General features: G+C 37.4%; 1 protein-coding gene and 2 long non-coding RNA genes across 6 annotated transcripts in view; 1 reads left to right on the top strand and 2 right to left on the bottom strand.

The window, feature by feature from the left end:
* The window catches only part of PDE7B (phosphodiesterase 7B), a 169,496-nt gene extending 164,816 nt beyond the window's left edge, over window positions 1-4,680 (bottom strand). The window contains exons 1-2 of one of the 2 annotated variants that reach the window (XM_015621417.2): window positions 4,623-4,680; window positions 4,290-4,404 (exon numbers count right to left, since the gene is read on the bottom strand). In XM_015621417.2, the coding sequence (XP_015476903.1) occupies window positions 4,290-4,310 (21 nt within the window). In that variant the 5' untranslated portion in view covers window positions 4,311-4,404; window positions 4,623-4,680. Of the gene's footprint in view, window positions 1-4,289; window positions 4,517-4,622 lie in introns of those variants that run through there. The other variant, XM_015621416.2, reaches the window with a different exon arrangement.
* Window positions 4,681-10,313: 5,633 nt separating this feature from the next.
* On the top strand, window positions 10,314-28,994 carry LOC107201341. 3 transcript variants are annotated; one of them, XR_004496378.1, is made up of 4 exons: window positions 10,314-10,412; window positions 24,240-24,430; window positions 26,153-26,242; window positions 28,740-28,994. It is a non-coding gene; the product is annotated as an uncharacterized LOC107201341 (long non-coding RNA). The 3 variants fall into 3 exon arrangements; XR_004496377.1 differs by having other exon boundaries at window positions 26,153-28,994; XR_004496379.1 differs by lacking the exon at window positions 10,314-10,412 and adding an exon at window positions 21,836-21,889 and having other exon boundaries at window positions 26,153-28,994.
* Window positions 28,995-38,500: 9,506 nt separating this feature from the next.
* LOC107201737 lies at window positions 38,501-141,313 on the bottom strand. The gene is made up of 3 exons (XR_001520381.2): window positions 140,474-141,313; window positions 60,630-60,728; window positions 38,501-40,063 (listed from the first exon to the last, which is right to left on the bottom strand). It is a non-coding gene; the product is annotated as an uncharacterized LOC107201737 (long non-coding RNA).
* Between the last annotated feature and the right edge of the window lie 2,866 nt (window positions 141,314-144,179).

Genomic DNA, 144,179 nt, shown 5'->3' with positions numbered 1-144,179 from the left:
CAGCAGAAGAATATCATATGCCACCACAAGACTATGTGACTTAAATAAGTAGCTAAACTGAGCTCTTATCCATCCTCACTCGCAGCTCCTACTGGGAGAAAGAAAAGAATAAAAGAACACAACTCAGTAGGACGCTTTCATTAGTTTAGTTTCTCTCATTTGACACAGTTTACCTACTTAAATGATAGCCATAGATTTTCCACTTTTCAAAGAACACAACTAGTGACAAATGTATATCAAAATTACTGCATCAGTGGACTGATGATGCCACACCATTCAGTGTGTGCAACAGTAATGCTTAATTCACTTGACTCCTGTTTTTTGAGGATTGTCTCTGTCACAAACTTTTCACTTACAGTTTTGACATGGAAGTCTGGCATCTGAAAATACACTCTGCTCTATCTGATCTGGCTGTGATTTGTTAATTTTCTACTTTAAAACTGGAGGTTTTAAAACAGGTAGCTATCACTAGCCCAGACTTGAGAATTGTGAACTCTTGCAATATATCTTCTGAATCCCACAGTCTATTACAGGATAACAGAAACAGCAGGGTTCAGAGCTTCAAATATTGTTTTCTAATGCAGTATTTTTTGGAATGGCACTGTAGTAAGAATAATAGTAAAAATTAAATTTAATAGTTCTTCAGTTTATAGGATGATACAGAAGAATTTCTTTGCAAAAAAAAACCTTGTAGAAGTTGACTTTGCATTTTCAAATTCTATGAATGAGTTAAATTGTCTTAAATTAAAAAAAATGCATTCTATCTCTCCAATTTTATACAAAGCTAATACTTCAGATTTGAAAAACTGCTACTATTGTCAGAAGGCACGTTATTTGTTTTCCACTCATTTACTGTGAAACACAAAAGACTGCCAGCAATCCTCATCTGATTGCATATGTGGAACCTGGCTCTGTGACCCATCTTCTCAGCATTACTCATCTTTAGGTGCCAAAATTGATGCACCTTGTGGTGGCCAGAGAGAGAAAAAGCATCAGAAATTCTGAACTTCTTTTGTACACTTAGGCTGCATCTGTGTCCCAGTGTCATCAAGCTATAAACTCTGAATAACATCATTTCTACACCCTCAAGCTAGCGACTGAAAAGTGCAAATTTCACACAAATTTCAAAGAGGCAAAGCCAATATTTCACTGGAAGTGTAAGAACTGATGTCCCTGCAAGAGTAAGCCAGCTTGCTGGCTGAGGAACAAGAAAGATGCATTTCATAGTTCCGACATCTTCTACCCAATATGGATGTGAGAGGAGGAACACTGAACCATCATTTCATTACAAAAGACTTAATTTTGTTCTGGCAGCTAGCAGGACCGCAGCTGTCCCTTTCACTTTCACCCTGTGACAAGCACAAGGAATGTTGTAATAATTTCAAGCATGAAAATGGAGTAACAATGTGATGATGAACAACACTGAGTAGCTAAGAATTCCTATTTAGATGGCATAGCTTCCTGGCTGCACCAAACTACTTGCTATTCTGTTAGACCAGAAACCAGAACCAATCTCATCAAGAGCTTTTGGCCATGTATCTACCTTGATTTGATGAGAGATTAAATCTCAAATATTTCTTATTATCATTAGAGATGTGTCAGGTTTTACACTACTGACAGCAATGGCTTGGTTAGTAGCTGGGATTTTTGCTTCATACAGCTCCTACAAAGAAAGCTACCAGTACAAGAGCAGTTTATTGCCTGAGACTGAATAATTACAGGAAAACCATATATGTGTCATAGAATAACCATTTTCAGACCATTTTTCATTAAAATATGCTTTAGCTGTGGGTAGAAGAACTGTGTGATGAGTGAAAAGGAATCACATATGACCAAATGTCTCAAATACACATCATACTTGCAATGAAGACACTGGAAAAACAGTCTGCTACCATGACTTACCTAGAGGTCTGGTAAGGGCAAGCAGAGAGCTCAGTTTCAGAAGGGAAAAGTACATAAACAGGGAGAAAAGGGAGCTGCTGTTATAATGATATGTTTCTATACTATTTTACACAAACATTTCACAATTTTAAAAGGTAATCTGCAGTATACTGAATTGGTCTCAGCAGAGTGGGCCTGGCTCTGATGGAATCACTGGAACTTCATTGGTGACAACTCCTGTCCACCCTATGGGAACAAACTCAGAAGAAGCAGCCATTCATAGCCCATGAAACTTGTGCAATACACAATTTTTTTGAGACCATGCGAGTGCAAATCAGTCAGTAAGTGTTTCATTCATTGCAGAGAGGCCAACTTTAAATGGCATTTTTTCTAGATTTTGAATTGAGATTGTTCAGAGGAAACATTGCAGATAAACTTTTCTTACTAAACCAGGAAAAATTATTTCCCCAGCTGAAGTCCACTTACCATATTTTCTATTGGTAACACCACAAGCAGTTGCTAAAGAACACAGATGCACCAACGTGTAGATACAGAGCTTAAAAACAAAGCTTCTTTAGAAACTCTTTATCAAAATAAGTCAGTAATATAATTCTCAGAAATTATTATAAGCAAACAGCTTACAGATTGTCTTTTTGAAACTTGAATATATTCATATAATTACAGGGTTTTTCCTTACAGAACAGGTTATAGTCTCTTTATGCTGAGACACATTCTTAGTTAATTTACAGTCAATCATCTAACCAGCCTATATTAGCCTTTCTGAACTTGAGCCTAGAGAAGTAGTACTTTAGTTTTTGAAAACAGCTGGCAGTTCACATGGTAAGAATTTGGGGAGGGCTGAGGAGGAGAAAATGACATGGAGATTACAGAACAACAGTTCATCCAACTAAGCTTGACTTTGAGTTGTTGGATGGTATGAGAAAATACCTTCCAGCATCTTCAAAGAGATGGGGCACTAAAGAGCTTATCTGTGACAAACCTCTTTGTTTCTGCAGTCATCAGTGAAGATACAGCAAAGGAAATGGAGGAGCTGCAGTTATGCATTTGCAATACACAAAGTCCTTGTTTTCCCACTAGGCACTGCAGAATAGCAATTGTCCATTCACAGCACATAGCACATCCTCTGCATTTCAGAGCTAATATTTTTGCAGTCCTTAAGCTAGCATGCTTCAGCCTAGTGAAGTTAATTTTTTTAACCCTATGGGGTGCACTGCAGGAGATAGTTGCACTCATGTTCTGTTCCTTGTTAGAGGAATTGTTTTTTAAGTATAATTTTTAAAGTTAAACTGAAATATTTTCAAATGCAGAGGATTTATATCTACAGCAACATTTCAAACAGAGCTATAAAAAGTCTCTTTCCACAAACTGGAAAAATATGAAGACTGCTGGTCATTGAACATAGCTGTATATTAACCCAATTAACAACAGAAATCTCCTGTGTTGGCTGGATTTATTTTTAAGACTGCTTGCACACACACACACACACACAAGCTCTGACAAGTGGCTCTTCCTCTTATAATTTAGAATCACGCTCCTGAAAACAATGTTAATTTGATGGTAGTTGCTTTCATTTACTGCAGCACACATTGCCCACTGTGATGCTGCAATACTCACTCAAGGCAGATCACTGGCTCAAATCTGAACTGAAGCTATATGCTATGAAACAGATGCCAGGTTACATCACTTCAACTCCTGAGCAAATTTCCACTTTTCTCTGTTTGGGTAGCAAAAGCTGTATGAAAACTGGTGTTGATATAAGACAACCAGCTCTCTCCCCTCCCAGTGGGGATCTGTTTCTTAGTCAAAGCTCAGGCTGCTTCTTAATTTTGAACTTCTGAACCCAAACCAAGTAAAGTACTCTAAGCATGTATTAAAAACAACCCAACCCCAAAACCAGTACATGTACTCCTAAAAAATGAGGCCGATATTCTTTTCTGCTTGACCTGTTTATTTCCAACTCTTCCTCCCTCTGCTCTAACTCTCAGGAAAAACTCACAGCCCTCTCAGGATAGGAACAAGTTTCTGCTTTTTTCTCCCTTCATCTAAGCCAGACAAGTCCCAGGTCTCCTCTCCTGCCACAGAGCAATAGGAAAACATATAGAAAAATCAATCACACGTTCCCCAGTGGGGTCAGAAAGGACTACCACAAGAGATTCTTTTTGCAATCTTCTGTAACCATCAAACGGTTAAATCAACATGAGTTAAAATTTTCATCTGGTTTGACTGAAGAGAAAAAGGGAGGAAATTCAAAAAACGGTTGCTGTAGTAACAATCACAAGTAAAAATCTTTTCCACTAAATAATAGTATTATCTCCCTCTCCCCCTCACAATTTTAAAACAAATTCAAAAAACAATCACGCTGCCTCTTTTAGATTTGCTGTACCTACCTCAACCATTAAACAAGACATTTAACCATAGTGGCAGTTCTGTGACCTTTGAATTCCGTGAAATCTCTAAGCGGTGCAGCTTGTTCATGAAGACTTGTACTGCAGAATCCAGTAACTGCATCCAGGGTTGGGAACAGAAATAAGCAACGGCAGCAAACAAATACAATAATAACAACAACAATAATGATTAAAAATAAATCAATAAAAATTAAAAGGTTGGTTTTGCTGTTTGGTTGGTTTTTTGTTTTTTTTTTTAAAGAGGGGGAAAAAAAAAAAAAAAAGCAAAAGGAAAGGAAACCTCCCCAAGTCCCCCAGCCCAGGGGAGAGGAGCACCTTCAGCGGCGGAGGGGCTGTGAGGAGCGCGCCGGAGCGCGGCGGGCGGGCAGCGGCGGAGCTGCGGCACTGGCTGCCCGGGCGGGCGCTGGCGCAGGCCGGCAGCGCGGGGAGGTGCCGCCGCTGCCACGGGCGCCAATCCCGGCCCCGCCGCCAGCGCCGCCGAGAAGCCTTTTCTGTTTATGTTTCCTCATTTCGGCAGTGACGTCAAAGGGTTTAGTTTTTCCTCTGCATGTGCTATTAATTTTAAGCGACTACTATGGGAGGAATGTGGCAGTGATTTAGCCTAGGCGAAAGGAACCGGAGTCGTGATTTATCTGTCCTGGATTCAGCTCTGAAAGATTTTGTATCCAGAGGTACCAGAAAGATCCAAAATATCCTCGCAACGTGGAGAAAAGCTATAAATATGCTTAGATACATTCAAGTATTCTTAAGCATACAAGAGATGTTTTCCAGGGAGGGCTGGGTTACCTCTATGGGCTGTGGTGCAAAATCAGACCCGATTCTGCCCTCGCCCTACAGTAAATCAGGAACTGCTTGTCTAAGTTCAGCAGTGTCACACCAGTGTAAACCAGCCTAAGGAGATAAGACTGAGACTACCGTACACATCCTTTTATCAGTCAGCAGGAGCCACACTGCAGAGCTGCTTTCCTCACCCCATCCGAGGCACGGACGCCCTTGAGGGCTGAGCTGGGCGAACAGCTGCTCCTTCCAGCAGCCAGCTGTGCTCGCCTCCGAGCTCGCCTGTGAACCATCACACTGCCTTTTATTTCCTACCAAAGTCCACATCAAAAGGCAAAAGGAAGGTAATCTAGATGTGTATAAGAGACAGCCATCACACTGCCTTTTATTTCCTACCAAAGTCCACATCAAAAGGCAAAAGGAAGGTAGAGCCTGGCTTTCAGTATAGTCGCACCGTTGACAGCGGAGAAGTCACGCTGCTGAAGCTTCGAGAAACAAATAGCCTTCATCAAGGTCAATTAGCATGGGCAAAAAAAAGGCTAAATCAGCACAAGATAATTGATAGGAGGCCACTGGACAACAGTAAGTGTTCCGTTACCTGCATCATTCTAATTTTATCGATTTGTTCTTCTAGGGAATCTTTTCAAAGGTCTCGGTCTATGAGGCACGATTAATTTCTAAAGTCTAAACCGTCTCACAATTTTAAAATACAGAGAAGTGCTTTTAAAAGCGGGAAGACAGAAAGCTCCTGAGAAAGAAATTTCTCAGTGCTCCACAGAACATGTACAAATACAATAGAAGTCATAGGAACTTCCCCATGACCACCAATTGATCCTACCAAAATATAGAGAGGCAAAATATTTAATGATTTTTGCTTACTGAAAAGGAAAATGCTTACTGTCTGTGCTATCACTGTAACGCAATCATCTTCACAAACAAATGCTGAGGGTTACAGGGATGTAAATGTTAGAATAGCATATTAAAAAGTATTAAATAAGTTAAAGATTTACAAAATCAATTAGAGCACGTTGAGTTCACTGACTGTACTTAGAGAACTGTATGAAGCAGTTTGAAACGCACAAATAGAAATAAAATCCATAGCGCAAAATAGAAAATCATCATGTTCATCTTCATTCAGCATTGGTGAACAGGCAGCTGAGTCTGTAGTAAGTTCAAGCAGGAAAATGAAGCAACAATGTGATTGTGAACAACACTGAGTAGCTAAGAATTCCTACAGGGTATCTTCCTGGCTGCAGCAACATTTTGGGAATTGCACTTCAGGAACCAGTTTTGGGAATGTCAGCTGAAAATCAAATGGATTTCAGTGGGAGTGATCTGGAGTCTGTGAAGAAAGACTGAGGTCGATGCTGTTTAGTCCAAAGAAAGGAGAGTTGGTAAGTATTCTTAATATGTGAAGGGTATGTTTCTCTGAAAGAAAACAGTGCTAGACAGAGTTTATTCTTTGGCCTGGAGAGATTACCTGGCCTTTAAAATTCTTCACCCTTTATGGCAACATAGCTTCATCTGAGCTGATGATAAGTCTCAGACTGTGTTTGGAAAGCAATCAGGGCAGTGTTCAAAATCTGTGAAGATCTGTTCTAGAAACATGACGTAGTAGATAATCAAGGTCTAATGTTTCAAGATGCATTCTAGCTCTGTTTTATTAGAATAGATATATCCAATTTGCAAAGAAGGAGGGATTAATTTTTTTCTCCATATGAATTGTGGTTAGAACAAGTAAACTGCAGCAGAGAAACATTGTTTGACTTGGGAAAAACAATAGGTAGGAGAGTGAAGTACTGAAATAGATGTGCTGTGATAGTTCACAGTGTCTTCTTACTGGCTATTTTTAAAAGTTAATGGTTAGTCAACTATTATTCATGAACAGTTTTGATACAGGTGATCCTACTGTGGAGTACAGATGTAAAAGTAGAAGATTTTCAAATGTCTATTTCAGTCCAATTGTATTCTTGGTTTTGCATTTTAGGATCAATCTCATTAACAACATCACATTGTGTTTCATTAATTAGGGTCCAGGTGTATTCCACTTTTGCACAAAGTCTTAGGTCTTGTCTCTCTCCTAAATAAATCAGCAGTTACTTCAGCCTCCTGCAGCCAAGTGGCCCCATGACAGTGAGTGGTCACTGTGGGTTTTGTGATGTAGAGGTTTCTTTGGTGAAAAGATAGAGAAGCCTGGAAGCACTTCTGATTTCAGTTTCTGTTTGGACAAAGGATCTTCATGCCTGCATGAAGAGATGCAAGTAAGGGTGGGAATGAGAAGGAATATCTTGGTTACCTCAGCATAGCCATGCATTTCCATGGTGGAGTGGGAAGGACTGATAAGAAAAAAATGAGCTCCACCTAGCAAAGAGGAAACTTCAGCATAGATTTGCTAATCTGATTTGATACATGCTATGATATCCTGTTAGGCTGGTGACATGCTTGTCCAGATAAAAGTGACCCACACAGGCCTAAACAAAAAAGCTGAGAAAATGGGAATGTGATTCTTTAAAAAAATGTCATTGAAGGAAGAAAAAAGAAAACAAGACAAGTGATGCTCTAGACTGTAAACTGTATCTAAATAAACATAATGGAATCAGAACAGCTAAAGAAAGATCCAAATTACAACTTAATTGACATAACAGAAACTTGGTAAAGTAATGTCATGTGAGTATGTGACTGGAATACTAATGCCAAAGAGCACAGCTTGTTCAGGAGCAAGAGGAGGAAACAACAGGAAGAAAAAAGGTAAAGGAGATTATGCCTCATGTCTCACTGAGATGTTCAGAATGCAGCAGGAAACATGCATTGAAAGTTTGAGCAATCGTACAAAGAACAAGAATTATAGACATTGTTGGGGAATCTGCTCAGATTGAGGCAGATAAAGTAGATAACTCTTTTTGTTAGGAATTAGCAGGATTGTCCAAAGCATAGAGCTTGGCCAAAATGGGAAATTTTGGTCATACAGGTCTTTAAAAAAGAGCTGAGCTTGACTCAGATACCATGGTTCCTTCTCTCTGGAATAAGCATTAGAGTATATATGGGAATCCCTCAAATTTATGAGCCTGCCTTTTTAAGCAATCCCACTTGATAAAATAATTTATTTTACTTCCTTTTTACAGTCCTGTCTCAGCATTGGAGATACTTTAATATTTGTTTTTAGCTATTCTCTTTTCTTGATGTAGGTGGCACACCAAGACATGCTCTCTCTTACCGTGGAATGGCATTCCTCTTCACAAATCTGCAATCCTTCAATTGTGGTCTTTGGAAAGGATGATGAATATTAGAGAGGCTGCTTAATTGGCCTCACCCAAACCCCTCCTTATTCCCAGATATAATCCCTGAAACTTAAAAAAATTAAATTCATCTCAGTGCTAGTAAAATTCATTTGCACATGATTGAATGGCAGGCACTGTGCACGGAGAGGCAGAAAGAGGGCTCCTTCCTCAGATACCTTCCACTTTCTTCCCATTGCTTTATATCTACCCTGACCATCTTTAGGACAGGCTGCAGAACCAGATGAAATACTGCTCTTCATATTTCTCTCAATGACATCCAAATGGGAACTGGGAATAAGGAGCGGAAAATGAGGCATTTTCACGTTCAAACTGCTACCACAGATGAGTGAGTTCCTGCCTGACTCTTCCTTTCCACTTTCCTCCGCTCCCCCCCAAAATTGCTCTGAATTGCAAAGTTGTTACAGTGATTCCCCAAAGTATTCCTATTTTTCCTTAGGGCATAATCATGTAAATCTGAGGATGCTGAAAACTCTGATGAAAGCTTTCTTTGTCAAGTCTGTTGCAGCTTTCTTAGTCAGGGCACAATAAAGATGGACAAGTAGTGCAGAGTGACAGTGGATATCCATTCATGAAAACAAAGGAAGGAAAAGGTCAAAAGCCACAGTCAAACTATCGTTTCAAGGAAGTTTATGCTTATCCCATCCCATAAACACGGACACACTTCTGTGACATCCTATGTTACACTGTAATTTCTGTTGGGAAACTTCTAAAGGCAAGTTTCTCCAGGCTGAATTATATGAAATTGCTCATAGTGACTAGATGTTCAACGTTCTGTGCCTGTTTATTTACAAACCAGTGCCTTCAGATTAGTCTTGTTATAGCTGCAATGAATGGCTGGAAGCACCCTTGGTGCACAGTTTGTGGAACAGACCTCCCTTACAGCTCTTTTCTTCTCCTGGGATCTGTGTGATGTTTTTAGTGTGTTTACAGAGAGCCTGTGTGAACTGTCGGAAGCTGGCTGATACCAGCTGAGGTTCAGGGCTGTGTGAATGACCTGGGGCCAGACTCAGACAAGAGTGGAGGCTGGTAAGGGCATGATGTTGTTCAGAGTGAGCTGGTTCCCACAGGAGGACACAGATTGCTGACATGACTTTAGGCCTCATTTATTTGACCTAAAAGCTTCTGTGCTGGTACAGGATTTGGACTTCTGGGTTTCCAAGTGCATGTCATAGGAAGGTTGCACTTCTCCCAAGAAAGGTGTCCCCAAAAGGGAATGGTCTACAGCTTTCTCAAACTTACCCATGCAATATTTAGTCTGGCTTTCCAGCCTTGATGCCACCTGCCTCTTGTCAGACACCTTTTCCAATATGAGATAGAAATTCAGCTTTTTCTGGCAAAAATTTCCCTCTAACTCTCACCTATGCCCTATCAGAGTTCCCAATCTTCTTCCTATGACCTGCTGAGTTTAAAAAAAGGAAGAGCCTTTATGTCATTCTGTTCCTTTTAGCTTTTTGCTTTTCCTTCTATACACTTATTCATAGATTCAAGTGTTGGGAAATATCCCAAATAAAATGGGTTTATTTTTTAATCAAAAGAAAATACAAATAATTTCTCATCTGTGGACAAGATACTTCATGTAAACAGCATTTGATGAGCTCAACAAGCATTATATAGGCTGATGAACACATCAGAAAGAGAATTTCAACTGCCCATTACCTTGAGGCAGTGACCCAGAATATTGTGTGGACCTCGATTTTCAGCATCATTTTCAATGATGCTTGAATTAATAAAAAAATAACTGCACACATGAATGTTATTAACTTATTTTGGGTGCTGTTAGAGTGTGTTTTCTGTTTTGCAGCATTTAAAGGACCTCCAAAGTGTGTCAGTCGGATTGCTAAGTGAAGAGGAGGACAGCACAGTGTCCTCAGAGTCAGGTCTCCTGGCCACAGAGCAGTGAAAAGCCCCAGAGTCAGTGAAAACCATGGCAGCAAAGGTGCAGTTCTTACAGCTACCACAGATGCACAGAGGACTCCATCACATGGGACAAAGGAGCTGACACTCCATTCCCAGGCACTGAAAAAGAAGGGTGAGAAAACATTGCTGTCAATGACTCATATTTGTTTTAGTGATCAGACCATATGCAAAAACATTTTGTTTTGTCAGACCCAATATAATAATATTTGACATTTAATTTCAAACCCAGGAAAACTGAGGACAGGTGAAAATAAATATTTTTCCTTACCTGAAACAGAACAAGCTTTTATTTTGGCCAATGCTGAGTACTTTTGTCTCCACTTTATCACTCTTAGGTGGGTGGCAAAACTTCCCCCTAAAAAACAAACATGTTCAGAGAAAATCTGATGTCATAAAGAGCAGCAAGATCAGCAAATCCAAAACCTTATCTTTTTATTACCACTGTTACTGATAATTCTCCAAGTTGATCCAGTTCTAATTTGTGCAAGCAATTTTTTTATCTCCTTTTCAGTCAATGGATTATTTCTATGAGGCACTTCGTGTTTAAAACAGTTGAAAAATAAGAACTAAACCAAAACTAATGTTTTTACATGCCACAGAGGTAGTTGAAACTATAGAAAAACGAATCAGATGCAATTCTGCATCAAAGGGTTACAAGCAGCATCAGAAAGGCTAGGTTATCAACCAGTGAGACTAAAAGTAACGAAGTACTGCAAGAAAAAAAAACCACTTTTTTTGTTCAATTGAATATCTTAAATTCTATGGTCAATAAAGAAGAAAAAATAGGAAAAATAATCCTAAGGTAATTTCCAATTCAAAGCCTGGCCTTAATATTGAAGAATTTATACTACTTCACTATTTTAGACAGATAAATATACAGGTAGATGCTTTCTTTAAAAATACCAAGGAATATAATACAAAATTCCTAGGTTTCAGTTTCAACATATATGAGCTACAAAGTGCTTCATTCTTGCTTTTTACATTTTGTTTTTCTTTTCCTGACACCTATAAAATTTTAGGTGAAGGGGAACTATTTTTTTAAACTTTCAATTAATTTTACTACTTAGACGTTTTACTAAGTTTTTAGAATTTTCAGATCTTTTCCTTATTTCCATTGTATTTTCTGTGAAACAGGCATTACTTGAAATGGAGCTGAGGCCAACATCTTTTAAAAAGGATTATTTAGTCTATCAAAAACAATTTTATCTTTCACAGGAAGCTAATAATGAGTAGCTTCCTTATCCTGTTGAATTGAAACATGGTCATGTGATCCAGCAGGTACAGGCCTTGAGGATAGAAAGCATAATGAGATATACAAATGAAAATAATTCGATTTTTCCCAGCTACTAGTACCTGCACATGTTGCTTTGGCCAGTTTCATTGGTGTCCACCTTTCTTCCCCCTCACCTCCTCATTCCACAGCATACAACACCCCCATGTTTTGAGATTCCCAAAGAGCCTACCAGCACTAAATGGGCTCTCTGAAAACATTCTGTGTGTCCCACAAGCTTGTACTTATTTCATGCTGAGTTTTGTCCTCAACAGACAGAACTGAGCACAAATTACTGTTCTGGTTTATGTCCTTATCAGAAAGGGGGAAAGAAGAGTAAGTGAACAGTGCCCTGGCCAGTGCCTTCCCCAGCACGGTAACTGCACAGACTGAGCAGTAACCACAAGTCCCTGAAGCACTTCATAGTTTTATTTCATTGCATGAAATTGGTCAATGAAAAAACTAGTGATAAAACCAGTATAATCAGAGGGGAGAGAAAACACTCCTAACCCAAGCAAAAGGGACAAGTTCTCTTATAAACAAGAGCCAAATTCTCAGCAGACCTCAATGCTGATCTCTTCCAGACTGCAAGGGTTGAGTCTTAATTTTTTGCATCCTTTTTCATCTTTTATCAAAATATCCTCAGTGCTATGTTGTCTGAAATTCAAGCCAAAATGTAACTTCCACAGAAGAAGAACAACATTGTTGGGGCCAAAACTTTATTTTTTAGCATCTCCTATAAAAACACCCGTAGCTACCACCACATACATGTCGAACAGTCTACAAAGTTAAAGCATATGTAGCAGTGCACAATCAGTGACATTTATGCAGCAATAGAGCCATTGCTTTCAAAGAACAGTGATGATTTGCAGTGGTTTTCCATGCACTTTGAGCCTTTAACTGAATCATAATTAGAAACTTTTTAACAGAAGGAGTTAAAACTAGTAGGAATTCACTCAAATGCTAAAGATGTGAACACTAGATAAGGTAGGTAAGTCAGGAAAATAGTGGAAATATATTGAAGATACATAATGGATAAAATCTTTTAAGTCAATAGGATTTCACCATGGATTACACCTGCTATACTTTATAATTATATACTTAGGAAAACATATTCAGTGTTAACAGTTTAGCGATACTTCAAGATGCTAATCTTCACATTTTCACGTATATTCAGAAGCAGGATGAAAGGGCTAAACAGATAAGTAAGACACAAAGCATGTAAATGCTCAGCTCTTGTTGTGAAGGCAGACTCATTAAGGACAAATACAGGTTGCTTTGATGCTGTGCCAAACATCTGTAATTTTGTAAATTACAGAATACAGTAACATTTTGAGACATCTTGCCTTGGCAACGACATTGACAGATGACAAACCATTGATTTTCTGTCAGCTGCTTTCTTCCTCCTTTTTCAGTTCTCTGATTCCAAACATCTCACAGGCCTTTACCAAGAGGGTTAACCATAGCTTTCCACTGGGTTTCTAGGCAATAGATGAACCTGGGTGATGGAAGTCATCATTCCCTACATTCCTCAGCTTATGTATCACTTGGAGGATGCCCCTCTGCACTGATGTGCTTTCTGGAGCTGCTTCACATACAATTCGGTTTCTCTTGTTGTGAGGACTGTGACTTCCAAGAGAAGCATCTCCTCCAGCAATCTGACTTCACCTACTCCATCCATCAATACAGTGTGTTGATTTAAAACTCAGGGTGTATAAGAACCTAGGTTACTGAAAATGTGTTAACCAAGGATACTTGTTTCAACATGTCCTTTGAAGGCACAGATTATTTTACCTGAATCTTGGATTTTATTTTTGTTTTATGCTATCCTATTCATACACATACTCCAGGCTTGCAAACAAATGTAAATGATGATTTGGAAAGATGGCTCCTTTCCTATGAAATGCTATAAATGTTAGGATCCATGTTTTCCATTATTTTATTTTTTTTTTTATGTAGAAATATTTTCAGTTGGTAATTCTTGTAGGACACTGGAAAAGTAAAGTGCAGTGACATTAAATGTAAGAAATTACAGATACACTTTTTCAAGGACTCATTACTCATTCAGTAAAAACTTTTGAGGACAAAAATGTGGTCCCAGATGGGGAGAATACAATTACGGCAGTAACACAAGGATCTGAGAATTTGAATATTTGTTTATTTGCATCAGAGACCAGTATTTACACAGCAGTAATTACAAAGTTCTTCTGGCATTCAGCCGCTTGACTACATTAAAGATAGGGCATAGCTATCAAGGTCCCCTAGATTTTGGAGTCCAGGTTTCTCCTTTAGAGAAATTTAAGATGACTTTTTAATGGCATCAAACAGGACTTCAATTAATGCTCCCTGTTACTGCATCTGAGACCCTCCTCCTGTACACACACTTGTTTTATGAGCAAGACTCATTCCCTGTGAGCTCTCTAGATTTAGCCTGTAAACCAGGCACTTGCTGTCCCTGCTTTGCACTCTTAAAATATGCAATCCCATTCCCAGATGCTTGCAATGCCAAGGTACATAAAGTGTAGCTGTCTTCTACGGTCCTTCTGTCTGAATGTCACTTTCAGAGTCACAAGGTTGGCCAAACACATGGAAATATGTTTTTACTCTTATTATCCAGCAGTAACTATTAGGAACCATGCTCAAGCCAAACTAGGACATTTAATCCATCTTCCAAGATTCAATAAATATTTAAATAATAGTTAGGTAAAGACTGCCAAAATTAATTTATTTTCTATGCAATTTTCAGGTATGGCTACATATTGCATGCTCCTACAGTTTAGTTCATACCTGAAACTCCAGGTTATTGTGTTGTAAAGAGATAACACTGAATCAAAATACTAGGAATTGCATCTGTAAGGCTCAGAGAAGCCCAGGCACTCACACTCAAGGGCAATTGTCCTCTAAGATATTTTACTGTATTAACTAAGATCATTAAGTACCATGAGACAAGCCAATCTCTGATAATGTCAAACATGACATAAATGGACATTACTAAAGAACAAAACTGAGTAGACAAGAGAGAAAATATTATCAACAACAACGATTGTGAGAAGGAAAACATATTTTTACCTGGTTCTAAATCTTTTCTTCGTGCGTAGCTTTTAATCCTAAAAGCAAAATGTCACACCTGTCACACCCATGAGATACATAAACAAATTAAACATGACCCAGATTAAGGACAAAAGCAAACATGGGCCTGCACTGACACAAGGTGAGCTCAGTGATGTTCAGAGATTAACTCAGCTGCACTCTGAGGATGGAGAGAGACTTGACAGCCAATGCCATGTTAAAGCACTGCAGAGCACTCTCACAAACTGAGATTCCAGTTGTCTCATCAGGACTGTGAAACACACATCACTCTAATCAGTCTGGTTAATCTCTTAACACAAGAAATAATTTTTATTTCTGAAATTCCAGTTCAGACTTCCCTGCCTATACACAAAATCCTCTTTGGACTGCAGCTCTGTATTCTCACAGACACACAAACAACCAAGCATTTCTTACTCTTCCACAAAACATCATTATTTACCATTATAAAGCTCAAATGATCTTTACCATATTCCAAAGAAAGGTCAATATTTTAAATGTTGATGAAAGTACCTATTCCTTTTTTTATTGGTTAGTCACTCTGTGGAAACATTGTTTTGTGAAAATCTCCTTTCTCAAGGAGACTTCTGTAAACTTTGTGACATTCTTTCTGTCAGCTACACCATCCCATCCCTGGAATTTCAAGATCAGAGGACAGCAGGATAATTTCTTGCAAAGTTAGTAAAGGTTTAAAGAGAAGTCATTCAAAATTAAACTTTCTTTAAAAACATCAGAAATCAAAAGAAGGAACAATTCTTTAACACAAGACACTGTTATAATTGTATGAGAATGTCTTTATCTGAATCTTCTGTTTTCACTGCTGTCTGGCTTAGGCACATCTGTAACTGCTGTATAAAGCTGCAGAGAGGCAACAAGCAATTACAGTTATTTTCTGAAGTCATATTAAGGTGTAGAAATGGTACTGGATGAAACACTGACATTAGAGAAGGCAGATGAAGATTGGTTGATATAAAAAATGGGATTTTGGACTCAGGGGCTTGCATTTTACTCACAGCATGAAGCAAAACCAGACAGGTTTTGTTTATTATTTGTTTGGACTGTAAAATTATGAGAAAGATTTTCCACTGAGACTGGGTGTAGAAATCTCCTGAGAAAGCATCTTCTGCCCAAACATGGAAAGCCCAAGAGACTCGCCTGGATGAACTTTGATACAGCACTATAAATAATGAGCATGTGTCTGGGAAACTACGCTGAATTCTGAGGTTTTTTGCATGTCATTCATCTCTACCCCACTAAAGAGTTATAGGAACAAAAGGACTCATCCAAGGTTTGCCACCATCCCTGTATCACAGCTTGTGCTCACGTATTGTACTTGAGCTTTTTAGTTCCCCTGTGTACAATGAAACTCCTGTATAGTTGCTGCTGCAGGAGGTTAAAAGTTTTTGTAGTAAATGGACAAAGGAGAGGAGAAATAAAAGCAAGCAGTAAGCAGAGAAAGCAAGATCTGGCTTGGGTTGGGCTCTGCCTAGGACTTGAATTTGTTCATTGCAAATGTAATTGCATTGTAATGGACTTGAATGTCCATTACATGACTACAGGAAGATCCCACCATGTGGCTTTTCCTCTACTCCTGCTGGATATATCAAATCATAACATGGCTTGGTTCACTCTCTGGATGCCCATGCATTGTAGAGGTCAGGCTCCTAAGGTCTGGACACCTCCCAGACCTTAGGAGCCTGCTGATTGCACTTGGCTGCACCACTTGGCATTTCTGCCTTCAGATCCAGAGCTCCATAGGAAATGATTTGGGGTAGAAAGGAATCATAGGAGCAAAAGCAAAGTATAATGAGAAAAATGTGGGCAGTCAGGTCTCATTAGTCTCTGTATAGACCTGAAAGTAGAGAGATCCTCCCCTGTCTGAAATACAAGTAGCTTCTGAAGCTCTCTGAAGAACCAAAGGAAAGGCTTTCAAATCAGAAATTTGCCAGACACGATGTTTGCTGTTTCCCTCTTCAACAGAAAAAATGTTTTCTGGTTCTCCCTGACTAAAAATCTAGAGGAATTTGTAAGTTTCCAGACAAGTTGAGAAAGGATATGATGTGGTGTGTGCTAGGCCATGTCAATCCAGGCAGGTTCAGGCTGCCCATTATGGCTTTTCCCATATTGTGTGCTGCTGCTGAATGAGCCAGCTTGGACACAAGCATCACAGAAATGCATCCAGGTAGAGAGAATCTGTATGAAACCCTTGAAGTGGAGCTTTACTCCTTACTGTGGTGAGTCATGAAGCCACTTAGAACTTTGAACAGCACCACACAGCTACCTATAGAGACCCTGGCTGCTTTTTTGTCAATGATGGCACAAGCTGCAGTTCATCAGGAGCCATTGTGTTCCAGAGGCAGGATTCAGCTGGGGAATTGGTGGCTCTTTTGAAGTTCTTGCAGTGAATCCACATTCACATTGCATTCCAGGAAGAACAGTTGGAGCCAGCAGTAACTACACTCAGTAGTGCTAGTAATAGCAAATGGCTGTAATTGAGATAAAAATTTTGTCTATAGTGTGCTAAAATATTGAAAAATAGTTTAAAATCAAAAAGTATATCCCACTAGCACCACCAACAATGTGAAACTGTTTTCTGTGTCAAAAAAGTGGGTCACATATTTTGCTTGTGTTTGCTTAGCACCTATCACTGTAAAATCCTGGTCCATGACTCACAAAGTGCCAGAAACATGCAGAAATTTCTTCTTGCTCTTTCCTGCTGCCTTCTCTTATTTCAATGTGATCTGAGAGGACAAGGATTTCTTTGACCATTATTAGTTAGAAAGCCTTTGAAAGTGTGATAGACATCCACATTCAACACTATTAGTTTTTTCCTGTTGACTATTTTACTAACAAAACCTTTTAAGTAAAGCAGAGGTGCTCATGAAGGTGTGCAAGGCACAGAGAAGTTCCTTGCACATCAGGTCAATGGAAGTGTGAACTACCTTGATGGCAAGACACACTTAGTTTTGGCTGATACCCTTAGTTCAGCTGAGACACTCCCATAAGGCCAACTGTAAATCTGTTCAGGACTGGAGAAATCAATTTATTCAATGTGTACAGGCATTACTGGAAAAGGGAGGTAGTATTTAAGATTTTCCTAATATAACATATGTTTTATAAATCTGAAACCCATTAAAGTGGGCACTGCCATGGAAAAATAGAACAGGATGATGATAATTACTAAAAACACTCATTATAGTAATCAAGAGTAGTAAAGGTCATGCAAATGAACAACATTCAGAGAACAGGATATGAGACACTGACTTCTCTGGACGGAGGGCAGGGAAAGAGATGGGAGAAAATGTTAAAGGGGAGTGCAAAGGAAGGAAACATGAGACAGAGTGAAAAGACAGCAAGTCTGTGTCATTTACGTCACAACTGCCTTAAACAAGAGCAGCCAGGAAGATGCTTCCGAATTTTTCCATTTCGGTAACACTGAAATTATTTATGTATGAAAATTGTAGAGAACCACAGTAATTTCGTTTTATAGTAAGGCACAGATGTTTGAATTCAAGCACATAGAACTTGATCATGAGCAAGATGGCAAAAAGGGAACCTGATGGAAACAAAATAAATTGAAGGGGTCTCATTTTTATACTAAAAATTCCTCAGAATGGATATGAACATTTTATCTCTCAGTTCTCCAAGGGTCTTGGCATAGGTCGGCTATTAAATGAAGGTGCTGAGCAGTTAGAGGAGTCTTCCTTCATAGGCAACATCAAAATGTTACTTGATTTTTCCCCTAGGCTCAAAAAGAATTATTTTCCATTTTTTCCAATCAAGGCTGAAGGTTCCCCTCCTCAACAGATCCTGATCAGCAGAGCACAACAGAAACTCAGCACAGTGCTAACCCAGTGTACTGAGATTCTCCTCAGCCCATGTGCTTCTGCATCCAGCTGGAAATTTATAGAGAGACCAGGGGAGGCACCTGCCTAGAAACCTCCAACAGCAGCAGGTACATGTTTTGATAAATCCTGAAAACAGTATTCACTACATTCATATGTAGCAATGATTTGCTGCTGGCATATGTCTTAAAGGAACTTTTGAAGCTTTCTTCATGGAATTCTTTTTCCTTCCCCGAGTTGCAAGAGCAAAATCAGAGGTGTGTGGGCAATGTCATGACTTAATAGGCAATTTCTCAAACAAGAAGTCACAAACATGATTTTTATTTCATTTTCTCAACTCAGCCTCAAGAAAATATAAAGCATTACGTTTTCTAGTTAAAATTTTGTTAGCAGATAGTTCTTTAAGCTGGCTTCTGTACTGTAAGTAAGGCTTAAATAACAATTGTTTTCTTTAGTATTACACTGCAAAGATTTGATTGATTGATCCAGCCTTCCTCTTAGTTAAGTGAAAAGTGAAGGAAATCAGTGTCATCCTTCACAAAGAGCAAAGGCTGACACACCAACTGGTTTTGTTCAAAGTAAAGCTACAGGCTTTGAAATTACAGCAGAAGTTCAGCTAAGACTGTGTGTAGGAGTTATCATGATGTTCTAATAATCCCTCAGTGTAAAAATGCATCCTGAGGAACTACAGGCTGAAAAATAGAGAGAATATGCACATCCACAAAGCCAGCTGTATCTTTACTGCATTCGATGTGAGAACTAAAAATCTCAGATAGAGGTAAATTCCTGTTGTTTTTCCTGTGGTAATGACTATACCTTTAATCTCTGTGCACCCTGAAAATTATTTGTTGGTTATTCTGCATACTAATGCTTAGCTCACTGCTTATCCCATGTTCCTTTATTCTTCTAACTCAACAGAAGATTTGTGAGGAGAACCTTATGAAAAAACCCAACAGTAAAAATTTGTCTCTGAATACACTTCAGCTCTTAATCAGTTGAGAAAAGCTATTTCTGTGCAGTTCATCAGTCATGTATATTTTAAAGATTTAATATTTCTCCTGAATTCTAGTTTACCTATCCATAAATACACATTAAAATAAACTGATGATAAAACATCTACAGAATTTCATGTCCTGATGCTCTGCTTCAATTGATTCTTGAGATATACTATTCCTCTTAAAACACAGGGAGTTAGTAATTTGTTAGTATTGTTTTCCTCCACAGGAAACATCTGATTTGCTGTAATTAGGCAAGGCAGCAATACATGCCATCACTCAGCAAACTGAACAGCCATCGACTTTCGTGATTGTTTGCCAATCTTCAAGCATTAATAGGAAGCCAACATCGCTTCTTTTGACGTAATCTCTGTACAGTAAATAGGGCACTTGTGCAAATTTGATGGGCTTCATTAAAGCTTGTGGAGCAAGAAAAAAAAAGGAAAAGATGGTGCAGTGTAATGGAGTGTAGCCTTGGGACATTCTATTCTGTGATAGGAGAGAGTTGCCAGGGGAAACTGCAAGATGCAGATGCCAAACATGTTTTGTAAGGGAAGAAACACTGATAGTGGAATGGTGTCCTTTCTTGCTCCCTTTTCTGTGTGACTGCAGAGCTCATAGCAAATGCTCATATTGCACCTCCTGTACTGTTATGTGTTGAAAGACTTTCCAGTTTTAAATTGTGCTAAATGAATGCTCAGCAGAAGTTTGTTAGTACCAAGCAAGTACATGGTTTGCCCAACAACACCTTAATTTTGAACTGCAATTCATTCAACTTCACGGGTACTGTGATTCACACTTTACAGACTATAGACCAAGGAAGAAGAGGCATACAGACAACCAACCTTCCCTCCTGCTGGTTTTTTGGTTGGTTTTCTTTTTTTGCCCCCCACTATCTGATTAGATCAGCTGTTTTTATCCAAGACATGCCATCAAATTTGAGACAGATTTGCAAATTAATATATACTCTAAACTTTATGTTTTTTACTGTATGCTACACTAAAGGAAAAATTTTTCAATCTAACTAGAAATTTATTTTTTTTCACTGTGATTTGTAACTGAGCCAGGTACCTTTACTAACAAAAGTACATATCACACATCAGGAATACAGCTTCAAGTAGATCAATCAACAAACCAGATAACCACAAATTTTCTTTCTGTTGCTTCCTTTTGATGTATCTGATTAGATTTAATAACTGCACCTGTGCAAAACCAATTCCTCCCTCGCACAGGTGAGCAAAGCAGAGGGCACAGAGTGGTTTTCTCATAAACATTATACCTCTGACATCCATCATGGCAGTTATTGCTATATCAGAGGGAGAAACCTGCTTTCTGTGAACATCCCAATTAGCCATTTGCAGTGAAGTAGGAAGGCCATAGCTGAGTATTTAAATCACTTTTTTTTTTTCCTAATGTCACAGCAGAAATCTTGCTGCCTTTGCTATAACACCTCTCTGAACACAATACCATACATATCAATCACCAGGAAGGGCAGACTGGCATAGCCTAAGTTCTGGCCAATAGTTAAAATGCATAACTAAGACAAACTGTCAGTGAACTGAAAAAAACTCTGGCAGGGAAAAAATGCCACTCACCTCAAGGCAAAGTGAATAAATCCTTCCATTTATATCTAATGCACCAGTTGCCCCAGCATAAAGAAATCACCCCTGGATCACCTCTAGATTTTTGTATACAAGTGTTTTTAATTTAGAGTTGCATTTGTGAATATCCCCATGCCACCAGAAGGATCCTGCCTTGCAATTAGCAACTCTGAACGTAGCTTGTAGAATACAGCTGCAAACCTTGTGATTTTATCCTGTCTCTAAGGAAAATCCTGAGGAAAAATTTCCTTTCTGTATCTCACAGCCTAAGCCTTCTAGTAAGCCTGTAATTCATCAGGTTATGGCTCACAATGACGAGACGCTCTTATGTAGAAATTAGATTTATCAGATGCTAAACCAAGCTGATCTTTAAAATGAGAACTACTTAATCCATTTTGATTAAATCAGCAAAGCTCCTAGTGAAAACCAACTAGAATATTTGAGAGAGAGCTACACAAGGATGGATTCTTTAGTCAGAAACACCAGTTGCAACTTTGTTGAAAGAAAGCAAGCCATTTCCACTAGGACCTCAGGGATGTTTATAAATAATACCTAAATCTGAGATGCTCTGCAGTGTTTTGACTACTATAGTCCTGTTTTAGATCCCTGGTTTTATATGTGTCTATGCTCTTTTCCCCTACACACATTTTATCTAGCTTTTATATGCTGCCTTTATTCAGAGCCATTCAGAGGTGCTCATATATGAACCGTATCTCTCTTATTGCCTTTGTGATTTACAGAGTGAGAAAGAGGCACAGCACTCCAGTGATTTATCTGAGACAGTGGACAAGGTGAGACATACAGATGTGTGCTCTGCTCAGGAAATCATGTTGATAGCCACACACAGGCACAACGTGAAACATTTAACGAACAATTACTGGAACCAGAAATCCATCTGCCTATGAAATACTGCAAAAAAAACCCACAAAACAAGTAAAACTTAACATCACCAGCCCCCAAAATATCTGAGCACAAGGTTTATCTCAAAATACGAAATAAATGCTGTATAACTTGGAATCTGTGGAGAGACTGGGGAAAAACTACTTCAAGTGAAAAAAAGAAAATTTATCAATTTTCAACAATTTCACCAATAGCACCAGTGGATGAATAGGAATTCATATTTCTTTTAGTGATTGAAGTATCACATATTGTTCAAAGCAATCTAATTTAGTCAAATATTCTGAGACCACATTTAATCTCTTGGACTGGATGAATAGCAGGTTCTAGACCACGTGATGAAACTGAGTAGGCACAAATCTTTGAGGGGCTTTCATAAAACTGTGGTCGAAAATAGATGGTCTTTAAGGTCCCTTCTAACCCAAACAACTCTATTATTGTCTTTTTATGTTGCATTACCCACAGGCTTTCAGCCTTTAACTGAAATGAAAGGCTCATAAGAAGAAAATAAATCAGACTAATTCTAAAACAACTATTACAGGTCTCAAAGTTATGGCTCAAAATCCCTGTCTTCCCTATCTAAACTACATGGGTCACAATTCAGTCTGGACAGAAAATTTGATTTACTGGTAATCTGTAATCATTTTCCAATTTAGTTATGGAACAGATAGTTAACTAGGCACGTATAAGGTTGTCTATCATGTGGATCCTTCAAATAGGTATTAGATGTGTTTTCTCAATGAAATACAGAGAGAAGTGGTCAGAAAGAAGTGATGGACAGGTGCTACTTAAACTTTTGCTTTACTGATGTGCAGCTGTTCTTAGTAAGTCATGAGCACAGGGCTAAAATGAACTCTGGGATTGATGAACCACCTCTACACTCTACATGTAAAGATTCTGGTTTGAGATTGAGGCCTAGCAGTATGGTTGTACTGGCAAGGCAAGGCCAACACAGTCAGCTCTCTGTTGAGGACAGCCACCACAGCATCTGCTGATAGCAGCACTTTCCCCCTTCTTTACCCTTTTAAATACCTATATGACTATAATTTCAGGGAGAAAATATTTATTTCTTCTTTACTGTTAAAAGTCAAATATCTCTATTAAGGTGCTGTTCTGAAAAAAGAGGTGGCTCTCTATCTATGGAGAAGACCAAGAAACTGAGTTTATGCCTGTTTTGAAGTGACATAGCACTGGCTTTCAGTTTTGCAAGGTTAATATTTCCAAGCCCTGCACTGTTTAAAAAGTCTCTATGTGGGGCTTAAAACTGGGAGAACATTAGTGATGCTCCTTTTCCCAAATTTCAATTCCCCCAAGTCCTACAGATATACTGGCTCATTGTCTGGGTTAATACATACTTTCTGTGCCACGGATTACAATTTTGGACAGAAAAAAATTGTTTTTTTTATTTTTCTTACACACAAAAATGATTAAAGTATAACTTATTTGGTAATGCTGATGACCTCGATTATTGGATGGCCCATCCTTATTGTCTGGGAAAGTACCAATGGAAACATTCTAGGGAAGAGGAACTAGCTCAGCTTTATTCTTAAAAACCAAAAACCTAAATAACAAAACAAAGGAACAACCAAGAAAAGGAGGAATTCTTTTCTTCCTGGCAGGTTTTTGATAATGTGAGTTGTTAGAGGCCTCATATTTGTATCCAGCCATGCTGTGACACAAGGTCAGACAAGATGCATCCTGCCTGGTCACTGGTTAGGAGAATATTTCTAAGTAATATTCTGTCTGCAGAATAAATAACAGAGTAAATAACCTCAGGCAGTCAGAAATTCTATTGAAACTCAAGTGCTCTACTGTATAAATTAAGGGTTTTTTTCTGTCAGGCATTATTTTCTGAAGAGATTGAAATATCAAGAGCCATGTAACCGTTCTTTGTACCATCAGAATTAATTTCTAAAATTTTTCCAATATTTTGTAAATGGGCATATGACCTGGAAAAATTTCCTCTTGTTGATAATACATGAAACTGTTAGTAGGTGTAAGAGTGATGTTTAAATACTCTATGCTAATAAATATCTAAGTAGCTTTAGAAACAAACTCTTTGTTGAAGAGACTATGTACCTGTATAATTTTGGGAGCAGCTATAACACAGTCTGTTGAGAGAGGATCAAGTGAAAAACCATTTGAAAACCAGCTTGTGAAAGACATCCACTAGAAAAAAATTACTTTTTGTAAAGCTTCCTAAAGTGAAAAAACTTACAGAATTTTTTACTTTTTTCATTGCAGAGGAGCTTGAGTGACCCCTCATGCTGCATGGCTTTTGTATGGCAGGCACATCAGATCATCGGATACAAACTGAAAACTCATTAAAGGAGATTATGGAGCAAACTGTTGACCTTTATTTTGTCACATCACAAGATGCAGGTGGTGATGTGTAACCTCCTGCTAAGAGCTGCTTAGTGCCTGAAGAGTGGAAGGTAACCAGCAAGGCAACTCTTTAATGAAGTGATTTCAGTGGTGGATTGGGCTGAAGGATTTACAAGCTTGTAAATTTAAGGCTTGGGCAAACTGGTAGATATCAGTTTAAAATGGTGAGCAGCTTGATACTAAAAGGAACATGATCCATGTGCTAATAGGTATTGTGTTTGGTTTTTTTAAACAAAATGGTTTTAACTGGGCAAATAGTATACTATTCCTCAAGTGATGGACAATTCTGTGTCCTAATTTCAAAATGCTAATTTAGATGGATGGCCCTTTGGCCTAATCTAGAACAGCTGTTTCTGATCCAAAAGTTTTTCTTACACTTGCTATTTTCATTTTAAATGAGAAAAAATATATCATCTTCAATTAAACCTGATTTTCTTGCTCGTGTATTTTAGTATTTTGTCACGTATCTGGGAAATCACAATGTTAGTGGGACAGTACTCTTAATTCTGACTTTAACCTAGGTGACTTGTATGTTAATTAACTAAATGAAACATATACAGATTACTTAGCACAGAGAATAAGAAACCTGGGGTCTAGCCAGAATATAAAACTCTATAGAAGTGTGCATACAAGGAATTGTTGGACTGCTTTATTTGGCTTAATGCATGCTTAAATCATATTAATCTGATAATCTGCCACAAACAACTTTTAAAACAAATTTCTGTAGGCTGATTTTTATATTGTGCTTTTGTGTGGCATAAGTTGCAACTTGTGCAGCATGAAGTTATTACTTATTTTGCTTAATTCCTTGTTTTGAATCTTTCTATTCAGATATCAACAATCCAGACATGTGATCTCATAGGAGAAATAATAAGGCTACTTTCTGACTGCATAATAGCATTTCTCCCCTTAAACCTTTTCCCTATACTCCTACTACATTATAATGTTAGACATGGTTATTTCTCCAAGGAAAACCAAATTCTGCCATTACTGCTTCTTTTGATAACTGTGTAAGTTCCAGAAACTTTTGGTCATCAAGAGCTTGATAACCCCTTATCAATCAAAAAGTCTGCTTTATTCTTTTGTACCCTTTTACAGTCAAAATACTTTTTTCCCATTATTTAGTACTATAAACAAATTCTTAATTGCAAAGCATATAATATTGTGGCAATACATATTTTAATTGTTGTTTTGAAAGGTATTCTGTTAGCTTTAATATGACGTTCCATGCCATGTATATCACTTCAGACACAGATTCAGGTTTAAACAAAATTTATTTCCTCTATGTTTATATTTTAAAAAAGATTTTCACTGGAGAATTAATTATTTGTTCCAAGCTGATGTTCTAATCATCCATACTTTAGACAAGAAACTGTCAATAAATGTACAGTACTGCTCTATTTTTAAAGCATTTTTCAACTGCTTTGTATCAGTTTCAAATGTATTCTGACAAATATTTCAGAATAACTCTAGTTATTTTAAAATATCACATCTTCAGCATGAAGTTTTTATCTTTTTATGGGTCAATCTCACCAGATAAAGTTTTCCAATATAAACAGCAAGTGTATCCCAGTACTTTTTTTACCTTTCTGTTCAGTCTGGCAAATACATGATAAATAGAAGTGTTAAGTCTTTCTGATGGAGAAACAAAGTGATTTCTGAATTTCTGAAAATTACCCTTGCTTATTTAAGAGCAGAACCAACAACACTAAAACAAACTTATAACTTGAGTAAATATCTCTGATCACATCTGAGTGTTCCTCCACTGCCAGATGAATGTCTGCCAGATGAAGACTCGATAGAAGAAACTTGACTGGGCATCAGAGCTCTGTGTTGGCTTTGCTTTGCTTCCTGCAGGAAAGGTAAGGGTCTGGTTTGTACCTCTTGGGTTTTCAAATTAAATACTTCCAGTGTGATCCAAGTGTATGCAACATAACTAGTTTTTGAATTCACAGAGAGATTAAAAAGAAACCATAGTTCAACGCGTGAACAGCCCCATTCATTGCAAGACTGTTACCTCATGTAAATAGTATTTTAAAATATCAGCACTCTTAACTATTTTGTTACAGAAAGTATGTAAAAACAGATGGGGAGTACAATAGGAAGATTCATGCAATGTGCTCTGAGAATTGCTCTTTTGAGAGAAGCATTTAACAATACACAGTAAAAGAAGATTTTTTTTAACTTTTACACTTTTAAGTTCTTCTAAAGAAGAGAGACACAACTTTCAAGATGTGTTCTTGTCAAAGAGTGAGTTAAAGCAAGGGTCTGGTTTAACTGAATGGTAAGGGAGATTCAGACCACTGGAATCAACTGCACATATAGAAAAAGGAAATACATGATGTGATACATGAAGTTACTGCCACTGCCAAGCATTAATACCAGAACAATCTTATTGCTTTACAAACACAGACTTACTGCAGAGCCAGGCAGCATGCAAAGCCTAGTTTAGAGCTGACATGATTTACTTTTGGCTTCATCACCATCACTGGCCAAATAACAGAATTTGCTGCATTCTGTGCTCTGTGTAATGCATGAATCTTTTTGGTTATTATGCTATGTAAGTTAATTTCATGGTGGAATAGTGAATCAGCTGTGCTGCTGCCCTTGCACACAGACATCTTAAAACTAACTTTAATTTTGTATTTCCTACTGTCTCTTGGGATTTCTGTTACTTCTGCGAGGCAGTTGCAGAATTTTCCTTCTACTGAAAAAGGATCATTTGCAAATATTTCAAGACCAAATTTTGTTCTTGTCTATCTGGAATTTCTTAGAATTGACTTCTGGAGTATCTTGTGTTTATGCTGTGGCTTGGGAAAAAAAATGTCACTTCAGTAGATTGAACTCACTGACAGTAAAGGACCATTATGAGGAGATTTACTTCAGCCCCCTTTCTTTAACTTATTTAATCATATCTCCTTAAAAACATACAATATATTGACTGGTCTGTAATACTACTGCAGTGAAGTTCAAGAGGTCTAAGAGACAGAGCCATTTTCAGATATTTTCATTAGATGTATTTAGCTGCCATCTTAAGCAGTAACTATAGTGTCTCCTTTCTCTGAAACAGAAAAACACAAGGACTAGCAACATTAGGACTGTAGCAAACAATTTTGCAGCACATTATGTGCATTAACTAAAGTATAGTCATTACTTTTTCACTCGTTATGAAGAGCTACATAGTTTTAGATTATGTTTTGGAAAGATCTGACATACCTCTGACTGGAAGAGTGCCTGTTCTGCTGTTATAGACAAATAATCAAAAGTGGCATCTTCAGGCTGCGTATCTTTGGTGATTTTGACATGAGGTCCTTTTGCTCTTCAAATTCATGCGTTGTCTTTGAATCAGATATTTTTTAACTTGGTGTATTAAGAGCATGGGTTTTCTGACTCCATTTTAATACATATCTATTAGTCAGCTTTAATGCATTTAACATGTTAAACATTCATTTTGTATCATTCTAAATTGTTAGCAGAATGTTCTATTCAAGTCTTGATGTTTGACAAAAACCTATGTGTGCTAATAGCATTAACATTATGAGTAAAACTTAAAAGCTAATTAAAAAACATAATTTGACGTGTTCTGTTGTCCAGATTCTAGTTTTATTAATGCTATACAATTTTATATAAATTAGTATAATTCATATAAGCCTCTTTTAACTGATTTTGTAATCATCATTTTCACTTTTCTCCAGGGTTGATGTTAACCTGCCAGACTTGTTATTGCCTGAATTAGTTTTTTCACTCTGTTAAATGCTGAATTCATTTTTCTTCCCACCCTGCTGAAGTTCAGTAGCATCCCAAGACAAAGTTCTAGGGCCTCTTTGCTGGTGTCTGCAAGGGCCTCTTGCAGCCTGTGACCAGCCTTTTCGATTATTCTCTTCTCTGCTGTGAAACCAACAGAGACAGATGAAAATTGCCATCAACAGCAGTACTGAAAAGGTTGAACATTTCCATTCCATCAGCAGAGAGCTGTGATATGAAAGGTTCAGACTCCCTTCCTCGCTGGTGAAAATAATTCTATCTTCCTTAAAACTTCTTTGTCTTTTTCCCCCTTCTACCATCAATAGCTGCTCCCCTAGCACAGGAATGAGTCATTGCTCCTGTCCCTACCTCTTCATTCTAAAACTGGAAACAGAAGATGCTCTGGCTATTCTAGGAACTGGGAATTGGTCCACACATTCTGAACACTCAGTAAACACTTCAAGGAAAGAAAGACAGAAACTGCTCTTCTTGGAAGTCAGAAGTACTATGAAAGCGATATTTTGTCAGTGTAACATTGAAACATTTATCTCTGATGTAAAACTGGACAAAAAGTGCATGTACTGAATAACTTTGTTATTTATTGTGTCTCTTCAGACTTCTCTCACAGTGTCATTAATGATAACAGTACTTCAAAGATAAAGAAGAGATTAATCTAATGATCCACTCCTATGAACTGTTCATACCCTTGAGCCACATCTACCAAACTGTCCCTTTTTGAATGGGCTCAGATCCTGGAACATCCTATTAACTCTGAGGACTGACTGCCAGAATATGTGTGAATCATCTACTGTGAAGTGATGCTTAAAAAACAAATAATAAAAATAAATTACTTCAAATATAGGAAGAAGATTCTGCAGTTCATTTTCATTACAGCAGTTGTTTATTATGACTCAGGAAGTACAAATTCTTATATAGAAATTTCTGCAATACTTGAATTCATGCTAGTCCCCTCTAACTATTTTTTCTCTTTTTTTTTTTTTTTTTTTTGTTGAATTTATCTTGCTTGACTTTAACGACCTACCTTGTATTGAATTATATTAAATTAATGCAATTCTGTCCTCAGAACAGTGGCCAAAGAACATGGAGCAAGGATTTCATTATAATTGAAAATAATATGGATACATTTCCAAGCTTGTTAAAAAAGCAATATGGCAGAAAACTTCAAGGGTCAGTTTGCAGTAAAAATGAAAAAGTGATGGGCTACACAATTACCAATTATTATATAATTGGTGTATGCACTATGTTTACAACATACAGTGTAACAGTAATGATTAGGAGTGCATGCAGAATCACAGAATGCCTGTAAAACTGGTTTATGAAGTTTAAATACCGGGCTTTGTAAACAAAGTCACATTAATGAAGTATCAAGAGGGGACAGGATTGTATTGCCACAAAATTCTGATTAGTTTTGACACAATACCAGATTAAATGAGCATAAAATGGCAAAATCTGTGCTGGGAGGACTGCAGAAGTGAAGTTAAATGTCAGAAACATATACAATAGTTTTCCCTTTTCCTGATCTGTGTGCTATGAAATCTAGGTTCCCTTTGATATTTGAATCCTTTATGTAAGTTTAAAGGCTGGATCATTTTTAGGGGAGAAAGAATAAACATGTGCCAGTTATTTCAAAAATTACTGGTTAAAGACCTAGTAAGATTGAGGGTTTCACACTGGAGCAGGTCTTGAAACAAAGCAAAATAATTATTATTATTTATAATAATAATATATTTTGGCTAGTCATGCTGGTACTACTTACAATCTCATGCTCACATAATCACTCTTCAGATTCACTGTTTTTCTGCTTTTGTGAAATCAAACATTTTTGATATCATCTCTTATTTCAGTTGTCAGGATAATTTTCATGTATAAGGACCAAATATTACTTGTTCCTCTTTGAGATCTTCCTTGAAGTGGAAGAGAGACTTTAATCGAATTGGCAAGATCAAGACCAACAGTAAATCACAGATGCATTATGCTTTCTGCTTTTCTTACAAGATCAAGTAGTAAATAAGGTTTATTACAAGATGCCCATAATCAGGCTGCAGAGGCTTTCAGGAGATATAAGAAAGGATTGGACAAATTCATGGAAAACAGGTCTATAAACAGTATCAGGAAGAGGCAAAGTTCTGACGTCTCTAATACAACTGGAGTAAAGGTGGAGTAGAAGGTGAGTGTGTGACTGAAAGCCACCAGGTTTGGGTGTTCCCCCTAAGCTGCATCTCCAGCTGCCATTAGAACACTAGGATAGAGGGATCATCAATCTGACACAATAGGGCAATTTTTTTTGTTCAAAAAAGGATGATTGAAATGGATAAGAGTGATTAAAATAAGATTAGTTTAAAAATAAGACAAAAGTAAGTTTGGTAACACAGAAGATAAGGCAAAATAATTCTTACAATGGACACAACCACAATGAATATAACAAGGACAGATAAATAATATAAGGGGAAAGAACAGCTAGAAATACACAGATGCAAAGAATAAAATACAATAAAATTTCGAGAAGGAAAAAGCAACTTGCCACAAATAGGAGATAGAGAAATGTGAAATACAACTGTCAGGAATCATACCAAACAACTAATAATCATAACCAGAAAATAATGTAGAAATGAATGAGGGCAGTATGATTTCAGACTTATGTGCCACTATTAATCATAAGTGAACAAATAATCTAGAATAATCAACAGATGAAGTGAAACTGGTCTTAATCAAAATCTCCAGTTTGACTTCATATGCTAGGTACAGGGGTCAAAGATACAATGAAATGTCTGGATCCAGTGCTCCAATAGATAGATGTGTTGAGGATCTTATTCTGCAATAACTTTAGTAGTACTAAAAATTCTTTTAAAATAAAGACACAGGCAATGTCAAGGGATCTAATACATCTGGGCTACTTACACAGTGCTTCATTTTAAGTCTCTGTATAACTCCTCATAGTTTAAATAATTAAGCTGTATTTAAAGTTAGTAATACTCTATTAATTTCGCTTTAAGTATTGTTCTGAATACTTCAGTAAGCAGAGTGGTGAGGATTTGCAGAAGTGTGATTATTTATGAGCTTGGAAGTTTGTTACAATGAAAGTCCTAATGAGCTAGATACAGATCCAAGTTCTGTTCTCAGTTTTACTGCTGTAAATCCAGAACAATTCTACTGATGTCATTGGGCTCTGGGATGAGACAGAAAGAAAAGCATGTGCTTCAGTACAAAAAGCTAAAAGAAGACTTAGGCTAACACAGGATATGACTGGAGAAAGTCAATTAATGTTTTTGCTCTAAAAACCAAGCAAATACTTTTCCCTCCTTCCAAATTTGCTGTAGTACAAAAACACTAGTCACATTACATACAGCCAGCAAATTTCCAAACAAGAGAACATGTGTAGATGTGTCTAAAGCTCATCTTCACCCTTTGGAAAGAAATCATATAGCTTTTGCATGCAAAGGATGAAAGCAAATGCCAACACCCCTGCAAAATTTCACAGCGCACGTAACAGGATGAGACAGGAAGCTGCAAGTATCTCATGCATCTCATCAGTCCTTTCAGTCTTCCAGACTGCTGTGTGCATCAGGCTAGCCTGCTCTTGGCTGAGAATTTACCCTACTCATACTGTTAGTGAAGTTATCCTGGACTTGTATCGCTGAAATTAAAAGCCTTCTAGATGTTGAGAACACTGCAAAGTCTGCTGACAAGGACTTATGAGCTATAGACAAAGATATAGGATTTAGGGCACATAATAAGGCTGAGTGCAAACTCTTTGGAAACTTGATTCAAAAAAGGCAATGGAAGGACATAGAGCCCATCAACAAGAGGATTTGTTCAGAGATAAAAGGAGAGAATGAAGCTTATATTTAAAGAAAGAAGGTGTGTGCTGATCATGATAAACCTCATTTATTTTACACAGGAGCACTCTCTATATCCAGTTCATAGTATATAATTTTGTATTTATAATAATCATATTGTACATTTAAGAAAAGTGGGCTGGACAAAGCACTAAAAGATATAAGTATTAAGGAATTCTGCAGTGCAAATGGGAATAAACTGGGCTAACTTATAAAACACCATAAATTTATATGATGGGGATTCACAGTTTGGAGCATGAACCATTTATCACATTTAATCAATCATAATCCTTCCAGTTACTTTCTTTGTCCTCTCCTTAGTCTATTAGCAACCTAGTAAGAGGATTAGATCACATAGCCCAAAAGCAGTAGTACTCATTCCAAACTCCCTCATTAAAATGATCTCTTGCTAGATATTTTCCCCAATGAAAAGTATTTATTCCATCACTATTGCTAACAGTTCAGATTGATTAAAAAGAATTACAGAGTTACAGGTTTGACCTGGACAGCGTGATCTTCAAGGTTTCTTCAGGTGCCTGAAATGTGAGATCCACCATTAAAAATCAGTTACCCCAGACTCACAGCTCATGGAGTCAAGCCTGTCCACAGGCAAGATCCTTCACTCTGGATGTCACAGTGGCTCCCAAGGCACTTTTGGCTTACACTGCTAAGGGAGCATCCTCAGGCTGCAGGTGTCATTTCTGCACCACAGACCTGGCAGGAGCCAGACTCACTTCAGTGATGTCTACAGAGCTGGAGAGAAGAGGACTTGCTTTGGTCTAGACTGGTCTGATAGATCTCCCTCAAACTGACATAAGAAGATTCTAATTTCACACACTTGTCAGTCTGTTTCTCTCAAACTGCATTTTAAACAGTGAGAAAGCCTTGCTGCAGTGTTTTTCATCCATTGAGGAGGATTTGCAAATGGAATATTGTCTGTAGTTTCACTTTTTGCTCCTAATGTGATTTAAAATAATTATTTTAACACTTAATTTGGATTAACTAATTACATTAATAAGCAATGACTAATTAATTTGTAACATCAGAGACTTTCCAAACAGTTTCCAAACACTCTTCATTTAAGAATATTTCTTGCCTTTTGTAACTTCCTTGCTTATCTGTTACAATATTACACTAATAATGAGCCAACTTCTTGCTTATTTGACTATAATAAAAGAGATGTGGTGAAACCAAATTGCCTAAGTACTTTTTCAGTTATCTTCTCTTTTCCCAAGTTTCTTACAGAAGTTATGTCTTCCTGACCTATTGTCAAGCCAGCATGTTAGGCACATTGCAATTTCAGGTTGAGAACCTACTGCTGTGTAATAAATTAGATATTAGGTGCAGATCTGACAGTGTCTTGAGAAGCTAAAATGCCAGTTTAAGCATTTGAAGTCATAGATTAGAATCTTGAGTTGGAAGGAACCCATAGGAATCATTTAGTACAGGTCCCTGTTTCATGCAGGACTACCTAAAACTAAACCATATGGCTAAGAACATCATCTGAAAGAAATGAAAAAACACTTTAGGTGTTGAGGAGACAGTTTTTCATCCTCGACCTTACAATGATAATAGGAAAGCCCTAGGATTTTGATTTAGCCTAAATTCTAGTTAAGGCTTAGTGCTTTAGCTATTTATCTTACATTGCTGCAAAAAAAGGGTTCTTGCTTTGGCTTATAATTTTACAACACAAATGGGATACAAATAGAAGAGAGTTTTTTCTGATAATTAGTGTTGAACTGTGTTAATCCCATGTTTGCAATAATGTATAACAAAGCAGCAGAGCATTCCCCACAGGGCTTGGCTGGGGCTTTGAAATACTCTAGGGTCAGGTCTTTCTTTACATTGAAATTTTGTCATTTTAGTAAATAAAAGACAACTAAGCAAGCAAAAAAACCACAAAGCCAGAACTCCAGATTTTAAAAGATCCAGTTCCATTCATTGTTAACAACTGTAATTTTTAGAAAAAATAAAGACTCTTAGCATATTCTTAACTTTCATTACAAGTAAAAACATTACAGCTGAAGTGATTGTGCTTGTTCTGGTTTCGGAAAGGTATTCTCCAGTTCAGTGCTCCCTTGTTCCCCCTTCTCTCCTGAGCGTGGCTGGAGAGGAGAATTGGAGGCATAAAAGACAAAGATCACAGGTTGAGATAAGAACAATTTACTGGAAACAGCAGCAAGATAAGAACAGTAACAGCAACAAAGGAATGACAGAGGGTAGAAGAAGAGAAGAAAGGATCCACATAGGAGAAAGCCAGCCTGGTAATAGAAAATATTGGATGACTCCCTCAGCCATGTTTTCTCAACAAGCAGGAATCCCTTCTTGCTGGAAAAGACTCCTTTTTCCCCACCCCCAGCAATGAAGTGAGGTGTCACAGAATAACCTCTGTGTCCTGGCCATCCCCCTCCTGCTTGCTGCAAAAAATTTACCCTGTCCTGGCTGGAACCAGGATAGTGCTGTAGCATCAAATGTTAAAAATCCAACGAATCCTTATGTCAATAAATCGGCAGAATGGTACAAAAATGCCCTAGGAAATATATTATGAATAACATTAAAAGTCTGGATGAAGAGAAATCAGTGGGAATTTTACTATTCAACATGACAAGGTTCCACTGAAACAGAGTATTTTGTTTCTTTTCAGTATTTATCATTTATTTATACTGTGCTACTACTCAGAGGCTCAGTATTTTATTCATAGAAGAGTTGTGAGTCCCAAAACTAATTCAAGAGTTTACACAAATGAGCATTGGTTGCATTTTGTCTTATTATTCATTATTTATTAAAGGATTTCTTGTAGCAATGTCATGTATCGACTCAGAGGACAAAAACAATAATGTGACTCAGTGAGTGACACCATATTTCATGTAAGTGAGCACAGAAAAAGCTATCTAAAAACTGAAATGTATTTGCATAAATTATCTGGTGAATAATTATGACTAACAAGAACATTAAAACAAAATCTGGACCATCGCAGAAGAAGGCTACACAAAAAGCAGCCAAGAACAAGGCAAATTATCCTGTGCTGAGTTCTGTAGTGCCACAGCTGAGCTGCCACTGGTCTTTGAGCTGCATCATGTCAGGCTGGCTCAAGTACTTCAAATTGCTACAAGTTGCTGCTGTCTTGTCTAAATAAACCACTTACAATAAATTATTCAAACAATTCAAAATCTCAGAACACATTGGTTTAATAATACAAACTCCAGCAGTTTCCAGTTGGCTGTCACTCCTTACTATGCACTTCAAAAATATTTTCAAGTAACATGTTTGATCATAGTAACAACATAGAGACAAAGGTTTTACAAATGTTTGAAAACGTACAAAAAGAACAACTAAATTAATACATGTGAGTTATTTTTCTCTGTGGTACTCTTGTTTGAAACATGCGAAGTAAGACAAGGAATTAATTTGCTGCTTGCAATTTCTCTGGTTTTCCCATTCTGCCTAGGTTTCCCTATGGCTGAATGACAATAGAATAAGCTAGATTTAGAAGGATCTACCACAATTTTGTGCTATGTGATATTCTGCAAGGTGAAGTTGCCATTCAACCCAAATAAATCAAATACTGTGTAATAAATCCAAATACATTTTAAATGCTCAGCCTGATTTCCATATTTTTGGAGAAGAACACTGCCATTTTCTTCTTCTGACTGAAATTAATCTAAAAGAGGAAGCAAAATCTGCAGAAAATGAGGGCTCTAACTGGGTTCTACATAGAGTACCGCCTTGCACACCCCACACTCCAATTTCTGCCACTGTTTTTTTCTGCCACAGCAAATGGAGAAAATAGAAAAATTTATACTAACATCTAGAGCGCTGTGAAGTAGAGATAGAAATTAAATTCTGTAGGTGTTGGTTCCTTAAACCGAACACAAAACTTCTCTTATTTTACTTAAGTTTTCTCTTCATGGAACATAAACTTAACACTTCCTTAGGTCAGGATGAAAATATTAAATACTATGTCTTCTGTTGGGCATCTGCTTCCACTTGAGAGGCCTCCTAGCCAGGAACAAATGCTGACATTTTGGTCTGCTTCGAGATCCACTCAAGACTCTGCTTGCCCAGCTTTTACTCTGAATTTTAACATTATGACTGACCAGTTGATACTACTAAAATGGTGATTTATGTTTGACCTATATTTTCAACTGGTGCTTTTCTCTCTCATTTTTTTAAAATTTTGTTTTGTTTTGTTCAACTACAAAATCATTGTAGCTTCTACCAAACAAGATTTTGAATAAGAAAATTTTCTGTATTCCTGAAAAAAAACAAGGCTTTTTCATTAAATTGCCCTCAATGATGCAGTGTTTGACTTACTCCATTTGGTATTTGTTTGATGGTTTGCTGATCTGCTACAAAACTTGTTATGAAAACTCAGGAAGTACTCTGGATCTACAATGCTTCTGTTCTCTTATAATGAGATTACAAAAGTATTTATCTCACAAAGCTTCATAAAAATCAACACTCCAAAGAATGGAGGTAAATTACAGTAGAGAGAAGATAGACAACTGCTTGGACAAAAAATAGAGGAGAAAAAAGCTGTTTCTGGGATATTGCCAAAGAGCCTCAGTAAATTTTATGGAGAAGTAGGCTGAACCTAATTTTCTTGTTTGTTTTTAAGGCCTCACTGAGGATTTATGTAAGTTGCAGTGCTTGTTGTCAGTAGTTTCAAGTGGCCATGTCCACCCAAATTACAAGAAGATTTCAGTCATGGAAATATCTTTTTGTTGTATTTTCACAGTCTAAAACATAGTCTGTACCTCCATACATATGTTATTGTAAAAATCCAGAAAAGTTCATATGCACTTCAGGATTTTGTAAAAGCAAACTTTTGAAAAGCTTGAAATCAATATAAAATCTTTCCCAGATTTATGTTTGTTTTTTCAAATGCCAGTGAGGGTCTGTATACATTATAGAAATATATTTATATAAAGCAAAACAGGGACACAACCCCCTTAATCCACATGTGTTGAAAATGACACATTTTTCTATGGAAGTTTGTTCAGCTGCTGTCAATAAGGTCATTATTTAACTGTTTTCTAGATGGAGGCAGTTTATCTTATAAAAATGTTTTATTTTGTTTTTTAAAGGACATGGTTCAACCTTGGCTTGGCTTTTGCAGTGGAGTACAGCAAATCCTTTTTCTACAAACAAAATGTTCTAATTTACTGCCCTCGATAAGATCCCCGGGCTTGCTTAAATTGTTCAAAGTGTTAGAGGTGCAGCCTATGCCAAAAACTGTACTAGTATAAATATTGCATATATTTTCAATTTGTGGGTGAATGTAATGCAAAACAATTTTGGTTGTTAGGCACATTGCAGGCAGGCTCTGCAGGCTTCCCACACACATCGCGACCAAAGCACTTCAGTCCTGACAGTTAACACCATATGATGTTCCACTCCTGAATTACCTTATGAGCAGCAACTGCCAACTCTGTCTGTGAGTTTTGGAATATTCAAACCCTGTAGACCTGATGACTGGTTTGATTTTTTTAGTTTGTTTTCCTTAGCATCCTGCTCTTTACACACTATGCATGTCTGCTTGCTGTGAAGGATTCCTTCTGCATACTTAATTTTGCTTCCTGGTAAGCCAATTTTGCTCAAATTACTTTCATTTAAAATCATGGGACACCTTCTTTCAAAGTGAAGCTACTGGGTTTTTTTTCTCCACCTTCTGTTAATATAATAAAGTTGTGTTTACTGAGACAATGGACACAGAAGTTGGTCTTCAATCTCTTCCTAAAATTTCTTAGCACTTAAGAAAATGGTTAACCCTCTGTATAAATTGACTCAATTGACTATTAGAAGATATACACTCAGTACATTGAAAGGAGAATGCCCCAAAAAGTGTCACAAATAAATAAATAAATAAATAAATAAATAGATAAATAAATAAATAATTTCTTCCTCCAGCAGTACTGGAAAGAAAAAGCAGCAGGTTGTGGGGAGGGAAAGAATAGTCTGGTTTTGTGCTTTAACTTGGAGTAATATTGGCTCATTCTTTATTACACACTAGAATTTTTATGGCTTTGTTCCACAGTGGTCAGATGAAGAAACCTTAGAGAATGGAGAAAACAGGCAAAGTAAGGATTGGCTGCTTTGGAAAGACACTGAAGTCCCATGAAGGCTTTATTTTATTCAATGTTGCCCTGTATCATTTATCCTATGAGAGCTCAGCATCATTTGTGGCTTTGGAGCATTTGTCATAGCAACCAAATTGGTACATGCCTAACAAGGCAAAGTGTTGTCCAGTCATACTTCCTTCAGACTCTTGCTGTCAAAAAAGATTTGTAATAAAGACTATAAATAACAAAGCTATAGCTGTAGTCCATGCACAGAGAAAGAAAATTCAAAAAATCACTATTTGAGCATACATGTAGAAATAATTTTGGAAATAGTGTTTACAATATAATCTGTACCTATAGGATTGGAGAAAGTCATTAAATTAATGGTGTCAGAAAGCCTACATACCACCTACACACCAGTAAAATCAAAAACACAGAAAAACGTAGCCAGCTGAAGTAGTGCAGGGAATCCTAAGTTTATTCAATATCTTTAGGTAATTTTTTATTATCCTAAGACAATTTACATTGAATTCAGAGTCAAATCAAGATCCCTAGGCATTCTGGGTGTTTTCAGAAACAAGTCCTGCTGCAGAGTGCCACCAAGAGAATGTTGGTTTTTGGACGGGCATTTAAATAATTTTTAAGTACACGATCCTCTTTAATATATAACAGCAACAGAACTCATTAATTTAAGTCATCTGACACAGATGTAGCTTTTCCTGCTGACTTTGGCCAGTGTTGCTACGAGAGCCTCTCTCCTCTTCAGTCTTATGCCTCTACCAGAGCTGGAATTTGTAGTTACTGTACAGCTTAAGGTTAGTCCACAGGGCCTGTCCACTGCACTTAACCACCAAGTCTGCTGGGTTGTGCTCTTTCCCTCTGGTTTTGGGAAGTATGAAAGAGGTGAACATGGAAATTTGACAGTCTTATTGTTCAGCTTTGCTTGAATACTGTTAATATCTAAAATCAAAAACAGAGCATTTACAGGAAGAAAATAAACTAATAGAATGCTGGTTTTATTCCATCTACAAACACCCTGCTTAAGTTTATTAGATGTCTCTGAGCATTTACTCAGTGTGGGAGATAATATTCACCCAGCCAGAGTTCCCTGGCCCTGGTTCATTCTCAGGTTTTGCCTGTTTGTCCAAACCAGTCCATCAGGTTCATGAGGATACTGAGCCCAACCTTTTCAGCTCAGCAGTTATGTCACTGCCATCAATGCCACTCGAATGTTTGCTAAGGTGTGACTGGTCTTCAGTACATCTTCCTTCCTTGTTTTTAAGTTGAACTAAAAGAATTTGTTTGCGAAACAAGTGTCTCACAAGCCCAGTCTCTTTTGCTGCTTTGCTGAGCCTCCACTCAGAGCAGCTACTTGTTTTGCTGTGTTGCCCTCCATCCTTAATATCCATGCCTTCCATCTTTTCATATCTTGTTTAAATAATGCCCATCCTGTCTTCAGACTGATTATATTTGGCCACTGTTTCAAAGGACTTATACTGTTGCAAGAAATTCCTGCACACAGATGCACTCATATGGACAATTGCCTGTCAGCATCTTTCACCTGTGCTTCCTCTTTGAAGAAAGGAAAGGAGTGAAACAGGGTAAAGATGAAATTTCACAGACCTGTAGCCACTACAGGGCAGTGTTGCCATCCCACTTCATTTCTCTTGCTGCTCAATCACAAAAAAGCATGCCATTCACACATTCACCACAAGTAGGTACAGTAAGAGATGAGTTCAATTATCCAGAGAAAATGATCCTGATGCTCCTTGTTAAAGACACCAAAGGGAAGCAGCAGACATCTGAGCTGAGCAGACAGTGCTGCCTTAAATGGCCATCAGAAAAGGAAGATAAGTCTGGGAGAATATTGATTATGTGGCAATTTAGGAGGCAGCAAGACTGATGTGCTGTTCATGTTGACATTGTTCAACCATCTCTTCTACCCTGTGACAACCATGCTAATCCTCTGTGCCAGCCTGATAGGCTTATTCACTCCAGCCTGGATTCCTGTGTAAAACACCTGCAAAAAAAGAAAAAAAACTGCATGAAACAGTGTTTTGTTACAGCACTGCTGTTTTGGTGGAATCACACCTAGCCATCCTTCCATAGGAAAATAAGGCAATATTCAGAGACAGTTAGTTGCCAAAGGAAACAGAACAAATTCCTGTGTCAATTCCCATGTTAGGCTATCAAGATGAAACAGCATGTCTTGTGTATAGGACAGAAATTAAATAATTTTTAAGTGTAAGAATTTTGTTCACTCACCATTCAGGGAAAACAGGTTTCACATGGGGAAAAACAAAAACAGCTTTTCTGTGTTGATCTGCTTATATGTGGCAAGAGAATCCTACCTGTTCTCGTCATGGAGTGAAAAAGGAATGTAATTCAACTGCAGACAATAAATGACCTGGACAAAAAGAGCTGGGAAAGAGTCATGCACTACAGGAATCCTGTTGAACATACAGGATTACCCCTTTACTCACTATTAAGCATTTTGATTTGGAGGAGAACAGATGGAACACAATATAGCTGCATCAAGATTCAGTATGTAAATTGCTCAAGGCAAAGATCATGTCAGGGTTTTTTTGTATTTACACATATCACAACCACCACTGGAATTTCTGGAGACTAATATAACACAAATATTATTGCTTCTAGTACTACTTGTATGGTAGTAAATGTTATTTATAGGAAACAGAAAACTGATAAAAATCTTCTGTAAAGGAAAATAAGTTAAAAATGGTTGTAAATTACATTGGATATATTGAGATTACAGCACTTGGCAGTTTAAGTTTCCTCTCTCCTATGGATAATTGCCGAATTAAGCATAGAATGGCAGGAAAGGGGACTGACATAAACTGTTGATCCTATTATCATCTATTTTATTGTGGAAAGAGGTTAAATTATGATCAATAGTGATATATTCAGCCCAGGCTAGCATGATGTATCTAGCACAGATGCATAGCTGTCTCTCAACTCCCAGTGCAATCCTGACAGCTACCCCTTTAGTCTTGTGTACAGCCTTGGGAGCCTGAGAGAAAAAGATGCCTCAGGTTTGGGATTGTATGGATCTCCGCTCTTCAGTCTGGCTTCATTGTGGGTCTTGGGTTTTCAGCATCTCCAAGCAGCCCAGAAATGCAGCCCAACATTGACTGCTGCAAATGGCAGTGCAGAGTCACAACCAGTCACAAAACTCTGGATAATGTTTTGCCTCCCCAAAGTTGAATTTTCATCATGCTGACAGTGAGCTCATCATTCACACCAGACTGAGCCTGGACACAAATATCTCTTTCTGTATTAGTGGGTATTGCTGGAGTCAAGTCTGGAGTCAGACCCTTTCTTGTGATAAACTTCCCTACCTGAGGAACAAGATCCCTACCTCCAAAGCTCTAAGCAGCTCCTGTTGCCAAGCACTAGAGCCAGAGCTCCTCTCTTGAATGTGGTATTGTGTCATTCCTCCCTGCTCTCTCCCTTCCTGACCAGTTACCCCTCCAAATATCGAATGGCACCTTTCCTTCTAGGCAGCAGTTTCTCAACTCTGTGTTGCAGCTGGTGTTTATCCCATTCCCCATGCTATCCTGGAAAGGGCAGGAGGTACTTTCCAAAACACACCATTCTCCAAAACTTTTATGTAGATTAACAATATGCCAAATTTCCCCTCCTCTAGTCTTCTTCTATCTTTTTCCCATTTCTTTCCAAATATCCAGCTACTTGAAGATGCCCTGGCTAATATGCTGACATGAGACTTAAATGTCATGCTGACATGCTGTAATCTTGTAGAGCAGAAATGAAACATATTATTGTTTAGAAATTAAAAAGCATATAGTCTTCCCTCCCCCCTCCATCTTTCCTTGCCAGTTTCCGATTAGATTGCTAGCTTGGTTTTTTGTCCTTCTTGCACACAGCACACTCCTGAAATATTCTGTGTACTTTTTTGGATGCAGAAAGCTGTAATGTTCCACCCACTGCATTGCAGTTGTGACTGAGAAATAGTCTGCAAAATATATGGGACTCCCAGAAGATCTGAGACACTATTATAAATATATTTAATGTTAATATCCTATGATAATGTTTATTTAGGAATCATATATGGCATTAAATTGTGGCACTATTGCTCACCACAAGGACTGTACTTTCCTCCTTTATTTGAAGAGGTGCACTATGTTTTTATTTCATTTCAGTTTGATTTTCATGAAAACAGCTAGCTGCTTTTTCCTTAGTGACTGCTCTCTTACTGAAAAAATTGTTGTGTGAAAATATGATTTATGCCCAAAAGGCAAAGCTTGTCTTCACTGTGAGCCCAAGTGAGAGAAATGCCCACTTCAGAGCAGCCCTCTGCTTTCTTGGCAAATCTGGATTGGGAGCCATCACTACATGTGGTAGAGTGGAGCTCAAAAACAATCTTCTCAGAAACAACTGCCCTAAAGCAGTACTCAGGGGGTCTGCAGAGTAAAGCCCAAGCCATTACAAAAGGTCAAGAGGTGGATATAATACTGTAGAGAATATAAATTCATGAGCTCAGATATTCTCCAAAACACAGGCTACAGTCAAAGGAAACAAAGCAACCGTGTAATTTATCATGTTGTCAGCAGATGAAATGTGGACATTTTATACTTTTCATATACTCCAAAATTATTTTTCTAGCAATATGAATATTATCCTAACAACTGATGGACCTAGCCATTATATATTAATTTAAATAAGATTGTCTTAACTAATTGCAGGAGTTTAAAATTAAGGAGCCACAGTACAAAGAGGAACAGCTTTAAATGTGTCTTGTTGGAATGGGAGGGAAGGCAGAAGGAAAGGGAGGGAGTTGAAGAAGGCAGAGAGAGGGAGGGAAGGAGGGAGATAAAGAAACTCCCTGTCTAATTTCTGTCCTTACCCATCCCCACTGAAGCAGAAAGTGATGTAATAGCTTATAATTTGGCTTTTTTTCAGAAAACTTGCAATAGGTTTTGCTTCTAAAAACTTTTATACCTGGTATACAGGAGAATGTTATAACAAGAGAATTCATGACATATTCTTCTTTCTGTATTGTCAATTTGAAAAACTAGCTCTGTCAAGAACTAGTTTATTATGTGAAGAAAGTGCTCACTTTATTTTCCGGCTAGACACAATTCATTGTTTTCCTATGGGTGATGACAGATCTCCCCCCTGTTACAGCTGAAAGCTGGCAAACAGCTATTTGATGCTGTTAGGAAAAAACCCTGTAAGACAAGTAGAGAATATGTAAGCCTGATTTAGAAACTCCTCTAGAATTTGAAAAGCAAAAAGATGTTTGTTTACAGGTTAGTGGGATATTAGAAAACAAAGCCTAGCAAAGAGAATTTAAACATTCACCTTGTTCTTATTTATACAAATAATTTTGCAAAGCACAGTTTGGGGTTTGGTCTTTTGAGACTTATTGTTCCTGCCTGTAAGGATAAGATAAATACAAATATATATCACAAGAGTATTTTATGTTACTTTGATACATTGTTTTATGTTAATTTGATATTTACATAGAGGTGTATGCACCTATGCAGAAGTCTCTCAAGAAAACAAAGTATTACATTTCCTGTTGTATATTATGTCTTATAATCTTTACAATCCTTCGTATTAGGTGATGAACTGCTTCTGAAACTGCTTGAGAAGTTAGGAAAGCATTACTGGGGGACTGTGGTAACAGTAATTCAGTTGTGATTCAAATTCATAAGACCTTTTAGTCTCCTATTTCTATCCATGAGGTAAAATGACTATATAGAAAATAAGAAAGGTGTGCCTTTGCTCTACAAAAAGGTTATTTGTTTCGAATTAATATTATAAAAAAGTGGCAGGTTATTCTGCAATTAAAAGATAAAACAGAATTTAATATTTACTGCCTTGGGTATGAAAGCTGATGAAGAATTCACAGATATATAGACAATACTTTGCAGAAGACATACCAAACATTATTCACCAGGAATAATCTACACTCTGAACTCACATCTGCCTTTAACTGTTGTTTTAATTTTGAAAGATTATAGAGTGATTGGAGTAAAAGCAGTGACACTATAATAGCCTTTCCTTTCTCTCTATTTGGATGTTGAAGCCAACATTTGACACTGATTTAAAACAGATTTCTTAGAATACTTGTAAATCTTGCCAGGTATTTATCATCTTGACCAAACCCAGCACTGTATATCAGAAAGAAAAAAACAACCATATTTGATGTTTTGATTATCCTTCTCTTGAAGAAGGATTCTGGTCTGGGTGGCTTGACAGGCCAGAAGCACAACAACTATAGGGTCACATTCTGCAGTTTTTTGATGCTTTAAAACCACAGTATATAAAAATGAAGAAAAACAAAAACACGTGGAATCTGGAAAAATCTAGAGAGGTAATTAACATTTTGCAAGCAAACAAATAAAGCAGGTATATATACTTTTTTTCCAGGAAATATTTGCTCCTATAATTTAATGTGTGTTTTAGAAAAGCTGTTCATTCATTCCTCAGTCATCTACAAGAAAAATTATGTGTGGAATCATTATGGAGTAAGTCTGTTAATCGGTGAATGATTCATATATATGAGAAACTTAAAAAGTAAAGCGTGCAGATTTAAGTGCATATCATCATAAAACATCTGAAGTTATTTCTCATCACAGAAAGCCAGGCTACTTATGTAATCTTTTTGTATATACCTGTCAGAAATGGATGATGATCCTTGGCAAAGTCAAGACCTGAAAGGCACTGACAATAATTTGTCTCACATTTTTATTTTCCACTGTAACTTTGATTCTAGAATCGTTGTTTACTGGTGTTTGCTTTTAGCCTTTCCATTTTTTCCTACAAAATGGCAGCATCTATTTATGTTCTCCCTTCATCTTAAGGTACCAGTATAGTGCTACACTATACTATAGGCTGTGATGAAGCCTCAAAATACTTGACATTTTCATGGTGCTTATTATATGAATATTAAAATAAATCCAGGGTCTCACATCAAGATAATTAGTAAGCTGATATTATGATCCCATCTGTAATCATATCTCTGTTATATATATATATATATACATATATAATTAATTATTTCTTCAAAACCAAGCTTTTCAATTTCAGCTAAAAAACAGATAAAACACCAAGGAACAATTTCTGTGTTTTCTAAAACCCCATTTTCCTGCACACATGCACAAAAGGTGCAGATACAATTTTTTTAAATCACAAGTTTTTTGCAAAGTTTTTAAAAAATAATTTCATATATGTTTTAATGAAGATACAGTCATTGAGGAATGGCTTTCCAGTTGCAGTTAGAAACATCAACTGTAGCACACTTTCAAAAAACATGCATTTAAAAAAAATAGAAATAAAAGAATCCAGCCCTGAGCTTAAAAAAATCTTCAGCAAAATACATTTGCCATTCAGTTTTCAATATCTGGTAACAAAATAGATATGAGAATGCCTCAGAAAGCCACTGAATTGAGTCAGATTTTGAGTTAGCTATTTATCCTGATCAATTATAAAATTGTCGGTGTATTCTGTGGGGGATTTTTAGGTTCTTGATATACAACAAGGTTTGAAAATTCCTTTTGATGCAGCGGAAAAGAATGTGAAAAGAAAGACCTTGGTGCAGAATAAAAGTCATTTTTAAGAGCTGAATTCTGTATTTAATGCTAATAAATATGCCATTTTAATGCCTCAACAAGAAACTCGCACGGAGGTTTTCGCGTGCAAAAAGCAGCAGACCAGCTTTCCATGGCTACTGCTCCTTGCCTTTCACACCCGCCTCGTCTGCCAGCTGGATCTATCTTGAAGGAGAGACCTTAAATCCCTGCAAGCAGGCTGTAAGGCACATGCAGTAGCAGCAGTGTACTGACATTTGCTAAGCACCAGCGTCCCTCAAGTGACTGGGAGCGAAGCCATTGACGTCACTGAACAATAGGCAAAATATTTCCTCCTCCTCCATAGTCCTGAACTGTAAACACCCAGCTTGCACACAGCAGGCTGAGCATTTGGGGAGAGGCGGAGAAGGAGAATGTGAAAAACTCTCAACTGATGCTGCTGAAAACAAGCAGCTGTTCCTGCATAACCAGTCTCGTCTTATTCCTTCCATCTTGTTGTGAGGATTGCTGGTTCCCCCTTAGTGTAGGTCACGCAGTAAAGAAGATAAAGCTAAAATAAACTGTAAATAAAACTCTGTCCACTGAACTTACAAGGAATTTTTTGAAGTGCCTATTAATTACAAGTTTTAAAAAAAAAACACACTCTTTTTCTACCTCTTTCTGTCTCTGTTATGGATAACTGCAGTATAGTTACTGCATCCATGTGTTTTGGAGAAGGTGTGGTGGACTGAATGTAAGTGAATTTCATCTCAGTCACCGTCTCTCCATACAGCTACATTTTTGCAAGCCAGAGAGACAAAACCCCATAGATCATAATTATAATAATAAATCACATAGTAAATGCTCTAAATTCGCTGTAAAGACTGGTTTAACTCCTGGAGTTGGAGAGTTATGGCTATGACATAGGCAGAAAACAAAAGGGCAGAGTTAATCGTGAAAATTTTTACAATACATTCATTTTTGAAAATTACAGCTTTTTGTGACTTTATTAAAAGAAATACTGATGCATGAAATCATTAGGATTTGCCAGTTACTTGACAGAATATTGATATTGTGGTGTGAACAGTTAAGCAGTTCTGGAATGTTGTAAATCCAGGGAAACTAATTCAGCTTTTTTCTTTGCAGCCTCTTGTAAGCAGCTGCAATCCTGCAACCTTCCCTGTTTCCAGAGCATCCCTTGGAAGATCCCTGGAGGGCAGGAAAATGAGACCACTAGAAACAGGGAGCAGTGTGGTGCTGAAAAGAGGTCAGAAGTGCTTTACCTCCAAAAAAGCTCAAGAATACCACTGAATCAGGGAGCCCTGTAAGCTCCTGTAAGCTTTTTCATGGAATGCACCAGCTCATTTGGTCCATCAACATGAACTACAGAAATGAATCTCACCAGGAGTCTTCAGCCTTGATCCAAAATCCAGCACTGGAAGAAACCCTCAGAAATAGCTCCTTAAAGATATTAGTTTTCTTTTTAGAGCCTTGTCTGAAAAAAATCAGCTTGAGGTGCCTGGAATAGTTTTAGGAGTGTAAAAAAAAGTGATTGTGCCACCTGATTGCTAACTGAAGAGTTATGTCTATGGGAGTCAAAGTGATCCAGGCAACCATAATGTCTGTCTTCCTCGAGCCTCATTTCGGCTTTGCTCACTTTGACCAAGGTGGTGAATAAGCCCCCTTGGACATATTTGTTCTCAAACAAAGGTAAAGAAATCATGCCCATCACCATTTTCTGCAGAAGGCAGCCAAGTAAGACCCGGGGAGGGGCACCTTTTCTCCCTCTCCAGTGTGGCTCTCTGTTGAATGAGGCTGTAAGGAGGCACATCACATTTGCAGCATATATTGATTTATGATTTCAAAGTGCTGAACAAACAGTCATTTTTTCCAAACAGACCATAAGCAATTGCTCATTATCCCGCATTTAATATGCAGGGAAAGTAGGTGGGCAAATAACCTCGTTTGCTGTTCAATTACTCCAGTGGGCCACGATGTTGCACTAATGCTGCTTCGTGTCCAGCTGCTCTGCTCGTGCTGAATTAGCTGTGCTGCTGAGAGTGCCCAGATGAAAAAGAATGAACCTCATCACCTCTCCTGAGCGTGCAGCAACAGCACACACAATTAATTGTACTTCTGGGGCTTGACACCTACTGTTCCATGTGTTTTGATCCATTTGTCGATGTGGTGGCACTGAACCTCTGCACCCTGTCTGCGCTTTGACACAGAAAACAGTGGCTGAAATGCAACTTCTCATCTTACCAGAGAAATGGCATGTGGAAAAGTAACACTTTGCTGGCCTGCTTCCCTTTTTTCTCTTTGTCATTTTTGTCTTTGCATGAGTTACTCCATGGTCAAATGCTGTACTTTTTGCTGAGCAAGGTGGCAGTATCAAAACATGTAGTGAAATAAAGTAGCTAGATTAAACGAATGAACTGCTGCCTGACATGACCATTTCACACAAATATGTGTAATAATAGCAAAAAATGCTGTATTTCTGATCTGATCAAATCTCACTCTTTCTCTACCTACACCTGAACAACTATCTACAATGCAAAGCAATGCATCCCTTATTAGGGGCTGGGAAAGCCTTTCACAGATTTGGGCAGCCAAGTATGCTGAGATATATTTAGAAGCCTGAATTTAGTGAGTGTAGCCTGGGCTGCACAGCTGAGAAGGTCTCAGATCTTTGTGCACTCCCCAGTTGTATCCCAGTCCCAGAGAGATGTTCAAGCAAGCTTTCTAAGGGAGGAAAACTCAGACATCTGGATTTAAGAGAGGCTAAGACTCTAGGACAACCTGTAAAAATATTTGCCACTCAGTCTTATGTCTATCTTGGCATTTTCCTTGAGAAATAGTGTTGCTGGAAGCCAAGTGCAGACTGAGAGAGGGTTACATACTCTTTGGGGAACAGCCTAAAAGAACAGCCTCGAATGTTAAGTACATTTACTTCATTCATAGTAATGCATTTTTAAGCGTACCTTTAGGCGAACATTTGCACATTTAAGTTTTACTAGTACAAATACTGAAAGAAAATACATCTTATTTTGGTTGCTTGCCCACACTGATGTGAACATCATTTGATACATTCTTACACTTGGTAAATTCCAAGGTTTTCCACCTTTTCCTTTTCACACAGCTGAAAACATATTTCATAGTAAATATTGTATATAGGACACACAAACATTTCAAGCTACTTCCTGAACATGTGCCTTGAAGAAATAAGGGACAGGAAAAGAAGTGACAGATAGAAAACCAAAGGAAAATTTCCCTTACTGAAGGAAACATGCCTTTTGCATTTTGATCACTCCATGTATAGCTGAACGGATTTTACACAAATTTGCCTTCAGGCAGAGCCTGAGAAGAGAAAAAGCTGTGAAAGTATGAGAAAGCTACTCACAGCAATGAAGATTCTACAATTCAAACTTCAGTGTGTTTGCATAAAATTAAAAGTTAACAGAATATAATATTTCCTCTTGTTCCCATCTGAGCTAAAATGAAAGTGTAAAATACCTGAAAGATTATAAGCAGCATTTTCCCTTCCATTAATTGGACCTATGACAATCAGAAAAACCAAAGGTAAAGTTAAACCACATGTGTATAATTCAAAACATGAGCAGATTCTTAAACTTATGCACAAAGTGTCAAGGAATACTTTGAAAAATAACATACCTGCACTCTCAGAAAACAACCGCAGAATCATTGTGTGGCTGAATTTTCAAAGGCTAATGTGTCTATAAACAACAGTCTATAGAAATTTGGTTTATATATCCTGCTTTAGGATCTGCCATGTTATAGGCATGTCAGTCATGTTTAATTATGGCTTTTCTTTCTTTAGTGAGTCCTTCAGCAGTCAAAAGAGGGAAGTTTATTTAAAAATGGGTTTCTATGTGTCCATAAAGTCTTGGCATGCATTGGTTAATTATTTAAGTATCCTTATTGTGATTTGGAAATCTGAACTTGTGACTCAGATTGCGAATTTTGTCAGGTATGGTACAAGCTGAGGTCTAGACTGATTGTATGTGAAGTAGGTATTGATATCTAAAGTAACTGAAGAAAAAAAAATCCTCTTCACAAGACAGTTTTGACATGGAAACCAAACCATTCTCTTGAGTATCTTCTTGAATTTCCCTGCATGTCACCTTGAATCCATATTGCTGTTGACACACAAGAGTTTGCTGATTGGGTAATGTTTCTGGTCCTTCTGTAACAGCTAGACATTTATTCTCAGCACAAGTATATTTGTTGAAACCACAAAGTGAACACGATGGGTAAAAAAGTTATTATAGTATAGATGTGATGGAAATTAGATCAACAACGTTAAAAATCAAAGACAAAATACTGTTATATACCTCTGAGTTGTGGGTTTTCTAACTACTACTGATATACATGCCTCAAAATGTTATGCTCTAGTTCAGAAAAACTCCAGGATCTGTAAAAATAAGGCAGTGTGCTTTCTACTGCTTGGAATAATTGAGCCCAGTGGAAATACTGAGAGAAGCATCTTGGTGAGGCTTCAGTTTTTAGGAAAGACTAGTGGCAGCGTAAATTACTGCATATCTGATATGAGGTTTTCATAAAACCTTGATGAACTGTAAAAGAAAAGTTGAAGTCGGTCTTTCAATGAGCACATAAGTTAGCTTTTATCCAGTAACTAGTGAACTGTAGAGACTTGATTATACATCTGTTGAAGTCAGTACAGCTTTGACACATTAAGGAAATTAACACAGGTAGGTCTATTGTTCTCACTCTGACTAATTGCAAGTTTAAAATTAGACATTAATCAAAGAACACTTTAATGTCCTTCTGCAGTGGGAAGAGAATTTGTTCCTACAAAACTTCCATTATTCACAGTTCCCTGTATAAGCAAAGCTTATTTTCTGGCTCCTTGTCCTGTGCGGTAGGTCACAGAAGATAAAATTTTATAGTGAGGACAGTGGAGTGGCTTTAGCTCACAGAATCTTACAATAAATACACAGTGATTACCTTGTACCAGGGCAAATTGGTGATGTTTTCTTTATTATGGATGGCAAAGACTCAGAGACCTACCAAGCAAACCTCCTAGGAAATCTTATGCAGCCTGTAAATATTTGCTATTTTTAAAATTCTCCTAATATGCAGCAAACAAGAAATAAAATTTAATTAGTGTAAAACTCAAGAAATTCCATGTTGTGCACAAATCAAACTAATAAACTAATAAAGGCTAAGATGCTGACATGCAAGGTCAGAGCAGCTGTTCCATGACTTGGCAAACCACCAAGGTTGCCTTGACATTCCTCATGTTATTTATAATTCTGGAAGTTAAGAGTAGATTTATTTATTTAATAGGAGGCTCAATCTATTGCTCCAGAGGTACCTTAGTAGAAAGTACTGATATACATCAAAGGGCAATGCTTATGGATGGCTGAAACTATAAGGCAAGCAAAACAAAGCAGACTGGAAGCTCACCAGGAGTTTTGAGATGTATCAGTAATTAACAGCATACTTCTTTTGGCTGTAGATTCATTGTGGATTTAGATGAAGGACATTATTTCATCTACCATTTTCGTGGTTAATTTGCAACCAGGGTGTTTATATAAAGTAAATAGTTGGAAATGGAAACTTGATTCTTTGCTTACTGGTCATATCTCAAACCTGAAGTGCATTTCAGGAGTTTAGCTCAGAACCTAACTTATACCCAGCCAGCATTTTACATTCCTATCTAGAACTCACTTACTATCTTTCTCTTAACCCTGATTATTTATTGCCATCAATCTTTTTCACACAAATGCAAATGAAGTAGAAAAAGGTTAGAAAATATTATGGCAATGTAAAATGCATTCACATACTTTTTAAAAAGTGCAAAAGACAACCATGTAAACCCACAAAAAACAATATCATGGGGATAAATTCCATAGGAAATTACAGTGTGAGGTCACATCACAGCATGTTTAGAAAGCAGCCTTTGGAATACTCAGCAATTAGTCTTTGGAGTTATTTGACTGTAGGGATAGACCAGCACTGTGTAACACCCTGCCCTAGCAACTGGTTAAGCTCATGAGGATGTGGAATGCAGTTATTCTGCAAGATACTGACCTAAGGAAAAAAAGAGGCTGTTCAATATCATGCCAATATTTCTTTTCACTTCAGATTGAAGGTTCTTATTTTTTGTTACCCCTCTTTGTTCTTCAATTTCTTTTGTTTCAGGATGACTATACTATCTACAAAATTCTGCTGCACAAATTGCCAGGAGTAAATTTAGTCAGCAAAAAGAGTTTAAGAAAAGCAGACTCTGGATTTACAGGGAAAAATGGACCTTAAATCAGGTGCCTGAAAAAAGAGACCAGAAAATGAAGATTCAGACAACAACTACATTTATTTTCTTTTCATGCATTCTTGTCAAAAACTGCTGTTAGTTGTGGCATTTCTTTACTTGAATGCTGCTTTCAATTGAACTACAATTCTACTGCTCTTTTGCTTTAAATGAAGGTAGCCATAAGAAGGAGCAATTTCATTAACCAGATTTCTAGAAGAAGCTGTAAGAGAAAAGTTCAGCCTACATAGTAAGAAGCATGTTCATTTAGCACTTGCCATATGCCACCAAAGCTGCTAAGGTTCAAATGTTGAGCATCAAACTCTCAGAGTAGATACTTTACATGAAAATACAGGGGGAAAAGGTTATCAATAAATAAATAAATCAGCTATCAATAAAGGCTTTGAGTCTTAGTTATTCTTAACTTTGCAATTGCAGTCTCAAGCCATGAGATTTCCAACCTGCCAGAGTCTTAACATTTTCGGAGCATTTTCAGCTTTGCAAAAGTCAAAAATCTGAAACACCCTATCTCACAATAAATAGTTAAAGACATGGGCCCTTAATGTGTCTGCATATTTTTTTATTAAAACCAGTAGTGTTGTGGAGATCTCAATGGATTTTATTCTTTGACAGAAACACTCACCTAATCTTTTCCTCAGAGAAAAAAATGTTTGTGATAAATGTACTTTAAATGAGACTTTTTGTAATTAAGGCATTCAGAATTTATTTTTTTCTAGTTCAGAAATTCACATTTTATTAATTCTTAAGCACTAGATTGTTTTTCATAATGGCATACCATTGTTAATCAAAAGGTCTCCTCTGTATTTCTTGGAGTAAAGCCAAAGCAAAATCACATTATGCCTGAAAGGGAATGCAAATGATCTGTCTTGCTTATTGCCTATCTCATTTCATATTTTTTTTTAATGAATATATGAATTTTCTCTCCTAAATTAAATTAAAATTCTGTTTTATATACATACACCTACCATTCCACTGCCCTCTGCTGGAGGGAGTATATCCTATAGCCAATTTATGGAAAAGTAATCTGTGGCTGGCAAAAGGCTGGTGTTTCTGGACCCAAAACCATGGTGTAACTCTCTTGGTGAAGCCTGCAAGGGACATCCACAGGCAGATGTTTGATTGATATCTGTCTCCAGCAGAAATAATCATTCCATTCAAAAAAAGTAAGAACACCAAGTTTAGAGTACATGGAGACAGCACAGTTAAGTACATAAAAATTAGGAAATGCCAGAGCTAAAGTTCCAAGTGGAAATGTGTCTCTAATCCCATGTGCACATGCATTTACAGTGAAGATTTTGTTTTTACAGAGGAAAATCTAATTATTTTTCTACATGGTTTAGGGGCTCTCTCAAATTCAGGTTGTTTTTTCAGTGTGGTTAGTTGTAGGTAAGGATTTGTCTGAACCTACTGTCTGTATTAACCGCCCTAAAATAATGTCTGGTGCTTTTCTACTTTTTGTTGTTGGAACCAGCCCATCTATAAACATAAGGTGAAAACCAATTTAATTCATAAACAGACTGAGCACACAAAGTCAATCTGGACTGTTTGAATAATCTTTAATTAATAAATTATTTTGCAGAATAATACATTAAGGTACCACTTACTACTGAGTCAAATAACTATTCATAACTAGTATTTTGCATAAGCAAAGGGCAATTAAATCAGCACTTGCCTCACTTCAGGCATCTAGGTGGTAACAAAGCAATCACTCATTCAAACACAAAACACTAAATGAAAATGAGCAGATCTCTTTAATGCACTGTCACTGGCAAAAAATAATCAATATGATGATTTAACATTTATCAATGCTTATTTAACAGTTATCTTGCTGCATTACAAAATTTCTCCATGTTTTTCACCAGTAGAGCTTCTCACTGGAAACTGCTTTAGGTCAAAAGCTGGTAAAAGAGACTGGGAAAAAAACCAGCATTCAGAAAGTCTTCCTATATACTTTCTTTTGTTTTCTATTTAGTTTGCAATGACAGATCTGCAAACCAGTTTTCCTATTCTGAATTCATTCTGATGAACAGAGGGAAAAATGAGAATCTAAGATCTTACTTGCTTCAATTTGAGATATTCTCACTAACTGAGATTTACTTAGAGATTAAGAATGAAAAATTATATGTGCCTTCTAGGCGTAAGGTACTACGTATCCTATAAATGACACAACTATAAAATTCATTTGCAAAATCATTTGCTTTTATTTCTGCTGAACTTTTGCTATAAGACAACTGAATTTAGTCACAAACTACACGCAAGAAATATTTTTGCTTAAAATAATGCTCAGCATACAAGCCAGTCATTCAAATGTTTATCAGAAAGCGGTATTGTTGTTCTCTTGCAGTTGTCAAACTAAATTTTCTTTTACAGAGCATTACAGTAACATGAGTAAACGTCTCTTGGAAAGAGTTTGTTAGAGACTGGAGAAGTCCTTCTCTTGTATTACCTGCAGGCAGCACAATGTTCAGCAAGTCCCTTGGGTCCAACTGGATGTGGTAGGAAAATCTAGTTAAATGGATTTTTTTTTATTTTTTTTTTCTGGGGATGATGATTTTGTGCAGCTCTGGAGCAGAATTTCTAAAGAAGCCATGCTGGACCCAGCGGTGTTTTGCTGCTGAGGAGTCAGGGTACAGAGAGTACAAACACAGCAGGCTCCCAGACTTTGGGCAGGGGGATGTGTAACCTGGCATCACCAGCACACTCAGGCAGTGTAACTTCTCCACTTGAAGACTTCTTTCACAGACCTCTAAGTCCTTTCCCTATAACTGAAACCCCTGAAGGAAAACAAAAACATTCCTGACTTGAGTTGCTGAGGGAAATGAGTGATTTGTGTATGTCTGTTTGACAGATGCTTACCCGTTCTTCCAGGTCCCAAGGCTTTCCAGAAAATAAGCCACAAATCTGTTCCCCACTGGTTCAGGCAGGAAAATTTCCTGGTACAAGAATATATTTTTCTTTCCCTTCAGCTGAACCTTTGCCCATCTTCATGTAGTAGGCCTCACTTGAATAGAGAGATTATTCCCTGAGTATTTAAATACATAGGAAAAAGCAATTTCTGTAGAAGTACAGAATGACCTCATGCCTATATCATTTTTCTCACCAGTCTATTTTGGAGGCAAAGACAGGATCCTGGTGTGTGCAGCTCAAAGCCACCCAACCTACAAGACTGAAAGTCTCTTGGGGCTCCTCTCATGGTTCTCAACACAGGGCAAAAATAATCAAGAAGACCGTGAATGTTTTAGGTAATATAACATTTGAAAGTAAGTGCATGTGATGTTGCCTTCATCAGTGATTTCCTCATCAATTTGTTGACAGCATGGAACGCAGTGGAGTCTGGTCATAACTGCTGAAATGAAACTCCATCTTAACTCCAAACAAAGTTACTGTTACCTTGTGTGTGTACAGAGCTAGCATGAAAATGAAGCTTAAGAACAAGACAAATAAACCTAACCAAACCTCAGGCTAACCGGAAGACACTGGGAGAGCAATGGTTTAAAAGGAGATTTTAATTTCCAGAACCAGTTCAAATCTTTGCTGGCTAAAGACAGGCACAATAATACTAACTGTTAGTCTTATAACAGCACCTCACAACAGTGGCACAGACAGGTGTGTCAGTAGTAAGATTTCCCACAGTTCTGCCTTAAAATAGAGGAAAAATTTATTAGTTTCTAGGAGCTTTTGGAAGGACATAGTATTGATCTTGTGTACATTTTTTCATCCTCATAAGTTATTGAAAGCTATACTAAAGAATTTAGTTTCAGTATTAAAGTATTTTGTTCTACAGTCACAGTGCAGGGGGAACAGAAGAAAAATTTTTCAGTCCTCTGCCATGAAAATTTTCTTTTCTCAGAAGGTCCTCTTGGTTTATTGCTTATATATTCCAATGCTAAACACTGAAACTATACCTTTCATGCAAAAGAAGAGTGTCCCTCACCTGCAGCTTGAACTGGTCAAAGGAAGGTTCTAAATCCTAAACCAAAACTCTTCCAGTTGACTTGGAAGCTCATACATACAGCAGAACACCAGGCTGGTGAGCTCTTTGCAGCCTGTGTTGCTAAGGAGACGAGGAACTGGTTTTGGAAAGCAGTGTTTAGTACATTTATATAACAAGGAGTTGCAGGTTTCAGTGCTGCAAGTGTACAGATTTCTGCAGTAATATATATTAGATATGTTTGAAAGGGCTGTTTTTTTCACAAAAAACAAAACCAAAAACAACAAAAACCAAAAACAAAACAAAAACAAACAAAAAAATTAAAAATATAAACAACAACTACTACAACAACAACAGCAACAGCAACAAACATATACAGGACAATAAGTGAAAAAATATTTGAGACACCATTAAGAGAATTTTTTAAAATTTGTGTTTACTTATTTTTCTTCTCACACTACTTGGGTAATCAGCATTGAAGGAGTCAAAAGATTCTGAAGACAAGAACTGATTTAATCTTAGCCAGGCCCACACAAAACACTGCCTGAAGGTTGTACACTGTTCCAGACCCATTCATGAGGCCAGCCAGGAGCTGAGATGCAGCAGCCTCTGTCCAGTGAGGATTCTGAGCTGTAAAGATGCCTCCTTCCTCACCCAGCAAGTAAACTGAGGCAGGGCTGACTGGGACAGAATCATTGCAACCCAAGCTGAACTGTTTTCTTGCCTATTCTTAATGTGCAGGTGCATTTGATGACCAGGGGTTTTCAAGGAAACAATTTTTCTTCTAAAGCGTTCTCTCTGGTTCAGTTTTATCTTACTTTTTTCATTTTAGCTGCCCATTTTGACAGTGTCTTTAGAAGGCTATACTTCTCCCTCTTGGTTTAAAGGAGTTGTAGAGTTTTTTAGACTATATTCACTAATTTCCTAATGAATAAATAAAAATATCCCTAGCACAGCGATAACTTCTATTTAATAATTTCAACACAAAGTAATAAGACAATGACATTGAAATATAATTTTCTAATTTGTTTGACACTTCAAACAGAAACATATATTTAAAAGTTCTCACTTCTACCACCAGTCAGTTTTGTAGTTAAATTGAGACCTTTGCTAAAATACTTACTGAGGAGAAGTTAATTCAGAGAAATTAGTTTTGCATTTAGTTCCAAAAATTACTGGTATTGTGGGACTACAAAACTGCTGGTCTAAAAGCTTTTGTGAGTTCTTATTTCAAATTAGAATGTACTGGCTGTCATATTAATATAGTCACTATAGAAATAAATGGGATCAGTTCAATTTATTCACTTCCTTGTAGAGGTACACAAGATTATGTCAAACTACAGGAATCACGAATTTTCTGAAAGTTGGCTACTAAAGTAAAAATTAGTAACAACATGTCCTGCTTCACATGTTTGGGAAAAACAGACATTACTTTCTGCTCCCTAAAATCCAGATTTGCTAACAAAATAAAACAGAGTCCTTCTATCAAATTCTACATTTGCAGAATAAAGCACTTCAACTATATTAACTCTTGGTATTTAAATACCCTAATGAAGGCAGGAGCCAGGAACTGTAGAAGCACATTCAAAATGACAAAATCTGAATCAAAGAATTTACTGACTAGCAGAGAGTATTACAGACAAATGCCGGAAGAACAATTTCCCTGGTATGTTATTCATCCAATGGCAGGAATAGGAAATCCACAGGCTTTATAATCCTCAGGTGATTTAAAATAATTAGAAATTGTTCAGAAGCACATTTCTACTTCTGTCTTAAAGGAGTTAACCTCAACAGAAAACAATGTTGACCACAACCGATGTAAAATAAGCTCATACAACTAATAACACCTTGTTGAGCACCACTGGCGTTGCAAGAAACCTAAGCTGAATGGCTTTTATTTAATAATAAGCTCTGTCCATTGTGAAACCAAAGAAGAATATATCTATATATGAGAATAGGTGTCCTATATGCTGAAAGGCACAAACAAATATTTCCCAGAACTGGTGAAATAATCGTGGGCAAAGCCTGACTTCTATGTAGTGCAATAAGATCTCCTTAAATGCAAGTTGTTACTAAGAAGTGTCTAACTTTGGGACTCTTTGCTTCTCCAGTTCTGTGGTTACAAATTATAGATTATTTCCAGATTACTGCATGAATCAAGAGTATATTTTCTGTTACCTTAAAGAGGTTGCATTGGTGGCAACCAAGAAGAAGGCTCTGTGTTTCTCTCAGTCTGGCTACTGTAGTCTAAGTAAAATTGAAACTTCTGGAAAGGAGAAGGAAGGGAGAATTGTGTGTTTTCTCAAGAGCAAGCTCAGCTCTGCAGAACTTCTTTAGTGCAGATGGAAAAGACAAGAGAAACGGTGAGCAGCATGAGTACAGACTGGGATATTCCTGAGAGGACCGAGCTACTTGCCTACAGCATTGCACACGGATTCAAAGCTGAGCTCTGGAGGAAACAGATCAGAGAACAAAAAATTCCTAGGAATGGAGAGAAGGCTTCAGTCTTTATTTCAGCCCACAAAGTCACTGGCAGCTGCTGATTTTGGTAGAATTTGGAGAAAGAACTCTCATCCTGCAAGAAGCAGTGGTTGGGGTTGATTTTTTTCATGCTTCCTTTATCCAGTGTCCTGATGTTCCTTACTTCCTGAGCCATCTTCTCCAACTGTGCTTGCTTTTGTGTTAATGGCACAAGCAATATTAAAATTTGGAGATTTTATAGCTTACATAAAAGAAAGTATGACTGGAAGACAGCAGAGTGGTTCTATTCCTAGATTTTAGCAAATTCAGTGCTGAGAGAGGAGAGGCATAAGTACCAAGTAATCCGAGGCTGGAATATCAGGACACAGATATCCACAGTGTTCTGCTAACACATTTGTTATTAAGCTGCTTTTAGGATTATGTTTAGAGGAATAGGAAATGATAATGCTAAGCAGTTCAAAGGGCAGCTGCATCAAACAGCAGGTATCAGAGACAACTAGCTACCATCAAAAGGCTTGAAATCTGCAATTTTTACAACTAGCTCATCTGTACAGAGCTCAAAACCATATTCGGTATCACAAATAGCAATGTTGTGGCTGACTGGATCTTGGAGACAGTTCTTGAAAATCAAATATTTTCCACCAGAATTTCTCAGCTGCCCAATATTTAGTATCTGTGCAGGATCAAGAAATTAGGTATACAAGTATCCTATTCTGCCTAAACCTAAATAATGCCAGACATTTGTTTCCTAGGAGAAAAAAGTGAAATTATAGAAGTTTGATTGTTTTTATTAGCTCTTTTTAACTTTTACCTATTATTCAATTATTTTTGTTTCAATCAGATCATAGGAAAAACTACTAAATTAAGGATTTTCAGTATGATTTGCTGAATGTAAATTCATCTGTTTGTATCAAGCAAGAGAACAAAGTGGGACATTTGATCTGCATTATCAAGTGAACTAAAAAATCCTGGGCAACAGATGTTAATAAACATTCACAACACTTCCATAGATTTCTGAAATAGACTATAAGGAAAGAAATCTGATTCCTGCTCTTCAAGTTGATCTTTAATTTGGTGGTCATTGGAATCAGATCACTGTGGCCTCAGTCTAGCATAGTCCTTCATCTTTCATCCTAATAAGAGTATAGTAGCACATCCTAATCAGAAGAGTAATGCACTCCCAGCTATGTATTTAGTTATGTCTGGAAGGACCATAGGACCTAAGAAAAATTAGAATTCATGTATTTTGCATTCCTGGTGGCAGGTGATTTTAGGAATAGTGGTAATGAGCTAACAGTGGACCTGTGAAAGAAAAAATTACTCATCAATTGGAAAACAAGACCAGAGCTTGTTACCAGGGCATTTTTTAGAAGACTGACTATATAATCTTTCTGGTAATTCATTAACATTGCCTGATTCTAAAGTTTGCTCCTGTTTTCCAAAACCATGAGATTTGATAGGTTGTTTCCAAAAAATCATGAAGATTCAGGGTGAAATTTTTGACAACATATTAATTTTAAAAGCTAGCACATTGATGATCTGAGTCACACCTGCAGTTATACATCATCTTTCTGCCACTAAACCCAAACACTTTCTCATTGCACTTTCAAACTTGTCCTTATACCCTGCTGAAAGTTATATTTCAGATTATCACAGGAGGATGGCTGTTGCCTGCACAAAGAGTTTAACGAGATTAGTGACTCTCTAGAGAACTGGTTTTCTTTGAATTTTTGTCCAGTCAGGCTTTTCACCACAAAGATTAGAAGCAAAAACTGAAGTTTAATCGAGGACAGCAAAAACTAAAGTTCTTGATTTCAAGACTGGAAACTTACAGAAGTGAAGGAAACAAAAAAACAACAATTATAGATCATACCTAGCAGTATTACACTATGAGCCTTGAGGGATTATGTAAAACATTCTTACTCAAGGAACAGCTTCAGCTCATACCACTTAATGCCCATCCTGGCTGCTGCTCTTAGTATGGATTAGAACTAGTTTGAAGACCTGAGCAGTTCCCACACTGCTAGAGTTCATCAAATTCTTTTGTGAGTTATTTTCTCCCTTTACTCAGAACAGAACCTTATCCCCCTTTCTCAGCTCTTCTTTGGCATTGTTAATGTGTAGGAATACAGTTTCTGTATCTCCACAATGATGAGTGTTTTGACTCCTGTCCCCCCACCCTGTCTTTCAGAAGAAGCTATAACAGGAGTTTTACCTTTAGATAATTAGCAAGTATTTGAAGTGCATGGGATCACCCACAGCATTAATGAATATGGATGAGTATTGAAGGAGAAAGAAAACTTACTTTCAGTGACTGTGGTTCTTCTGCTTTCTTCTTCAGAGCTCAGTCCAAGCTTCTCCTGCAGGTGCTCCTGTGGTTGAAGGGAACTGCTTTCTTATCTACCTGGAAAATGGAAGGACAGTGAAGGTGAAAGAGTATTTTTCTAAGTCAGTTTAGAAGACTTGACGTCCTCAGAGCTGAGGTCATCAGTCTTGCCCAGAACCGACAACAAAGACGGATTAGTAGTCAGCTTAAGTGCCAAAGCCTCTCGACAGTTTGAAAGTCTATTGACTGTCCAGATTCAAAAGAAAACTGTGTCTGGGCAAGAAATTCTTATGCATGTACAGATCACACTGTTTGTAACCAGGAATTAAAAGAACAGCAATTTCTGATTAAAACCTAAACTTGTGTCTATGGCTAAAATACACTTGCAAAAAGATGGTGATGATGAAAGATGAAACTAGCTGCAGAAACTGGCAAGGTCGTGATTGAAATGCAGAGATAAAATATTAATTAACATGAATGGATATTCCAGGTTACCATAAGCAAAAGGGGCACAAAAGGTACTGTGGGGTCAGAGCTGAGTGCAACCTTCATAATGTTTAACATTATGGAAAAATTAGTAGGAAACAGAACAAAACAAAAAAAACTCCACCCCAAAACCTGTGAATGAAATAATATGAAAAGAATTTTGTTTTGGCAAAAAGACATGATATGGAAAGAGTTTTGTTGTCAAAAATGTTTGTCTCCACTGTTTAACTGCTCTGATTCAGCTGAGTAGCTTAGATGATGCAAGGGACACAGGCATCTGCAAGGAGAACAGCACCTTCCAGGCATATCTAAGGCTAAACAGGGTCTGACTTAAGCACCTGCAAAATAAAAAACACATCATAACATGAATACACATGTAGAAAACACTCAACAGAGAATTTCCTTCCTTTGCATGTTTCAACTGAGGAGGTTTATGGAACATTTCCAATTTGACTTCCAAAATGTGTCCATCTAAGCCTAACTTTTAGCACAAGTTAGACTTTTAAGTGCTAGTCTGTACTAAAAATGATACTTATATTTTAAAAAGTTATCTCTGTATATAAATGTTGTTGGCTATATTCTCACTCCAATAGGATTTAAAGCTTTGCTAGTTCAGATTTCCATCAGTAAATACATTTTACTCAGCAGGCATTACGACACAACTAAATCCAGTCTCCTTTCAAATATTCAAAGCAAGGAGAAGGTTGAGGGCAGCCCATGGCACAGATCAAAACCCACAAATTAAGTAACTGAATGAGAAAAACAGGAGGTATTTGGCAAAAATTTCCTTTCACAATAAACCACACAGAAATTTGATTTCATTTTTGAAGCAAACATTCAGAGGTTTCAAAATCTAGGTTTTTCAAAATTAAAAAGAGATCTTGAAACAGGTAAGTTCAATCATTTGGTGCCAGTACTCAAAATGACAAATGCTGAAAGGCAAAGCTGGAAGACCTCAAAGTTCTAGATAAGAGTTAAATGCTTTAGTTTAGTTTTCCCTTGCAATTGCCATTCACTGTGTATGTTTTTGGTTTTGTTTTTTATTTAAGAAAATCTTCACAGTATTTTTTAAATTTATAAAGGAATACCTACAAATTGCCATTCCTACAAACTGCTCTTTTCACTGTAGTCTTATCTCCCTTCGCAGAAAATGTAACAGTCATGAAATAACTCCCATACAATGAAGCAATGAACTCAGAGCTGAGAAATAAGAACAGCAGATGAGGGGGCTGTGACTGACTATATATTCAAAATACAGTGACTGTTGCAAAGATGAGGCAAAAGTGCTTTTAGTGTACAAGGTATGAGTGTTGAAAAGTAAACAAAGTTAATATACACCACTGCTTTGTTTGATTCCTCTTTTTTTTTCCACTTATACCCTATCCAAGCACAAGCATGTTCTACCCCAAAGAACTTGAAAGTGCTTTAAGTGTTGTGATTGGTAGTTTCCAGGTGAATTGTATACTCAACTCATTAGCTTTTAATTACCGGAAACACAACCATCTATATCTATTCTGCTGAATTCTTTCAAATACCAGGTTCTGCAGACCCAGCTGGGTAAGTACAGCTGCAGAAAATTATTTCCATATTACTGTTTGATTTACCCAAAATGTAATCTGTAACTCTGGACAAAACATGTTATAACACTGTGTAATTTGGGACAAAATAAAGAATTACTAAAACTTGAATTTGTGGGCTAAACCAACAGAAATAAGTAAACCCAGCAAGACAGCCTGTAAGAGAATTCAGAGTTGATTTGGATAGGGGTCTAGCCAAAAGAAAGGGATTAGCACTTCTTTGAGTAATTGTACCATCTGGCAATCAATTCAGTCTTTTTGTGCTATGTGCATATGAAACTTGTCATAATGAGGTTTGAGTCCAGACCAGAATTTCATAGGTATTGCAAAGAATAAATATCTAATTTTACTGAATGATTTTGCAGCAATGTACAGCACAAAGTAACTGAATTGCTCTCTTGATGTCTTCCAATTATATCTGAGTGTCTGTTTTAGAACATATGCTTGCCATAGAACCATCTTTTTACTGGAATTAGAGAATGAAATAGTATGTCTTATGCAGGAAATCAAATAAGACATCTTAGTGGCACTTTCTGGTTTAAAAAATTTGTCAAATGCAGGTCAGAAGTGAAAGAATACCTAAGGACTGCATTTTATCAGAAAGTAGTAATTGCTGTGCTGGCTGCTATAATGTGATCACACAAAAACCAGCTTTGTTTTTTGCTCTCATGTCTTGTGAGATAAGCCAGTGATTATAGGCAAAGCCTAAATACCCACTCCTTCTAAAACTGTATACAGTTATCCATCATCCTAACCAAATTCATGACTCTTTTTTTTTTCTTTTTGTAATGGTATACACTCTGTCCTTGACTTAATGATGCTATTTAGGTGTGATTATCCATTCATCTGGAATCAGATTAGTAAGAACTAATCAAAAACAGTGAAAAAGAAAGTAAGGGTTCCGAAACGTGAGTTAATATCAAATACCAGAAGATCCTGCAAGTCCACAGCAATATCCTCTTGAGAATGTTGGTGATCTTGACTCCATCCCTCCTTTAGTCAAAACAGCTGCTGTGCTGATACCAAAGCATACATTGAGTAGAAAAGGGAAAACATGACCAACAGCTTGCTTCCAGCTCTAGGGAGCTGTGGTGGGAATGACCATTTTCATTCTATTCTATAGCTGGTCTGCTGCAGCCTCCAAAAGGAGTTACTATACAAGGTACAGTCACACAGCATCAGTTTTGTACTCTGCTGCTTTCCAGGAGGGTTAAAAAAGTCCTGAATGAAAATTAAACCAAAATAAGAAAGAATAAGAAAAATAAGAAACCAAAATAAGAAGCTTTTTGTGCTTTAGGGAGAATCAAAATAATGAATGATATAGCATGCTTTGCTAGGACCACACAAGCAGGAAGAACAGCTGGTGAAAGAATGGAGATGGGGCTGAGAGGATACAAATCTTCTGCCTAAGGAAATAAGTGTGCATATTTGTTTTGGGAAACAAGATTTCACAGAATCAGCTATCAAACTCACTCAGTCCAAATACCTCATTTGTGACCTTGCATTTGCTGATTTATTGCCACTGATAACCAGAAACAGAGTCTTCATCTGCAACTTCAGGGTTTTCCCCTAAGAATTTTTGGCCAGAAAGCAATGAGACTTTTCAACAAAATGTAGGCCCAAGTTTCTAAGTGCCCCACTGCAGTAGATCACTCTAGAGAAATAACCTGATTTAAGGGTTCTTTCAGGGTAAATCACACAGCTCAAAAATAACCACAGGCTTAGATGAGAATCATGATTAACAGCATCCCAGTGCCATTTGGCACTACCCTTGTCATATCCCCATTGCAGCTTCAGTGATTCACAGGATGTGTGTCTCTATGACCACACAATAAACTATAAAACACTTTCTTACATATCACAGAATCACACAAGCATCAAAGCTGGAAGAGGCCTTCAAATCTAGTCCAACCATCAACCCAGAATCACCATAATCACCCCTAAATCATATCCCCAAACGCCACATCCAGGCACCTCTTGAATACTTACAGAGACAATGAGATAATATCTCCATAGACAACTAATTCCAATGCTTAACCACCCTTTCGGTGATTTTCTTTTTCAAATATCTAATCCAGACCTCTCTTGAAAAATGTAGGGGTTTTTATTTGTATTTTGATAATTCATCAAATATTTTTGAAGGTTCAAATAGGTTTACTTGAACTGTGTTTTTTCTGCCTTGTTTTTTCTTTCAAAACTATGTCAGTTCACTTCAGATGATAATGAAGGATGGTTAAAAATTCATAACAGTAGAAATAATGCCAGAAGAATGTTCTTGTGAAGTAGGAGTGGCTACCCAGCAGCTCAGGGAATTCATACAAAGCTATGAGGTGCTGCTCCAGTGAGACAGAAACTCTCATTATCGATACTTCCTTTCCAGCTCAGAGAAGTCTGGCTTAGCTGGATTACATAAAAAAACCCAAGGGGAAAGTGAAGCAGGTTGGGTAGCTTGGCAAACACTGAGAAGGACTTGTGCATGCACATACTTTTGTGCACGTGTGTGATGGGCACGTGCATGCAAGTCCCTGCGCGGATGTCTTTTTTTCCACAGCATTGTTAAAGAGGAGTGAAAGGGCACTGCCCACGCTCCCCTCCCAGGACTTGACCCGGTGGCAAGGGCCTTGCATTCCTCAGCTGAGAAGTGCTTCTCTTTGCCTGAGCTGAACCAGATGAAAGCAGCACCACCAGGCTCTAGCTTTGCCTCAGGCCCTTGCTTTTGAAAGAGCCAACCCTGCTGTTCCTCTTAGGGGCTTATGTCTGGTTTGAGAAGAATTGGCTAAAAGGAAAACCTTCCATTTTTTATTTGCCTTTGTAGCTTAGTAAGGAGACAACATATATTTTTAATTTGAAAGTTCATTTATTTTAAATGTGGCAAGAGTTTGAATTTTATGCTTGAAAATCACAAAAAAATCCCCCAAGACAAATTGTTGCTTTCATAAACTGGAACATGTTTAGAGTAAGACAGCTTCTTACAATTTCATTTAAAAGCCAGAACAGGTTTTAGAAAGCTGCTGGTCCGGTAATTCAGTTCCATTGCAGAGTAGCATTAGGCAGTGGTATTCCTAGTGGTATCCCTGACCAGCTTCTTGGGCAAGTCCTTTCACTTCATTGTGGATCCAGCTTCCAAGAATGATGCTTTTCTGTTGGAAGCTATATTGTCGATTGGGCAGTGTGGGCACTTTCTTGTACCTATATATTTTGTCCTATGTTCAGCATGGTTAGTTAAAACTAACTTTTTGTATTAAATGTTAATACAGTTTCTCTGAAGAGGCTATAACCAAAATATTGAACATACTAATATCTTTTTTGATATGATCACCCTCTCATGAAGAAGTCTCTCACCCAAAAGCCTGATGTCAGGTCTCATGCATGGAGTATGAGCCTCTGTCTCCCAGGATTACTCTCCCAACCAGACCTACATGTTACCATTATGCTGTGCAGTTCTGAAGCATCTCTGGAGTATTCTGATGGCCATCTGCTAGACATTGTTGGCAACCTGTTAACTAGATGCATTTAGTATTTTAGGTCATGACAGGGGGAAGCCAAGGGACATTAATGCAGCGAGGAGATGTGCAACCCTTCCCCTGTTAGCTGTTTTGTTACATTCGTTACATGATCTAACGATGCTCTGATGCAATTTGTAAGTTTTGCAATGCAGAGCTGCCAACACAAAACACATGAAGAGGCAATTGTGAGAGAGATTAACAGAGCCCTCCACATACAGAAAAGTGTACCACAATGTTGGGCTTTTCTCTATATATTCTCTATATATTTTTTCCTATAAGAGCTGATTATAAACACGTAAAAACACCCAAATTACTCAGCATTTGATTGGAATCATAGTTCCATAGAACAGCTTGTGTTGGAAGAGAACCCCAAAGATGATCTAGTTCTAACTCCGCAGCCACAGGCTGGGATACCTTTCACTGGGCCAGGCTCAAAGCCCCATTCAACCTGGCCTTGAACACCTCCAGGGATGGGGCATCTACAGCTTCTCTGGGCAACCTCTTCCAGTGCCTCACCTCCCTCAAAGTAAAGAATTTCTGCATAATATCTAACCTATACTTACCCTCTTTCAGTTTGGAGACATTCCCCCTTGTCCTATCACCACATGACAGAAGGACAGTAAAATGCCCCTTTCCAGCTCTCTTGTAGCCCCCATTCAGGTATTGGAAGGTTGCAATTAGGTGTCTATATTTTTCACCCATATGAACACAATCAAAGCTTTTTCATTTAACCTGTATTTTACTCATCACAATCTCAGTTCATTCTAAAGTTAATCCTCTGTTTCTGAGACCAGATGGATTTTTTTTTTTTTAAACATTGGAAGAAACCAAGGCTGAGTCAAATGGTTTCAGTGGCTTTTTGTTCTTTTCTAGTGTTGTCTGGAAGCAATTTTCTCAAGCTTTGTAATTTATTTGTCATCTTCCTCAAAATCCCCACGCAAGAAAGAATGAGAGCTTTTCTCTGGAATTAAAAACAAACAGAAGAAACCTTGACATTAGATTTTTATACATGTTGTTCATATCCTGAGTTTAATAAATAGGTGTTTTTAGTACCGGTGGCGGGGATCTTGAGGAAAATAAGTTATGACTGAAATCTTGTATTCTGGAGAACAGAAGTGATAGTTTGGGTCTCCAGGGATTCACTCACATGTTACCTTACTAAAATGCAAGCAGCCACGTATTTTTCTGTTGTAAAATCTGACACATATTTGAGCACTGGAATTTTCCTCATTTAGGAACTGGTCACAGCACCAAGCCTGACAGAGGTCAAGAACTGTTCAAGAAATATAAAAGCGGAGTATCTATACCAATCTTCAACCTGGTATTTAAATTTAAATTGCTTCTATACTCTCATACCAACTAAACAACTCTGCAATAAAAATAAAATCCAATAACATTTTCATTTTTTACAAATGCCATTTTCCTCTGTTTTGTTTTTTTCACAGTCTGGGTAAAGAGGTTAATGTTCTCATGAACACACAGGAAAATTAGATTTTGATAGTATAGGACCAAAAAAGAGAGTGAAAAAACTAAATTCAAAGCTGAAAGCTCCTGAAAGAAAAAATCCTTATCTTTCTTTGTTTTTTCTCTTTCTTTTTTCACTTACTCTTTTTTAATATTTTCTTGATCTAGCTCAAAGGCTTCCACTGGGAAGAGGTGTGGAAGGATGATAGAGGCATAAAACTGAAATGTGTAGGTTCCAATCCATACCTTCTGGAAACTCACATGAAGATTTGTGAGAATTTATTTTGGCTTGTATGCTGCCAAAATGCAGTAGTTAACTGTCAGGTGTGAAATTCTGTACCAGCCATGGGTTTTGGATTGATTTAAATTCAAAGGCTCATGATGTGTGCACACAATCTACCTCAAAATGGAAAAAGCCCTGTCTGTGTTCAAAATAAACCAAAGTCATTTATAAGCCAAAAATGCTTTCCCCGGTAATACTGGAATGTGATAATTGTACAGCAGCCCAGCCTCAACACTAGAATATTTGGTAAACCTAAGTTATGAAAAACAGAAGCATTGAATAAGAACAGGTACAGTCACTACATATATATAATTACTTCCTACAGCTCAGGCTGACTGGGCTGAATGACAGTCAATTAACTAATATCCACACACAAGGATGGATACAATCACTCTCAAACACTACAAACAAATACTGGCATTGAACTAATTTATTGTTGGTTTATATTCAATTCTGGAAAAATTCTAAATAAAACAACTCTGAGTTTATGAATGGAGACAATCATGTGAAGCTCTGAAATATTATTCACATATTATAATAATCATAATCTTCAGACAGTTCATTGCATCATAATGTTTTTCTCATGGAAAGCATAAAAAAGCAACATTCTGCATCAGGTAACAAAAAAAATAAAAGATGAAAGAAGAAGCCCCAGCCTAGGTTAGCTAATTGGAAACTGTTTGTATTATTTGTGGCTGTGAAGAAAGGACAAGAAAGCTGGGCACACTTGAGAAGTGGGCATGAGAACTTCACACATGAGAACTTCAAAGTGTTCTGCAAGCGCAAGGTGATGCACCTGAGCTGGGGCAAATCCAGACAAAAGCACAGACCGGGAGAAGAATTCATTGAGAGCAGTCCTGCAGAGAAAGGCTTGGGGCTTCTGGAGGATGGTAAGCTGGACTCAAATGAGCAATGTGATCTTGCAACCCAGAAGGACAACCATGTCTTGGACTGCATCCAAAGCAGCATGGCCAGCAGGGTGAGGGAAGGGATTCCACCCCTCTGCTCTGCTCTGGAGGGACCCCACCCAGAGTCCTGTGTCCAGCTCTGGGTCCCTCAGCACAATAAAGATGCAGACCTGTTGGAACACATCCAGAGGAGGCCACAGAGATAATCAGAGGGCTGGAGCACCCCTCTCTCTACAGACTGAGAGAATTCAGATTGTTCACTTTGGAGTTGGGAAGGGGCTGAGGATATCTTATAGCAGCCTTGCAGTACCTCAGGGGGACCTACAAGAGACATGGAGAGGGACTTTTTACAAGGGGATAGGACCGAGGGGTAAGGGTTTGAAATTAAAACCAGAGAGATTTAGGTTAAATATTATGAAGAAACTCTTCATTGTAATGGTGGTGGGACATTGTAACAGATTGCCTTGTGAATATCCCATCCCATGAAATGTTCAAGGCCAAGCTGGATGAAGTCTTGATCAACATGAATTAGTGGAAGGTGACCATGTCCATGGCATAGGGGTTGAAATTAAATGATCTTTAAGGGCCCTTTAAACCCAAACCATTAGTTTCCACAAAACTAATCAAAATTCTATTGAATACACAATCCCAATGTGTATCCAGAGACATATTTTCTAGAAAATATCAAGTAGTCCATGAAAGCATTCACCTAGAAAGTTGTATGCAGTTCTTCTCACTTTTTTCCCCATTAAAGCCATGTGCACTCTCAAATTTTCTTCATTAATCAAACAAGTATATTCTTGTCTCTCACTAAAAAGTAGTTTTTGTAACTGAAATTTAGATGGAATTATAATGTTAGTTTTACATATCTGACAGCATAAAAGCATATCAATCTCTTGCTGTTGCGTGTCACGTTGTCCTTTTCAATTTGATTCAAGGAACCAAAAAGTGGTTACAATGTCTACCTACACTACTCCTACTGGGATCCTCTTTTAGAGCCTTGTACCTCTGGTGGTTAGAAGTTCTATTCTAAACTCCCGCCTAAGTTTTTTATGACAAGTTTAATAGGTATTCTCTTTCTGGCAAAATACACCACCCCAATGCATTTATAGAGAAAACCTGTTGTTTCTTCTCAGTCTTCACTTTCCTAGGGTATACAAGCCAAGCCTTTTTTTTCCCCCATTTTGTGTAACAGTCTCTCCATGTCCTTGATTGTCATGGGAGGCCTCCTTTACATTTGTGTTTTACTTGAACAAACGCACCTAAAAAAATAAGGGAGTAGCACCCAGCTTTCTAGACGATGGCTTCCACAGGCAATCTTCCAGAAGGTGCCTCTCTGGATATATCTTGGGATGATGCTTGTCTTTTCTTCATAGCCAGAACAAGTACAGGACTTGCAGTCCAATTAACTAACTTATGCTGATTTTATTTCTCTGATTTCTTATAACCAGATACTGCAAATCCATATGGCCATGGTTATCCTCATTATTAGTAGTAAGATGAAATATTATATCCATATAATTTTTTTTATTTGTACATAAACATGCATTTTGTTTGTTTATTACTTTTAAGGCAGATTCCTGATTCTTGAAGATAAGTTGTAAAATATGTATCTTTCTGTATAAAAATTCCTCTTTTTCTACAGGGAGGAAATTTTTTACAATATTTTTTTAATTTAAAAAAACTCAATTTTTGTTCATATAAAGTTCAGCATTTCTACAACTTTCTCCTACACAACCAGAATTTTCCAGGGTCATGAATTTAAGCCAGTAAAATCTTCATGTAAATTAGACATTTTAACCTGATAAAATCTATAATTTGTCCTTGATCTATCTAGATTTATCTGTATATTTAGTTAAAATAATCCCTCACTGGAGAACTGCTGTATCTGTGGGTCCTCCATTTTAACTGTTTAACTTCTAGAACCTGTGGTTTTAGTTTCCTTGATAAACTATTGTTTCATATACAATGTTGGCTCATATCCCAGTACCAAGTTTAAAATTAATGATTTTGGGTTGTTTAGGCTGGTAACATATTCATCTTTTTCTTCAATATTGGCCATTGAACATTTCAAAACATGTGAATCCAATGAGGAGAGAAAGCAAGCAGCAACGAATAAGGAAGCAATAAAGCTTGCAATAATAACATGAAAGTTTTGGAAAAGAAACACACCCATTTTGCATTCAGAGCAGGAATCATTCATGATCAATCATAAGTAATTTTGCCATGTAATTTGTTTATTCAGAAAATGTCTTCTTGTATAGAAGCTGTCAGGAACTACACAGAGGCTTCAGCCAAAGGGCTACCACTCTTTAAACAAGAAGCAATTGTGCTTGCTTTCATTCTTTGACACTCTTCGTAATCTATTCCAGATCTGACCTGCTCCAGACCCTGATTTTTAAACTTGACAAACACTTCAGCCTCAGGCTCCTCATGGGAGAAGAGAATTTTCTTTTTTAAGTAGATTTTCTTTTGTTAAATTTCTCTGTCATATGAAATTATTTCCTGGATTTAATCACGAGAGAAAAGAAAAATTTTTTACCAAGACAGAGCTCTTGTCTCTCACATTCATAAATTTATTCAAATATGTATCCTAGCAAAGATGAATTCTCTGTAAGGTTTAAATATTATAATGTGCAAATACAGTAGATACAAAAATCAAGAGGCAATGGTTTAAGTATGCAATTGTCTTTTCATCTGTAAAACATTGCTTTTATCTGAAAATACTTAAATTTGAGTAATTTTTCTGTGTTACGAAGTTCTTATAAGGAGAAAATTCAATACACTCCCTCTTTATCTTTATCACATTCCACATCAAAAAATAATGAAGTGTTAAACTAACACAGCTGTCTGAAATCAGGTCATGGTAGGAGGTCTTAAGCTTATAGCAGCTTTCTAGACTGTAAGACACTGTGCCAGAAATTCTAGATCTGAAATTCTGCTGTGATCTGAAGTTCAACTGTGTGACTGTGACAAAAGAACTTCCCAGTCCTTCAGTGATCCTTCTCACTCTAGGCTTCTTCTGCAGTAAACCAAGTAACAGTCATAAACCAGCAAAGTCTTTCCTCTAGATTATTCCCAACAACAATTACATATCAGAACTCTATAGATTGTGCTGTGCAGTACTGACAATGAAGTTATGTCTTCACACGAAGTACAATGAACAGTGTCAACACAGAAAACACAGAAACGGTCAACAAGGAGAGAAAAAATAAAACTAGCTTGACTAATCGATTTCTACGGAAGTCATACAGCCTCCCTCTGGAAAACTACTCAGATTTTTTAAGGCTGTTTAAAAAAATGCCAGTCTCCCTAATGCATTTGAATTGTACAGTTTTATTAGAATTGAACATGACCCTTGCCAGAATTTTTTTATCCATGTATTTCAAATGTTAAGAAAACCATTGATAGTTTGACTTCTCCGTGTCAAAGGTGGAAGAACAGAGACACACAACAACTAAACCTTCACCTCCTGCTCACAAAAGTCAGTGCTGGTGGTGGAGATACAGTCTCTTCTGGTACTGATAGAGGTGCTGAAGGTGGAGACGAAAGTTCTGTGCTCCAGGACCCTGCCTTGCTATCAAAAGCTGGGTGGTCACAAGGTTTTCTCAATACTGTTTAGAAGATCTAGATAGACAAAGTATTGTAACAGTAGTTCTAAAATTAATGGAGGAAGAATTTCTTGTCTAACACAGGCACCACTTTTGACCGTCTTCAAAGGAATGAAGACCATGAATACCAACACTGACCAGGAACTTTTCTTTCAGATATTTTTATTAAAATGTTGAAATGACAAATAGCCTACAAGGAGTAAAAATATAAAAATAAAAAGTACAAAAACTGGAATCTTGATCAGGACAGAAAAAAGTAATTACTGCATGATTAACAGTGTAACAAGGTGGAAAAAAAAATTATTTACCCCTAAGTTCAGGATGCGGAAACACTGCATCCAGATCCCTTCAGACTCTTCTCAAGCAAAACTACACGGGGCACAAACCCTCCACACCATTTGAGATTGTAAGAACCCTCATTTAGAACAGTATCAAAAGACATCTTTTATTGCCAAGGCAGAGTAACATGAATAAAGAAAATGTAATATAATGGATACCAACTATACTGAGCAAGGTGAGTCTTCATAAAACTGATATATAGTTCAAAACCAACACACTTATAGAGTTCGCAAAGCAGAATCTTATACTGCACAGTTCCTCAGTTCCTGTGGTCATTTTGATTCAGTATCTTTCACATGTTTCACAGGTGTTTTTCAGTTGCTTTGTTTATTGACTCATTAGTTTAGATTGGTGCAGTGAATTGTATATCAGTTTCATGAAGACTTTTACCCTGTTCAGTATGGTTGGCTCCCATTATATTACATTTTCTTTATTCTACTGAATCTGACAAATTTGGTAAATTTATTCATTGTACTATGTCAACTCAATTATATGTTTCATCTCTTTCTTTGTGAGCTATGTTTTTCTTGGAACGTGTCATATGAAAGCTTAGTATTTTCACACTTACTGCTTGTATAACTTGCAATGTGTTACACATCCCCAGCAAGTTAATCTGTAGCTTGCAACTTTCTTTCTCTGCTGTGAATGCATTTTATCATCTTTCCATCTAAAGATGTTTTTGATTAACAAGTCATTGTGCATTTTTTAAACAGCTGTGAAGCCTGAATTAAAATTTTCTAATTTTTTAAACAAAGAATTTATTAATGTCACTCTAGTGACAGAACTACTTACTTTTAATGTTATAATAACCAAACAAAAGTAGAGGACCGAGACAGTGAGACAGGAATACTTTTAAGTGTGGAAAATTCAGAAGCCCAAAGGTTTGCTCTCATTCTGAGGTCAGGAACTGTTCCATCAAGGGTGCTCAAGTGTTGCAAGTTTGAAACATCCCTTAAGTTTGTCTATAACAAAGAATAAATTCCTTGCAGTAATCTCAATGTTTGTTTAATACTTACCCTCTTTGTCTGGATATTACCTGTGCTCCCTGAATTTGCCTAGAAGATGCCTACAAGGAGAAAGAATATCAAATTGACCAGTAATCCTGATTTTCCTCAGGCTGCTCAGATTACAGGACTGCTGCTTAAACAGGGAAGGTGTTTTATCCAGACAGCAGCACCTGATAGCAATTAGGTAAACCAAGATCTTGTATGGGAAATTACACAGAGGTTACTATTGCTGATAAATAGATTTGAAGTAATTGTCTGGAGAGAGTTACCTTGTTGCCTTAAGCAACCTATTAAGGGCACTGGGCATATTCTATTTTTTAATATATGGACTGACACTAACAAAGAACCAAACAGTTCTCATAATGGAGCAGATTAAGTTGCTTATAAATTTAGCCAGAATTTTTGACCTTAATGATTTTATTCAAATTTATTTTCTTTTCCTCATTGCTTCATACTTGACCTTTTTTCCCACTTGAAAAAAAAAAACCCAAAAAAACTTTAGCTGTTTCTGTCAGTATGGTTGAAAAAATATAAACTTTCTTCTTTCACTGAAGGCTTGCAAATGTTCCACTGATGAATTCCATTGCCTCCAAACTTCAGAGCACAGACATAAAACTTGGCAGAAGCAAAATAAATTAACCTGTTTGGGCAGTTTATGTCATCATAGCTACGCCGCTTTGGGTATTGACGCTAGGTCAGAACCACCACTGATACCCACTCCTCCTTGTGATGTGTGCCCCGGGGAGGCAACCTGCATGTCATAAGTGGCATAAAAAAAAGGGGGGAATAATGCATAAAAAAATCAGAAAAGGCTTTAGATGTACCCTTTTTAAGAGATACTGCAACACTTGCTGGTTAAATGGTTGTGCACTCTGAAAGCATGTGCAGCCCTGGCTCGCGCTGCTCACGAGGTTTTGATATTGTTGGCTTGTGTAAAAGAGTGCCCTTGAGGAAGTACAGCATGTCCCACACAGCTGCAGTCCAATCTGATGGGATAAACTAGGGAATGCATATTGCCAAAGCACTTTATGAGAGTCAGTGCCTCTTGTATCTGGGTTTCTAAGAAAAGTGAAGTGCAAATGTATTTTTGGTTTTAGTAAGGTTAGCAATTAATGATGACGCCCACAAACTGATGGTGATGGCCCGGGTCTAGTGCAGCAAGCCCTCCCACTGACAGAGCACCTGGGGGAGGAATTCAGGAGCACATCCTTTGCACCTGTAGAATTTCTATCATGCTTTGAGCAGGGCTTACAGAGGCAAAGCTTCCCGTGCTGTACAGCTCACAGCAAATGGAAATTGCATCCTCCAAAAAAGCCCTGGGACCATCATTAAAAACCCTAAATCTCAGTTCACTATTTTGCTGAATTCACAGTGGATAGAACAAGATATAGCCATACCAGCCCCTGTAATTGGCACTGGTGAGGCCACATCTTAAATCCTGTGTTCAGTTCTGGGCCCTTCAGAGCAGACATTGAGGTGACGGAGCAAGTCTAAGAGAAGGGAAATGGAGCTGGAAAAAGGGTCTGGAGCACAAGTTCTGTGAGGAGTAGCTAAGGGAGCTGGTGCTGTTTAGCCTGGAGAAAAGGAGGATCGAGGAATACCTTATAACTCTCTACAACTGCCTGAAAAGAGGGTGTAGCCAGGTGGGGGTCAGCCTCTTCTCCCAGGTAACAAGTGACAGGTCTCAAGGTGTGCCAGGGAAGGTTGAGGCTGGACATTAGGAAAAGTTTTTTAGGTGAAAGGGTTGTCACACATTGGAACAGGCTGCCCAGGCAAATGGTGAAATCACAAGCTCTGGAAGCATTCAAAAAATGTGTGGATGTTGCACCTTGGGGCATGGTTTACTGGTGAACATGGCAACCCTGAGTTAAGAGTGGGACTTGGTGATCTAAGAGGTCTTTTTCAACCATAATGATTCTGCGGTTCTATGGAAGCTGCCTGCCTAAACCATGCTCTTCTTGTAATGTTCCTGGAGAGCCTACTTGGGATTAACCTCCTCTAGAGGAGAGCTACCACCTATCCTGGCTCCTGTAAGGACTAAAGAGCTGCATCTGCTAGCATGAACAAGCAGAACTTCATTAGCACCTTATTGAAAGGTTTTGTGATTTCCTAAAGAGTTCTCTCAAACTACAAGAAGGATTTATAAATTTTGTCTAATGAAAAATCAACGTCTACTTCCATCTCTAGCTTCCAAATATTTAGTTTTTATAGAAATTTAGAAATTTTAATTTGGGGGCAGGGTTGTGGTAAGGTTATGCTGACTCTAAGGCCATCTTACCTTTCCAGGGAGCAGGAGCAAATCAGTATGGTGTAGTCAGTACCTGCATTTATAGTTCTCTTCTGAAGGCCATTTTCTGATGTCACCCAGAGCCCTAACATCCCTGCTCTCTCAACCAGCTGACCCACAACTTCTCCCTTTTCTGCTTTTTTGCACATCTCAGCTCAGCCACTTTAAGGCCAGCTTTAAAACACTGGGGCATCATTTAAACTCCACAGTAGATGGTCCTGCCTTAAACCAGATTTTTGATTAGACAGAAATAATAGATTTTCTTTAAATTTCAGTATCATTCCCCAAGCATTCACAGATTTTTTTGAAAAATTAAGAGACTGTAGCCCCCATTTGCATTTCTGAGTTGACAGCAGTGTGACCAAAGGTAGATCCCAAGGCTCCTGCCTGCACTGAACTTGGGAGCTCAGAAAGCAGTCATACACCTATAACCAGGAAAAGAAAAGAGCCTAATGGAGCTCTTACATTAATCTGTTCCTGAAATAGATTTATAAAATCAATTTACAAAATACAGTTATAAAATAAATGTGGTTTTTCAGGCCCTGGTTTCTGAAAAGCACTTTCTGAAAGGGAATTTTAATGGGTATTGAACAGAGACAATAACTTAAACATGTCATTATTTCACCTTATTCCACATCAGTTTATGGAGTGCACAGTTTATGTACTACTGTTCGACAATGAACTGCAATGTTCTCATTGAGGGTGTTACAGCAAAGCTGATCCATCCAAACTTATGAGGAGTCTGAAAGCTTCATATCTACTGCCTGCTCACTTCAGGTCAGGACCTGTTTTTCTAATTTGTCACCACTGTAGAAACATCTGGGAGATGAGCAGCTAGAGCTGGAAGAGTACAAAATCTAAATTACAACTATCAAGAATATTTTCACACAGAACACACAGTATTAGTGGCTTTTTTTTTAAAGAATGGACAAAATACTGAACCAAAAAATCCAGCAGGGAATGCTACAAAAAAGTCTGTAATAATTCACTGGTTCTGCAATAATTGCCATTACAAGCTAAATTTATGTATGTATCCCTTGTTTTTGATGTGATCCATTAATATCAAAGTGAGGATGAAGTGGTTTAAACTTTCATCAAAAACAAAATATTGCATTAAATGTCCTAGTGCTGACAGCTGTTTGGTTTACAAACAGAGAGCAATAAATCATTTTTATACTTAACCTGTTTGAAAGTGATAACGAGTCCATATGACATCTGACATTAACAATGAAATAACATACTGAAATAAATGCCAAATTCTCACATAAAATTTAGAGTTCAGGTGTATCACAGAATGTTTGAATACTTCCGAAAAGCAACTGAGGAAGGTGGGATTTGGTTTGTCTTGCAAGCAGAAAAAAAGTAACATTCATATTATCCAAAATGTATTATTCACTTAGGTTTAAATTCAAGACTAAGAGTCTGGCTGGCTTATTTGACCTGAAACCTCCAAGGAAATACTTTAAGTATACTTTATAGTTCTATTCAAACTAATGGCATTTTTGATGAAACAAGTATTTTTACCCATATCATATTGCACATATACTTCTCACAAGGTTTATCCAAGCAATCAGTGCTCAGAACAAATAGCAACTTTGACTGAGAACATTTCAAATTATGTCATATACTGTCTAGCAGCTGCTGTACGACTAATACCATAAAATAAATACCAACATCTTTTATAGTGATCTTCTTTCATGCATTTGAATGCGTTTTGCAGTGAAAGACAAGCACTGGCTGCCACATTTTCCCCCTGCTCATGTGCACATTTACTTCAGTGGTGGCTTATCTTGTCATTGCAGGAGACAAAGCAAACAGCAGGTGGAGGGAGCCAGTGCTGCAAGCAACCAGGCTCTAGAATTCTGCTTAGCAATTTCAGGCATCAATATGAACTGAATGCTTGAACAACCCTCACCCAGCTAGACTGTTGGAGCACTGACTGGGAAAGGCATGTGAGCTGTAAAGCTTGTCTGTTTTTCTCAGCTATCCAAGGAAACTACGTGTCTCTCTGTATTAGCTTGGCCTCTCACATATCACTGCACCTTCATGGCCTCTGCTGTGCTGGTAGCATGGCATCTTTGAGTCTAATAATAAAGAGCTTTAACTTTGCCTCTTGAGTTCTGCTAACAAAAATCTGGGGTGGGATGGGTGTCAGTAATTTCAAAGTAAATTGGTCAGAGCTGAAGGTAGCAAAAGCAGAAAGCATTAAAGTTTAGTTTGATTCTCAGAGCTTCCTCTGAGACAGTTTTAGGGCAACTGTGTTATTCTTATTAAATCTTAGTCTTCATCTGATTTCAGTATTAAATTTTATAATAAGTTGGGGAGTCTTTTTTAAACACTCACCACTTTGTTATTCTTTTATTCACTTGAAAGATAAACTTTTCTCTTTCTTGAAAAGTTATTCACATCTACTTCTTGTATAGCAGGCAACCGTCACATAGTTCCTCCTATTCAACCATAATGTCTCTTGTGCAGGGTGTTCCTGGATTTGTTTCCTTAGACAGACCTGGGCTGGCCTATGATGCATTCTGACCCTTTACTGAAGAAGGCCTTGTAATCTTTCCTTTCATCTTTCACTGCAGGCAGCTCTCCATTTTCCATTCCCTTTCCTGTCCCTGTGGTTTATCTTTCCTGAAGGTTATAGCATTCTCCAGAGATTTAGTCAGGCAGTGGTAATGAAGACCAGTCTGATGAAATTAGGTCAGATATCTGTAACTTTTAGGATTAGCATAACAGATGCCATCAAGTGAGTTCATGCATAGGTACATGGCAGCTGATGATCTGCAAACCAGTATTGGGTTTCTTGGTATTAATATTCTCTTCTTGTTCCCTAGTGCCCAAGGAATGTTAGTCCATGTATAGTCCTTCTCTGAACCCTTGTGTCCTTGAGCAACTTGATAACCAGGGAGATGGATAAGCAGCACGTCCCCAGCAACTTCCTCAAGTTTCTGAAGGGTGAGAGCTGGCATCAGACTCACTCTGAAACTGCCCTGAATTCAGAGAGTTGATCACAGAATATGATCACCAGCATGACATGCTCTAAGTAGAACTTGCCCAAAGATAATGTGGTGAGTCCCTTTACGAAAGAAATATTGCTTAGAAAGACCTCAAAATGTCATGAAGAAAGCCAGCTCATGGGTAGAACATATCCAGCTCCTGGACTTGTCAGATTTTTCCTGTATTTATCTTTCGAAAGAGCAAGGTATGAAGACATGTCAAACCCAATTTACAGAACAATGTGCTTTCTGAATGCCTGCTACAGTCTTCCTGGTCATCTCACCCCTTTCACAGCCTTTTAAAAGTCTTTTCTAACTTCTCCCAAATGCCCCTATCAATGCAGTTATGTTCCCATAGCACTGTCATTAAACCTGCTGTTGTCTCAGGTCAACATCCCCTAACAGCTAATCTAATTCCGGTTCTCTGAGTAAATTTTGCTACTCTCTCTGTCTCTTGACTCATTCTCTACCTCACTAAGAAAGTTAAGAGCTGAATAAATTGAAGCCCTGTGTCTTTTAAGTTGATGGATGAGCCTTTGTTCTCATTCCCAAATAAATCTCACTTCCAATTTGTGGCCATGACTGAACTGGAACTGCAAACAATAAAGAATGGCTCCTCAGGTGTCCAGGATGTGGATTATGAATTTGCCAGGTAAGAATAACTGAAACATGGATAGACCCAGGAAAATGCACTTGAAGTGTATGCAGCAGATATACAAGAGTGGTAACTTAAAACAGTTGTGCCATAAACATTTTTCTGTGTTAAAGTCCTGATATATACAGAACTTAGTTTTATGGGGGGAGAGGAGCTAAAGGTAAGGAGTAAGATAAAGGAAGATGAACCCTTGAGATTTAGACTTGGGTTCCAGGTACACTGTTTTTCTGATAATAAATATTTTTAAGATTAAAAGGTATGTGCTGTTATTATCCCAGACTGCTTGTTCCTTCAACAGCTTTGGAGGTGTTTAAGGGGGGTCTGGATGTGGCGCTGGGTGAAATGGTTTAGTGATTTGGGCATTACTGGTTTGGCAGTTGAACATGACCATCTTACAGGTCCCTTCCAAACTCGATGATTCTATGATTTGAATTTATGATAACTATGATATGTTAACATAGCAATCTGTAACTACTGATACACAAATTGTTTTGATGTCAAGTCATAAACTTCTTCATGGAAAAGGTCAATGAAACCTTCACCCACTTGTTGCTGCTGCCGTTCTTAACCATGTAGATCTTACCTTGACATTTACCTTAGGAGATACGAACTTGCTGGCAAAGTTTTGCAGGCAGCCAGCCAGCTCAGTTCCACTATTTGGAGCTAAATTGTAAGGACAGAACTTGGGGTTGTTGATCAGATTCTATCCTGTCTCTACTAATAAACTGTTTTGGCACTATTCCCATCAGTACTTTCTTTGTTAATAAGAAAGGAAGAAAAAAAATTTCCTTCTGTATGCACAGTCTCAGTAACAATCCAGTGCTGCACATATGATTCAGATGAAGCTGGCAAAATCAAAATGAAAAACACTGTATTAGTAATGCACATCCGGCCATTGGCATGATGTGCCAGCAATATAAATGAAAAGTACAAAGGAAAGAGGTTTGTTAAATTAAGTAATCCTTAAACTACATGAACTATGTATTCAGTTTGGCTAACCACAGGGAGACAAGAGCCAGTTCTGAGAAAAGGCAGGAAAGATGCTCAGCATGTACTCAGCAAATAAATGTTTTCCTAGAATATATAAACGGAGAGATTTTTTTATCCTTCTGTATACAAAAAGAATTCCTCCTGATACCACGTATGTTTACATCAAGCACAGACTAATTTTGTGCATTGGCCATATCAAGCCTTCCTTGCTTTTAATGACTCACACCATAAAAGAATTCTGAAAGTAACATAAATCTCTAATTCTTTTTTTTTTTTTTTAGATCTTTAGCTAATATGCTTGTTATTATTTGTGAAAAAAGAAACTTCATCCAAAGAAAATCACACTGCCCTTTCTTCCTTCCTCTCCTTCCTCCAGATGAAAAATCAAACACTGAATTACGCAGGTGAAGGCTTTAGCCAACAGTTTCAACGTCACGAAAACAAGAGTCATCACAGTTAGCATGGCTCTGAGGTACTCTATCCAGAATATCAAGGGTGGAACAAATAATCAGCATTTTCCCCTTAGAAAGAACTCTTCTGTTGTCAGATTTTGAATCCCTGAAACAATGGATAGCCCCACGACTTCAAAAGGATTACATGAAAAACATGTAATTGAGTATTTGTCAAAAAAAGAATAACAGATCCTAAGTAAACCATAAGTATGTAATTATGAAACATTTTGATCTCTTGCTGCCCTTGATGCATTTGTGCTGGGAGTAAACCTCTTTAGTACTCTGGAGATCAAACAGGCATATTTCCTGAATGCTATACTAATACAAACATTTTTTGAGGAAAAATAAATAATTGAAACAAAAAAAATTGTATGAAATCTTGGTACTATTGATATGACTGTAAAAAACATACAACGGTTTGCATCAGTCTTCCATTCTCTTACTATATATTTAGCCTAGCATTTGCCTCACCCTAAATTCACTCTCCTCCTTCTATTGTCCAAACCTGTACACTATTATCCTATTTAGGAGGGAGCTGCCCACTATTAACATAGTTCTGAGTTGCTTTGAAGGTGAATTACTTGAGATTGTTTGAGATGCCCTTTTTTCCAAGCTTGGTACTTTCCAAGAGCCTTTATTAAATCTCTTTTGATCTAATTGTCTTCATTTCAGCAGTGAGTAATGCAAAACTGAAGAAGGGCAGAAACTCAGGCAGCATGGATACTTTATTTGGGCAGTTTTACAATATCCACTACTTTAAAGATCACATTCAATAGTTTAAATACCTATTTCAACCCCCAACACAGACAATAAGAATCACATCCCAGGAACAATCTTTCCCTTTTTCTTATTAGGACAATATTTCCTTTAAATTTTGTAGTCACATTACTATCCTTCTTCCCACACAGATCTCAGGTTCCTGTCCCAATGCACTGAGGAAGAGCTTCCTTCTGTCTCTTACTCTGAAATGCTGATGCCAACTCCTTTTTCTCAATACACATGGAGCTGTGGTTTTCCAGACACACTGGCAGCACAGCTGTCAGTCCTCAGTCTTGCAAGGGGATGTGTGTCTATAACCTTAGCTGTCTAGTCATGCCTGAACCCCCCTTTCCTTCTCCCTCTGCATGAAAGGTGACACACAAACATAGTGAAGAAAAGATCCCACAAACTAAGATCTTGTAGGAGAAAAGGAAGCAGCCAAGAAATTCAAGTTGAGCAGTCTTGAGAGATGATACCCACTTCCACATGCTTTCTATATCCAAGCCCCAGTGGAAGCAGCCTCCAAGACAGCTCTAGAGCTGGCTATATGCAACATTCCCTGTGATTCATAGATGGCATTTTTATGTACAATTTTGAATGGAATCACTATCCAGATGAATAATTAGCAAAAAGCAAGAGATATCTACTTCTCTATTTTAAAACTTTCTGTTAACCTGTACTTCAGCAGCCACAGACAAGGGAGGTGAATTGTAGTGTCTGAGAAATATCTTGCTTCTTAATTCTAACAAAATATGGAGTCTAACATGTTGTTCTAAATAATTTGCAAACATTAAGATAATACAGTCTTTATCCTGAAGCCCTTTTGAAAAATGAAAACTGGAAAAAGGGAACAGAACCAAGTATAAGAGGCAATAATAGATTCCTTGAAAAATTCAGGTTCACCCAGCCATCTCTGGCTTTACACAATGTTTAAACAGACTTATTTTAGAACAAGATAAGTTTCAAAAATGGGTGAGCCAGGGAAGGTAGGAGCTAGAAGAAGCTGTCAGAAGCTGCAGAAGACAGACTCTGTCAGATGAGCAATCCAGAAATGAGAATTTTTTGCAGCAGCTTGGCCACACTGAGGAGCATGCCAGGCATGCCTTGGTGCCTTTAGTGCAAATGTCTCCATGACACCCCCACTAGTACAGCAGTGACCTTATAAGCAGTTTATATTCTGTGGATATAGTGGCAGCATCGGTCTCCAAATCAAATAGGAAATAAATATGTGGATACAGATCACTACAGTAATCACAGTTCTCCTGTGCTCTTTATCATATTTGTATTACATTAAAGAAGAAGGACGTAATATAAATTACTATCATACTGATTCAATATTATTCAACATTTTCTAAGCAGACAGATTCATAACTAACATTTGTAAAAATCTTCAGGCCAAAGGCACAATAAAATCTCCTATTTATATTGATTAACTCTGTTGTAGATATTTACCACTAGTTATTTAATTTGTAGCTTAGAACATTACTTCAGTTCATAAGACTTAAGAGATTCAGAGTGGGTGGAAAATTTTGGACTCGCACCAGAAGGTTCCAAAGCTACCAAAATAGAGGGGATTTCTGCAGTGTTGATAAAAAACCCCCAAACTTTTCTTTTAAATCAAGTGACATAAACCAAATATTAAGTATTAGATACTTGCACAGCTAATGCAAAACAAGCAACAATTTTTAAAATAAAAAAAACCCCAACAATGCAGTTCTGGAATACATAGCTAACCACTTAACTTAAACTTTGCTTCCCAGTTGTGGTGTGGGGAATGGAATATGAATGAAACAATTAGCAAGAACATGCAATCAGTCTGGGATTCGTGCCATGAAGTATGATTTAGGTCAAGAGTCCAGAAGAACTCAAAAAAATCTTGGACATGTGTGGGTAGGAAGAACATCCAAAATAAGCATTTCTAAAAGCCCAAAGGAGTTTGTGGAGAGAGTTAGGCTTCAAGGCAGATCAACATCTAACAAACATGGGTTAAGAAGACCATTGCTGTGGCCAGTTGATTCTGTAACATTTTCTGAGGCAGTTGATAGAAATCCCTGTCAGAAACATCATGCTGAACTACCGGCTCTTGGTATGGCTGTATATGCCACTCTCAGATTTCTTGCTGCAAAGGGGAGATCTGTTCTCAAATGTCCCAAAATACAAAGTAAACGTTTCTGATGGTATTGAACCTAGGAAAAGTATTTCTAAAGGGCTACTTGGTGCCTGTTTGCGTTTCTCTTTGAAAACTGACTGTTATTGTTGTTTCCCTCTATCACATGAAAAAAAAAATCCTAAAACACATGAGATCTTTTCCATGTAAACAAATCATTCCTTCCAGAGGAAATGTTATATGATGACAGGGTATGTGAAATGGTCTTAGTGATCATGTGGTGAGATCATGAGACACTGTCTGCATTGGAGTTGAATGCAGGCTACTCAAATGTTTTTGGGATCCCCATGATAGAACACTGGTGGAGAGCAAACCCACAAGCATCAGGCAAGCTGGACCTTCTTCACCTCCTGACTCTTCAGAGCCTACAGCCTTGATATTAAAACTATACAAAATTCTTGTTTCTAAAACTAATTTAGCAGATAATTAAACAGGGTTTAAATGGTTTAAGAATGGCATCATTTGGGTAGTATGGTCATTTTTCTACAGTTCTGAAAAATTATCCTGGGATGCAAATAAATACAGCTGTCAGAAATCTTAGCCTCTCTTTATACAGGGGGATTCGGGGATCGTTTCTGCCCAGCAGCTCATGGAGGGAGGTGACACAGGAAATGTCAATACTGAGCTACAGCAACTGATTTTTCAACCATTTTTCACAGAGACAGAAAGTGTTCCTATGGAGTTTAGAAAATCTTTTGCTTAAGCTGTTTGTTAACAAAGGAAAGAGACTGATGTTTAAAATTCAGTATCTTTGTTTCTTTTCTCAAAAAAATAATGTAGTCACCATAACTTCAGATGCCCATTCTACAAGAAAAAAAAAATCCCAAAAGGATAAAAAAGAAACAAAAATTAATCCTGTTCAGTACTTTTGAGATATCAACTGTGCTAAGGCAAAACAAAAATGGTATGTGTCTTGTCTTAAAGAAATGGAGCCCATATGAATAGCCTGTGAACTCTGAAGGAGCTATTAATTTACATTTGGATGCTATGATTTAATTGTATTAGCACATTCTGTGAACAAATGGTAATTCCCCATATCCATGAGTTTCTCAAATAAAACAATTTTTAACAGTATCCTAGATCAGAACCTGATTTTTCTCTTGGAAATAATGGGGGGGCACATGGGTTAACATTATTTTTTTTTTAAACTTTATAATGAAAATTATTTTTTTGGAGCTTTTGGAAAGAACCATTCAAAACGTGTTCAAAGCCTGAGAAATCTGAAGTTAGGCAGCAGCAGCTGCAGAACTGTGGCTTCCAGAATGGGCAACTGTAAGTCAAAACTCAGTGATTTAAACAGCACTGACCAGCTCCATTTATCTTACTGATATTTAATGTTTCGTGCCATGTCTTAGGCCCAAGGATGTCTGAAAACCCCACCTCCACAAATAAAAATCTGTTCAAGATAATTTTCAGTGGTGCATAGGATCTCTTCTTATTAGTGACGTCCGCAGCAACAGCAACAGCAGGCAATTTGGATTGTTCTGCCAATGCCCTCTATTTCTCCATCATCTGGCCACCTTAACATGCTAACTAAACATTTGAACAGTTTACCATATACACTCAAGACTTCCATGGATCCCATGGGTCATCAAAGCACAGGAATATTGATGGGCTTCTTACAGAGAACCAGAAGACCTAAGCACAGGCACTGTTTTATCACCTATATTTAGTCACCATTACCTGTGATAGACTTGCTGCCAAGGTTACTGTGTCTGCAGTCAATTGTGAAGGAAAACAAATGCATTTGATTAACACCTTGGGAACTGTAAAGTAACAGTTTTAATATATGCTTTAAAGCCAAAGATAATAGTCAAATCCATTTAGATTCCCTGACACCTCCCATTTAATGGCTCTTCTTTCCAGGTACCTGTATCATTAACAAGCTTCAGTCACTTTAGATAAAATTTTCCATCTTAGCCATCTTCATTGGAAGAGTTTTAAATTTTTTGTTTGTTTATTTTGGGTACACTACAGCAAAAATACCTTGACTGTTTTCAAGGACAAGGTTATGGAAAAAGAAGTTTTGTCCATGTGAACTGATTCTAGTGACCTTAAACTGAGTGTTTCACATTTCAGATTAAAACCTGGGACAGAAGGAGGAATAAGCACACTTTGTATCAAGGATGTGCCTTTTGGAATCCCTCTGAAACATGACCCTAGTTGATTAAATTTCATACTGTTGGGGGGTGGGGTGTGTATGTGTGAGTGTGTGTTTGGAGAAGGAAGTTCACACCTGTTCAGCAAATTGAGATTTTAACAGTTTAATTCCCCAGAGGTGCCATTCCTAAGGGACTGCATATAATGTTGTCATGACTTTGTGTTCCAAGTACAAAGTCTGAGCACCTAAACTGAGGTCAGCAAACACTTCTTTAGGTCTCCCAGTAATACCCCTTGATTTAGGAAGTTAAAAGCAGAAATAAAAAAAAAAGTTAGTGAAGAGAGGGGAGTAAATTGTGATAGGATTAAGTCATGGGAAACTACTGAGTAGAGTGGTAATAAGAGATGAGATAGGCTATGAAAACTGGGTTCAGATGGCAAGGATAAAGATTGTCAATACAATATAACTCATGCAGTAAAGACAGTCTTGGACAAGAGGGTTAAGAAATTTTACATAAGGATACCTACCATCTTAAATTTTAACATTTCATAGCCTCATGTCATAGTTTTAATTTTTTAAATATATCTTTGTTGTATGTAATTGCTTGTAGAGATGAGACAATATTTCACATAGCTCTGTTTCACTCCCCTTCAACCCCCTTCAACCTAAACCTCAATTTATTTATCTGCTGAAGCAGGTTTGATAAGAAAACATGAATAGCTTTCAGTTAACATCTAAGAGAAACTGTCTCTCAGCAATGACAAGAAATGTTATTTTACAAACAAATGTTCGAACACTCTAAATCATTGTAAATTATTTTATTTCAAAAATCAAAAATGGGCAAGTACTGTAAATGATATAAATATCTTTTAAACCTGAGCACTTCAAAGTTAAAGAACAGAAACACTTCAGTGCTTTGCAAGCAATTTCAAAAGAAGTCTAGGGCAGCAGAATTCAAATGGATTCAAGTTCAGACAGTGACTTCACCAAGAAACACCCCATACTTCAAAAAAGAGAAACTGCATGGCCCTGATTTAAAATCCCCATTGCTTTTGGTCCTTGGTTATTCATCACAGAGAAGTCTGTGCCAAAACTTGTTCAAATGTTCAAACTGACAGCAGCATGACGATAAAGTTACCTACAAGTAAGCACAGTGTCAATCACTGCTTCTGCTCCCAGAGATATCTTTAAATACTATATTTCTAATAGTTCCTCTCCTCTTGATCGCAGGAAGTTCAGTTTTTGGACTCCAAGGGAACTGTGACAAGAAATCTGGACATGATTATACCACCCCACACACAGCTTCAGAAACTTCTTTGGGTATGTTTGGCGTCTGCTTCATCAAATGATGGGCAGTAGCATTTTGACCTTTCACAAGACTGATTCCAAAAAAGCACAATACCACTGGGTATAATTTTGCTATTATTAAATGTTGTTAATAAAGTGGCTGCTGGAATTCCAGAAGAACATAGATGCCATTCTTCTTTTATTAACATCCTTGATCTCCGAATATCTCATGGAGATCATGTCCTTGAAGAACATCATACCATGATGCAAACTGAAGAGTTAAGAAGTATTGGACCATGTCTTCCACTTCAAGATCTCCCTAAGGTGTGGCAATTATCTGGTGTCTTATGCCTTTAGAATACTGCTCATCATCACCTATGCTCTACTGGTAGAAGTTTCTAGGTTTTCTTTTCTGAGTAAGTCACCTTGATGCCCATATTTGCAGAAATACAGAACGCTGAAACTAGAATCCACGTTTCTTCCCCACTGCTTAAATTTTATATTATTAAATACTGTAAAGTAAAACATCTCTGTCAGATAAAATGTAAACAAATAAAATAGACACTACACTCAGATAAAGTGCTTGTAATGGAAAATTAATGGCTATGAAAGTGTTTGTGTGATCTAGATTTTAAAAGGCTGACTGCCATGGTTTTGTCTGTGGCCTGTTTTTTATGAGAAAGAGAGCAAAAACTTTAAACACTAAAATTTAAAAATAGTAAAAAACAGTACCAACTTATCTGTTTCCCTTTTTTCCCTGGAAAAAGCTAAAAAGAGTTCCCTAATATAAGCATAAGGTAACTTGATGTTGGTAGCATTTTCTGTTTGCTTTGTTGACTGTTCTGATGAGAAGAATAACAGTGAAGTCAAAGATAATGGTAAAAAATACAAAACATGAGAAGTCTACTAAAAGAAGAAAAAAAATCAAAAAAAAGCCAAACAAATCAAACCAAAACAAAAAAAGCAAAACAACACCCCAAAACAAAACAAACAAAAAAACCAAACCAAACAAAAAAACCCAAACCCAAATCCCTAGCTTTTAAAAAGAATAAACTGAAGTTAACAAGAAATGCAGAGCAAGACAGTAAATTATCTACCTTAAGACTGCCAAAAATCAATCTACTTCTACTGCTCTTCAAAAGTTAACTCAAAGTGCATTGTTATGATGACTTACACCAGCCAATATAGGGTCCAAGACTGGTCAGAAAAGAAAGAAAAAGAGACAGATTTAAGATGCAGGAAATCTGTTTCAAGCAGCATCTGAAGGCACTGCATATAATTCAGATGATAGTCATTCCAGAAGGGGAAGGCTTTAAGGCTCTCAACTTGTCTGGCACTTTTCATAAGCATTAAATTACCTTAAACAATCAGTAAAATCTTTTTTATTTCCTGAGGTGATATGTGAGTGATAAAACCCTGACTGATCCAGGTCCAGTAATGCATCATAAGATCCATTTACGGAAGAAAACGGAAACGAGAATCAGGAATATCAAAACATTTAAACCCTCTAATCCTCTTTGTTTTGGGACCGTGGGTATGGCTTTAGTCATGCAATTAATTATACACAGGAACAACGATTGCCTTCCAGCAGGATGACACAAAGCTTCACTCTGAGAGGTCACCAAATCCTGTCTCACTTTGTACATTTGCTTTTATTGGCTCTCCATGCCACCTCCAGCACCAGGAAGCAGATGGGACTTCCTTTCCATCCGGCTGCCAGGCAGGAAATGTTTGACTCTTCGACAGCCATGAACAGCCAGCCACGAGCTGTGGTGGAAGAGCACGGCAGGAACTGACAGGCGCTCAGACGCTGCAGTCACTTCCGACTGGCGGCCTGTCAGGATTGCATGTGCACTCTGCCATCCCATCCACAACTGAGAGTTCTTGAGGATTACAAATGTCCACCTCAGGTACAAATGCTGGAAACAAGACTAATTGGTCTGGGAATCTATCTTGAGAAAAATCACTTGCTCATAATATCCAGATACCCGCAGTGCCAAGATCATACTTGCTCTAGACTACGTGCTTCCTGTCTCCTTTGTTCTACTGCATTTTTTGATGCACGTTCATACCACATTTTCATTGTGTAGCCCTCCCTAGTTACATTTGAAATTTGATTTTGCTTTCTTGATACATCAGTACAGGGGAGATGTTTCTCATCTGGGTACAAAAAAAAAAAACTAAAAACCAAACCCCAAACTGGGCCTCACAAATGAATAACTCTGCAAAGCTTTCAGATTCAGAATGACCTGTTGCGAGTACTGAAATAAAGGGTATCTATGGAGTCTAACATAAAATTGCATTTTCATTCTTTTCCACCTTTCTTGCCATTAATTCTACACAGATCTATAAATACAAACACAAATCTCTCATAATATTAATATTAGGATCAACTGAACATCAAAAGCATCTCTACAGATCATAGAATACAAGCCTCCTACTCAAGGCAAGAACAGCTAAATCAAGTTCCTCAGAGGCATGTCCAGATGGACAGTCCCCTGAGTAACTTCTTTCAGTGTTTGATCATACTCACTGTAAAAAGGTTTTTTTCTTATGAGTAAATGGAATTTCTCGTGCTTCAATTTGCACCTACTTCCATTTTTGTATCCACTAGATACCACTGAAATAACAATAATAAATAGTTGCTAATGCTAATAAAAATATATTAAATATTAAGATTTAAATATTAAATATTAATATTTAAATGCATTAAGAAACAAACCATGAGTCAAACAAAACAGGATGTATTATACCTAAAGATATGACACTTTTAGGCTTTTAGATTTAGGACAGAAGAGATTATTAGACCAGTTCATGTGATCCTAGAAATCACAAGCTAAGTAGTTTCATCTGGGCTCAATTTCATGTTATTGAAAAGGAGATCTTGATATTGATGTTGATAACACAGAAGGGAAAAATAGTTGCACATTGAATTAGAAATTGGAAAACATTTTGCACTTTAAATTGCCTCCTCTTTACCCTATATTGATGGACACATGTCCACCTGGTTTAGGTATATAATCTATTTATTAGATTATTTATTAGCATTTATTTGCTATGATATGTTCTTCGTTTTGGGTGGTTTTTTTTAAAAAAAAAAAAATTTAATTTTTAAATTTTTTAAAATTCCCAGGCTCTGCACTGCATATTACAAATGAGGGAAAAGTCATGAGCATCCACCTTGTCCAGTTCTCTGTCAGGGTTGTTGGAAGTCTGAGCACTGTATACAGATCCTGATGTAATTCTGTTTCAAAACTTGACTGGTTTTTCTACTTCTGGTTCCATAAACTTTTTTTACATTTGTATTGTCTCCTTTACATTTCTTTGTGATGGATCCTGCCTTAGTTTCAGCCTTCATGACTACTGGTGAGGCCATATATAATCTGTTTTGCCTCTTAAATAGCTGGTCTCTTAGCCTTGAGTGGACCAAGAAATGAGTGGCTGTCCATTCTCCCCCAGTGTGGATAGATATATTTTGGGTGTATACTGAAGCAGTCTTTGTAAATGAAGCATTTCATTTTCTCTACAGTCAGGAAAGAAGGTGCTTTTCAGCATTACTGGAAGCAATTCTGTTAGCCAGAGCCCGTATGTGATTTAAGCTTAACTGGATCTCACCATGTGTCTTTGAGGAAGACTACGATTACTTTGTGCCTCTGCATGATTTCTTCTCTATTTCCAGACCACCGATTTACACTTCTATATTATGTAGCCTAGTGACAATATTGATTTTTTGATACATTTTTTGGTCTGGAAGGTGCTCTGAGAACATTAAAATCAGCTATGCTGTACCATGATTCTATCTCTTTGCATGCACCTTTTAATTGCTGAAGATTAAACAGCAGAGACTCATCAATATAATGTAAACCATAGCAGAATACAAAAATGAGCTTTAGAGCATTTTCTTCTCCTTAATTAAAAAAAAAAAAAATACTTTGAATCAATTTACTGACCATGTAAGAGTTGAAATTAAAGTACTGGGAAATAAATTAAGCCTCTATTTACCCATATCACTGCTATTTTTGCTCGTTCATGCTGCTAAAATATTCCCAACAGAACTGACAACCCTTAACAAAAACAGATCAGCAATTAGTGTCAATTAATTCCTTAGCACCTGGTAAAAATTAAATCATATCATGACTGCTAAGGAGTCAAGTAGTTATACCTGACATTCAGGTCTATCACTGAATGAAGCACTCAGAAACTATGGTTTACACGTATTCTAAGGTGGCATATTAACAAGGTTAACATATTAACAGTGATATGCCCTGAGGTGCTGACAAGTAGTAGCTATTGATTTTATGTGAATTATAGCTTATCTCCTTATGAAGCTCAGATAAATATCTGAAGTATTTCAAGCTGTCCAGTACTAGAGAAGCAAATAATGAGATATAATTACCTATTCATGTTTCAATTTCCCTTTTCACTACATAAATACAGCTAGTTGCTAAAGAAATGTCTTAAGAGTGTGTGACACTCTGTACCTATTTGCAAAGAATGGGTAAAAGATTGTAATACTGCCCAGTAATATAACAATTTAGAGGTCCTATTATTTCGGTTTTGCCATGTTTTTCTTGCTTTTATTTCAATGTTTTTTTGTAATGTGAACTCAGACCTAGCAATAACTCACTTGAAGAAAAGTGTTAGATCTGATTGCATACCATTGTAAGGTCTCCTGCAGTATTACTTAGAAGAAATCTTAGGGAGGTGATGATGGAAACCAGCAGGTAGAGTTAAGAGTTTACACATGTAAAATCTGGGATACTGATTGGATCAGACTCTGGCAAGTCAAGATGAAAGAATTTTCTTGATGTAGTCATAGAAAAAAACAACTCAAGTATATTTCATCAAATTTCTTATCAAATTATAAGGACTATATCTGAGATATTTTTATGTATATCTAATATGATAGAACATTAAGAGCACTTCAAATATCTCTATTGCAAGTACCTAAATTAAAAGGTATACTAGCCAACTCTTAGAAACTCTACATTGAGCTAAGTTCTTAATTTCTAGTACTGCAAGATTCAGTCACATCTGAAGAAGCGGAGGTTTTCCCATGAAACCTACACTGAAACTTCACCAGTCACTTACTGTCAACATTTTAATGTGTGAGTCAGATGTGCTTTACAGAAAGAACATTAAGAAGTTCTTCGGTTTTTCAGTGAAAATGCTTCAGAAAACTGCTGTAGGTTAGTTCTGTCTCAAATGTCTCTACCTATACTTAATAAAAAGTGAAAGTTTTCCAGATCATTTGGTCATTGATGAGCTGAGGAAGATAAATTTTAAGTCTTGCAGGGACTAGTACTGGTAAAGAGGGGATACACAAGGCTTTGAATGGCATGTGGTTTCATAGCCCAGTCTTCCTTGGGAAGACATAAAATGTAGAGAAAAATTGTTAGGGTATAGTTATATTTCCTCTACAGAGGAGATAGAATAGGAATTAAAATTTTCTTGTTTATGTGAGAATCCCTTTTGTTTTCATTAGTGAGACAATCTCATGATTGATTATTAACAATTTATATTCCATTATACTCTAATGGAAGTACATGTAACATTAGGAGATTGAAAAATAGGCTTCAGGTCACTTAATTGTCTTTTAGCATTCACTATAATGAAGATTTAATTTTCCATGAGTTAGTTCAAAATGCTGAACAATTACAGTGGATCTCTATTTCTTCCCTCTGGTGAAGACATTTAATAATATAATTTTGTGATGTAAGTGACACTATGTCTAAAAAGTTTCCAATTTAATTGCTAATTCTAAGTTACCAACAACTCACAGCAAAACTGAGCATGGTGAAGTTGCATCTTGTTTGTCTATTATATAAACACCATACAATCAAGTGTATATATATATATAAAATTATACAATTTTATAATTGCATAATTGTATACAATTAACTTGCATATTGTTAATATACATTTTTTTATATATAATGTATAATATTCATTAATATCATAATTTTATAATTGGCTACAAATTAACTCAATTTACACTTAAAAATTAATTTAGTCTGTATATGTACATAATAACAACCCTCTCTGCTCTGTCTTCCCTTCTTCCTGATGCAGTTACTGTCTCTCCTGATTGTTTATTCATCAGAAAGAAGGCAGCATGAAGAATGAATAACAGAGTCAGTATTTTTGGGACAAAATGTTATGTTATTACTCTACATTGTTGAATTTCATGCTAATTTTAAAAGACACCATTCTACATGTTACAGAAATGTATACAATACTTAGGGCATAATGGAGGTAGTGGACAGAGTGTGGTAGAGGGTGCTGAAAAAATACATTGAGCTGAACCACTGAATGCAGCTCCAGCTGAAGTACTACTGACAGATACAACTAAGGCAGATAAAGTGTTTTCATTTAAAATTCATTCTGTCAATCATTCTCTGAAGATCACTCTGAAAATTTCAGTTCTTTAGCTGAGATTATGCAAATGTGATTTCTCCTTGTAGGACAAATAGAAATACTTGCAAGTTTGAGAACAAATGGTTCATCTTTTTCTTTTCTTGTAGACAAGCATCTAGTTACATATAAAACAGTTCTTTTGATTTTAAGAGTAAAATCCCTGTGGTAGCAGACTGAAAAATTATATTTTGCATACAGTGTACCTTTGAATACTCAAGAGTGCACTTTTTCCATTTCATCTAGCTGCAAATTTTCAAAAATTGATGTGAGACTTCATGACAGATATTCCAGCAATAATTCTACTCCTAACAAATTTGGGGACACCATTTTGAAGAAAAAAAAAGGTTAGATTGTTCATTGTGCACACTCCAGTATGTCTATTAATAATATTTACTTAATTATTTAGGCTGATTCACAAGCTTTAGTTGAGACCCAGATTACTCCCTCTTGCTCAGAAATCAACAGTAATTACAATAAGGTTTCATCTCATTGGAGAGCACTTCTCTGGGTCTCTGCAAATCATAGAATCTTAGAATATTGAGTTACAACTCCTGTGTTTCATTTCAGGCAGTCTTTGGGTGTTACAGAAGCAAGTCTCTACTCTGTGTTTTTGAATATTTACTGATAAGAAAAAATAATAAAGCATATAATAGTGGCTATGCTACATTACTTCTGCTTTTAGGCATAGGTTTATATTGTATAATCTTCTGTTTTGTCATCATGTATCTGATTCTACACAATACTTTTCAGCTAAGATCAGCAAAGCTTCCTTCCAGGGGTTCCTGAGTGCAGACTGTAACACTCTGAAAAACAGTCACAGACAAAGCCCTGCATGACTTGTTTGCATGTAAGGCAAAAAAAACCTTACCCAAGGAGGGGGTTTGCAGAAGTACAGCAGGTGGCTGTACATCACATTAAACAAATCAGTGCTTAAGAGCTTTTTACAAACCCCTATGTCTAACCTGGTATATCTGACTGCAAAAATTTTTGGAAATATTACATAGTATACTGGTTGCTGTGGACATCTTAATTTCAGAATTTTGTGCCTGGTATATTAACTATGACTTCATAAATTTCTTTCTGGGCATTTTTTTCTGGGCTTGGTTGTGCACAAAAAAAGGACAAGATACTGAAAACTTTACAAGTTATGTTGCAAAACATCTTGCTTTCTGATTCTTGCCACACAAACATCATATTAAAGGAAACATGAAACAATAACACTGAAAAATAAGACTTTCATCCAAGTGTACTAGCAATTTGTTCCAAATAAAAAGTATGCATCTGAATGTAAAAACTTGGGTTGTCCTTTATACTTGGTATGCACATAGAAAATTAAAAAACAGAGTAGAAGGTTTCAAAACTACTGCTTTAGTGTCCAAATACTATTTTGGGCAGTATACAAAAACCAAGCCAAACAACTGGAAATAACAAGAGTGGGACATGGCTTGTTTTTATTTAATTCACTGCAGCCATATTCAATCTCAACTTGAAAATGAGAAAGCTTGAATGGGTTACTGTGAGCCTCTCCATCCTGCATAAGGTCACTAAATTAAAAACATGTCCAACTTTCATGTGTTTTGGCACTCTTCACTGTGAAGTTAAAGCCTCAGCCTCAGACTGAGTCTCAGATTCCTAGTCAGATAAAAACCTCAATACTACTGATCTCATGATCAGCTGTGAGTCCTACCACTAAAGCATATGATTTGTGGTCATCTTACCTAGCCAACTGACAGGCTATGGAAGTCTGTAGCTACAGGACACATTTAATTAATTACAGGAGCATATTTAATTAATTTTTCAGCATTTAGACCCAAGAGAACATCTTCAAAACTTTTATGACATGAAAGGTCATATATATAAAGGTCATATAGGTATTTCCCAGCACAGAAGTACAAAGAAAATCATGTAATATTTCCATAGATAGCAATAGATTCATTCCTCTCATAAATTTCCCCTTTTTGTTTTATGTGGTGAATATACAGCTTGGTATGAAAGTATAAAATAATGATTTTCATGCAATTGGTTTTTAATAAACAGGGCAGTATCTTTGAGCTCATCTTTGACATTCCCAAGAATGATTTTTTTTCTGAGCATTGGCCAAATTATGTATAATAAATGGTTGTTAAAATAAAACACCAATTTCTTTAATTGCTGCAAATTGCAGTGTTGCATATATAACTACTGTGAATTACTCATTGTCCCAGCCTTATCTCTCTTCTATGAACAATGCTAATGACATCAATGGGAAGCCAGTTAACAGAGATAAAAATCTATTTAATGGGAGCCTAATTTAAGAATTTAAGAAAGTTTAACTATTCCCTGTCATCCATACCAGGTATACCTGTCAAAATGAAGCAGACCATTCAGCAGTCTTTGTTTCAAAGTGATTCTGTGAGAGGCAAATAACTTTGCTGTTTTGGAAGGTGTCCTTTTAATTCCAGTACCATTCTTTTAAGTAGGAAATAACATACCTCAGTCTGTGAGACTTTCTGGACTGGCATCCTGAATGCCTTGAAGTAAACTCCTTGGGGAAGTCAAGGTGACATTTCAAGGTAGTGCACTTGGGTACAAGGCCAATCATTGAGTAGGCCAAATTAAGATTATTTATGTAAAAACACAGCTGTCTTGATAAAGGAAGCCATATAGTTTTGTCAGACTACAATATTTAGCACCGTGCTCAAGATCTCTCATCCTGTTACTTCAACCCTATTACTCCAGGAAAGAAGAAAAAAACCAAATACAAAAAGGATGGAGTTCAACATCAGCAAAGTAAATAAATGCCTTTTGCATAGTAATGCTGTCAATAGAGTTGCCCAGCTACATAGATGTAAACCCTTCCATTATTGCATTGGAAACAGGTAAAAATACTCCCCTTGCTGTCTTCTCAAAAGTTAAAAAGCTTTTGAGCCTGGGAAAGAATTTTGTAGTTCTTTTGTTGTTTGTTTTTTTCTAACCTGTTTAACCACTTCTTGTCTGTGAGAATATGCAAGGCTTTTGAAGACTGATTCTCCCCAAAACTAGTCTTAAATAAATAAACCACTAAACCACCTGTTAAAATGTTTTCCTCTTTAAGACAGCATATCCATAAGTGCTGTCCAGGGTAAGGTTTGCTAAACTCAGACCCAAAATAACTGTTGTTTGTTCCTACAGAAAGTCTATATATGCATATGAACTCCACTGGCATTCCAAACAGACAAAATCCTTATAACTGGTATTAAATGCTGCCATATAGAAACCCCCAGTATCTAGAGGAGTGTTGTTATATTCATGGTAGGATTTTTTCTTTTGCAGTACATTATGGCCAATAATGAAATACCAAAATTATTACTGAATAGATATTTTGTGATTTCAGATACCAAAATGTTTCTGAACATTATCCCTTGGTTATGCTATTTCAACCACTTGAAACAAGCTTAATTCATGATGTACAAGTATATACTCCACAAGCTGAAACTATCAACTAAAAGCCTAGCTAGAATCAGAAGCTGCAGTAACTTTTTGGTAACCCAGCAGCTACACATCTGGAATACTCTGATTGCACTTATCTATCTTTTGGTAACAAACAATAATAACCTCTATCAATAATGTTTTTGAGTTGCTGTGCTATGACATGACATAGAAATGCAGATTATCAGTTTTACATAAAGCATTCGATACTTACATATGTATATATTTATGCTGGTTTCATTGGAAATATTTTAAAGCAAACATGGTTCAAAATTAGCCTGGGAAAGGTTCTAAAAAACAACTTCCCTTCAATTTCCTGAAGCCTTAATAAACCTCATATGATCTATATTCCACTTACAGTGTTGTGGCAGAAATCTCCCCAATAGAGAGCATTCTAACATGATGATGTATCTATGCATAGTAATAGAAAATCAAATTTAAGAAGACCATAGGAGCAACGTTAATCACAAGTATAAAGAATATGAAAATTGTGCAAAAGCTATAATAGTCAATAGCTCCATTAAAAAAAAAAAAAAAAACAGAAAAAAAAAATAAAAGAAAAAGGAAATGTAGAAATCTAAGATTAAATCTGAGTGAAATTATTACTGTAATAGATATGCAAACAAACCAAAAATTATCCCAGAGAACAACTCAGCCTGACATAGTCGCAGCAAAATAGCTAAAATTTCCAAAGACGTTTCTGAAGAGCTCAATCCTCAGATATCCTGTATCTCAAACTGAATAAATTGACTGACCCAGAACATCGTCTGCCTTCAATACTATTTTCTCAGTTAATGAATTCTGGAATATACATGTAATAGGAGTAGCAGTTAATGAATACAGTGAATGCAATAGGAGTAAATGAATATAATTTTTGTAGATAAGCACATGAAAATAAAGCTTCCTGTCTAGAGCAACAAACCTCCAAGATTACTTGTCAGCCCATGAAACAAGGCAAAGCCCAAACAGTGTAAGCAAAAGCACTAAACAGATTTGTCTATTATATGCCTACAAGTGTCTAATATTCCAGATATGTTAAACACAGTATTTTCCAATATCATGGAAAATAGAAGTGGATGAGAAAATCATTCCTCAATTCATTTTAAGAGACAGAAGAGAATTCTAGAAATCTGCAATGAAGAGTAGCACTATTGCTGTTATTATGTGTGACTGCTAATAGTGTGGCTACTTGTTTCTGACAGTAACAAAAATTATAAAGGCATTCTCAGGTAGACATTTCAGTTTCTGGTACATGAGCACAAAGATCTCATTTATGCCATTAAGAGGCAAGGAAATTAATCTCAACTTTCAAAAACAAAGTAATCTGTGTTTTGAAACTTGCAGCCCCCTCAGAGAAAGCAGCAAGCCAAACACAAAGGAATTTCAGTGTACATACAGGTCTACAGGTACTAATTAATGAAGATACTATCATAATTTTTAAACTCACAGAGCCTTTCAGATATAAAAAACTAATATGCAATGTTTGCACATGTTAAATGCTTAAGCATTATGCTCAAGGAAAAAGTGACCATTAGTGATTCATGACCACTGAGATTACTGAGAGCCACACACAAACTGAGGCACTCTGATCTTAATACCCAAACTACACAAATACAGTTTAGGCAAATCACTAGTGTGCACAGCTGCATTTTAGGTAAAGCCAGTCTTTAAGCATGAAAAGATGGCAGATTAACAGGATTCTCAGCTCATTTTGAAGCATCAGCCAAGTTACTTACGAACCCAAATTAAAAAATAACTGGGAAAAACTGCAAAGCAATTATATACTGAAAGTAATTCACATCTGCATAGTCCCTGTTGGGGTGGTCAGAAAATAATAAAGGTAGTGCACAGGTCACACAAGAATGCTGGAATTACAAAGATGAGATAAAGAAGCTAGAAGCAAAAAGACTGAACACTCAGAGCATTGCAAACAAGATTATCTCTGATGTAGAAGCCTGTAGTCAGACTACAAGGATTGATAAAATGCCCCAAAATTAAAACTGAGATGTCCAAGTAGATGAATAAGTATTACATACATGCAGACATATATCTAGCTACAAGGAGAGTGAAAATTTCCTATAATTTTTTTACAAATCTGTCAGCAAAGTAGGGATGGACTTCTCAACCTATCTACAATTCAATTACAATTTCACACTAGTGGACACCAGCCAAAGTATTAAATACTGCTACAGTCTACATTATAGCAAAAACAATTAAAAATTTCAATAAACACAAACATTATCTAATTTCAGCTGATGGAATCTGAGACAAGACAGGGCATTTTTCATCTGCAATCTTGTTACAGAGTAAGTCACTATTGAACAAAAATAAATTGGTTATTCAGGTGCGAGGTAATTTCATCTGACTCAATTTTCATTTGACTCAATTCTTCTTAATCAAAATGGAGTCAGAATTGATCCATTCCTGCAAAGAGATGCAATTGTAACTAATTAGTGTTTATAATGAAACATCACCTAGTCAAAGTGTTTTCAAATACCTCTGAAAAATTACTGCTCTGTATACATTCTGCCTTATAAGTACACTGTATTCTACTGACAGTGGTAATAACTCAGAGAGAAGAAGACAGAGAAAGGTCAAAGCCTATTCTGGCAGACAAGCTAATGACTGCCCAAATATTGGTTGTGTCAAGCCAGACATCACCAGACATTTCCTGAGCATAAACCAAACACCTGTCATTAGGCTTTATGATTCCTATTAGGAATTATTAGGCCTTTATAATTCCAGTGATAAGTACTGAATTTGAGCTGGTTCCCAAAAAGAGGAGCTTGCCTTTTTTCCACATATTTTGATGGCATTGACTGATTTGGGCCCTTACAGTGTCCTACAATAATATCTGATGTAATGGTGCCCATCACAATTGTATTGTAGCTGTCCAAGTGGGGATGCATGGTGTGACATGACCCTGAAAGGTGATGCACAAGTCTTGGGTATTGAATAAGGATAAACATGGAACAAAGGGGGGGAGAGATGGCCGTTCAGATAGACTTGGCAATACTGAACTACTAAGCCACTGAGCTATGTGTGGTAATCAGCAGCATGTTGGGAGTGCGGTATGTGGTGTTGGCGAAGATCGTGATGCCTGATCAGAACAATCATGATTCAGTGAAACTGAGCCCACTGCTTAAACCCTCCAAAATCTCCAGCTATTCCCTGTGTCTCGGAGGGCCATGCAGTTGTGAGATTACATCTCCTATAAATGATCAGATGGTGTCCAGCTGGCCTTGCAAAGAACATCAGTCTTCCGCTCCAGAGGGGCCGGTTAGTCTTTCATGTTTCTTGTGCTACCTCTAGCTCTTCCTGGCACTCACTAACGTGTTACAACACACTGTTTTGCAATACTGGCACACACAGGATTTCCCTTCAGATGGTGATAGAGCTAAAAGAAGCAGATTTGTTTATTCTCTCAAAAAGAAGTGCCCAGAAATAGATATGAAATCGATTTGGAAACAGGCAATACTCTGTGTGGGAGTCTCTCTCTACAGAGAGGAGTAGCATCAAGAAGTATTGTAGTTTAAATTAATTTACCTGCTTTGGCTTCTAGATAATAAATGCTCCAGGGAAACAATCATGAGATGCTGTACTAAAAGTACCCTAAGAAAAAGGGGGAAAGGGTATATCAGCAGCAAACATGCAAGGAAGTAGGCTTAGTGGAAGACTAAATACAGGGAGACTTATAGCTTAAAGAACTATCACATTAATGGGGTTGCAAATTGTAGGGAATCATGAAAGGCTGGGGGACTCTTAAACATGGAAATTTTCCATTCTGAAGACTATGATATAGAGAAGTTATTTAGAAATCCTGGCCCTTCAGTCCTTCACACACCCTTCAAGGTCAAGTATTCCCCATGAGCCCCTCAAAACACAAACACAAGTTAGAGAACTGTGTTTTGATTGAAACAGCTGCTTTAGAAGGATGAGTTAAAAAATTGGAGTCAGAAAGCTTTTTGCAATTTGAAAAGGCCTCTAAAGGTGGAGGAAACATGGATTAAGAATCCCATAGCAGTAATAAAACATGGATTCACCTTCCTTTCACCAGGGCTTTGTGGTCCTTATAACTAAGATACAGATATACTGTAGATAAACACATCTCACAAAATCAAGATTATGCAAGACAGAAAGCTAAAGAAGAGAAACAATTTGTTTGTTCCTTCCTACACTTGCTTAACTGACAGATGTAGCCTTTTGAAAGTCAGTGCTGTGGTAGAAATGACTGATACTGAGCCACAAAATCATCTCAAACTAGTAATTCACTCATTACATACAACTTTATAAAAGGTTTCAACAAAAATTACTGCCTCAATATATGAAAGGCACTCAGCACTATATGTAAATTACATAGTAATTTACAGTAGAGTGGATGGACAGTTTTCACTGCATCCTCTCATGCTGAATTGCTTAAGTTTGAAATGTCCAGCAAGATTAAAGAATTAGTTAGAAAAGTGAGAAAGGCTAAGGGAGATGCTGAAAAAAACATGATATGAAAACCTAGTATTATACACCTCCTATTACCATCAACTATTAGAACAGAGAGCCTAAAAACTTTCACATTATAAAAAATGTGTAGCTTTTTAAAAGCAAGTCACACATTTACATGTTTTTGTTATGATTTTGCTTGCTCTAATAATTTATTCCTCAGGATAAAGCTACAAACGTGGCACCTTACAAAGACAGTATTATAATCATTATAAAGACCTCCAAGATCATCAAGTCCAAAAAGTAATGAAAGATCTCCTGCATTATTCCAGAAGAAAACTCAGATACAGTAGCAGTTCTAGTTTTTGCACAACTAGCAATGAGTATCCTCATTCAGAAGTGAGTATTATTCTGGTGTTAGTTTTCTGAGATGTGACATAGAATTGGTACCCGTGTCAGCTGCCCATGGAAGAAAGGGAGCTGTGATTGTGGCCTCCTGTCTCAACAGTGACACCCATTTGATACAATACCAACAGTGCCCCTACCCAGGCTCTGATAAAGTACTTGAAAAAGAATAACAGGTATTATCAATCCCTCCAGAGTTTTCTAGACTGTGTGGCAAAGTATATACCAGAGATTTACAAGAAAAAATTATTTTGAACATAGTATGTCCTAAGCATGTATTATTTAAGTTGAAAGAATTATCATTTTGTAGGCCAAAGAGGAAAATATTTTAGTCACTTTGTTTCAATGAATGATCCTTATGGGTTGTCTCTTTTTTCGGCTGCAAACTGAACTATCGAATAAATATCTCAAAAAGCACCCTCAAAAATTATCCAGGCTGGTCTAGTAGTCCTTGGTTTGTTGGAAAAACAGATATAGAAATAAAGTGTACATCAAAACAGTACTTATACATCTGTATGACTGTGACAATCAATTATTGTATGCTAAGAACCTACTGATATTTTTATTTCTTTAGCAATCATATGCAATATTAAAAATCACTTTCATTATTCTATAGATTAAAGTATTTCCATAACTTCACATTATCTGCAGATCAGAAGCACAAGCTGACAGAGAGGCAATGGTAAGGCAAGATGCTTCACTGTGTTTTAGGCTTCTATGATTTCTTTCGAGTTCTAAGATCCTAGCATACAAGGAAAAGGAAATTCCAAGAGAGAAATTTTCACATCAGCATAATTATGTCTCATACAAATATATAATTTTTTCTTTCTAGAATACAAGAAAAAAGCATTCACAGACCAAAAATGCAGTTGATGGAAAGACCTCAGGACCTTCTCTAACTAATTGAGACAATGAGATGTGGTCTGATCAACCATACTGCTCTTAGTCACCTGTAAAAGATAATCCCATTCAGGCCCTTGTTAGCCTAGAAAACTTTTCAATCAACTTCCCTGAGAAACACCAAGAGGACTTGGCTGAAAAGTCAAGTGAGCACTGAGTGACCTTAAAATAGGAGGACATCAGCTGCTGGCCAGATTATTCCACTGGTAGCAGCCCAGCACCTGTTAGGGTTTGTAAGGATCCACTGGCCACGTGCATGTTTCTATTAACCCTGCCTTTTTCCCTGCTGCCTCACAGGAACGATATCACACAATACTCAGCAATTTTTCCTCCAGCAGGGAGGGCATTTGGTGGTCAACACACTGTGATACAAAACAAAGGAAGATTTACTGATACTACCAGGGTTTCTTTCAGATGATGTGTATTTCCCTATATTGTATAAAAAATATCAGTAGCATAAACTGTAGAAGGGACAACCACATGGAATACAAATGGTATCTGTATTTTAAAAGGAAATATTGTGTCATCTAAAAATGATTGCTGTAGTGCATCAGGTATCTAATTATGAGGACTGATAATAACTGTTAATGCTTAAAGTTTCTCATGTAAGACCAGGCACTCTTGCCACAATTTTTAAACTATTATTTAGTGTTTGCTATCATGCTATCAGCCAGTAACCACAGCAATGCAGTTCAGTGTTTAAATGCAATTGTTCAGCGAAAGGAGCTTTGGTCAATGTCCCAGGCAACCTCCAGAGACATGTCAGATGCCTTCCAGGTTAAAAGGGACAAGACAGGAGAATCCGTATGTTACATAAGGTTTGTTCAGTGACACAGCAATTGCAGACGGATTAAAAGTGTATCTCTACCATGTGATAGAGTCCTTTCAGTGCCAGTGTAAACTTGATCTAAATCATCCACATAACCTCAAGCCAGGCAGAGCTAAGGTCCTGAAACAATCTGGTAGTGGCAAACTGTGTCCCAGAATCTGGGCATTCAGGAGAAAGTGGAAGTATCTCTGTGCTATGCTCCACTGTGCTGTTGAGAGACACTCCTAAATCTGACAAGTCCTCAGAATTAAATTGTCTTACTGCTATTCTAAATAGTCAGCGTGGATGAAATTCAACTGCTAACAAAAGTCAAAGTCACACTCATCTTTAGAATTATCTATTTAAGGCCCTATGTCCTCAAGATCATTTGCCCTTAATTTGCAAAGCAAAATGCTCTTTCTTAGCAAAAGAATCTCTCAATCCCACACTACAAGTTCAGAAATAAGTTTTTAAGCTATTCCTCCAATTGAATAGATTAAACCTCAGTTAGATAAACCTGAAGATGACAGTGATAAGTAAATTGCTCATGTGAAGACAGTGAATTTAGAAAGCCCTTCTGTTAAATGAGAGTACGTGTAAGTACATCCATTTATCATAATTACTAACTTCTACTAGGAGAAAGGATGATGTTCTCTGAAGTTAAGAGAAGCTGTACTGTTTAAACTTTTTTGGGCAGAAGTATTTGAAATACAGATGTATCAAAAATGTTAGAAGTTAATGCTAAGAGAAAATCTTGCCTTCAAACTGAAAGCAAAATTGTTAAGTGAACCTGTCCTTAAGTTATGGTAAACTATTTTATACTGTGGAGGGGATGAAGTTATATGCTGTCCTTGTATACAGCTGCCATTAATAAAACAAAATACATTTTCTGCAAGCCAACCATCACACATCATACATCACACATCAATAAAATTTCTGCTTCATCTTCAGATGAAATATAAATCTTGTTCCAATAAAAGGGAGGATCATGGCAAGACGGGGGAAAGCCCATGCCTGAAACAATGGATGGCAACTTCTTCCTTATAAAGAGAATAAAAAAACAATAAAAGCTATGAATTAAATTATTGATTATTACATGCAGCTGGGTTACTTGAGAAGGGGAGAAAGTCCAAGATGACTTAGGTGCAAACCACATTGTGGGTTTAGATAATTAAATCCATTTAGTCTCTGAGTACCAACCAACACTGTGCTCATGGGACACTGACTTTTACATATTTATGGACATTGATAAAATACAGGGAAGAGTGAGATATGGCTCCTATAGGTAATATATATTGGATCTTCCTTTCTTAACACTCTCATAGTGTTAAGAGATGCTACTATGAACTCCAGCTAATGTAAATATTTAGATAACAAGGCTCTTTCTTTTGCATTCCCAATGTACCAAGTCTCCATACAGGATGAGGTATCACAGATGTGATCTCTTTTGTTAGAGATCCTAAAAATTAATTCTGAGTTAAAACTCGGTCTATATTAACAAATTTACATGCTATGCTGTGACATGTTATTTTTCCTTACAAAGACTATTAATTACAAAAATCTGAGCTTACTAAATACAATCAAAACATTTGTAAAACCATTTAAAGAAAACGCAAGGCCAAACTTATCTCCACATTTCCAGAGAGACTACTCATTAAAATACTGGTTTGCTGCTCAAATGTTACTCTGATTAGTGTTTAGGAGGAACCCCACAACTAAAACCCCCTGCACGTCTTCATTCTTTCCACATAAAAAGTTATTTTATAATGTATAACTTCAAGTACTTTGAGGAAAGAGATTATGTTCAGCTTGGCTTTACATTAGCACTGGTATAGATGTTAAAAGTAATTAGCAAGAAGGCACTGAGACTTCCTTGGTAACACAAAGGTTTATTGTTTCAGAGATTAAGATTCTGTTCTTTTCTCTTTCCCTGACTTCTTTTGAAATACTGAAACTCAGTTATTAACCTTTCAAACTTTCCACAAAGCTTCATTTCTTGAACAATTACATACTCATTATGTGTAAAGAAAATATGTAACAATTAAACAGAGCTTTTCTCCTCAAGACTCTTCCAACTTTAAGTTCAAATTCTGATTCTTTAATTTATAGTGGTCTTCTTTTTGGAAATAACTTTAGTGGCACATAGCTGATGAATTTTTTCATGTGATTGACTTCACCCTTCAGAATACACGAGAGTCCTTTTGAAACCAACATTTTACCATGGGTTTCTAATCACCCATTTAATCATGGGTGATTAGAAACCCATGTTTTGGAGATGTAAGATCAAGGACTAGTCCTTATCCTAGAATTTGTATGACTTATTACAGAGACATTACTTTGCTCTACACCCATTTCCACTCCATGCTAATTAGAGTTTAATTCCTATTATAAAGAGAATAAGATAAATCCTATTGTAAAGATGAGTTTAATCTTGCCTTAAGACATCAATTTGACTGTTCAATACTCAGAAGTTTGTGAAATTTTCAGAAAAGCTCCAGAAAAAGATGATTTTCAAGGACAAAAACAGTAGGATTTTAAAGAATTTTAAAACCTGTGAGAACAGTTCAAGAGCCAACCTTTTTATCAGTTAGAGAATAAGGGGAAAAAAAAAGGACCTGTTACATATTCATTGTTAATTTTCTTTATCCTCTTTCCATATAATACATCCCTTGAATAATTTTGTACTATTTTCTAGATGTGTTATTATTTAACCTGAGACCTATAGGTGCTGGAAAAATTTAGATCTGTTGCTCAAAACCAAAAATGTTTTTCAAGAATACTAGTTTTGTCCTTGCAGGAAATCCTGCAATTCAAAGGTAAATAACCCCTAAGTATAATTACAGGATCAGCATTTTCAGATTTAAAATTACTTTAAAAATCAGATTTAACTGAAAGCAAAGAAGAGTCTGACTCAAAAAAATATGCATATTGTTCTTATTAACCAATCCATACTGTGAAAAAATAACACACTGTATCCCAAACTACAACTTTAGGATTTGATATCTTTTTTGTTTTTTCAAAGCAAGTATGCTTTATACAATGGAAGACAGATGTTTCCATGTTTTTGTATAATTTAGTTTACTAATTTAGATCTCAGTTTATTATTCAGATGTTTGATGTTGTAACTGTGCTATATTTAACTATTGATCATTAGAAGAAAGGAAACATTGTAGTGTATTATAACAATTAACATTGTTAATAACTTGGTTTAACAAATAGTTTTTAACAAACAGGTTTGATGATATTAATGTATTTATGACTTTCTATATGACTACACTGAGACAGCTAAAGCAATTAGAAGTACATTTTGTTATGCACAGTATAAACCATGGATTAAAATACTGAAAGGAAAATACAAGATAGAAAAATTCCACAAAACTTTTACAGTGAAACAGAAGGGGTTCTGTTTCATGCTATCTCCAAACTTTTGTTGATTATACTTTTTATTCTATTTTTACTGGGAATCTGTCAAACAATTAAAGTAATCTATTTTCCAATAATGAGGTATACAACTAAAGCTCCAAGATTTTGGATTATAGAAAACAGAGGAATTATAGCTTATGATTAATCTTGGTGGTCATGGGAAATACTTTTCAGAGGAGGGAAGAACTGACAATCTTCAAGATTCTTTTTCCACATTCAGTAATTAATCTTCCAAAGATATCCTGCTCTCATCTTCCAACACTCTTCCTGAGGTTCTTTTCTGCAAGAGGATTGGGGAACTTATTCAGGATCCCTGCTCAAATTCCCCAATGAGCCCAGCCCATTCTCCATAATAAACAAGCCAACCTCTTGGAATCACATCTAAAAAGGTTTTCAGGAGTTCATTATGTAAGTTATCATCTATCTCACATTACTCTAACCTTGTGATACAAATGTCAGCATGCTAATGAATAGGTCATGTCCAACTTTTTCCTTCATCATATGGCTGGGCAAGAAGGGACTTACTCAACCATTCACTGTAAATGTTTCTGCTACAGCTGAAGCAACCAGAAGACTAACGTTTCTATTTATAGTATTTCTAATTATGTGTGTATTAAATAGCAGTGGCACTTAATATGTGTTTTAGAATAACTTCCTTTTCCACTGAGAGTTTTTTTTCCAAGCTGACTCCAATTATCTCAAGAAGCCAGGCTCAACATACTAACATGCCACTCACACATATGCTCAGGACAGTCTCAGAATAGTAACGTCACTCTGCCTGGAGACTGGCAACTTTAGCAGAGATGTTCAGATACTGCTTCAGGTAACCTAGAGAAGTCACGAACACATGCAATGTGAATCCAGAATGATTGTCTTTCTGTTCCTCTTTTTTCCTAGTTATCCCACTATAGGAAAGCTACAGTGTTTTGCTCACTGTCACTACTTCTGTTAGCAGCCCTTCAATCTTACAAAACACAGTCTTAATATTCACTTCTATGGCTCCATTCAGATCAGTCACAAAATTCTGTGGTGTTCTGTGGATCAGTTTTTCATAATTTAAACATCAAATTACAGATTAATATGAAAGATTTTTTGACATAAGCTATAAAATTCAGACTGAGTTTTGGTATGAGAGCAAGGAAATGTGGGAACAAGATGATGGCAGGAGGAGATTAAAAATAAAAATCTCCTTTGCAGAGACAATATCTAAATATTTAAAAGGCCCAATGTACCACTTTTAATTTAAATTTATCATCAGAAATTACATATCCAGAATAAACTAGTAATTGCACAAAGTGTGTTAAATTTTGTCATATTATGTAACTATTATATCCATTGATTTAAATGGGGTTATAAAATTGATTGACAACCGAAGATTTAATCCTCTGAATGCAATATTCGTTTGTACATATTTTGAAAATCTTTTGGTGCCAGCAGTGATACTGTTGTTGCCATTCGACCTCTTTCAGGAGGAAGTTACAGGAAAATAATTTTGGTCTGAAAAACTGAGGATGTAAAGGGAAGAAAGCAGAGAAGGAAGGTGTACCCTTCCACTCATAGTCAGCACTAGCAAAAATAATTTAATTCACATTTAACTACTTGGTAGCTGTACCTTTAAATGTTACCGTCATCACCTTGTTTGAACAGAGGATTCTTTTCATAGCACTGAAGTGGAAAAATGTGCATTTACATTTTGAACCCTAAGGAAGAGTCTCAGTGTTTTCCTAAGGAAACACTTTTTGATGGCACAATTCTTCATGTTGTTTCACTGTTTCAGATAGACTTGCTCCCACTGTGCAAAAGACTCCTCAGCATCTGGTAAAGTTATTTTCCTATTTTTGTGGAAACAGGCCAAAATGTGCAGTAACAGCTAGTAACTCTGTAATAATGTAGTAACTCTTTCCTGGAAAGTAAGAAGTTTACAATTATTATGAAATAAATACCTAAAAGGCAATATTACTATGTAGAAAACAGAGTTCATTGCATTATTCCCTTAAAAGAAAAGATTATAAATGTGCATACAGAAGGAAATATTATTATGCAGCATGTTATTATTTAATAGATAGAAAGTAATGATACGTACTTACCCCTGTTCTGCTAGTCCACATGGCTACATCTACAGTGCACTACAAGTAAAGTTCTGGGTCCATGATCATTTACACGCCTGCCTTGCACATTTTTTTAGCATGAACAGCTGAGAAAACTCGGTGTTATTTCAGGGGTCGCATCCAAAGCAGGGAAATCAAGTTTATACCATCCCTTTGTGAGGACCTCAGCTCACAATTTTAGGTGTGGATGGGCCGTGCCATGCTGTGCCCCACTGCCTGTCTGGATTTCACAGAGACACCACATGGTTGTAGGGGCTCTCCTGCGAGGCCCCTGTTGTGGGAGGCAAACAGAACCCCTGGTCAGCCTGAAGGAAGGCTGCTCGTGGGGGTGCACCCATCCCTGCAGCTGAGCAGGGTCAGTGGTTTATATCAGCATGAAACGTAGAGAGGATGCCAAGTAGATGTGACGAGAACATAAGCAGGGAAAGTGGGAATGTGGGAAAATCTTTTTACTTCACCATTATTGTTGTCCACCAAAAGTTAACAGGAGAGAAAGGACAAAAATCAGATCTCCCATATCTTTGCTCCATGCTAGACACCCTCCCATTTCTCTCTCTTGTTTTTTCATCTCATTGAGGGCAGATTAGTTGATTTAAAAATATCTTTAGGACTACTGCAGATAAGCTGAGGCTAACAGACTACACTCAAGTATTTTGCTTGAACTCTAGACCTTACTCCGGCACATCTTCCTTTTATTGTATTACTGTCTCCTGTCTTACCATAAAAAGAACAAAAATGTACACCAACCAATTTAATTGGTTTACAGGGTGCATGATGGCTTTGACAACTGATGTATGTTTGATAACTACATGGCACTCATTTATTAATGTTTTGGTCAACATTTCTCCACATTTCATTCCAGGAAATCCTTCTATTCAATCCCAGTCTCCAGAGGTGGATGAGCTGGGTGTGGGTACAGCTTGCTGATATTACCAAGTTTTTGCTTATGCTGCAAACTGATGATCTGGGAGAAACCTATCTTGTGCTTTTTACCTTCTTGATGGTCTTGTTTCTCTCTCTGCTTTGGTCATTTTCCCTTAACCCCTCGCTACCTATACACATAAATGAGCAAACACCACTACCTCCACTTGGAGCATTATCTCATATCCCAACTCAGCTCAGCTCATATCTCCTTCCTTCTGCCTTCAAAAATCTAGCATTTTACTCCTGGAATATTTTGTTTTATTTTGGGGTTTTTTCCACCTATTTGCAGTCACAGTTCTTGCCAGGAACAGAAAACATGATGAGAAAGAATAAAACAAACTGGGAAGTTTTAATTTTCCCATATGGTTATGGCATACTTTTTCACAACAAAGGATTCTCATTTCTCTCCCACTTCAGGAAATCACTGATTTACAAATGCTCACCATGGGACTGGTGGGAACACAGAGCTCAGGGAGCTGTACTTCCACATAAAAAGCAGACCCTTTTTTGGACTCTACTGAGTAAGCAGTGTTCTCCTGACATAGCAAAACAAACTACCTAACCTTCTTCCATTTTCTGCACTGGCTAAAATCTCTTCCAAGGCTCATGCTTGTGTAACTCTTAGAGCTGGTTTTAAAATATTGAGAGGAATTGTTATTGTTGCTGGGCGGTGGGGCTGAAGGGGATGAAATTTTTGTAATTCATAAATGTTAAAAGTTCTTTGTGTTGCTGGACAGCTACCAGATATGAAATCTTTAATCCTGCTGAAAATTTCATGTAGCTACATCTTGAGAGTAATTAAGAACAGTAAGAATCATGTTTAACTGAGACAAACAGGATTTTCTGTGAAGGTTGATACTTGCAAGTTTCATTTTTGCATAAAGGAATGGCAATCTAAGAGTTTTGTAAAAAGAAATCGTGAATCATATAGTGATTAATACAGATTGTCCTTGCATACGGCCTACCTGTTACATCTTCCTTCTGCTCCGCAGAGAATCAAGACACTTTGCTAAAAGAGGTTATATTGTTCCCTTTAAAGAAGACACCAAAGGCAGCACTACTGAGTTTAGAGCTAAAAGCCTATGAAGGATTGCCAGGTAAACAGACACGTATTATCTACTTTTGAGCACCTGGAGTGTGCTCTTCTTACAAAGAATTTTGAATATTAGTTTGATTGGATATCTGGTTATAATTTCATATGGCTCCAACCTGCTGGGAATTCCCCCTCTAAAAGCCTCACATTCCTGTAGTATTGCAACAAATGAAGCCATCTTAAAATCACTAAGAGTGAAAACACTGTCCAGCAGTACACTCATGAGATGTTGACAAAGCAGTTTAAGCTACAGCACATGTATTCTAGCTAAGAAATTTGAACTGATGAAGTAAAATCTATACAGTCCAGTGTAAAGAAGTTCTGCAGGAACATACAATGACTTAATGTATATACATATGTGTGCAAATCTGAGGATTTTCCTAAGTCCTTGCAGTAATCCATCATAAATGGAAGAAAAAGACATATAGCAGAACAGACTGAAGAAAAAAGAAGGCAAAGTAGCAAGTAAAAATGGCTTCATGGGTCAGATGCAACAGACAACTTAGGTCCCTAGCATGGACCTAAGAAATTTAGATAGTAATTACGTATTTAAATCTAATTCTCAAACCCAGGCACACTCCACTCTTCATGCTTTCCCTTAGAATCCTCTGCATTCTTCTAAGGATGATGATAATTTTCCAAGTGACAAAGACCTGGATAATTTGATACCTAGATCAATTTCAGGATCCAGAAGAGATATATTTCTGCTAAAATATGTGATGTGACCAGTCTGCTTGGTATTCTCAAAGCATTCATGAAACTCTCTTGGAGCACTGGGGTCTCTACAAATGTGGCAGCAACGTTGCATTCTGCTCAGAGAGGGGACCTGCAGAGGAGCTCCTGCCTGCACTCTCTCTCCACATTATACCCTAAAGGTCAGCAGACTAACATGTTGCCTTCTACTCAGGACCTTGCTAACTACCACTGTTGTATTTTGCTAAAACTTCTATGTGAGACACAAGAGTGGTACTCAGAACAGATCTTAGAGACCATGAGTTTTTTACTCTTAGAGAAACACAAGTAGTAAACTACAAAAGATTCCTCATTCCTCATAGATTTTCTCCCTGGCTCAATGATTCTTGAACTTTTTCCTGCACACTTTCAATAAATGCAATTAAAAACATTCTGCTTTACTTATCTTTAGTCTCTGAATCAAATATTATTACAGATAGTGAAAGTAATTGGTATAAAAGCCTTTAAGCAGAGCAAATCACTGACCAGAGCCTTGCTCTTCATATATAAATGCTCTAAGCAGTAACCTATAGTACAGAAGATGGACATCAGCGGCTGTGCTTCTGGTCGTATCTTAAGAAATACCCAAGTCCTGCCCACATGTTTTTTAATGCAAGAATTTGGAGTTATGCTCTGAGAACTGCACCTCTACAGAATAAGGAGATCCTTCTGAAAGCCCAGAGCAGATTATGTCTGGGCTTCAGAAAGGGGAAACTTTCAAAAAGCTGTCTGCTCTCAGCAGTTCTTTTTCTAGCATTCCAACCACTTTGCTAGTTTCAGGCAGCTGCCTCTTGATTTTAGATAATCACAGTCTTAAAGCGATGTCAGGTTTTGAATTTTGTTTTGGTGCACTCCATTGCCAGAAACACCGCAGAGGGAGACATTACACCAATTCAGTGTTCTGAATTCTCCAAGAGAAATGGACTGAAATATGATAAAGTTAAAGACTTTGGCCAGTGAAGATTCTGAATTCACCCAAGAAGCAGCTTAAAGCATGGGAGGGCCCATCACCAGATGATGAAGAACCTTCATCTTCTGTAGATTCACTAGTCATTTCCTATAATTACTGAATTTAATTACCTTCTTCAAGCCAAAGAAGTTTTATCTTTGAGGCAAATAAAAGTAACTTCACAGCATAGCAAACTTTTGCTATCTGAATTTTGATTAAGAACTATATGTTTCACCCAAATTTAAAAGTCTTTCCAGTATTAACTTTAAGGGGAAATTTTTTTTCCAATCTTGTAAAACTGGTGAAAAAGAAAATTAAGAATCTGATGATGTATATATGATTCATGTTGTTTTAAGAGGAGATCTTGAGTTGAGTTTCTAAAATGTCTCAGCAGTAGCAATACAAATTTGCTTCTGTTACTGATTTATTCACAGGAAATGGCTTTAAAGCATAGCAACACACCACAGATAGGATAATTAGGTACCGTATTTTGGGCTCTCACAGTAGGTTTTCCTCTAATATACCAAAAGAAGAATATATTTTTAAAAAATTTCAAAAACCTTCTACATCTCTTAACATCCGGAATAATAAACTGTCTTGCTACCTTTGCACAATCTGTAGCTCCCCAGTATCTGCAGGAAACCCACAAGAAAAACCTCACTTACGCACATATTCACCACAGCAAAATCACATGGTCAGCAAGGTGAAAATAACAACTGAAGCCTGATGCAGCTGGAATACATTTGAAATACAAAAAGACAAAACAATCTACTCCTCATCATTATTTTTTCTGGAAAAAGTTGTTTTTATTGCATTTTATTATAAATCTATAATCAATTCACACAAACATACCATTAAAAGAAACAACTATAAAAAGCCCCAGAATTTTACAATTATTTTAATGTGAATTTTAAAAACCATTGCAATGTAAAATGTTCTGGAAGAACTGAAATGTAATTTAGTCATTCTGTGATACTATAATCCTTTATATCAACAGAAACCTTTTGTGCTTCTTCAAACTTGTCTGTTCTCAAACTGGCTGAAATTGATGTTTGACCTCCTGGGTTTAAAACCTACACATATATCAATTTATATCTGTAACTGCACATTTTATAAAAACATGGCTAGACAGCTATTATAAAAATCAATTATACCCTATTTTAATGTCATGCACAACTTATTAGGTGATACCTTTAGACAAATATTTTTAATCATACAAGGAAGTTTTACACTATGTTTAGTTTGTTGAGTGCCACTGTACAATACCTCTGTCTTTACAACATAAAATACTTCTGTCAGAGCTTTATAGCCAACATATGTACAAAAAGCACATAGTTAACTTTAGAAACAATAATTCCAGGCACATAGTTCTTAATTCTGAACAAAAGAATAGGGAGGGGTGAACCACTGCTGTCCAAACAAAAGCCAAATAGGAATGTTTTCTGGGGTTTGAAAAGGTTACACTAAATTTGCTTGTTTGTTTTCTTTCACTTTTATGCACCATGGCACTTCCTAGATTCATGCAGAAGCTCAAATACAGTGCTAAGAGAAGAGCTCTTCCTCTGCTACTGTATTTCTGCTCTGATGAGAAACAGGAAATACCAGTAGTCTCATGAGAGTTCCTGTTCTCTGCAGATCCCCAGCTCAAATGAGGATGATTACACAAACCCAGCTGAGCCTGAAAACTTTTTGAAACTGTGGGACACAAAAAATCCTAGGAGAATTCAGTAGCTTTATCATTTGAAGACGTTCATAAATACATAGTGAGACAATACTATTTATCTGATGTGTCTACAACAAGCCTTAACTATTAACATTAAATAGAAATATTTTAAGGTCTATATACAGATATTTAAAATATGCCTTAACAGATCAGGGGTTCATATGTTTACTTTGCAATAGCTTCAAGGGCCTAGATTTTCCACAGGTGTCTTTCTGTACCTTTTCTGATAAGCAGAATCCTTCAAATTTTACCATTAAGTACACAAAACCTTGGCCTCTGTGAACGCGTTTTCAAATCCTTGATTAAAAGTTTCAAAATTCAAAAGGTATTCAACTTCAATTAACAACAAGAGAATTCATGAGCAGAGTGGCTACACTGGTGCCAAAAGTAATGCTGGCAACAGCCAACAGCAGTTGCTTAGAGTATAAAAAAGACAAACAGAATGATCCTTTCTCTAGAATGGATTTTGGCAATCTAGTAAGGGACCTTCTGAGACAGAAGGCATAGTTGGGTCATTATGTTTACTGGCAATATGAATCTTAAATTTCATTTTGAAAACAATCATATTTTTGGCCTCAGGATCTTGAGGCGATTAATCCAACAACTTAACTATGCATTGTGTGAAAGAGTGCTTCCTTTGTTTTGCTTTCAGAGTTCCTGTGTTACAAAGTGCATAACGATTCCTTACGCGCCTTCTCCATGGTTTTATTATGCTTTTTCCTCTCAACTCACCTCTGGTCTTTTTCCACACCAGAGGGATCTCTCCTAACCTATTAACTCCCTGTGTTCCATACTCCTTACCATGATTCATACCCCTTACTTTTGTACTTTATATCCTACTTCAGAAAGTATATCCTACTTTCTGAAATGCAGCAACTGTGACAACAAGTAATGTTCAAGATGTGAGCATATCCTGGATTTATTTAGTGGTGTAATGACTCTGTTTATTTTATTCTCTGCTGCTTTCCTCATTCTTTTCTTGGCTTTGGCTAGTAATATGTGAGCTGATGTTTTCAGAGGGCTGCCCAAGGAGTCCAAGATGGCTTTCCTTCAAAGTATGCTCAATAAAATTGATTACTTTGCAAACATAATTGAGGTTTCCCCCCACCTTCATGCATTACAGATGATAAGACTCACAAGTAATCTTTTTACCCATTGCTAAGGATCAGAAAGTCCTCTGGCAGCTAGCCCTAGTTCTGGCCATTCTGAGTGATATTTGATTATTGGAAAATTTCTTCATTTCCTTGTTCCTCCACTTTTTTGAGTCTCCTTATGAATAGCTGGACAGTTTTCCTGCACATACTCTTGTGAGACTCCAATGGAAGTCTCCCAACACCATGAAAACTTACTCATATTTTGATCATTATCCTTGAAAGAATCTATTTTGCAGAAGTTTTGCCTTTTCACAAATCATTGTGAAAGATTTTGTGAACACTTATTTTTAAATACAAGTTCACTTGACTCATTAGCCCACCACCATCCACATGCTTTTGACTCTTTCTAAGGAGCTCAACACGAGCAAAAGTAGCTTCCCTCTACAAAAGGATTTTCGTGTTGGGTTTTAGTTCTATTCATTATTATGATTTATAAAGATTTGGCTGGTAATGCTGGTAATGAAGACAAAGTCTGTAAGCTGCCAGAGCTCTCATGGACTTCTAAAGTGTGCTGTCACATTTTCCTCCTTAACCTCCTCAGATAGGGTAACTGCTATAAGTGACATGTTACACTCAGTTCTTAGTTCGCTGTTTTAATATCTGAGCTCTTTTGAGGGGGGCTCTGGTAAGCTGATTACTCTTACCCATAATTTAAAAAAAATATTTTCTTTCAAATACAGTGATAGACTGGCATTAAACAAACAAACAAACAAACAAACACCCACAGGGAAAAAAACAAACAAAACCTAACCAACAAAACAACCCTACAGTTTTCCTACCTATGTAATCCCATAGATATCTTTGCTATTCTCCTACAAAGCTGCATCTTCCCATGGCTTCTTGATGGCACCCATATTAAGACTGGATTTGGTATAGGTAGCTTAGCAAAACCATTTTCTATGACAGTAAAACATGAAGATGAAAACTCACACAAGAGCAACTAGACTAGGTCTTAGAGAATTATGTATCTTTGAGAAAAACACTAAGCTTGGCTTAGTCACTGACAAAAGAAGCTAACAGTCTGTGAAGAGCTGCAGTGAGGCAGCAAGTACAAGCAAAACTTCCATCCTGTCCTCATCCCACTGAAAGAACCACTCAAGATAGACAGCACTACCAGATCAATACATTTTTAAAGGAAGTTCCTGAAATTCTTAAGAGCTTTGTAATCATGACTGATGTTCAAATAATTTGATACAAAGATTTTCAGTCATAAAGATGTTTTGGAGGAAGAACACAGAACACAGGAACCTACTTGCCAAATCAGAAGAGGTGGATGGAGTAGGATCTGTGATTACTATTCTATTTGCAGTAGCACTCAGCTGATCTGCTGCAGATTCAGAATAAAAGATTACAGAAAAGTGCATAACTTGAATCTTTTCTTTACTATCTAAATCTCATTTAGAATGTTTTTTGTTTTCTTAATTTATACTATCTTGAATCCCCATTAATTCTAGACCATTCTGCCTTTTGGAAATCCATTCTACATAGTAAGTTTCAAATCTGTTATTATTTTTAAATTTATTTTAAATATACTATCTTAAAATGCCATTAGTATACCCTGGGGTTCATATTGTGAGAGAAGATACACAAATATGTAACCATCTCACTTACCACTTTTATCTAAAATGTCTTAAATCTAATGAGTTTACATGCTAAATTTCTACCAATCATTATTTAATGATTTTAATTTCACTGCATTTAGTTTTTAGAACAAGACATATTAATACAACATATTCTATGACAATTTGTATTCCCCAGAAATACTAATGAGTATGAGTTAGCATAGATTACAAAAAAGTCGCTGAACACTTCTGCCTCAGGGTTTTAAACTGCTTCAGATATTTTTGACCAGGTTTAGAAAAATATAGGATCTGGATGATTGCTTCCGAATTACACTTTGGAAATGTTCCACTTTCTCTAAGCTTCTACACAGCACCTTTTCCTATTCTGTACTCTCTTACTGGTCCATTTCCTTCATTTTTCTCCTGTTCATGTTCACATTTGACATTGTTTCCACTCCATAAGCATGCAGAATTTTACAATGTACTTTTTTTCTGTCACTTTATACAAGTCCTGCACAAAAATACAACTCTAAAGACCTTTTTATAACACTGTTACAGATTATCGTTTTAACAGAATCATTTGTCATCTGAATAATGTCTCTGGTGCAAGACGGCATTAGCGCAGATCCCAGCCTGTAACAAATCCTGTCAGGCAGTGCTGATAAGGTCCTTTCAGCTCCAGACTGTTCAGACTGTATTAGACACAGTCACATTAGGCCAGCATACTGTCAATATTCCCCTGATCCCTGCAGGCTGTGGAACTGCAGCCTGGCTCCCCCTTGCCTGCTCTAGAGTATTTCCTGTACTTAGTTTTTCTGCATGTCCCCCAGGCCAGACTTCCAGGCAAGGGCTGACAGTATACATGTCCTCCCATCAGCCTCTGGGGACTCCACTGTTAGGATTTATCCTTCAAGAACATGTGAGGTTGAGCCACTATGTGCATGTGTTTCCTTGTTGTAGATGGTTTTTAGATTAATATTGGGCATTTTTTCAGGTGAGATCATAGGACTCTTGGGAGACAAGAAATCCAGTCCAAACCCATCCCTAATACTGCAAGAGTTTCTCCTCCATATCATGGGATCTGCCTTCCATGCAGCATACTTTCCTCTTTCCTGGATGACTCCACAGAGTCCCTACTTTAATAAAAATATTATCTCTGTTTTTCTGCCTTTCCTAAGCTTCCTGCCTGAGAGCTTCCCTGGCTAAGTCAACACAGGGTGTGACAGGTTTCTGCAATTCTGGCCCTGAGCACAGCACCCTCTGCAGCCCATCCACCTCCTCAGACAGCTGCTTGCAGGTGTCCTGTTGGCTCGGCCAGCTCACACAGGGAGTAGCTGACATCCTGCTGTACCTCTGCTGACTTGAGATTGCGTTTGGAGGTGTGCTGTCCTTAATGATTAAACCTGCTGTGCTGGGGACAGCTGTCTAAAGATGGCCTGGATAAAAGGTTTTAGCTGCCTCTCCACCCGTCTACTTGAGCTGGCCAGCAGTTCAGTTTTTAAGAATCTGCATTAGACCGTCATTTCTTTGTCTTCCTTACTGGGGGACTTCCACATTCAAACAAACCGCTGTCCCCAGCAGAGTTTCTGGAGAAAACTGACTTCATGAAGGATGTGGCTATCTTACTTTAGTAAGTCAGGACAATTCAGGTTTTTTTCATCACTGTAGGCAAAACTGAACATACTGGAGGCGGAGTAACTTCCCTCAGCTCCATACCCCATGCTGTCAGCACTCTGTTAGTCCACGGCAACACAGCCTCTCCTTTAGCTGCAACAGGTGGAGATGAGGACCATGCAGAATGGGGCTGGGCACCCACATGGCAGGGCTACCAGCACTCATTAATGCAGATTTTGCTTGGGCTACTCAGTGAGAACCTTGTCTAGGAGAGCTGCTCTGCTGCTGTTATTGCCACGTTGAAGGAACGTGGTTACAGAGTTGAACTGCAACAGCTGCAGCTCAAGATGAGCCTCCCTCTTGCCCTTTTCCTTAAGAATATGATTTGGCCCCTCCTCTTAGTCTGTCTCTGCAAAAACCTGCTCTACTCTGACCACGCGTATACCGAGCCACAGTTTCAATGTCCTCCCATCTGCATCTGAGGGGCTGAAGCTCGATGATCCTGCACTGTTTCTGTCTGACCAAGGAGCCTGACAGCATCCAACTGAGTCCACACACATCAAAAGAGTCTTGATTCACAAGAAGCAGTTCCCTCCAAATTGCGAGAGCACTTCTTACAACAGATAAAATGTAAAATCCAGAGCTAAAAGCAACAACAGAGTCAGGATACGGTTATTATTTTATTCCATAAATAGATGGTACTATATTGTGTATTACGAATACCACAACGAACTGAGCATAGGCAAAATAAGTGCTTAAGCAGAAAAGAATAGATTTTGGAATTTAAATACATAATCTGTAAACCTGAGTTTTAGTCCCTGGAACCCCTTCCAAAAGCTGAACACAGCTAATGACAGTGACTTCAAGTTTTAGTTACTTGAAATTTTGGGGGGGGGGGTTGGGGGGGTTGGGGATCTTTTTAAATTGCTAATAAAATAAAAAAAAAATTGCATGGCAAAGAGAAGAAAATATCAATCTTGATTGACCCTCTCAAGACTTCACATTTTTGCCTCTAAAGATACCTATTTATCATCATCTTCTGTATTACATTGTGATCAAGGGACAATAATGACAGAAGAGAAAAAAAAGCAGGCAGTATTATCTGTAATTTATTTAGTGGATACAAGTCATAAGAAAAAGATATATGAACTGCTGTTTCCTTATCTTTTTTATATCAACCCACTTTCTGTCAGAAGCCTAAATTGTACGGAAAAGCATTAAAAGCAATTTTGCAAAAGGTCATAATTGCAACAACAGCCAGCATATCCTAACTAACCTTGGGAACTCTTCAGTAAATTGCAATATTCAGTAGATGACATCTCTCTATTAATAGATACAAAAAATGTCCTGCTTTTCCTAACATGTGTGTGCCACACATGGAAGCAATTTCCTGTTACAGTATTATCTGGACTATGAAAAAGAAAACATTCACTTCCAGGAGGCCTGACTGACAACTTTTCTCGTATTTTCCAGCAGGCCTGGATACATGATACAGAAGCTCTGAGTAAAAGACCTTTACATCCTATATATTATTCCTTTAATAGGAACAGATCTGTAGCATGATGAGACACATTAGCAAGGTCATATATGCATTTCCCTAGTAGGAGACAAGCAATATTTTCTTCTGCAACATATATAAGTTATACAGATATCATTTTCATTCATGAAAAGAATTTTTGGTAATGAATGCTACCCATTTAATATATGTACAGTCTTTAAGCTTTGTAAATACAATTATTCTAGTTTGCAAACAAAGGCTAATCACTTAAACTGATGTCATTTAGAACAAGAGTGTCAGTCAGAAATAAATTGGGGAATTCTGATACATCTTGTGCTGCCATGATTTTAAGTACTGTCAGCCTTTAGGGTCAGGCTTCTGATGTGTCTTCTGTTTTGTTTGGCTTATACTCTTTAAGAAAAAACAAAACTTGAAGATGAATAAAATAAGTTCAGAGTATTGCACCTTCAGAAAAAAATATGTAGAATAAAACTGCAGCTTTCCAGGAGGGAATTTACTTAGTATTAAGTCACAAAATGGTGAAAAATAGGGTTATAATCACATTTAATAATGATTTATTTATACAGAATAAGATGACTGAATGACTTTATAGAAACACACAGCAGAATAAACAGTAATTATTCTGGGAAAAGAGAGGAGGTGGATAGTTCTGACCATGTTCCCCTGTGCTTCTGCCAGCTTGGCTGCATCTGCCAGGCACGGGGCTTGCAACACCACAGCTGCAGAGCCTGGCTGCAGATGCAGTTACATGGAAAAAAACCTGTACCTGGGCTGGAAGACCCTACTTGCCTGGATGGAGAAGGAAAGCAGGACAAGGTGGAACAAAGCACTTCTGAAACTCAAAGATGTATTCACACCTAATGCTACTAACACATGTAGCCACAGTAAATACAGTGGCCAAGCATGCCTGGTGTAAATCCAGATGAGATGATGCTTGTGCTTAAGGGTGAGAAGTGAATAGTAACAATGAAGTGCTAAATATAACCTTAAAAAGGAGGATGCAGTTTGGAAAGAAAGAAACTGAGAGAGATATTTCTAACTATAAAGAATGGGATTTTATGCTCTTAATAATTTATAGTAAATAGATGAAGAAAAACTTACAGGACTTAAATAAAGCACTATGGTATCTTCTGTAAGTAGTCTTATGAATTACTAAATGGCATATAAATTGGAAAAGATGTCATTGGGGTGCTTTTAAAAATCACCAAACATACTAAGTCTAGGACACGCAGTCTGTCTATAAACTAATTACAAGCAGGCTGTATCACATTCTTTTTCATACCCTTGCACATTACAGAGCCAAATTTAGGTTAGCTGTGAAGCTGGAGATGAATGCAAAAGGATTTCAATTGCTGAGAAATGTTTGACTTTACAGAAAAAAACACCACCCTCAGAAAAAACAGAAGAAAAAAAAATAGATAGAAAAAAGAAGCATCTCCAGAGGTTTACTGCTAGCTTAGTTTCTGGTTTGTGTCAACTTGTTTATATCAGCTGCTGATTTGCGTCACTGGCTTGGCTTTGTGGTTGTATCTGGGGCCTGATGGACACCCTGGTGCATTAAGAAATTCACCACAACAGTACAACATGTTAAGATCAGATAGCACAGCCTAATGTTGTTTTCTTAAGCACACACACCACACACAACCCTACTAAGAAGTTACTGCAGGCAGCTAAGAGAGATGAGCTCTAGGTTTGATGCAAACCACCTTTAAATTCAGATAATAGGAAAATGTCCATGTAGCACTAAAAAAGTGCATATTACATATTTTTAGGGCTACCAAAAGTTGGGCATTTATTTTTAAAGGGTTTGTATTTCTAGGGATCAAAATACCTTATATGTCTTCATTTCCTCTAACGTTTTAGTAGAGGCACCTTGAGCCAGTGCATACTTAATGTGTTGTGCAGGGAAATTTTTTATTTTGAGATGTAAAATACTATTTTAGCTGTGACTTAAATTAGCTCATCAGAAATTTTAGAAAGCAAATCCTGAATATTTAAGCTTAAACTTCTGACCGTTTGCAATATTGACCACAATATAACTCAGATGCTCTGCCTACACCACATGGAGCGCCCATAGAGAAGTCAGTTACACTTTAAGCTTTGTGCCCATGATTAGATGGCACATGTTCACATTTACAGAACTGTCTATAAAATGCCTGTCTAACTGAATGCTGCAGGGATGATGCTTTCCTGCTATTCCATAAGCACAAAGTTTAAAACAGTAAGCAGGGACTATTGGAATTCTGAGGGCAGGCTTCAATAAAGCTTTTACTCCAGCAGAGGTTCTGTTTCACATTTTCTGTTCAAGCTGCCAGAAAAAAGCCTTACAATTCTTTCTATTTTTGTGATAGTTCATAGAAGATCTAGTGAACAAACAAGGAGAATACACCTCAATAGACATATTTCATAAGACAAAATGTTTTCCAACACGTTTGCTTTATGCAAACTTCCTGTAAGAAACAACAGCTCCAAGAGCCTCAAAATATTCTACAAACACGGTCCTGAAATAAAACATGGGTTTACTGTTTAGAAATAACAAATTTTATCAAATTTATGTTAGGATATTAAAATTACTTCCAGTACAAATACTACGGTTAAAATCTTTTGACCAATATGTTTTACTTCTCTTTTATTTCTGAAAATTTCAATATACTTGGCTTTTGCCCAATTTGAGATGAAGTCACATTTTGAAATCTTGAATTCTAGAGTGAAGGAGAATGATTAACCCCTAGGTTGTACTGATAATATCCCATATTTTAGATTGAGGAGCTGCCATTCTAGAGACTACCCAGTGAATCCAGGAAGACCCACCAAAGCAAAAACAGCTTCCAAAGAACAATAATCCAATTTTTAAACAACAGGTCCAGGAACAATTCAGGGAAAAGCACATCCTCGTCTGTATAGTCTAGAGATATTTTTCAGAAGCATATGGTTCACTACAGCAGAATGCATACAGAAATAGTTCTGTTGCCTGCACAGAAAATGAAAGTGAATATCACAAGAGATGCTAAAGCAACTTTACATTTCCCAAAATACTCTACAATGCAGGAGTAACTCAGTAGTGAGTACAATTTCCTGGAGCGATGTGCAATATTGCCCCTATGAAGTAAAAAAGCTGATCTCCCAAGCACACAATGCCCATTTTCATCCTGAGGAACATCTCCCTTCTCCCCCCTGTCCTGTGTGTTGTCACAAAGCACCATATTGCACCTTGACTGACAAGGTATTCACCTACAGTCATCACTTTTGATAGATACCTTTTTCAAGAGGATCTGGAACATACGGTGTCAAAGAGAAATTTATCACTTGGCAGCTTGGTTTGTTGAGTTTGACCTGCATTTTGAAGTAAATAGCAGATTCTGTACAGAACTGCTACAACTTACTCTTTCAGAAGTATAATACAACAGCAAATACTAGCGAGAGTTTTCATTGAGTCTTTATTAGTAATCCCTGTTAGAATACGTTTGAGAGAAACAAAGGAGTTTTGATTTCATTCAACAGCTTTTATAAATATTTCTTCATCTGTCTCTATATCAGCACTCCTCTGTTCCGGAACTGTGAGCTTCCAGAAACATTGTGAAGTGTTAACAGAGCTGGTGAAATCTGCCACACCAGCTGGAAGAGGCACGCTGAGGATCTGGTGAGTAGGAATGAGCCAGAAATTTAGCCGGAATAGGTCTGTGGTTTCAGGGCTGTGCCACAGACTTTGGGCTTTAAGGAATTCTGGTCCTGCTGGCTCTAGCATAGGAAGGAAGAACAGTGAGAAACAATAAGGAGCAATTTGGCCATGGTTTGGTGTATGAAGACTGTGCTGAAGATAGCAGAACTCCCTGGATGCCCAACTCCAGCACAGGGAGGATGGGAAGAACACAAAAGGGATGAGCAGTGGTCTCCAGTGGGTTTCTGCACCAAAGAGCACTGTCACCTCATCCACATGGGTGCTACCTCCTTTGGGGCCCTTCTGCTCTTCACCACTACAATAAGTTAGGAGTTTTGCCTTCCCTATGTTTTCAAGTCTCTTGATTCAGCCATCCCAGACAGTTTTTGCGGCTCCCAAATTCCATCCTTTCAGGCCTCCTTAAAAATAGCAGAAGGGCCCCAAAGTATGCCACTAAGACAGTCAGAGAAATTTGGAAAGGAGGTTTTGCAAAAATATTTACTGTGTGAACACCCTTCTGCTGGTCTTCATAGGAACTGAAGAAAGTGACCAAGGGGGAAATCTGAAACCGAAGCTCCTAACTGAACCCACAATTAATACAAAATCAACATGCCCTGCCTGTAATGACAACTGAAAAACTATGTCAAAAGCACAAGCCTTTAGTGTCTTCACAACGTTACAATAATTTTTTTCCAATTTGTGTAAGTGTATATTAATTAAGATACACAGAAAGATGTGTCCTCTTTGGTGCTCTGCTGACAGCTTAAACTAATTCTGTTTAGTTCAGAGGTTTGATTAACTGCTTATTGTCAATTCTGACTATTAGTCACTTGCTTTGATGTAGCCAAGCTGGAAAATAAGAAGTTAAATCAGTCTTTTAGTCCAACCATCTTCTCTAGCTGAGAGCATTAGAAAATTAAAATTTGGCTGTATTATTACATTTTATTTCTTCATACATTTCAGCATTGGGAAATAATTATTGTAGGAAAAAGGTGTATATGTTTTGCTCTTTTTTTTTTTTATAGACAAGTAACTGCTTTTGAAATAAACAACTGTAAATTGCAGCGTACATAATGTTGTTTGAGTCTTATCACTTAGTTTTTCACACTCCTTTTTTTATGTAACTGACATGGTAAGAATGGGTGAGGCAGAGTTAGTACAGTTATATAATGTGGTAGAGAATCTACTGTGCAGCTTTCCTATACCATGACAGAGATAGCTACAGCAATGTAGGGGAAAGTCATTCTTGGCCTGAGAAAGTCACTGCTTGCTACCAGTGAAAGCTGCTCTGATAGTAGGTGAAAACCCTGTGGTTGCAGGTACATGGACTGTCCATAAAAATGAATATTTGATGTTGTTTAGAAGAGACTCCTGAGAACAACACCACAAAGAGAATTTGATCACTTCAAAGGGAACTAACAAAATTTTCACCCAAAACAATGAATGTCACATATCTAAGTGTCCAGATTAGAAAAGGTGGAGGACAGTAAAAAAGATCAAGTATCCCCTGCTTCATTCCAAAGAGTTGAAAGTCGAGGAGGGCTTGTGGACATGCCATATAAAACGAAAACTTCTCCCATGGGAAATGTCTAGCCATATGTACAGGGACAATATTACTGTTGATCAGAGAGTGAGACTATGAAGGAAAATACTGTTTTGCCAAACAGCCTGTCAAAGACTTGGCATCCTTTGGGATATTTGTCCAAAATTTCATGTTTTTAAGCTGTTGCAAATCAGAGAGAATAGTTTTGTGAAAAATATGTAAACAGGTCAGTATGACACTCATCAGATGAATGGATAACTCATTTTAAGACAGTGGCAAATGCTGTAATGCAGTTATTGCTCAACTTCCATGTTTAACTGGTGCCAGTATCACTGAATAAAACCACAATTTAATATATTACACTATCCAACTATTGGCTTGGTGAACACTTCAGGTCAAAGACTCAGTCTGCTTTCTCCTTACAGTTTAACAGAACACATGTTTGAGGCTCAGAAAATCCTGTGCCAAGATACCTTCAACAAATCACTTCAATGTGCCACAATTTCCCTACAAATTAAAAAAAGCACAATATTTTTAATTCTTAGCAAAGTGCTTTCAAATCAACTGATCAAACTTTAGAAACTGTACAAGTGCCATTACTTCTGTGTGTTTATTTGAATGTAGCACTTAGCATGATAATATTAATAAGGCATATTAATATTAATATTTCTGTGTAAACACATACATGTTTTTACCCAAATTCTTAATTTAATGAATACATTCATGTAAGCTACTGCAGTTGTCTTTCTGATACCTTTATAAAATTCATGAATGATGCAGAGTATGCTGCTCTCCTCCACTATTTTTCAAGCCATCTGTATTTCTCAATTTAATGTTCATTTAAACTAGTTTCCTGTACAGAGAGGGAAGGGTTTCTAGCAGAGAAATAAAGAAGTAGCTACAACAGGCTATTCAGAATTCTAGCCCTTTTACCCATCCCTCTGTCATCTCTAATGTAAGCCTAGCAGACTTGGTAAATTAAATTGGAAGACACATGCACTTTTCAACTACTGCTGTGCATAATCCATCAATTCCCCTTCCCTGCTGTTAAAGCCAAGCCTCCAGGCTGAATCTGAACAGCCAATACCTTCTTTTTCTGTGACATCTGCAACAAGATGTTTAGGGAAAGCTAAGGTACAATGTGTAAATACTCTGGTGTTCATCAGTAAATTTATTGGCTGATTATTTTTAATTTCCATTGGCTCATAGCATAGTCATATTATGACAAGATAATCCAGGCTGGAATGGACCTCAGAAGATTTATACTCCAGTCTTCTGCTCAAAGCAGGAACAGCTGTAAGGTCAGACAAGGTTTCTCAGAGCTTTATCTATCCAGGCCATGGAGAAGATGCATGCCCCACTGGGCAAATTATTCCAGTGTTTGACTGTTCCCCTGGTAAAAAAGTTTTTTCTCATATCCATTCTAAACTGCTCTTGCTTCAGCTTTTACCTTCTGTCTTTGGTCCTCCACCATGCAGTACTGTGAAAGGCTCTGTCTGCTTTTCTATAATAATTTGATCATAGCAAGGGAAAGGCTGTTTTGTTTCCCCAAATCTTTCTCTCTTGCAGACTGACAAGGCCAGCTCCTTCAGCCTCTCTGATAAGCAAGTGCTTTAGACTCCTGGGTTGCCTTGTGCTAAACTCACTCAAGTTTATTAATGTCTTTCCTAAAATGGAGGGGCCTGACACTGGACATAGCCTTCCAGGTTTCATTTCATGACTAGGGATCTCATGGGTACTGACTAAAGAAGGCTAGTTACTGCTCTTGATCCTGTTAGTACAGCTCAGGAAGCTGTTGTTTTTCTTTACTGCCAGGGCATGCTGCTCGCTCATGCGCAGCTTGCTGTCTGACAATACTCCCATGGCCTTTTTTGCTTTCACTATCTCTGTTACTGTCTTAAGTTCTTACTGTCCAAAGCATGTCTTATGCTCATAAAATCCAAATTCCTGTCAATGACATCATCTGTGCAACCAGACATTGACCCAAGGAATCCATCTGCCCCTCCAAGCCTTTTCTCTGCACTGGCAAGGCTCAACATAACATCACCTGGGTCTCCATAACTTTGGCCTTCATTCCCATAACTGTCCAATCACACCTGATATGTTCAAGGTTCCTGCTCCAGATGTCTTAGTTCTGCCAATGTACTTAAGCAGCAAGAGAAATAGCACATGGGTCAGACAAACCTTGGCAGTTTCTTTGCAGCAGGCTGGATCTGAGTTCCCAGCAAGCACTGGACTTCTTAGACAGCAAGTTGGGTAAACATATTGGGCCTTCTGTACCCCTAGAGGTGAGTCCTGTGCTATTGTGAGTCATGGCTTCCCCTTGGTGCTAATGCATGGCTTGCCAGGAGGCTGTTTCCTCCCCAGGGATGCCTGTCTCTAACCTTGCCTGCACCAGCACACTGAACAAGTCCTGCAACTACAGGTCAGCCATCCTCCCCTCACTAGGAGTCACCAGACTCCTGTCTTTCCCAGGCTGGGGCTTTCCACTTGACTCCCACAACTGACTGTGGTCTCTGGCTGCCCCTTTGTGAAGTTACAGGTTCAGACTTTTGCATATGCAGGATGCCTATGAAGATGCCATTTATTCTCCCTGCTGCTGTGCAGTTTGTCCTCTTTCTCCCACAGCTACCTGTCTCGGTAAAATATTTCCCCATTTAGTGCACACCTTGGGCAAGCAAGGACACTGTTCTCCTGCTCCAGCCTCGGGGAGACACACCAGCTGTGCTCTGCAGTCAGAGAGCTGAAAAGCTTCATCCTCCCACTGGAATTGTGACTCGAATAGAAGGTTGTACCAGAGATGGTTACTCTATCTAGTGCTGAGGGGACCTGTGCCCTGTGGTGCAACACTGCTGCTGCTGAGTCCAACATGGCCTTATGCAGATTTCTGCTCCCTTTCCATGTACCTTTCTGAGCAAACTGCGGCTTTTGAGAATTGTGCCCTGGGGCCTGTGCTCTGGGACTGCTAACATGAGCTGAATGAATACTTGAATCTTTAACCAGGATCAGTCTTTCCCAGCAGTAGAGTCTGGAACTGAGGACACCAGAAAATAAACACCCCCAGAAGACTTAGATGCAAAGTCGAAAGCAGCTCACCAAGCTGCAAGCACTGGAAGAGCCCAAGAAGTACCCCAGCTCCATGGCATGTTCCCAATCCCATGAATTGCCACTCTGAACACCAAATCCCTCTTTGCAGCTCGTGAAAGAGAGCTGTGTTCCTGAAAGAACCTTGCTGTTACAGAATTAGCCTGGTTCCAATATGGGTACCTCCTCCTGAGGCCAGACATCCACTTGTCCCGACAGCAGTGTGCTCATGAACTCAATCCCCTCGTCTCCACTGCCCTCAAAGCAGTGGAAGCCAAGCACAGGCAACTCTCTCCACAATGAAACAGTTACATCACCGTGATCAGTTGTGTCCCCTCTTGCAAAGCAAGCCTAGCAAAGCACCCTAAAGCATTGGTCAGTTGTGGAGGCCATCACCACACACCCACATCACATCCACAGTAACTGGAAACCCACCACAGGCACAGAATCGTAGAATCACCTTCACAGAATAGAAATCTGTGCCTTGGTTTGGAATAGACCTCTGAAATCATTGAGTTAACCCAACACTGACAATTCTACCACTAACCATGTCCCTAAGCACCTCATCTATAAGTCTCTGAAATACTTCTGGGGATGGAGAATCAACCAACCACTTCCCTGGGCAGCCTGCTCCAATGCTGAGTAGTCCTTTTGGTGAAGAAGAACTGCACCTCACCAAGGTCCTACACCAAGAGCTTCTGCAAATGAGACCACAAAACTGCTCAAACACCCACTAAGCAGGTCTCACTTAGCTCATGGCTGCAGCTGCCCTTGTAACATCCAAAAACTAACAGGATTTTTTGTAGAAGTCATCACTCGACATTTATGACGGATTCAGATTTTCTACTTTCCATCAGCAGTTGGTTTTAAAGAGCCTATATGGTATTGTTAGCACCTCAGGTGTGTCACTTAAATTCCTAAGATGCCTGTGGTGGACAGTGTAGGGATCCACATATTGCTAATCTTTGATAATTACCATATTACACCAAATAACAGTTTCTTTTGAGACAGTAAGTTTCTTAAAATACCACTTTTTTCTTTCTTTGGACTTAAAAATTATCTCAGCCACACAAAAAAGAAACTATGTAATAAAAGAAGGTAAGTTATATACATAAGGTTATGCCATGTCCTTTCAATATGCATATACTTCTCCTACTGCAATGAAAAGGTCGCCTGCACACTGATAGCTAGACTTTGGCTTAAAATACTGATACCCTGTTTAGACTAAGAGAGATATTGTCAGAAGTGATAAGGTAAAAATGTGACCAAATATTTTTCTTCTATCTTTTTACAGTGCTCACGTAATTCTCTGGGCAAAAGGGTAAAAACAAAATAAAACTCAACATTTCAAAGCTCTGCTCATAAAATAAAATAAATGTCAAAACTCCTAGATTGTAACAAACTGCTATGAGATGGAGAAAATATTGTAAGAAAAATATTTCTAAACCAGAATGCCAAATAGACTCTCACATATGATAAGGGGGGAAAATTCTTTAAATACAAGAAGAGTCTGGTTTAAAATGAAGCATAAAAACAAACTGAACATTTAATAATAAAGAAAAGCCTAAAATTAACTAAACTATGCCATGTGAAAGGTTATGAAAAGGCAGTGAAAGAGAAACAGTGTTTGACAGGGGAATGTGCAATTCTCATTGCTGTTGTTAGAATTTGTACATATATCAGAGACAATGTGCTTCATTGTATATAGCAGAATTCATAAATATTGAGACAAGATCCAGAAAAATGAGGAGCAATAATTCACCACTACCATCACTTTCAGCCCTCTGACTTTACAGGTAGGCATTGCGTTGTCTAGTTTACATGGGACTAAAAATGAGACTGAACTGATATTCTTTGCATACCATCAGGAGGCACATCTGGAGTCATGAACTGCCCATGACAGATAAAGCCATTGCCACAGCATCCTCTCAGATTTAATTTCAGAATTCAGAATAGCGGGAACTTCAATTTACAAAAAAACTATTTTCTTAAAACAGGGGGGGATGTCCCAGACAATACAAGCAGTGAGGATCTGCCATCTATGTCTTGCCACTAAAGAATTAACATTTGAATTTAAGCATCCAACAGTTTTTAATATACTATTCTGACATATTGTCTCCAAAGCAAAATATTTGGGCATTTTAGTGGAGTTTTAGTTCTTCATGCATGAGTACCATCTAGACATTTTGTTCCAATGTGGGATGAAAAATATTTCCAAACCTTGAAATTTTTCATGGAACTGAAATTAGGTTTGCCAGCTTTCACCAGTTAGCACAAAGGCCATTTCAAAAGAAAATACAACTGTTTGATGCAAGTAGGGACAAGAACACATATTTTAGAACACAAAGGGCTAAAGTAAACTTCAGCTGTTGTTTTCAACAACAAACAAATATTTCTGTAGTCTCATGGAGTGAGCCCAAGGCCCGGACACTGTTTGCATGTAGTGAGCTCAGAAGTGCATTGGGATGCAGTGTTTGGAATTACTCCTGTTATGAGTTCTTTGCGAAACAGAATGTAGGAAGGAAGAAGCTCTGTGAAGGCCCATTCTACATCTCCAATATCACCATCATATAAAGTGAAAACCTTTGAGGTTACTCAGACTCTGAATGTGTGAAAGATACTTATCTATGGAAGCTGAGCTGCTCTTTGAGTTTAAGGAGTTTCTTGGGGCAATGCTGTACACAACTGAACTGTTGGAAACGCTTGTACATAGCAAGTGCATTGGCTGCTAACCTGTGAGCACCACAGCAGTTACACACTCTCTGTCTTCTGCAGCACAGAAGGCTGGGCCAAGCTCACATGCTAACACACAGCTTTGGCTCAGGAGAAGGAGATGATGCCTTTGCCAGCACCCTAAGTGCTCTGAGAGGGCCTAATAGCTGTGATTGGCCTCTCCTGAGGACTTCTCACATATCCACTGGCTCAGGAGCCCCATCTAAACTCAGGCTCTGCCAGGTGATCTGGACTAGCTCTGGCTTATCCTCCCCCCTGCCAGGAGCTGCAAGTGTTTTTAACCAAACAGTTCCCTTGTATTTTGTGTACACCTGAAAGAATTCACTGTAAAACTTGAAAATGGAAGTCTTGTAATGCATCACACCGTGAGCCGTTTACGATGATTTTGTCAAGAAGCAACTTATGTGGATACTTTGGTAAAACCTGCCATGTTGTCTTAGTTTGTGGATGTGGTGGGTTGGCATTTAGGAAAAAAAGTGGAAAATACCCATGGATGTGATGAGTCTGAGAGAGGCTGCTGGGAGTTTCTTCTCTGCCCGAGACCTGGCCAGTAGCTGGCCAGTTCTGAGAACTGACAGCATTTTTCACCACTGAAAAGTGAGATCACCTTTGTGAATATCACCTTTTAAACCTAAGCCTGGGAGCTTCTGTCTCTGTTTCCAGCTTTGAAAGGTAACAGGACTCCAGCTGGCCCCTGCTCCCCCTGAGGCCTGTCCGGCCTGGGGGGACGGGGCTGAGCCAGACTCCAGCAGCTCCCGGGTGGGCAATGGAGACTGAGGAGCTTTCCCGAGCCAGGCTGGGGCCAGGCTCTGCTGTGGCTCTCCTGGGAAACCCTCCAGGCCCTATTCCAGCAGGGTGGATGAAGCCTTTCCCAGGGGGAGGCTCCCCTGGCCCTAGGCTGGGTTGCTGGCATCCCCACCATGGCCTGCACAGACGGCTTTAAGCCAAGAACTGTCTGCTCCTTCCCTGTGGCTGCTGGGCTGAGAGAGACACCTGAAATCCAACATCATGAATACCTGCTGCAGTGTGGGTCAGATTTTAACCCTTTCACTACCCAGATGAGACCTGGAGACTTAATCCCTTTCCAGAGAGAGGAAAGCAAGAGTGATCAACATGTAAAGAAACAACATAAACCATCAAAGTCAGTAAAAGAAGGAGTCAAGCCTCAGATAGAAGGAGAATGAGGAGATGCTTTAATAAGCTAAAATATTCTTTTAGTAAGGCCATGAAGATGGACAATAATGTTCTGAAAAACTCCTTTAATTCATGAAAGAGTATTTGAGAGGAATTAAGTATTCCAAAGTGTAGATCTGAGCAAAGATATCCACTGATGAAGCTAAGCAGATGGTGGAGTAGTTGTGATCCCATGAGATGCTGGAACAGAGAAAGAGAAGTGAGAGTTGATAAAGACCCTTGGCCCCCAGGGAGAAAAGGAGAAAACCTCTGTTCGCAGATGATCACAGAGACAAATGAAGAGGACCTTTGCCTTTGAATAACTCATCCTTAAAATAATACCCCTTGAGTTCATGGCCCATGAACACACCCCTCAGGGTGGTGCGAAAATGGGAGGAAAGCATGAGGGCAGAGGTTTTTTTCTGGGCAGCTGCCAATCATGGGACTGAAAAGCCATGAGAAAACTGTTTTCTTGTAGAGAACTCTCCATGAAATAACAAGAGAGAACTCTTCTCTCTACAAAGACTGATGAAAAGACTATTGTATAGTTGGGTCTGCTTTAACCACCAGGTTTTGTCTCTAGGTTGTCAGTTAGACAAGGGAAAAGTTAGGTAGTGGGGAGGAAGGGTTTCTGGAAGTTTTATTATGGTTTCTTATTCTTGTAATTCAGTTAATAAACTTTATTCCTTTTAAGTTTTAAACCTCTTTTGCCCTTCTCCTAATCCAAAATCACAGCAAGAAATGAATAAGTATTCCAGTGATTTTTAGCTAGTGCTAAAACCACAACAGTGGACTGTAAAGTTTCTCAGTAAGTCAGGGTATTAGCATCAGTACTATAAAGCATCATTTGATATTGCTACTCTATGTGGTTATTAAAACACGTTACAAAATACTAATGACCAGCTTTTTGTTTCACCTAGTGAAAGTGTAACTGCACATAGCACTACTTAGAAGATGACAAAACTTTTTTTTTTTTTTTTTTTTTTTTTTTAAAAAGCAACCTTAGTAAATAGTCTTGAAGTTATTCTTCTTATCTGAGATCCTGAGAATGGAGCAAAACAGCTTCTCTTGAGAAGAAAAAATATGAAGCAAAATACTTGACACTTTCAATTTCCTCCCCAAAATTATTGAAAATAAGAGGTACCAGTAATTAAAAATCACAGAGTGCTATTGTACCTGGTTATTTTCCAGCTCCAGTGCAATTGTATAATCACTGCAGATAGAAAGACATGACTAATCTTGTGGTTCTGAAACTATGTGAAAGTACCAGTAGGCATAAAGGATGACCTTCAATTTTTCTACTGCACCAGTTATTTTTCCCATGAGCTGTATAGCTTGAAGCTATAAAATCTAGTTCTAGGTGTATGTAGCTAAAATTTAGCACCTGGTTGTCAAATTTAAGAATAAAATTTTGCATAAAAACAACTTGTTAATAAAATATGGGGAAAGTATTAACAACATGTATCCTCTACTGTTTCTGTTTACTTTAAATGGGCAACAGTGGAGTTCAGTTAGTACAAATATACTCCAGCTAACCTACGGTGGTAGGAAATAGTTCTGCTTTACTGGCACTATTCAAAATGAGAGTTCTTTTGCATTATGGAAATGTGGAGAGTTAGTCTAACTTTGATCGTCAAAACCAGTATACAGTTCCTTGAGCACAAAGAACCCCAAAGACTACATGAAATTCCCTCTGAAAGTCAGATTTAGGATGTAGCTGGAGGCATTGTTCCCAGTCAAGCACTGAACTGAAAAGATAGGCTTTCTTCTAGAGCCTGGAAGACTGGGCAGGAGGCAGGAGATGGCAAATGGGATTTGGCTCACGGTTCATCTGGCACAGTGTATGGGTTGTGGGCCTGCAGTTAAGGCCAAGATTCAGGTCTGATTGTGTCAGGTTTTGAATTAATGACAGTAAGGATTGAAGACCAATGTTTATCCTGGGAATTTCAAGGAACCTGGTGCTGATGCAAGCAGCAGCAGTGAAAGATTCATGGTAAATTATTTGGTAGCTGGTGGTCGCCAGGCTGTAGATAGCTAAAATGGGTGTTATGCTTAGGACGTAGGGCAGAAGAGCTATAAGAGTTTGCTTTGCTTCACTATGCAAGGTTTAAGCCTCTGTAGCAGTTTTCCCATTTCCTTTTAATAAAATACTTTGGAGATGGTCTTATTTCATCCAGAAGGACTGCAAAGCTGTCCAAATATGAAGCTCATGGGAGCAAATACATCACTACTGCACCTTCAGAAACAGATAAGAAGAAAGCTTCATAAACCTGTTTTATGAAGCTTTTTCAAAATCAAATAATGGATGAATTTACACCTGTAACCCATTTTTAAAAAGTTCAAGGTGACAAAACTGATATGAAAAATTTAATAACTGCAGCAAGCAGGTTAGTATTGAATTGATTCACCACTGCTTATTAGTCTTCAGCATCAATGAAGACTTAGTCCCACTTCATACTAAATACATGCAGAAAAAAATTCATTATGACTATTTTTAAGCTGAAAATATATTCCATCTCTGCATTAAATCTGCAATGTTTTCCCCAAGGTGTTAGTATTCCTTGGTTTGCCCCAGAACAAGGAAGGAAGGGTAAAAAAAACAACTCAAAACAAAACTAAACCCAGAGAAAAAAAACCAGGAAAATAAGACACCTTTCATGACCTTATAGAGTATCTGCTAATTTCTCTCTACAGTACAGTATAGATGTCTGTCATAAGACACTATAAAAGAACAAAGTTTAAGTAAAACTTTTATTCAACTCTTCCATTTAGTGCATTTTGAAAGTAATAAGTGGAAATTAATATGATAATCACAAGGAAACAGGACACAAATTTATTCAGGAACTTGATCAACACACTTTTGTTCAGAAAATAATAATGCAGCACTTGAGGAGAAGGGTTGGCATTTAAACAAAAGCTGGATGCATATGAAACAATGTTTTAAATTTGTTAAAAGGTGTCAATCCTTTTTGCTTGACTGCCACACATAGAAGGTGGAAATAAATTGCTTTTTTAAACCAAAAGACATTGTCTTTTTTAATTATTGCTCATACAGAGCTCTAGGTACACATGAGCAACAATATTGTTTCCTTAACTTAGACCATTTCCTACTTTTTTTGAAAAGGATCATTACTTTTATGATTTTTAGCTTCCATTCAGAATATAACAGTCAGATAAAATTTATTTGCTTTAAAAGAAGTATTATGCTTTTGGGTTTGGTTTTTTTGGGTGAGAGGAGTGAGTTTGTTGTTGTTTGTTTGTTGGGGGGGTGTGGAGGTTTTTGTTTGTTGTTGTTGGTTAGTTGGTTTTTTTTCATCATCTGCTTTAGTACTGGATAGAGCTGTACAAAATTATCACAAAGTAAAAAAAAAACTTCTGGTCTCATTCCCTTGAGAAAAAGAATGCATAGAGAATCAAAGATGATAACAGTGCTCTACAAACAGTAAATTTAAGCATATTGTATTCAGTTTCTGTTAAAAACTCTAGCAATTTTGAACATAAACCACATGAGAAATGCTGGCTTAGCATTCTTCTTGCTCAAAAGGAAACTTGTTTTTTTTATGGATTTTTGTGAATTCAGTTTACATCCCCATGTGTGTATTATGTACCAATACTGAAAAGCAAGGCTACTGCAAAACTGCTGGAAGAGTTAAAAGCCTTTGTGTGATCCTCATATGAGAAGAGTGAACTCCAAGCACCAAAATGTCCTCTCACTGCTCTGAAGGACACCTTTACTAAGGAGATAAGTGTTCGGGTTAGACCTCCCTTCATCTCCCCAGTGCCATGTGAACATCAAAACCAGGACCAACTGCAAATTACTCTTCCTCCTGTTAGTCCATTCTTGGGTCTTTTCACTCCTCAGGGAGCTCCTGAGGTTCTCATAAAAAATTTTCACATAGTTAAAATACCCACCTGGCTCACTTCTAGACCTTTCCTAGCCTCAGAGAAACCCACATGTATGCCCTGATTTCTCTTTTCAGAAAACAATCACTCCTTTTCTGTCCCCTGAAGAAAGCTTGTGTTTTACAGTTTCAACAATACCATCCTTTACAAGGAAAAGTGAGAGAACATGTCTGAATATTCATTGACAGTAGAAGTGGTCCAACACTACAAGAGAAAAAAAAACTTTTTTGTTGTTGTTGTTCTAAAATCCACTTCTCCTCAGCTTCTTTTCTCTGAAAAATGTATGTCTGCTCATTAACTTGTCATCAACTTATGGAGAGTATTAACAGGGACAATTTATAACAATCCCAGAACATCAGACCCTGTCTCCATATAGATAGACATTTACCCATACCCATTAAGAAGCTTTTTTCTCCAAATCTGGTACCCAAGTTGCCAGTAGTAACAAAGATATTTCAGTTAATTTGAAATGTTTCTACATTTATACATATTACAATATGTATATTACATATTATATGTAATTACAATACAATCTATTTATACATAGATTCTTTATGCATTCCCAACCTCTATAATGACATGATGCTCTAAGAAGAGTCAGAACTTTCTAATGTTCCCGCTCTTGGGGGAATGCAACATCTACTATTTCTCACCATGCAATCAAACGAGGAACCAGAAAAGACGTGAGAGAAAAGAAAGAATAAATTTATTTCAATACATTACAAAGATTATGTTATGAAGAATACATTACTACATTGGGAGAAAAACATAAAGAAAAATTACAAAAATACACACAGTGCCCTTTGGATACTCTGTTTGGAATGTCTCCTCTCTGATTGTATGGCAGACCCAAGACCTGAATTTAGTGGAATATTTTTGCCATGGCAGAAATTGTGACCCAGTTCTTGAAAGAGCTGCACTCCCAGGCACAGCTTTCTTGAGTAAGAACTACTAATGAAGAAATAATAAGAAAACTCACCTGAGTGTAAATACACCTTTGCATCTTTCCTGTAATCTTTAATCTTGGTAGTTATTTTAATAGAGAAAATTTTCAACTTCTCTGCAAATTAAATATAGTTTGTTTCCTAAAGAGCAGTCTGTTGCTGGATTGTTCTAGAGAGGTTTAATATTTCAGTTATCATCAAAGAAACACATGGTTACACTGGCTTTTCTGTGTAAACTGAGCATGACAGGTAATTTTTTAGAATTTGCACACACAAGCTCATTTCACTACATAATTTTTCTAAGTTGTATACACTTGAGCTATTTAAGCTACTTGAGCTATAGTATAATAGCATAACATTTCTATTGGCTCTAACAATTACATGTGATAGTGAATGAGAAAATGATGGAGGTAAGGCACACCTTTATTAGCTGTATCTTAATCACAGCTAGTCTTATTCCAAATATAATCTTACCAAAATAGAAAATTTTAGTTTTTGTAAGAGCTCTTTATTCTGTACTTGTCAAGTACATGGACCCAAAACAAACTTGTCCCCAAATTCATTCTACTTTTCTCTGTCTCACCTCTACTTTCTTTAAGCTATCATGTAGAAAGAACATTTCATCTTGTATGCCATGAAGAAACTCATACTAGCAGTCACAGGTTAAGAAAAACAGAACTCCCTCAGGCAGATGGGCTCTTTTATTTATACCTTTCTACCTTTGAGACCAATCCAGGCTCCCAAAGTGGTAAGGAGCAAGCATGGCCTGTCTCCCAAGACACGGTAAGCACCACAGAGATGACCAGGATAAGACTGGCCTGGGGCTAAGGATGCTCCTTCAAGCAGCTTGGGAAGACATAAAAACTGGCACCACAGTTTCAGCTGAAGTCCAGCAATTCATTTAAACATTGTGAGCAGTGCAGATAACAGCAGGTTCAACTCTTATCCCTCTCTGGTCTTGGGCCAGCATGAGGTTTGTATGATTGAGCACAAAGCCAACAAAATGTCTGACTAAATGTGAGAGCATTACCAATAAAACCAATCTGACACAAGGGCTCGAAACATCCATGTTTCTGTCATTCAAGTTGCCCTGTATCACAGCTGAGTAAAACAGGGCAGAAGAAGAACATAAGAAAATGAGAAATTCTGTAAAGTCTTTTAATTGAAAAGAGATAAATATGTAAAGATATAACTAAAGCAATGTTTAAAAGAGCAAGGTTTTTCCAGTGAACAATCCCCCCTTTCCCTCATTTCTAATATAATATTATATCTCTGTGTTATTAAAAAGGAAATAAGCAGTGCATTTATTGAAAAAGTCTTGTTTTATCTGAAAAGACTATTTTTATCAGAGAGAGAAACTTAAGTCTGAAGCAAGCAAATGTTATCAGCTGCAAACCACTTAAAAGATGATGAAGTTCCACAGCATGTGTGGGTCACTGGAACAATGGTGTATACTAGGGGACAATCTAGTACTCCTCTGTTTAAGAAACATGGTTTTATTTTGAGTATGCAGTGATCTATTTTTTTTTTTTTAAGAGCAAAGAGGACTGTTAAATTGGAGTATCTTTAGCCATTCCTAGTCAGCAGCTAATTCACTAAAACATACAGAATTCAACACATTTTTTCCTTTTCATGTATGCAATCTGACAAATTTTCCTTTTCAAGGTTCCTCTAAGAGATGAAGTCAGCTCTCTTACTCCACAAAAAGGGCTTCGTGGAACTGCAGTGCAGTGGTTACAAGAAAGTAAAGTATGCCTTTGGAGTTGTTTTCCCAATGTTTTTTAGACTGTCTATAAATTAGTAAAAATGAGTATAGTGTTCATCACCTTGAAAATATCGCAGCTTTCAGACTTTTTTTTTTTTGCATAAAAGAAATATTAGTATTTACTATTACAATTAAGACTCTGTGATTCAGCTTCATGTAAAAAAAATCCATGCTTTTTACGAAGTAAACATGTAGAAGACTAAGTCTGTAAAGCAAGAAAGTCTCTCAGTTTACTTGAACCAGCAGAATTTGACCCAAATTATTATTTGCCTCTCACATGGATCTTGTGTTGCTGAAGTGTATGAAAAGAATTTCCAAATCAGCAAGCCACAACTATAATTTGCCAGTATGTGGCTTCATATCAGGGGTTGCAAAGAAATGTTTGTTTTTATTCTGTGAAATATGGATGCCTCCCACAAAACTCAGAACTGCACATTAATATAAACTTGGAGTAAAATAATCAAAAGGGGCATACTTGGTAGTGCCAGGAAATGAAACAAACCATAAAATCTGAATAAATTTTCTTAGATGTATTACTCTTAAACTTCATAATGTTTAATAGCTGGAAGCTATTAAAATAGCATTAAATAGTCTAATTTGATCTTACCATTAGATTTTACCCAGGTACCTGTACATAAATCTGTTCATAAAAATGTTTCCACTCTCAGATAGTTAAGCTGTATGTCCCAAGAATAGACAAGGGTTTTGCTCTCCATAGTGACAGATGCTAGCTAAGCCAAGATGAATGATATCAGCAGACAAACCATACCGGTAACTGCTGAAGGAAGCAAAAGTTCTTGTCTGCCCAGAGACAAAACTCTTTCCCAGTTCTGAGAGTATTAGTATGAGCCTAGTAAGCACCTCAGCCTTGAAAGTACCTCAGCACAAGTACCTCAGCACAACTTTCCTTCAAAAAAAGAGAATTAGTCCTACCTTGTAACTCCTCTGCAGTTCTGCTGCTGTGATCGTCCTTTGAACCATCTCTAGGAACTTCAAGGCTGAGCAAGGACAACTAGAGAAGCATAGGGAAAAGATTAAAAGTGTTTGGAAATTACCTAACCATCGGTTTAGCAGCAACTCCTGTTAAAAAAGAAAAACAAATCAGGGAATGAATAATCAAACAACTGCTTGACTGAAGTAGCATTCATCATAGTTGTGCTGAAAATAAATTGGGTCAGATCATAGTTTCTGTGAAAAGAGTAACATGCTTTGAGAGGGTAACACTGTGCATAAGGAAGAGGCAGCAGATGCCATATGTATCCATCTTTTGTAGAGTTTTGGACACTTTTTCACATATCCCTAGTTTGCTTACACAAATGTTACCTACTCTAGAGGAAATATGCACACTGAAGGTACAAAACTGTTAGAAAACCTATTTAGAAGTAGCTATCATTAATTCACTACCAATGTGACATCTGCAGGCGTCTGCCCTGGGGCTGATACCATTAGATGCATTTGTTCTTGAAGTGGTTATGAAGTAAAGAGGAAGCTTTTTAAACTGGCAGTTACACCAGCCTGTGAGGAACTGCAAGCATTTTGGGCAGGAGGGCTATAATTCAAAGTGATCTTGACAAACAGGAAATAAATCTGAAAAAGGAGACTGCAATTCAGTAAAGACGTGCAAGATGTAGATGCAGAGCAACAAGCGTACAGAGAAGTTGGGGAATGTTTAGCTGTCAGCTGTGATGAATAGGATCTGAACCTCCAGGGCTGACATGCTGTATGTGAGTCAACAGTATCAATGCCAGTGGTAAAAAGCACACATGACTATCATGTAGGAGATTGATAAAGTTGTTATTCTACCTTTTTCAACTCTAAGGGTTTACCTGCAGTATTGTATTTAATTCAGGTATGTTTTAAGAGAGATTTGGACAAATTCCAGAGCCTAACAAAAAGCAACAGGAACGGCTGAAATCTCTAACACATCATCTCTGAGGATAGACCAAAAGCACTGAGATTGTTCAGGCTGAAGAAGAGACCAAGGGGAAAAAGTGTTTTAGTGTTCAAATTCTGAAGAATGCTCCTCCTGACTGATGCATAGAGGAAGGCAATAATCTACTGTATTTGCAGGTAATAGTCATAATATGCATATGCATATGAATGGCAGTAAAAAAAAGCATTTTTAGCTGATTCAATTGTCCCACTCTACTCAGCACTTGACAGGCCACACCTGCAGGACAGTTTTGATCCCAACAAAGAAAGATGCAGATAGCCTACAGAGGGTCCAAACAGGAGACACAAAGACCGAAGGAGTTAGGTCTCTTCTCCATGGATAAAAGATGGCTCAGAGGGACCTCATTGAGTATTACAGTACTTAAAGGGTGTCTACAAGGAGACCAGAGGATCTCTCTTCACAAAGAGCTGCATGGAAAAGACAAAGGGCAATTGGTACAGGTTCCTCTGGGAGAGGTTTTATCTCTTTATAAAACAGAAATTGTGAAAGCAGTCAATCACTGGGACAGCCTTCCCAGGGACATGGTAGAGGCCCCACTACTGGAGGTTTTCAAGATGTGACTGGACAAGGTGCTAGATAAGCACATCTAGGTAGGCTCCCTTTCATGTGAAAAGTTGGACCAGACTATCTTTTGAGGTCTTTTCCAACACATGCTGTTCTATGAACTTTTTCAGACCACAAGTAAAAATGCAACAGCAAACAGTGGGTGAAGAGGATGTGTAAACTCCAGCTCTAGAAGATTTTTAAGAACAGTCTCTGATGCTGTGTACATTATTTGCCTTGCCTTACAGAAACCAAAGAGATTGCAGGTCTCTTCAGAGTTCTGTGTTCTATGATTCTGGGGCAAGCATATCAAATAGACTTTTCTCTCCACAATTCATTTGATTAGTACCAATTGCTGCAACTACTAAAAGTGGTAAGTAGAAGTAATACAGTGAGGCTGTATTGAGTGAGGCTCAGAAAGGCAGGCTGAGAAAGGCAGGCTCTACCAGCTTATTGAAAAAGAAATAAGTTTGGGTAGTGCAAACAAAAGATGAAAGCTATGAAATATCAAAATTACATAATAATTCCAAGTACAGTGAAAAGCACAGTGTGAACTATATGCAATTTCATAACCATTCACTAGCAATTGGACTTATATATGTATATAAGAATGAAGATTCAAATGTATTCCAGCTTTATCTAATAATGCAGAGAAGTGAGCTGCAGTGGAGAAATAGACAACCAAACCCATTTAGAGAAGGTGATTCTATAAGCTGTATATGAAAGCCTGAGTGAGTGGGTAATACAAAAATAATCTTTAGTTCTTTGAGGATCTGCAGGCCCAAGTAAGAGAAATGATCAAGAGATCAGAGACCTACCACGAAAAAGCTGAATAATTGAATCAAGAGCTGAAATGGAGAATGATAAAAAATTACTGTATTTGATAGGTAAAACCAGACTACCTATGATCTTAGGAAAAGACTGATAGTAATATGAACTAAGCCATGAAACGGTTTGAAAAATCATAAAAATACCTATCAAGAAACCTTGCTCATCAAAATACCAAAGACATAAGTAAAAGTATCTAGTAAGTATTTCAGGAGTAAACCAATTAACCTTGATCCTGCTATTTTCCAATACTTTTGTATTATGTAATATGTTTTCTATTTGAGTGATTTATGTACCTCCATCTGAGATTTCTGTCCCTGATGTGGTCAGGTTGCTATGCCCTTGCTTTAAAAAGCCTTTCTGCAATGACAAGAAATCAGCAGCAAAACACATAGGTATTAAATTCTTCATCCTGAAGCGAAAAACAAGCAACCAGAAGAAGTAGCTGCCTTTAGATTACCTGGCTAAACAGGAAGAAGATATAGAAAGGCTATACGAAGTTGCATCAGGAAAGAAAAAATGTTACAAACACAGAAAAAAAGAGGCAATACTATGTTAAGTACAAATTCTGTATGTGTTCAAAGAGTAGACAGAGAACCCTGCCAGAAGAACATCACACAGAAGGAAAAGTAGAAGGATCAAGGACAATTACTAGAATTCTGCTTTCAGAAACAAAATAGCTGAGTTAATAAATGTAGAATGAAATGAGAAACAGAGAAAAGAAAAACTTTTTGCCAATAATGCTTTTTATAAATTAAGTCATGCCTATACTCAGAAGGTAACAGAATCAAGATAGGCATGTAAGTAGGAGTTAGAAAATGTACAATTGCTAAAAATGTACATAGAAACAATAGCTAAAATAGGTACTCATTATGAATTGTGACAGGGTAAAGGTATATTACAAGCCCCTAAAAAGATGGGATTCTTAAAGATCTCTAAGGATGGAAACAGAAGGTTGTAAGGTTAGTGAACACTGAAAACTGAAAAAAAGTAGAAAAGTATCTTCAGTCAATTTCTCATCTCTTTCTCAACAGTACAGCCAGGACAGAGATGCTGTCCATGTTGAGTATCTGAATTGCAGGATTTTTTAAAAACTACAAGCATCTTTACAAGTAATTTTTGTTCTTACTGTGCACAGTAGTTAAGGAGAAACATGTTATGAAAAATAATGTTCTGTTCATTTTGCTTTCAATCATCAAACCATTTAGACATTTCATTAGTAATTCACTAAGTTTCATTTTGAGTTCATAGTACTCAGAAATTACTCTGAATGTCAACTTACACTGACTTCTAAAGCATCTTGATAAACCTCAT

The sequence above is a fragment of the Parus major genome, chromosome 3 (genome assembly GCF_001522545.3).
Source record: "Parus major isolate Abel chromosome 3, Parus_major1.1, whole genome shotgun sequence".
Classification (NCBI taxonomy): Eukaryota; Metazoa; Chordata; class Aves; order Passeriformes; family Paridae; genus Parus; species Parus major.
The sequence above is the reverse complement of the archived record's forward strand: the minus strand, read 5'-3'. Positions and strand labels throughout refer to the sequence as shown.